Here is a 102395-nt window from a genome sequence, read left to right as displayed (position 1 = left end):
CAACAACTGAATAGCCAACTGAAAAGAAAAATTGAATATTCTTGTTAAATATGACAACCTCTCTTTCCTGTACATACAGGCCCATCCCAATTCTAGATGTCAAGACCAGGAGGAAGTTTGCAGAGTGATATGGGTATGGGCTCTGGTGTCTTTCAAATCTAAGCATTACCACTTACAAGTTTCAGGTTCTTCATCTGTCAGAATGGTGACAATAACAGAACGCGTCATACGCCTGTTGTGAGAATTAAATAAGATAATACATGTAGGGTGTTTTAGAACAGTGCCTGGCACATAGTTTTGTTTTGTTTTTAGCTGAGCCATCCCACCACCTGTTGGCAGCTCAGCGGCTACTCAGCTCGGGCCGGGACTCGAACTGCTGTTGCTCAGATCTCACACTCTTGAGCGAGCTCTTAACCAACTGAGCCACTCAGCTGGCCCTTAGGCACATAGTTTTGAGGCTTTGTTTGACCTCTGTGATGTATTATTAGCATGATACTAAACACCCTTCACTTTGTGTCTCCTTTCCAACTGCCATTCTCTTTCACGTCCCATTTTTCATTTTCGTCCCAACAACTTTATACTTTTTCATCATCGCCTTTATTCTCACTCATTTCTTTTGCTTTTTACCCTTCTTACTTCCTTCAGAGGCCCTTCTCCTGAGGAGAAATGGAATAATGACTCCCAGACAGCACTGCCCACTTCCCATTTCAAGCTGCTCACCATCAAGACTAGACCAAGGCCTTGCTTTATCAGCCTCAACACAGATCACTGTTTTATACACCTGGACTACCAAAAATGTTTAAACCATGACTCCTATCTTTAAGTTATTTAGACAATGGGGGTGACAGGATATTAAAACATAATCTATATTAATGCCAAAATAGTGGTTCTCCCTCTCATCAGTTTGTCCAACTTCCTTCTTTCCTTCCTCATTCAAATATTTATTGAGTATCCATTACTTGACAGGCCCTGTGCTAGGTGTTGAGAATACAAAAAAAACAGAAAAGAGAAATTTGCCTGTACAGTACTTTGGGCTTCACCTTTCACTCACTCAGTCAAATCAACCACACACCCGCCACACCCCCATTTTCTTTACCACACCTCCAAGTCTTCTCTAAGCTTTTGTGTTATACACACTTGGGATACCCTTTTGGCCACTAAACAATGTCCCTACTGTCTTTCAGAAACGTCAACTAGATTCAATTTCTCCACAAACTTTTCCTAGACTACTCATCTGGCATCTTAGGAGGACTTCCCCAATCAATCTCTGGTGTAATTTTTATTTATACAGCATATTTCTGAAGCTTATCATTGGTTTCTTATATCATATCATAAACTAAGAACCAGGGCTCTGTCTTATTTATTCTTTGAAAATTTCCACTCACCAAATAGCAGTCCTTTACCTTTGACTGACAGTTTGGGGTGACTGTCTGTCATGTCATGATTTTCACTTAATTTTTAAAGAAACAGACCGGGTAACAATGTATATACACCTTAATGTATCTTCTTTCACCACATTTTACATTGGGGCAATTTTCTAAAGAAATCATAACTTTTCTGTATTTTTAAAAAGGTGTTCAGTTTATTAATTTATTCCATAAGTATTAACTGAGTAACGACCATGAGACAGGGCTGCTGAGTGACTGCTGAGCACCGGAAATTAAAAAATAAATAGAAAGGCACGGCCTTCTCTAAAGAAATTAATGATTCATGCAGCAAGGGAATGGCATCAGGAAAAGCTTCACTGAGGGAGTAATACAAGACAAATTAAATTACAAAATTGATTTTAAAGGAACTATCAAAGAATAGTAGGGCTACACAGCCCAGATTATTATGTCCACCTCCTTTCTTTCTACTTGTGAGGAAAGTATTCTCAGAGAGACAATGCTAATTCGTGGCTGCAATGGAAAGACAAAGTTCCCTACAGACACTTCATAAAGGGGGACAAGAAGAAATGGCGTAATCCAGTTTGCCACTGAGTGGCTTTATAGCACCATCTCTGAAGGGTTATCATTACCAGCTCTCACAGAGCTGAGAACTGAGGAATGGATCTTCCTGCAGAAACCGCTTTATGTTTAAACTTTGCTGTCCTTACATCTAAGGAAGAAAACAGCCATCATGATCAATTCCAATGATTAAAAGAGGTTCTTATCTCTCAAGGATCCACTTCCCTTGGATTCAAATGTGAGTACCATTCTAGCACACTGGCTAAGCTGCTTTCTCCCCGCCCCCCCCCCCATCCTAGTATATTCTCCCTCACCTACTCTCCCTCTATTATTCCAACCCTCGCACCCCATGTTCCTCCCCCTTCTCTAAGCCCCCACAGTACTCCCCGTCTGCACCAACTTTCCGCATTTACTCTGACACTGTCGTGAGAGGCAGAAAAGGATGATATTAAAAGCACTGGCGTATGAGACTACACTTGGAAGCCCTGGCTTCTGCCATCCATCAGCTGTGGGGCCTTATGCAAATCCCCCACCTTCTCAGGGCCCCCGTTTCCTCAATTTGCAGGAAAGAAGGAGCTAGACTGGGTAACAACTCCCCAGTGCCTTTGAATTTCCTGCGCTGGGTATCCGAGCAACACCGCAGTGGGCATCAGCTTCCAGGGACGTCCCAGAGAATCTAACGAGGCCCGGCCTGGCCTGGCCACTCCCGAACGTAGCCCGACGGTCTGGGGGCAACAAGGCTGGGCAGGCACCACGACCCGCGAAAGTGGGCTACTCACGATGAGCGGCGTTCTCTACGAGCCCACGCAGCGCCTTCAAGTCCGAACCCGCTCTCAGGTCCAAATCTGCAAATACGGCCATGCTTAAGTCACATGACCGCCCGCACGTCCGTCTGCGCAGGGGCTGGGTTTGCTCCTGAGGCATGCTGGGAATTGTAGTTTACCTGAACAATCGGTCCCTTCCTTCAGTTGACTATTTAAGGTTCGGCAGGCACTTGCCTCACTTTCAAGTACCAGCAAATACTAGTGTCTTGAAACCAACAGCCTCACTTCAATCCTTTGTTGTCTTCTTCTGAATGAGAACGTTCCGTTTTTCCCAGAGGGGTTCAAATCTCCAACCATTCATTCCTCCCATAAAATAGTGTAGAAAGTGATTCTTTCAAAATGCATGCATACAGCGTTTATTGAGAAGCTATCATGAACCAGAAACTTTTGCTAAAGTCTGGAAATGCTTTTTAAAAACTCTTAAAGAACTCATTCTTCTTTCCTTCCCCTGAAGTGCTTTCCCTTGTTTAAAATGGGCTTATCGGGAAGAGGGGAAATCTGACCTAAAAACCTCAAAAGAGGAAAGAGGACTCCCCAAGAAAAGCAAAGCGTCTAATTGCCCAATCAGAACTGGTGGTGACGCAGCATGCTGCTCTCTATCACACTTCATATCTTCAACCACAATATGTGAGAGCTCTTCTTAGGATGAGCAGTTAGCTCCAACACTGGTTTAGCCAGAGACAGATTGGATAAGGGAGGTGCAAAACTGAAATGTTTTACAGTTTTCCAGCTGAGAAATGTACATGGTGGTGTCAACAAAAGTTCACTGCTGCTAATCCAATGCCAACAGGTGTCCCAATCTGGGGTGCTGTAAAAGAGAAATTTTACTCAGGTTTGCACTTGGGTAACACAGCCTCTAGGGGAAATTGAAAGTGGGATCCCCTGAGACAAAGGGGAGGCCTGCTTATATAGAGAAAATGTCCACTCTGGTCCCTGATTGGTCCATTTTTATGCAAATAAGGAATCCAAATTTACACAGTTTGATCCAAATAGCTGGTCCGGTTTAGTCAGAATCATGCGTTCTGATTGGTTGTATGGTCAGTAAAGATGCAAATGAGGATATAGCTGCAAGTTTCAGCCCATTGGTTGAAATAGATACCAGGAACTCCTTTATAAGGATTGACTCAACCGGCAGGAACACAGTGTAGGAGGCTTGGCAACCCAGTCTGTTGCTTTTTCCTGAAATGCAGTGTGCGTGAGAGGCCTCTGTAAACAATGGCTGCTAGACTTTGGTTATGAATTTAGGCCCAATTAATCACAAGGAGTCCTTTTTGACAGGTACATTCATTCTCCAGGTCAACAGTGGTGTGGATCTCACACATGTAATGTTTCCACATTTTTGGACTTCATATAAATGAACTCCCAAAGATTGATAAATCAATTCTCCAACAACATAGAATTGTGGAACTATAATTTACATCAGTGCTTCTCAAACTATCTGTGAGGAAGGGCCAGTTTTCCCCCACCCCATTTCTTCCTGGACCAGTATGTGGTCCCTTGTCCATTACCAATAGGCAGCCAAGGCCTCATAAGACTAATGTGACAATATCAGAGCTGCTCTATACTTGGCTGAATAAGAAGAGTCCACTGACTGGGGGCTTGGCTATCTGGACAATGCTGATGTACTGTAAACATTTCTAAACATTTTCAATTTCTGTATTTATTCATCATAAACAATAGACAGACAGTATCTGTGGTCTGTGGACCACATCTTAATTAGTAATCTTTTACATGGTTTCTTTATTGGTCTCAGAAGGGAATTTTAACATGGATCTGTTTCATGCAATTCTCCTTTTGGTTAAATGTTTGGTTTTTTTTTTTGTTTTTTTGTTTGTTTGTTTGTTTGTTTGTTTTAGCTGAGCCATCCTGCTACCTGTTGGCAGCTCAGCGGCTGCTCAGCTTGGGCTGGACTCGAACCGCTGTTGCTCAGAGCTCAAACTCTTGAGCGAGCTCTTAACCAACTGAGCCACTCGGCTGGCCCTTTGGTTAAATTTTATAAAGAAGAAATATTTTGCTTTTTCCAATATTTGATATTTCCTGAGTAAAAACAGAAGAAACGTTTACTTCTACAAATAGAACATGGTCATACAACGCAAATCTTTTGCTTTTCATCAGAAAATCTAGTGTTAATTTTGCAGGATCATAAAGGCTTCTTCATCTATGAGCACAAAATCTAGATTGGTCAGAAATATGACCAATGTATGGTGAAGGTGAATAAGATGACAGTTTAACTATTTGATGCCAACATTAACACAAGAGGGCTTCTTTCTTTTTTTTTTTTTTTTTTAATTTATTTATTTATTGTTAGTTTCAGGTGTACAGAACAATGCAATAGTTACCCTTTTCACCCTCTTCTTTCTTTGAAAGTCATGGTGCTGTTGCTGTAAACTGTATGCACCCTTAGACTTCCTTTCTCATCTTCCCCCTGGGCCTAGGTGAAGAGGAAGAGATAGATCACAAAAGAAATTGAAAAGATAATGGTCATTGAGCACATTACTGAGGGCCAGCCAATTTGCTAAGTACTCACCTGCATATCTTATTCAAAGCAAGTGTGAGCTAAGTCCTGTTTTATAGCACGTACATTTTACATTGGAGAAATCTAAGGCTTAGATAATAATGGTTGAACTACACGTGGACCCAGGCGATTGGGTTCAGTTCTCACTTCGGGGACTGACTCCTGGGCAAATCAAGCTGAGAGGAGAGCTGGAGGCTTGGAAGGGAAGAGGGAGAGGAGAGGAGGGAAAGGAAGAAAAGAATGGAGGGCTGGAGGAAAAGGAAAGAGGAAGTAGGGAAAGAATGGAGAGGAAGGAGTGGAAGAGGGAAGGGAGGAGTGAGAAGAGGGAAAAGATAGGATGGAATAGGGAACAAGGAAGAGAGGCTGATGCTGGCCTGGAGGGTAGCTGAGGCAGCAAGGATCTGGAGTTTGAAGAAGACCCTGGAACTTTATGACTAGAAAGTAATAGTACTGTCTAACTACTCTAAGTACTTTGTTTCCATTATCTGATTTAATCCTCGCAACCAGCTGATGAGAGAAATACTGTTGTTCGTATTATATCAAGGAGGAGTCCTGGGTTCAGAGAGGATGACCCTTGAGTCATTGCTTCTTCTTCGGGGAACCTAGAAAGAGAGGGTGGGTTTTGGCATTCAAAGCGAGCTTTGAGCCCTTCTGGGTCTCCCCAAAGTCTTGTCTTTCTTGGGCCGGGCCCTAAAAGTCAGTGTGTGCTCCATTAGTCTTTGTCCTTAATCTCTTTTAACTTGGTTCTCCTCTCCTGGGTGAGCTGAGAAACATGCCTCCAGGCCCCTGCCAGCTGGCAGTTTAAGGCTGAGGTGGGGCAAGGCAGGAAAGCAAGGTGCATAATTTGCACAGGTGTGTCAGGAGCACCTGGCAGGGTCTTCTCCCCCAGATTGAGGGGGAAGCTTAAGAGATTTGGAGAGGATAAGGACAATTTCCTGCAGGAAGTAATACTTGAATTAACCTTTAATGCATGAAATTGAGGAGCAGTAAGATGTAGAGGTCTGGGGTGTATCCAGAATTGGCACAAAGTAGGTGGTACTCAGTCAAAAGTGGCAGATTTAATGATTGAACCCACATCAACACAATTGTAGCACTGTTGGGTGTATTCAATTATCTAAACACATGACCAAAAAATTCACTGAACTGTGCATTTGGTACACTCGCATGATACACCAGCAATCCAAACAGAACTCTCCTGTTCCCAATAATGAAGCACTTACAGGTGCTCCTGGACAGATAAAAAAAGATGCCCTTCCTCCAGGCAGACTTGCATTTGCCCCTATTCACCACCTGCTTGGTAAGTTTGTGCAGTAACCCCCTGCCCAGTTTTTCCCAGAGGCCCTGATAAAGCATACTAGAGAAGTTAATTGCTAAACCTAGAACTCTAATGGGACTCGATAGGACATCACCCATCCAGGAAGCCTCTCTCAATAACCCCTCCCTCATCTTCTTGCCTTCCCCTAGAAACTCCCATTACTGACTTGATATCATGAGAATCTGTCCATATTCTGAGTTGGGGTAGTCGATCCCTGCTTGTAATATTAGGTGTTTTTTTAAAAGTGCAATTAATATGAAAGTGCAAATTTTTTTGTATCTATATTTCCATCAGAAATTTGAAAATGAAAGACAGGTGGAGAAGGCTTGTATACTATAAAAATGAGCATTGTGAAAATAGTTTTCTTATGTATTTAAGATGTAATATATACCTGTGACAAAAGAATACAATTTAAGAAGTCATTATGAAAGAAATCAAAGGAAGAACTATGACTGGTATATGGAAAAGATATGTGATGATAAACTTAATGAATGAAAAGTAAAGGACTAAAATTTCAACAAGGATTGGTTTCTTAATGCAAGTAGAATAAGTGATTGTTTTAGTCATGGTTCTCCAAAGAAACAGAACCAAGAGATATAGAGTGTGTGTGTGTGTGTGTGTGTGTGTATGAGAGAGAAAAATTGATTTTTAAAGGAGAATTGGCTCACGTGACTATGGAGGCTGACAAATTCCAAGATCTGCAGCTGGTAAGCTGTGGACCCAGGAGCATCGATGGCGTAGTTTAAGTATGAAGGCAGGCAGGTTCAAAATGCAGGCAGAGCTGGTATTTCAATTTGAGTCCAATGACAGGAAAAAGCCATTGTTTCGATTTGAAGGCAGGCAGGCAGGCAGGAGGAATCCTGCCTTATTCGAAGAAAGGTCAGCCCTTTTGTTTTATTCAGGCCTTCAAAATATTGGATGAAGCCCACTTATATTAGGACTGTTCACACGTTGCTTTACTCAGTCTGCTGACTCAAATGCTAATCTCAGCCAGAAAAAACTTCCTACACACTCCCAGAATAGTTTAACCAGATATCTGGGCGCCCCATGGCCCAGTCAAGTTGACAGGTAAAACTAACCATCATAGTGATGCTACCTTGAAATTGTTGCATATTAAGTGAAAAAAAAAATTGCTCAGAGAACTAAAACTTTTTATTGAAGGCAAGTTTACAAATAATATTTATTGAAGGAAAAAGAAAGAACAGGTCTTAAACAGAAACTAGCATTTGCAAATGTAATAACTATAAACTCTGTTGCTCAGTATGTTGGGGATATAGCTTAGAACTTGCAGGATAAGTTACATGAAAAAATGAAATTATTTCTGATATTTTCTATGGAAGCTGACAAGGAAGAAGATTTATAAAAGCTGTTTTAATTGTTGAGAAGTTTGACTTGACTAAGTATCTTTTGGAAATGGTGCCCAAAATAGACACACCATTAGGAAGTGGCTAATTTTTGTTTATGGAGAGGAATTCTGAGAATTTTAAAGTAGACTTGTCAGAATTGGTAACCATGACTAACACTGATCCTGCAGGGGTCAGCGTTAACATCAAACTTATGCAACATAAGCACAATGTGACAAGATTTTCCAAGACACTGAACTTTAGCCAATTTTTTATTGTACTATTGGCCAGAAACCACTTAGAACTCTAAACGTAAAAACTATATAAATAATAGCATGGTAATTAACCATGCCCCACCCCCAAATAGCTGTTGTGGAGGCAGTGAATACTGAAGAAATTCTGAACTACTGAATGATATTTATTAAGCTTTCCACAGAAGTTCTCTTTGTGGAATTTATATTGAGAAAAAGATTCCCCACTAGGGGGTGCGCACGCACCACTTATATTTCAAAATGCTTCGTAGGAAAAAACTAATTAAAAAACTAAGTGTTCTTGGATCTGTTATCTAATTTTCTATTCATCTTTTTTTAATGACACTTTTAAAGGTTACATTTATTTCATCAAGAGAATGAAATTTTTCTAAATGGAAGGAACCAAAGGGAAAAAAAGAGCACATTTTCGGAGTCAGTGTTAAGGGATAATGTAAATAAAAGTAGAATAATTAAAGGACACATATATCTAAATTAAAACAAAGCTCATGATTCACTTTTAAGCTGAGTAATTATTTTAAATCATGAATGACTCTTGGTTATAGGCATTATTCTACACTAAATTTTTTCAAAAAAATATTATTAAACACCTAGGATGTGGCAGGAACAAGGAAATACCTTTGCCTTTGTGGAGTTCACAGTCTAATGGAGAAGACGGTCATGTACGTGTAAAGCCTAATGCAACAGGGGTGCTGTATAGAGATTTGAAAAAACTGCTTTAGGAGCCTAGAAAGGATGAGATTAGCTATGGTGAGGGGGGATCGTCACCGAGGAGATATTCCTTTTTCCTACACTAACTGCTTTTATCCCAGTTGGGCCTCCCCAGTGTTTCTGTTGACAGATCTCAGTCCTTGTCGCTAAGATGTGTGTTCTGTCTCTGTGCTGCTTGCTCTATAGCCCTACTGGCAGCCACATATTTATATACAATGATCTGGATATTTATATACAATGATCTTAGCTCTACACCTGTCTAAGCATTCTTGTTTTCTGACTCCTTTCTCATCCAATTCTGGGTTCAAGGGACACCCAGGCAATTAATTTAGTTGAGTGAGGCAATGGGGTGTAAAAGTGAGCAGCTGAAAAGCTTTGGAGAAATGAAAGAATAGCCCTGTATGGAGTCAGCTGTGTTGGCTTTGGAAATTAATAGAACCCCAGTCAGCATGACATTAGTATGCTTAACTGACTAGTAAGTTGCTAATGAATCCTATGGCATAGAAAGCTTTATTTTACTTGTGTTTCTTAAATAAATCTAGATTGTCCACGTATGCTGGCTTATGGGAAAATAAACCCTCCTAAACTTATGTCCTATGGATGGGTATGTGTGGTTCTGCATAGATATGATTAAGTATATGAATTTAGATAAGCTAGATGAGCACCTAGAGGGAAGAAGAGCTTATAAAACGGCATAATTCCTGTTGTAGGACTTGGCTGCTCTTCTGTACTCCCCCAGAGCAGTTTTGAGAGTGGGAGATTGCCAGTTGGGAGATTACATCACAAAGCTGTAGTCTCAGGTGCCCTCGCTGACAATTTAACGAGAATGCTGTTACAAGCAATGAAAGTCTGGACAAGGTTTGGTGCTTTTTAAAGCAGCAGAGCTATTTTTTAAATAAAATAAATAAACGAGATTAAAAACTAATGATATAATTCGATTTAGATGCCAACACTTCTCTTATTATCTGCAGTATAAGTGCCGGAGAGTGGGCAGGCGGGGTAGAAGGGAGTTGAAGGAAGCAACACCTTGATATGGATTTTAAAACACCAGGAAATCAAGGGCAAAACAAATAACAAATTTAGATGAATGTGTAGGTATTTTATGAATATTTTGTGAAACTGTATCTTTAGCTTTTCTTTCTGAGAAAATTACGGAAAAGCATACACAAGATTTTAGCATTTTTATGATTATTTGTTAGTTAAGGTTAGAAGGAAACTGAAAGAATTCCAGGTTGTTCTGTCATGATTTTGGAATAATACAATGATAGATGAAATTTAAACTCAACAGAAGCAAGGTAATGCTGCAGAAGCTGAGATTTTCAATAACTATGTTTATGCATTGTGACAGCTTATAAATTAGAAACCTAGAACTCTTAGGAAATACACTCAGCCATCAACCAGGGATAATATAATAGAGGTGACTGCTCTATAAAATGGGGAGTTTGGACCTGATGTTATATTGAAAATGGAAGAGGAAGTAAATTTGAAAGTAGCATTTTACTGATTATTTGGTGACTTTATATGCCTTACAATTAGAAAACAAAAGTAAAAGGACATCAGAAGCTGCTATGAAATATAAGTTAGTTGGGTAAAGGCTGGTAAGAGTGTAGGTACAAATTATATTAACTACAGATTCAAATGGAAGTGAAACTGTTACTTTTCAAATTCTTTATATGATTAATCAATGTGGAATGTTATTTAAAAGAACCAACACAGAAGGTAAGCTGACCTGATAAGTACTCTGAAAAAAATGAGAAAAATCAAAAGTATCTTGTGAAATTTACTACCTTAAGGAATTTTAAGAGGCCTTGAGAGAATGCTAAACCTCAAAACCAAAACTGAGACATCTCAATGCAGTCATCTGCTTCTTTGTATTGAAGGGTCAACAAATGGTTTCTTTCTTTCTTTTTTTTAAACTTTATTGGGGAACAATGTGTTTTTTCCAGGACCCATCAGCTCCAAGTCAAGCTGTCCTTCAATTTTAGTTGTGGAGAGTGCAGCTCACCTCCAAGTCCAGTTGCTGTTTTCAATCTAGTTGCGGGGGCACAGCCCACCCATCCCATGCAGAAATGGAACCTGCAACCTTGTTAAGAGCACATACTCTAACTGAGCCATCCGACTGCCCACATGCAGCTCAGCTCAAGTCGTTGTCTGCAATCTAGTTGCGGAGTGCGCAGCTTACTGGTCCTGTTGCTCAGAGAGTCCGCTCTAACCAACTGAGCCACCCAGCTGCCCCCACAAATGGTTTCTTAAATGCTTCCAACTACAAACTAGTTTTCTTTTGTCTGAAATTATGTTAAAACTAACGCAAGTGAGGTTGAAGAAATTTCCTCATCCATCTTCTTCACTATCGAATAGCACTGCTTTGTGGCCTACATATTATCTTCTGCTCTTCCTCTGACTCAATGTATTGATCTGTTATCCCAGGCAGAAGAGAGCCTCTGACATTTTCATAATAAACAGTGGTCCACCATTTAGGGATTTTTTTTTTGTCCTACTTAAAAAATGGTTTTTTGTGTGTGGTTTTTTTTTTTTATGTGTAGAGGGAAGACTATGGACATAGTAACAAGAAAAACCTGAGTTTGAAACCTACTATTAATTCCCAGTTGATTGAGGGCAACAGAAACTTTGTTTTCTTATCTGGAAAAATAGGGCTAATCCCGATTTGAAGAGGTTTCTGTTCCTTTTCTTCTTCTTTATAATCTGCTAGGGCCTAAATAGAAAACAGATTTGATTATTTTTAGTCTTAAACTAAAGAAATCACTGCAGGCTACCAATAAAACCTTTAAACAAAATGAAGGAAGTCTCACAAATAATACAAATCAGCCATTCTGACAAGGTTTGAATAACAAGAGGATTGTAGGCACTAGGCATTAAATCAACACACACCTCCAGAGTTCTTCTGCAGAACCTTACAACCGGTCATTTCTTCCCTTCTGTGCAAGATTTCCAGAATGCCATGGGAAAATTAACCCTCATTTCAATGTTAGGATTTGAAGTCTGACGATAAAAGCAGACAGGGTCTATTTTCAGGCTTGTTTCTAGACGCCTGGAGGGTTAGTCAGAATAGGTTTAAGCCCCTGGAGGCCCCTTCCCCTTCATCCCCCTGGCTTCTCCTTGGTGCCAGGACCTGAAGGCATCCCTTCCTCTCCGTTTTTCTTTTTTCTTCTTTTTCTGAGCTCCCTCTGCCTCCCCCCATTCAAGTGCTTTTCCTTTTCCTCTTCGCTTTCTCCCATAAGTGGTCAAAATAGGAAACGGAAGTATCTATTTGTTGCTTGGTGTACTGCTCAAAAAGGCTATTTTAATTAAGGGGGGAAAAAAATTCCTCTCCAGGTTCTTCATTTTGCAATGAGTCCCAACGTCAACCAGCCCTAGTCCACCCCCACCGAATGGTCGTTGACTACGGGGAGGAGGTTTGGGTCCGAGAGGGTCTGACCCTCCTGCTGCAAGGAAAGATCAGCGAGCGAGCCGGCTCGGGATCCCGGGAAGTGCGTGGAGCGCAGCCCCCCGCCCAGCGGGGGAAGCCCATCCCGGGAGCCCGAGGGGCGCGGGCGGCGGCGGTGGCGGCGGGGACGCGACGCGGCTGCCGCAGGGGAGCGCCGGTGGCGGCGGCGGGCGCGAGGGGCGGGGCGCACTCCGCAACTTCAGCCCTTCCTTCCCGGGCGCTCTCGGCCGAGCGGCGCGGCGGCTGCGGGCTGCGGGCTGCGGGCTGCGGTACGGCCAGCCGAGCCCGCTCCGCCGGCACACGAGCCCGCGCGTCCCGGGCGTCCGTCGGGTGCCGAGGGGGGACTCCTGCAGGGAGTCCCGGCGCCGCTGCGCTCCCGCGTTGTCCGCAGCGGCCGGGGGCCTGGGACGTGCGGGGTCGGGAGGCCGAGCCGGGCGCCCCCCAGCGGCCGGCGTGAGCCCCATGGCTGGACCGCGCAGAGCGGAACCCGCGAGGTGAAGCCCCTGGGCCCGCAGCCGGAACGTGTGGCGGGGGCGCCGGCTCCATGGGCAGCAGCGCACAGCGGCACGATGATGGACGTTAACAGCAGCGGCCGCCCGGACCTCTACGGACACCTGCGCTCCTTCCTCCTGCCGGAGGTGGGGCGTGGGCTGCCGGACCTGAGCCCCGACGGCGCCGGCCCAGCCGCGGGCTCCTGGGCTCCGCACCTGCTGCGCGGGGTCCCAGAGGTGACCGCCAGCTCCGTGCCCACCTGGGACGCGCCCCCGGACAATGTTTCCGGCTGCGGGGAGCAGATCAACTACGGCAGAGTCGAGAAAGTTGTGATCGGCTCCATCCTGACGCTCATCACGCTGCTGACGATCGCCGGCAACTGCCTGGTCGTGATCTCGGTGTGCTTCGTCAAGAAGCTCCGCCAGCCCTCCAACTACCTGATCGTGTCCCTGGCGCTGGCCGACCTCTCGGTGGCCGTGGCGGTCATGCCCTTCGTCAGCGTCACCGACCTCATCGGGGGCAAGTGGATCTTCGGCCACTTCTTCTGCAACGTCTTTATCGCCATGGACGTCATGTGCTGCACGGCCTCGATCATGACCCTGTGCGTGATCAGCATCGACAGGTAAGGGCCCCGGCCCCCCCTCCCCGGGGTGCGGCCGGGGATGTGCTTTCTGGTAGCCCAGCCTCGCGCGCTCGCCTTTCCTGGGAGGATAAACCAGACTTCACCGCGGGATGAAGGGCTGCGCTTAAAACAGCAGCCCCCACACAGCCACCCTACAGCAACCAACTTCAGTTACTGCAAAGCCTATATACACCTTTAAAAGAAGAGCCCGAAATATTCTGGTTTACGGTAGTGAGGGTTTTAAGACCCAAGTTAAAACTATTTCAAGCATTAGCAGTTCCACCAGGGGGTCCCTTGTCTTGATTTTCAGGAGGAGGGAAATTTGATCCTCTCTAAGGTTGACAAACCCTTGCTGTGAGCCTGAAAGTCAATTCTTACTTTAAGAAATCGGTGGAGGAAACCCGCTTTGCATCTCTTATTGTAAGAGCTACTCCCCAGGCCAAAGAAAAGACCTAAGATGGCCCCAGAATTGGGGGTCTACATGTCTTAACGTTGCAACCCTATAATTGCAGATTCTGATTCTCATTTTTTTTTTGGAAGTCTGATTTTAGTGTTTGGCAACGCTGTTTGCATCCTGCAGTCTTACTGACTGGATCCTTTACTCCCTGTGTGAATGGTTGGTGCTAGCCTTTCATCAGATCCCTTGGGAATCTTCTCTTGAGAACTCTGCCACTGGAGTAATTGAAACAGGCTGACCATCTGTCAGGGATGCTGGGGAAAAAATTTCTGTCTTGAGTATCAGATTGGACTAGGAGGTCACCAGGGTCTCTTCAGACTCCAGGATTACAGGATTTTCTGCAATGGAGCTGGTCTTTGGCCCTAGAAATATTGTGCAATTGACAACTTGAAGTATGGTCCCAGTGCCTCTTGGCCACAGAACAACTCTGCTTCTCTTGAAACTGAAATATTAAACCTTAATATTCACACTCAGAATTCTGCTGGTATTTTAAAACCAGCACACGACTGGCATCCTGTTGTGTTTAATGATACAGAGAAATGGTTGTTTATTTTCTTTGTGGACCTACAGAACCTTTAAATACGTAGACATTTCAGCATAGGAGAAATAATTGATGCCTCCACACTTAAAATGACTGCCTCAAAGGATGGTCTAGCACAAAACTGAGATTTTCCTCCTTTTCCTCCCTGTAAACACTGCTACTTGTGGTTTGTTGATATTTAACATATTCTGCTATTTTGCTCCTTTACCAGGGCTTATAATTACTGAATAAAGGGAATGATAGGAAAGGGGGTATTTTCAAGGAAAAAAATATATTGTAGCTGCATTTAGTTACAGATCGATTATTTTTTAAAAGTTGATCCTGCCATTTTATATATATTACGTTTGGAGCTTCTGACAACAAACAAGGTATTACTTTTAATAGTAGAACATGAACTACATATATGAGAATATTAGTTCCAAACTTGACAGCTGAACTTCTGAATTACTGTAGTTAAGAATGACAAAAACATGCATTTACAGTCTGGCTGTGGCAACAGGAACGAGGGGAACACACTCAATATACATAGTAAGTATAAACATGAATTATAAGCGCAAAAATCTGAACTGCTCAGCCAACCAAAACGGTGCTTCTTGCATGAATGGAGTCTTTTTAAATGGAACTTAGTGTAGTAAAACAAATCATTTATACTGCAAGTAATGCATTCATGATCTTTCTTTTTCATGTTATAATTGATAAATGATAAATAAACAACACGGTGTGCTTACTTGTCTCCTAAGACATCCAGTACTTCTGTTCTTCTGGGCTGGGCTGGGACCACCGTGAGATTCCTGTTCATGAGCTAAAGGCTTTCTTCATTTAGTGTGCACGTGTGACTTACCAGCAGCAGCAGAAATGTCTTGAATACAGACAGAAAAGAGGTTAATTCTCCCTGGCAAGAGCTTCTAATTTCTTCGTCAACTATATCCTTATGATGTCAAAAATTGTGGGAATATAGGGATATAGATTCTGTCTCTTCATTTCCTATAAGACTTGTCCCCTTGATGAATTCTGCTTAAACATTATTTTAAAAGATGAACATCTCATTTCGTTAGATAAAGTGAAGTCTTGGTAACATTGGAAGACAGATTGCTTTTCTTCCAAGAACACACAGAATTAAAAATGAGGCAAAGGAAAATGCATTTGACATCTAAGGTGAATTATTTTTGAAGGCTTTTCTTCACTTCCATTGTAGAATATAACCATTTCCCCCCATATTTTCTTAGCTATTATGTGCTAAGAACATGTGCTAAGAAAATACGGAAAAAATTAATCTTCGTTCATTCATTTATTCATTCCCTCTTGAGTACCCAATACAGGTTATGCTGTGCTTTGTGCAGCATAATCAAAGATGAATAGTAATGCTTCTGCTTTTGAACTCATACTATATTGTGCAAGTTTGGATTTCTGTTGGGAATTTAACCTTTGGCTAATGGAACCTTTGATTTTTCTTAACCGCTCCCACCATACCAAGATGCTTTTCCAGCTTTTTCCAGTGCAGTTCATGCCATTTTTCTTCATAGGCTTCCACACCCCCATAGCCACCCTTTTCAGGTAATGACTCATGATCTTTGAAAAAGTAGCAGCCATTGGATGGGAACTCCCTTATCTTTCTACCACCAGTCTTTCCTGCATCTGGACCCTTTTTATTTCCTTCTAGGTAAAAAGCAAGAGAACACTGTGTCCCAGCAAAGATCAAACCACCTACACTACACCTCCCATCCCCTTTCACCTTCTGGAGAACTTTGTTCCTTCCTTCCTTGATCCCTCATCTCTTCTTTGTCTTCATTGTTTCCTCTCAGCTGGGTCAAGCTTGACCTTCTGTCTTTAAGAACTTCTTTGGCCTCACTTCTCCCTCCAGTCACTGCTCCACTTCGCAGTTAAGCTGCTCAAAGAACTATGTCCACAACCTCTGTTTATTTCCTTACTCAGATAGGTGAGGTGGACACTCACCAAGTCCACTGCAGTATTGTCACTGGCCTTCCTGGTCCACCCCTCTTTTATTGCCTATGAATAAGCTAGAAAGATCTATTTAAAAAAACTTTATTTTAGCGAGATAACATTTACCTATAATGGAATGCACAGGTATTAATATACAATTTGGCTAGTTTTGACAAATGTATATATCCGTGTAACCAAAACCCCAGTCGGGATATAGAATATTTTGCCATCCCAGAAATTTTTGTTGTGCCCCTTTTAGGATGATCTTTTAAAAATAGAAATCAAATTATCTTTTATTTACAGTTTTAAAACATGCAAGACAGGTGAGCTTATATAAGCAGTAAAAGTATGAAATAGTGCAGAGGAATGGTGAACACCAAATTCTGGAGAGGGGTTATTTCCAGCGGGGTGGGTGGAGGTGTAATCTAGGAGTAGCACACATATCAACTATATTGGTAATGTATTGTTTTTCATCTTAGTGGTTGATACAGTCTTGTTATTCTTTGTATAACTTTATGTCTGAAATATATTTTTAAACTTTTTTTTGGAACCATATATAGAAAAGCATACTATACTATACTATACCCGTGTTCACAAGTGAACAAACGGATTGTTGCAACCCGCAACTAGACCAAGAAATTGAACATTACTAACCTCCCAGAGGTCCTCTCCTGCCCCTTCTCAGTTGCTGATACTCCTGAAAATAACCATTGTCCTGACGTTTTTCATCATAAATTAGTTCTGCCTGGTCAGAACCGCATATAAATGGAATAGTATATATAATGTATTCTAAAATCTGGCTGCTTTTGCTCAATATAATGTCTGGGTGACTCATTCACAGTTTTTACCCTGTCAATATTTTATTCAATTTTTTTATTTTTTTATTTTTGCTGAGTAGTACTCCATTTAAATTGTTTATCAAGTCACCTGTAGACGGACATTTGAATTGTTTCCAGTTTCAGGATATTACTAATAGTGATTCTATAAACATTTATTTATGTACAAGTTATTTGGTGGACATGTTCTCATTTCTTTTGGGTAAATGAAACACTGGATTATAAGGTATCTATTGCATTTTCATTCTATTTGCCCCCTCATACCATTTGTATTGTCATTGTCATGCATTTAAATCCACATGTTTTAAAAACCATTAGATGTTATTTTTATTGTTATTTTAAACAATCAGTATTCTTTCTTATTTACACACATTTACCTTTTCCATCGCTCTTTGTTTTTTCCTACATTACCATGCTTTTATCCAGGACCACTTTCTTCCGCCCACTAGACTTTTATTACATTTTTTAAAAGTGAGTGCTGGTGACACATCTTCTCAGTTTTGACTTGTCAGAAAATGTCTTAATTTCACCATCATTTTTGAGTGATATTTTCTCTGTGTATGTATTTCTATATTTGATGGTTTTCCAGTACTTTAAAACATTATTCTGCTGTCTTCAGGCTTCCATCGCTTCTGTTGAAAACTTAGCCATTAACCAACATTAGTATTATTACTCCTTTGAAGATAATGTGTCTTTTTTCCCTCTGGATGCTTGTTGAATTTTCTCTTTGTCTTTAGTTTTTGTCAGTTTTTCTATGATGTCCCTAGGTCTGGCATTATGATTATTTTTTTGTTGTTAATCCAGCTAGAGTTCTTAGTAATTTTTGTATTTGTGTATTGATACCTCTAATCAGTTTGCAATTGTCTCTTAATACTTTTACTGTCCCATTCTTTCTTCTTCTGTCTTAAAATTTAGACCTTTTTACCGCATCACACTTTCCTTACACTCTTTTCTTTATTTCCTATTTTGTGTTTTTTCCTGTGCTTAAGTTTTGAACATTTTTGACCTGCTATCCAATTTATTAATTATCTCTTCTGCTATGTCTGTCGTTCATCCTTATGTATTGAGTTCTTAATTTCAGTCCTTGAAATTTCATTTGATTCTTTTGTTTTACATTTGATCCTTTTTATTGATTCTATTCTAATTAGAAGAATTCTCTGATGACATTCTCTGCCTTTTTACCTAATTTCTTCACCTTGTTATTATATTTTTTGTGTATATTAGTCATAGTTAAACTCTTTTTCTACAACTCCAGTATCTGAATCACTTGTGATTTTTTTGTGTGTATGATCTGTTTACCCCACATCTGGGTTTTGGGTCTGTGTCTTGGTATGCCTAGTAAATTTTGATTGTATACTCAACATTTTGTATGAAAAATTGTAGATATTGTAGATAATGTTATTTTCCTCCAGAGGAGATAGCTGCTAGGCAGGCATATTGGGGGACTGATTATTGTAATCCAGTTATGGACCGAGTGATGGTATGCTATGTTTTAGTTTTGATAAGCTCTGTCTGCCACTGGCTGATGCCTCTTTCTAGGGTGTAGCAGTCTTGGGATTTCAGCTAAGAACTTGGGTGTTCTGAATGACTTCTCCCCACGGTTAGTTCAGAACTCTAATTTTTCTCTCCTCAGCACTGTGATACTATCAAAACTCCCACTGGAAGCTTTCTGGGAGCTTTCTTCTTGGCTTCTTAGCCTCCTGCCCTGCATAGCAAATGTTTTGAGGGGATTACCACACAAGTGTTGGGCTTGGTTTTCTGCTTCTTCCTTCTTATTGGGATTTTGGCCACTCAGGTGTCTTAATTTTTGTCTTTCTATCCTCAAGAGGCTGCCAGAATTTCTTCTGGCATTTTTGCCTCTTAATAGCAACTTTGCTGAAGCACTTTGCCTGGATCCTCAGCCCCTCACTCCTCACCTAGTTTTGGAAAATGTCCCAAGGGAAAGAGTGGCTATAGAATTTTGGGTTACTTCTCTGTGGTTTTCTGTTCTCCAGGATTTTGTCCCCTCAACTCCTGGTGGTCTCAACAGCTCTGTGATGCCTTTAAGCAGGTGTGTGTGTGCGTGTGTGTGTGTGTGTGTGTGTGTGTGTGTGTGTGTGTGTGTATTTGTGCTTTCTCCAGCGTTTCTAGTTGTTTTCATCGGAAACATTGGTCTGAAGCTTCAGACAACCCCGTCATAGCTAAGAGTGGATGTGTGCCTGAAATATTTTAAATATGTATAAATATAGAAATGCAATCATGTAAATTTCCTGCTTAAAACCCTTCTTTGGCTTTTCATTTCACTTGGAATAAAATTCAAACTCTTTAGCACATCGACGAGTTCCCTGATCTGTTCCTGCCTTACTGCTCAACAACATTTTGTGCCATATTCCTTCTTGCTTTCCATAGTATAGTCATATTGATCTTTTTTAGTTTCTCCATCGTGCCAAATTGTTTCCTACATCAGGCTTATTCCATGCAAACCCACCTGCTAATATATTTATAAAACTAAAATTTCATGTCAGGAGTTGTATTCCCTGTATTTTTTTTATCACAAGTTGGAAAGCTTAAAAGTGTTTAACCCTCTAGAATGGCAACAATTAAAATGTCTTAAAAATACCAAGTATTGCCAAGGATGTAGAGCAAAGGGAACTTCCATACATTACTAGTGGAATTGTGAATTGGTGAACCCCTTTGAAAATAGTTTGCATTATCATGTAATGTTGAAGATACATACACCTTACGATTCTGTTATTTTACCACTAGGTATATAAGAGAGACTCTTGTCACCACAAGTCTTGCACAAGAATATTTATAATATCCAGAAACTTGGAACCACCAAACTTGAGATAATACATATGTGTATCAATAGTAGGATGCATATATTGTGCATTTGCACAATAGAACACTGTTCAGCAGTGGTTGTCAAACTTGAGTGTGCATCACCACTATCTGGAGAGCTTATTACAACACAGATTATTGGGCCCCACCCCAAGAGGTTCTGATTTAGTAAATCTGGGGTGGAGCCAATAATATGTATTTCAAGCAAATGCCCAGATGATTCTGATGCTCCTGGTTTGAAGACCTTCCTTAGAGAACTGTTGCTATAAAGCAATTAAAATGAACAAACTGCAGCTAAAATGAAACAAAGTCATTTAAACAATTTTTATTATAAAAATTTTGAAACATATTTAAAAGTCAAGTGTATCCGTAACCTAGCATCAACAGTGATTAATTTATGGCCAATGTATTTAACATATACTTTGCATCTCCACCTTCATGATGTTTTAAATCAAATTTCAGACGTCATGTCATTTCACTCATAAATACTTCAGGTCAAAAACATCATGCTGAGCAGGATGAAGCAAAGAGTACAAAAGAACACAACTGATGTGATTCTATTCATAAAGAAAAATTGAAACAAACAACACTGTTTAGAGACATATTGGATTGTCGAAAAAGTCATGACCAAGTTTTTCTATGTTTTTTGCCACAAAAATGCGTCATGACTTTTCCGACAACCCAATGCATAAGTGAAAATATCGTAAGGAAAAGGACATCTATATTATGAGAATGAGAATGGTGATTACTTCTAGAAGAGGAGGAGGGGGCTGTGATCAGAGAGGTGTGTTTCTGAGGTGTTGTGATGTTTTATCTCATGACTGTAGTGGTAAGCTAGCTGCATGAGCGTTCACTTTTTAAATGACTATTGAAGCATCTGTGCATATTTCACGCACTTTCCTGCTTATGTGTTTTGTTTTATAATAAAAGGGACATCTTGTGAGGTGTACTTGAATGTACATCAGATGTATGATTACTCTGAGCAGATGCAATTGCTGTTTGAATGCTATCAGCAGCTGTTAGTTTTTAGCTTCATGTGTGGAGACAGGAGTCATCTTTGGGTTCTTCATGGTTACAGGAACTCATCTGGCTTATTTGCAAGAGCTGTAATGTTTAGTTCTGACTGGTGTCTGGCTGAAGCCTTGCGTCCTCGCCAGGTACTATGACTCATTTGCTTCGATGATCTGAGTTCTGCTCTTGGCTTTAGTTCTGCTGTGATCAGCAGTGCAGGGTGCATTCTGGATTCTGCGATTGCCTTTCTCTTTGAAGGAAGTCATCCTTATTCATCTCTAAAATGAATTTTTAGCTTGTAGAGACACGTTAAGAGTTGATAGAATCCTCTTCTAGCTTTGGGTGATGGGAAAGTGAGAGGGAAGAGATGAGGCAGGCCTGCTGTGTCCTCTCGTGAGCTGACACTTCCCACAAACTATTTTTGCTTCTTCTTAGGCTCATTAACAGGAAGTAATAGCACCTCAGGGTAGAAAAACTAGCAGCTTATGGATGTTTAGTGCATTATTGTTCACAGACCACTTCGTAGGTACAGAAATCTCCTTTGATCCTCCCTACAACATTGTGAGGTGGGTATTATTATCCCCACTTGCTGTAGGAGGAGCTGGAGCAGGGAAGTGACTTGTCCAAGGACACACAGTTTGTATGGGTGAAACCTGTGTTCAAGCCTGTTCAAGTGCTATGTATTTACGAGTATGTACGTACATTTAAGGAAAATGGTAAAAGTTTAGACATGGGCTACAATGTAGGAGATAAATTGTGATGTAGGCCTCAAAAGTAATGTTAAATTAGGTGATGAAAAGGTAGGAGAGTTTCCAGGCAAGGGGAACAGCAGATGCCAAGAGCATGGAGTCCGTGAATGCACAGTCTCAGGGAGGGATGCAGGCATCCATATTTTGGAAGCTCCCTAGGTTAGTCCAATGTACACACAGGTTTGGGCACTATTGGATTATGCTCTTCTCCTGCTTCAAACCCTTCAATGGGTTAATAAATTCCCCCACTCTTGGGATAAGATCCTATATTTTCGATTGTTCTGAAAGATTGTATAATCTGACCTTGCCTCTTTTACTAGATCAGAGGTTGGCAAACTCTGTAAAGGACTAGATAGTAAATATTTTAGGCTAGTGTGATTGATGGTATCTGTTGCAACTACTCAGCTCTGCCATTCCAGCATGAAAGTACCTAGACAATATATAAATATATGGGCATCATTGTGTTCTAATGAAACTTTATTTGTGAATACTGAAATTTGAATTTCATATAATTTTCACATGTGATTAAATGTTCTTCTTTTCGATTTTTTTCAACTATTTTAAAGTATAAAAACCATTTTTAGCTGGGGGACTATAGAAAAACAGGCAGGGGCTAAATTTGACTTGCTGGGATTTGCCGACTTCTGCCCAAGATCACGTTCAATTCAATTCAATTCACTTCAATTCAGTGATCTGTTTATCAGTCTACCAATTACCTATTGCCCTCCCACTGTCCTTCCCCAGTTTACTGGCAACTCTAGTCTTCTTTCAGTTCCTTGACATTTTGATGTTCAGGGCCTTCACAAGCCTTTTTATTCCCTGACTCCCCCACTGCCCAGCACATTTTTCTACCTTCTTGGCTGGTTAATTTTTGTCACTCTTCAGATAGATCCTTGATTAGATGTTATTGGAAGCATTGCTAGAATCCCCAGACTATCTTAAACAGTTTTATAACTCCCTGCATTTTTCTTCCTGGCACTCACTCCACTGTTCATCCAGGGCATCCCCCCACTCCAGTCCATCTGGTAGCTTTTGGGTTAGGGTTAAGGTGAGGTCATTATAGAATATCAAGATCCACTCCTTCACAGGTTTAAGATAGGACCTGAGCACCGGGCCCTAACAGAGAACTAAGTGTGTGTGTGTGTGTGTGTGTGTGTGTGTGTGTGTGTGTGTGTGTGTGTGTGAGAGAGAGAGAGAGAGAGAGAGAGAGAGAGAGAGAGAGCGAGCGAGCATGCAGGAAGGGGCGGGGGAGGAAGAGGGAGTGGAGAAGAGAGGGAGAGGTTGCATGTGTGAGCAAGCTAGAGGAGATGGTGGTGAGATTTATTTAATAAGCAAACTCCTGTTATTTTTCTACTAGGCATATAAGTACTATGGGGATACAAAGGTGAATAAAGACACAGCCCTGTCTTCAAGAGGTTATTTTGCTGATCATAAATTAAGATTGTTTTATTCACATATCAGAAAATTTGTATTTTTAAAAAGTTAGGTTATACATATTGCTTTGTGGTCAATCTCTGTGTGATATGACCTTTCTTGAAGGAGTTTATGAGTCATTTAGCTTCTGGCTGCAAACAGTTGGGTGGTTTGAGCACTTCCATCTATAACAACCCAAGTACTCTGTGGTCTGTATTTGAATAGCCTTGCTTGAAGAATTCTTGTAAAGGACTGCTGCATAATGTTGCTTCCTAAGTGCTCACTCTTCTGGTGTTGTTTGGTGAAGTACAGGATGTCAACCTCTGGGGGCTGAGCAGCTGTGGGCCTTTGGGAAAATATCTCTAGAGCATCTCTTTGGGGAGCTTCATTTTTGCCCACTTAGCCAGTCTGCATTCTCACTTTTACCATGGCCTCTGTTCTGATTCAAATTACTACGCATTATGCTTATATATTTCTAGGCATTCTGGTACTTTCCACTCTTTTAAAGAGATGCAGCTGGACAGCTTTCTTCCTTCCAAGTGGATCTTTTATCTGGAACAACAGGCAGAACCATCCACCTAAAGAGGCTATCAATATTTATGGTTAAACTTAGGGAGACTTAAAGAGCATGCTCCAACCCATCAATAATCAATCTGGTTTAGCTGCCTGAATATTTTAGAATTTTATTTTAGGGAAATGTATATTCTGTATGTTTGGCTTGAAAAAGTCTCTGATAACCTCAATTAATGTCTTTGAAAGTTCTTCCATTTTGATAAATAGATTGCCTTGCAGTTTCATATTTGATCGTTTTCTGGATACTGCAGGCGCCTACCACTCTGGCTTTCTTTCTGGGTCACAAAGGTGATAGTCCTGTATTAGCAGCTTCTTAACATATCAAATGCCTTTTCTTCTTATGGGAGTCATAGGGGATTCATCTACTCACTTCTTCAACATTTATTATTTAATCTTTATTGGTTACTCTTTCATATCAGAAACAAGGCAAATGAAGTCTTTGCTTTCTTGAATCTTATATTCTAGTTAGAAGAAATAGGCAAGAAACAGATAAATTAAAACACACACACACACACTAATTCATTAGTAATAAGTGCCATGAGGAGAATTAAAATGGAGAGATGTGTTAGAGTGGGTGACCATGGAAAGTCTTTCTGATGAGGTGACATGTACTACATCGAAATGTAAATGAAGTGATGGGTCTATGAAGATCAGGAGGAAGAACATTCCAGGAAAAGGCAGCAGCTGGTGCAAAAGGCCTAGGCCTGCGTGATTGGAGTCGAGGGATCATTTCCTTCTACTACTGGAGTAGAAGGAAATGAGAGAAGAGCAATGGTCACAAATCATATTGGGATTTAGGCCAGGTAAAGACTGGATTTTATTTTAAGTGCAGTGGAGCCATTGGAGAGTTTGAAGTTTAGAGTGACATGATCTGATTTATGGTTTTAATAGTTCATGTGGTTACTTTGTGGAGAATGAAATGGAAAGGGGTGAGAGTGAAAGCTGGGAGACCAATTAGAAAGCTTCTACAGTAGTCAAGATAAGAGATATTTGGGAGTAGTGAAGATGAAGAAAAGTAGAGGGATTCGAGATAGGTCTTTGAGGTGCATTGGCAAGACTAACGGATTGATTGGATGTGGGAAGTAAGGGACAGAAAAGAATAAAGGATGACTCTTGTGCTTTGGCGCAAGCAACTCAGTAGATGGTGATGCTGTTTACTGAGTTGGGAGCAGTGGAACTGCTGGTAAAATCAAGAGTTCACATTTGAATGGCATGTTTGATATCAGTAGACATTTGGAAGTAAGAGTCTATTGGGTCTTCGGAAAAGTCATGATGTATTTTGTCTATGTTTTTCAAAGGTCATTTATTTATATAAAGAACAAAGATCAATCAGTGATATATTGCCCGTTATGTTCGATAACCTTTTGCCATCTTTCAGTGAGCTTCATAATTCCTTGTTCATAGAACAACCTGTCTTTATTTGCAAAAAACTGAACAAGGTGCTGATTTACAGCCTCATCTGAATTGAACGTTATACCATGCAAGGAGTTTTGAAGAGAGCGAAACAAGTGGAAGTCTGACGGTGCAAGGTCAGGCGAGTATGGTGGGTGTGGCAACACATCCCATCTAAGCTTCAATAATTTTTGACGGGTGGTCAAACTTGTGTGTGGTCTCGTGTTGTTGCGATGGAACACAACCCCTTTACAATTAACAAGCTCTGGACGTTTCTGCATGATGGATTCATTCAAACTGTCCAATTGCTGACAGTACACATTTGAATTGATTGTTTGGTTCCTTGGTAGGAGCTCGAAAAACAGGACACCTTTAAAATCCCACCACACTGAGAGCATAACCTTTCTCTGATGAATGTCTGCTTTCGATGTCGTTTGAGGCGAATCATCACATCAGGCCCAAGACCATTTGCACACCACATTGTTGTAAACAATCCACTTCTCATCACCAGTTATCAGTTGCTTCAAAAAAGGATCGTTTTCCTCACATTTAATGAGCATTTTGCAGATGTTTATACGCGCTGTCAAATGAACTCCTTTGAGTTCATGCAGAACCCAAATATTGAGCTTGCTTACTTACATATCCCAGCTTCTTCAGGTGGTCATGAATGCTTGAATGATGGATGTTCAATGTTTCTGCAATCTCTCGTATCATGTAATGTGGGTTTGACTTGATCATTGCCTTTATTTTGTTGTCATCAACCTCGGTGGGCCTCCCTGACCTAGGAGCGCTGTTGAGATCAAAATCACCAGCACGGAATTTTGTGAACCATTGTTGGCACTGACGTTCTTGTAGAGCATTGTCACTGTAAACTTTATGCAACTTTTCACAAGCTTGACGCGCATTCTTCCCTTTATGGAAGTAAAACAGTAAAATACTGCAAAAATGTAGTTTGGTCTTCCATCTTCAACTTGTTGTAAAATCTCCAAAACTTAACCAAATTGCTCAATTTTTTTTTTTAGAATGAAGCTAGAACTGTCAGCTGTCAAATGACATAGCAATAACATAGATGTGAATGACTCTAGTACTTCCAAAAACAAACTAGTGCCATCTGTTGGAAACATGCATCATGACTTTTCCAAAGACCCAATAGAATTCCAGAGAGAAGTCAGGACTAGAGATACAAATTTGGGTGTCATTACAAATGATATTTAAAGTCATAAGGTGATAGATAAGAGGTAGGAAAAGGGATCCGGTGGCAAGCTTTAGGGAGATAAAATATTTAGAAGTCAAGAGAAAGGATAAGCTAGACTAGGAAAGTTTAAAAAGGGATGGTCAGTGAAATATGAAGAACACCTGGAGAGTATGCTGTCATGGAAATTAAGGGAAATGTGTGTTTTTTAAAATTTTATTAAATTTGTGGGGATGATATTGGTTAATAAAATTATATAGATTTTAACTGTACAATTCTCTAATATATCATCTGTATATTGTACTGTGTATTTATCACCCAAAGTCAAGTCTCCTTCCATCACCATATATTTGACCCCTTTCACCCTCTTCTACCTCCCTTCACCCCCTTTCCTCTGGTAACCACCCTACTATTGTCTGTGTCTATGAGCTTTTGTTTGTTTGTCTTGTTTGTTTGTTTGTTTGTTCCTTTCAGTTTTATATTCCACATGAGTGAAATCATATGGTTCTTGACTTTTTCCATCTTACTTATTTTGCTTAGCATGATATTCTCAAGAACCATCCATGTTGTCACAAATGGCAGCATTTCATCTTTCCTTATGGCTGAGTAGTATTCCATTGTGTATATATACCACATCTTTTTTATCCAATCATCTGTCGAAGGACACTTTAGTTGTTTCTATGTCTTGGCCACCATGAGTAATGCTTCAGTGAACACAGGGGTACAATATATTTTTATGATTAAATATTTTAAAATTTTTTAGGTAGATACCCAGAAGAGAGATTACTGGGTCATATGCTAACTCTATTTTTAATTTTTTTGAGGAACCTCTATATTGTTTTCTATAGTGGCTGCACCAATGTACATTCCCTTCAGCAGTGTATGAGGGTTTCTGTTTTCCACAATTTCTCCAACATTTGTTATTTTTTGTTGATAATAGCCATTCTAACAGATGTGAGGTGGTATCTTATTTAGTTTTGATTTGCATTTAAGAGAAATGTGTTTTGACGAAGATAAGATATCAACTATGTCAAATGCTGTTGTAAAGTAAGGCTAGAAAAGTGACCAATCAATTTTGTGACCTTAAAGTCACTGGTGATCTTGAGAAGAGCACTTTCAGTGAAATAATTGATAGAAGCCCAGGTGGAGTGAAGTGATGAGAGAATGAGAGAATGGACCTAGAGGGTTTTATTTTAAGTGAAATAAGTCAGAGAAAGACAAATACCATATGATTTCACTTATATGTGGAATCTAAAAAAACCAAAACAAACAAAACAGAAACTCATAGATATGGAGAACATTTTGGTGGTTGACAGATGGGAGATGCGTTGGAGGACTGGGTGAAAAAGGGGAAGGGATTAAGATGTGCAAATTGCCGGTTATAAAAAGTCACAGGGATGTAAAGTACAGCATAGGGAATATAGTCAATAATATTGTAATAACTATGTATGGTGCCAGGGGGGTACTAGATTTAATTGGGGGTGATCGCTTCATAAATTACATAAATGTCTAATTACTCTATTGGATACCTGAAACTAATATAATATTGTATGTCAACTGTAATTGAAAAATAAAAAAATTATAGAAAAAAACAAAAACAAAACAAAAACTAGAGGAAAGAAGCAGAGACAGTGAGTAGAAACAGCTTTCCAGAAGTTTTGCTGCTAGCTTCTCACCTGGGAGTCAGGAAACCTAGATTCCAGCCCTTTTATCTGCTGCATTGCACCCTAGTGATAATTATTTATATGCATGTCTTAAATTCCGTTAGAATGGGCAAGATCTTTGACTTCATTTTTTACTTCTACTTCCTAGCACTTACAAACTTCCTGGCACACAGTAGGTACTTAATCATATTAGTTGAATGGATGGATGAACTAATGAATATTTTACTAGAGTAGAAACACTTTAGGCTGACACCATGTCTGATTCACCTTGTACAGGCTCATGTACACTGGTTGGGATGCAGAAATATTCCTGAATGAATAAGTGAGTCTGGTAAACTTGGGAAGGGTAGGATCTTCCTTTGATATTCTTCCCTGGACTTCCCATTGGCTGAACCCAGCCAGAAGCCAGAGAGCATATCAGTTTCCCAGGGAAGAGAAAAGAGTGGAGAAGGGTAGAGAATAGCCCCAGAGATGTGAACTGGAGATGTGCGAGTCCCTTCCAGTTTTAACATTCTCTGACTCTGTTTGGCTGGTAATTTGGGGGGACAGCTTGACCTCAGTTGATCTCTGGCATGCCAAAACTGGAACTTCTGGGCAATTGAGAATGGGTATGGACCAATGTAGACCCTATCCTATCTATCACTGTACAGAATATTTTAAGGTGCTAATATCATGCCCCTGGGTGAACCTTTAAAAGAAGATACATGATCTATCAAGAATAGATCATATTTTCCATCCTCTTCTCTGTGAAACATGAGTTAAGACCCCAGCTCTGAAATCAGACATACCCACGTTTGATTCCAGATTCTGACCCTGGCTAACCAGATTAAACTGTAAGCCTTTCCTCATTTGTAAAGTGGGATAATAGAACCTACTGATGAGACTTGGGAAGATTCAAAGAAATGGTCAGCAGTAGCACAGGGTCTGACTTATAGAGGGTACGTTTAGTCCTTTACTGGGCATTTATTTATCAACAATTTCTTGGGGAGTTGTTAATGACTGTTACCTGAGTTTCCTTCCTTTTTCTTCATTCTGACTCTTAAGGACTCCTTCACATGACTTTCTAGGGTTCCCCAAAATGCTAAGCATCCATCGGGTTTTTACTGAAGCTACACATGAAATGAATTTGTTTGGAGAATTATCATCATAGACAAGATGGAATTAATAGCTTTCAGTAGAAAAATTGTTCGTTTTGAAACTAGGAACCTTATACATTGAAAATAAAATCAAATTGAAATAAAATAAACATCAATCAGCCCATAATGCCATTTGAAAAATATAATTTAGAAAAAGGAATCTTGGATTCTTCTCAAAAGACTTTATTTTGGCTGCTGTCTTTTTATAACTACATAACCCTATTTTTAAAAAAACTTGGAGGACTTTGCTATTATCTATAGATACACTTCCTGTAGGGTCACCTTGCATGGACTGTGCCCCTTGACTGGAAGTGACTGCTCCTCTCAAGGTGGCCCGTGCTGCATACATGACTCCTTCTTTTTGGGTCCTGTAACTTTCTCCTTCCTCCTCCCTTCCTTCTATTCATGTAATTATTCCCCTTCCCTTTCTCATAAATAGCCCTTGCCTTCACCTCCTAATCAGAAATCGATTTGAGTTTCTCCTGAATCAGTGCTTCCAGAATAGCTATTCTTTTGGATCTCAAATAAATGCTTGTGGCCTCTCACTTTGGCCTTTTATTTTTAGGGTAACAGCTGTAAGACATCATGTCACTCTTTTGGAGCCCCAATTTCCACACTGTGAGGTCGATGATACCTTTTGCATGGAATATTTTGGTGGTCAAATAAAAAATAAAAATGTATACGAGTATGCAAAAGTGTTTTTTGTAAGTTGTAGAGATTACTGCCTTTCCTGTAGTGTTAGGGCATTACCCCTGCCCTTTGAATCGACAGACAGACGTGGCAGGACTGTCGTCCTCTGGGGCCTCTGTTAACATTTTGCTCATGTGCTATCCTAGTTCATGTGCTTGGGGTCTTCTCCCAGTATCTGTAACACTCATTTGTAGTTATTATTCTAAAGAGATAACTCAAAGAAATTCTCAGAAACCACATTTCCTACAGCAGACAGCCCCATCTTGTGGTCTAGGAGTTCTGACAGCTTCCTAGTCTCTGCTCCAAGTAGTAATGGTGGTCTGAGTTTACATTCAGTTCCTCTTCCCATCAGAACTTTTCCCCCAACACCTCTTTCAATATGTTGGGGTTCTTCCTCCCACTTTGCCTACCTCACTTCCCCTCCCCTCCCCCCCCACACAACATAAACAAAAATCTAAAAGCTGCCCTGCAACAACTTAAAAGATCTTTGTTATTTTATTATGCAGAACAATTTCCCTTCAGCCTCTGTTTCTCTCATCCGATTACCCTAGAGCAGCGGTTCTCAACCTTTCACAGGGGTCGCCTAAGACCATCGGAAAGCACATATTTTCGATGGTCTTAGGAACCGAGACACCGCTCCTCTATCCGTCTCCAGGCCCACATGCAGATACGCTCACATGTCAGTACCCGGCGACCCCTGTGAAAGGGTCGGTTGACCTCCAAAGGGGTCGCGACCCACAGGTTGAGAACCGCTGCCCTAGAGCCTTCCCTTTCAGACCTGTGTCGTCTTGAGCAAAAGAATGACTTTTTCCCCCTGAGGTGAAATCTGTACTTTCCCAGAATGCAGAAGCAGCTTTTTTTAAAATAGCAGATTTTCCTTCCCAATAAATGTAGATGTGGTTATGATTAATAAAATGCAAATTTACTTAAGAGCATAAGCCATCATAGTAGCTTTTTGTCATTCTGTGTTTCTTCAATCAACTGATACTAAAAGCACCATTACTACTAAATGTGGGCTTGAAAAATGTTTTGACATTTAAAAAGGGTCCTCATTTTCAAAGAAGGATGAGAATCTCTAGGATGTACCTGTTAGCTTGGGAAATGCTGCCTGAACTCCACCTCTCCCCAGAACCAGTGGGAAGCTAGCTGGTGCCAATCTCAATGAGGTCCTTGGCTGGGGTCTAAAATCCTTGGTATTTAGGGATTTTGTTTCAGGTTTGTGCATTGAGGAATAAGGCTGAATGAACCAAAGCTAGTGTCTAGAGCAAAAGCGAGCTCAGGAACTCACTGAAGAGGATAGTTGGGCATTGGACAAGCCCAGGAGTGGAAACTAGATACCCGGTTAAGCCTTCATGGGGCAATATAGGGTTGTCACTCTAAATTATCCACAGATCAGTGCATATGTGAGAGAAGTTAAGGGGGAATGGGGTATGCTGTTTAAACACAAGGTCTCAAACCTAGAAAAGTCCTGTTGATGTTGGGTCCCCAGACTTAGGCATCTTTGCTTGCCGTAGTGGACAAAGAGACAGTATTAGTGGTAGAAGAGGAAGAGATTTTCTGGGAAGGGGTGCAGATGAACACAGTTGTTCATTTTCACATGGTTCCACAACACAGTGGTTGTGGAAACATTTCCACGATGGTTTTTAATTTCACCTTTTTGTTGTTGGATAGATTTAGTGAAGTATAATTTACATACAATAAAATTTACCCACTGTAAGTATACAGATCAGTGATTTTGAGTGAATTTATAGAGTGGTGTATCTATGACCACCATCCAGTTCTGGAACATTTCCAATACCCCACCCCCCAAATTCCCTGTACCCATTAGTCTATCACCATTCCCATCCCCCAGTCCCAGGCAGCTACTCCTCTGCTTTTTGTCTCTATAGATTTGCCCTTTTTGGAAATTTCATATAAAGAGAATCGTACAATATGTGGTGTTTTGTGTCTTGCTTCTTTCACTTGGCGTACTTTTGAGATTCATGCATATTGTAGTAGCTCATTGATTTCTATTTTTTTGCTGAATAGTCTTCTATTGTATGGATATACCACATTTTTTCTTAGTTGAAGGACATTGGGAATGGTTCCATTTATTTGGTTATTACAAATAGTTGTACTATGAACATTTGTATACAAGTCTTTGTGTGGACACTGTTTTTATTGCCCTTAGGAAAATAACTATAAGTATATGCTTACTTTTCTACAATACTGCCTGGTTTCCAAACTGGTTGAATGTTCCCAAAAGCAGTGCATGGACTCCAGTTTCTTCACATTCACACCAGCACTTGTTTTTGCCAAACTTTTTGATTATAGTTACTCTAGTGGGTGTTTAGTGGCAACTCGTTGTCATTTAAATTTGCCTTTTCCTACTGACTGATATTGAGCATCTTATTAGCCAACTGTGTATCTTCCTTGGTGAGATGCTTATTTAAAATTTCCCCTTACTTTTTAACTACATTGTTTGTGGTTTTATTATTGAGTTATAGGAGTTCTTTATATAGTCTAGATCCAAGTCCTTTATCAGATATATGATTTTCAGATATTTTATTCCATCCATAATATTTTTTTGTAGTATGTGAATTATTTTATCCATTTATTGCTGGCAAATATTTATAAGTACTTACTATGGAATGGATACTGTTCAACACATTGGGAATAGAGAATGAAGAAAGCAGACAAAATCCTCCCGCTCACAGAACCTTGGATCTAGTGGAGGGAGTTAAACTACAGATAAATTTTAAAAATGTAATAGGAAGTAATTCCTACTTTGCAGCAAAATAAAATATGGTAAAGTGAGGCAGAAAAGTGCTGTTTTAGATAGAATACTCGGGGGCATTCTGTATGACGGCATTTGAACAAAGATCTGGATAAAGTTAAGGTGCAAGCTGTGTGACTGTGTCTCTTCCATAATCTTTAAAAATCATTACCTACAATGTTTCCACTGTCTAAATTTCAGTGTTCTGGGGCAAAGCCCTAGGTCTTGAATACCAGGGATGATATTAAACAATTTAACTACTGCCACTGACCGATGACAATGGATGTGGGTCGTAGGGCTGGATGATGGAGAGGCGGGGGCCACTCTGGGAGCTTAGCCTGCCAGCTAGAATGGAAGTATTATAATATTTTAACAACTGGCAGAGTCATACCAGTGTATGTATACCTGGTATGTTATCAGACTTACACCAGATATTGTCAAGAAATTTAAGGGAAATAGGAGTTGAGTTGAGGAGAATCCCAGAGTTCTCGGTGTGGAAGAACCAAGAAGAAACCAATTTCACCAGTGAACAGTGGGGTTGTTAAGTGTCCTGACCTGATGTAGATAGGTATGCAGACTCAGCAAGGCTCAAGGTATTTATTTCTCTAGAGCATTAGCTTGCAACCTGGGCTCCTATAAATCTCCTGGGGATCTCTTAAAAAGTATCTACTATATATTGTACTTGGCCCCAACCCAGGCCAATTAAATCAGAATATATGCAGGTGGGGCTTAGGCAGCTAGAGTTTTAAAAGCCTCTAGGTGATTCTGATGACATCTGCATTTAAGAACCCAGTATTGCTTTGAGCAAAATTGTACCAAGTCCTGTCCTGACAGTGCTATATAAAATGAAGATACTACGTTAGGTTTTGCAAACATGCCTTCTTGTGCTGCTTGAGGAAAAGTGGAGAGAAACAGCAAAATCAACTTCCATTTTTTGAGCACGTTTTAAGGCACGGGACCTTATTTAATCTTCATTTATTGTCTTAGGTGGAGTTCATTTCCTTTTTGCATGTGAGCAAACTGAAGCTCAGAATGATTACAGTTGTGGGGGAGGAAGAAACTTTTCCTCTACCCTTTTAGGTTCTTCCAGCTGGTCTAATAATTAAGTCTACATGAGACAGAATAACAAGAGGAAATAACAAAATTTAATGACATAGATATGGGAAACCCACATACATGAAAGAGTCAGCAACCCCATGTATACATGAGAGGTTCAGAGACAGAAAGTTAAAATAAGGAATACATGGCATTCTGAGCTAAAGATGAGGTAAGGTGCGTTGGGGCTTCAGAGTGGGGCAGGGTCATTCACAGGATGATAAGAGCAGATGTTCAATAATTACAGGTTTTCTGGGCCCCATAGATAGGTGATAAAGAGTTATTTCTTCTAATAATTATTTTCATGGGCAAGGCCTCAGATTTAAATTCTTTAAAGGAAAGGTGAAAGTTTCTCATGATCCCACAGAGTCTCAGTTGCCTTCAGCTCAAAATAATTCACATGCCAAAGTGGCACATCTTGGGGAGGGCTGTTCTGAACCCCTTCAGTCCCACCTTTGAAACTTTCTGAGAAGTTTCACATTCCCAGAAGTTGGGTTGATAGATTGTTCTGTATCGCATTACACCAGCTTCAGTCTTGAGCAGAGGTCAGTTCAGTTAAAGAGTTGCATCTCATTTCAGGAGGTGGTGATGTGGACGGACTCCCAAAGTTAGGCCAATAGTGGAAGTAATCAGGTATTTAAGAAGGGGCATCTCTAGTGAAACAATCATAGACTACTCATGAAAATTTTATGAGACATTAAACCAGTTAGCCATCACCTTAAGTTATTTTTTCTTGGTAACATGATCTTATTCGACCAATAAAGCCAGGTAGAATGAAAGTATTACAAATTACAAAATTTGATTCTTATAACTCTGAAGACATGTCTATTTAACCAAACCAAATTCCAACCAGCTTTAATGTAAAGTATCTTCCCAGATCACATGATCCTGAAAAGCATTTGGTTAGTTTCTGTTATATTTTTTGAGAATTTTTGTATAAGTGCTTGTTTGTTTAAACAATTTAAATAGAGCTCTTTTACAAATTAACAGTACCGCTTAGAGGTAGAAAGTACCACAGAACACACATGAACATGTAGACAGATGCAATCAGAGACCTCTCAGCCTTTGTTGTAACATAATTATGTATGGTGCCCAGTGAGTACTAGACCAGTCGAGGGATCACTTTGTAAATTATATAAGTGTCTAACCACTATGCTGTACACCTGAAAATAATGTAAAATAATATCAAATGTCAATTGTCATTGAAAAATTTAAAAGGGAGGGGAAAGGTGAAGGGAAATAAGAGGTTTAAATTTCTAGGTATAATTAAACAAATAAGTCATTGGGATATAATGTACAACACAGGGAATATATAGTCAATAATATTGTGATAGCATAGTACGGTGTCAGATGGTTGCTGGACTTATCATGGTGATCACTTCTTTAGGTATATAAATGTTGAATAACTATGGTGTATCCCTGAAACGAATATAATATTGTATGTTAGCTATATTTTAATAAAAATCTTTAAAAATATTGAAAACAACCAGATTATACTGTTTAATTTACTGATTCAATTAATGAAATCTCTTGTTGCCTTAAAAAAAATAAAATCACTGCCATGAGACGGGTAACAAGTTAAGTTTATATACTCAGATGGTTAAGGCTTTTCCTTATCAATATTTGTGGAGAAGACACAATCTTATGGAAGCTTTCGGCTAGATTTTCGGCAAGGGTGTTTCTACAGATGTTTGTATTTTTTTTGAAAAACGCTCTTTTTTTTTTCTTCAGTCTTAGGAATTGGTGATGGTAAAGATAGGAGGGCTTTAAACTGGTTCAAGAGCTGCATTTATGGTTTTGCAAAGATTTGTAAGATAAGGACAGTTTCTCTCAATTACTAAAGAATTGGGTTGTAGCTTAAGTGACATCATAGGTTGACCTACCCATCCGACTGCATCATCCCTAATTTGCTTCTTTTCTTTTCCTCTGGGCACATAATTTTATTTTAGCTTAGGGGAGGATGATTTAAAACATTCCTATCAGTCTCTGAATCTCGGCTTCCAATTTGGCCAAATTTCTGATCAGTTATTAAATCCTTTCCCATGTCTTTTCAGGTTTCATCTGGAACAAATAGTAAATATTTCTGGCAGTATTAAACCATTCCATGGACTCAGGAAGATACAAGGGTTATTCATTTCCACAGTTATTCTCTCTGATAGCCCCCCAAAAACAACCTACCAAAACAAAACAAAAAAAACTAAACTGACAGCCTGCACGTCCCAGGCAGGAAGCAGCCCAGCCAAGCCCTCAGGACACAGGCGATGGCTGTATCCCTGGGAGAGAAAAGATCAATAACCAGTGGGTCTGGATTTGTGAAGGAAGTGACAGTGTAACATTTTATTTCCCCTACTGGGCTCAGGAGGTAATCCATTTACAAAAACTTTTGAAGATCCTCCCTGGGTTTAAGAAATTCTTTCATTATGGCCCTTAGATTGGCTTTAGACCAAGCAGTGTGAGGTATCTGAGGAGGATCGATCGCCTGTCAGTTTTATATAGTCTCTTATTTTAGGTACCTTTTATCTCTGAAATTTTTCAATTAACTTTATGCAACAAGTTGTTCAGTGGAGCTCTTTTAGAATTTTTGAAGCCTAATGGGGGCTCTTGCATACTGATGAAAAATAGGCATCTTGTTTTTTATCTTTATTTGGTTTGGAAGCCATTGCTTTTAAGTGTGCTCTTAAGTGATCTGATTAATGAAATGTTCCTCATAATTGTCATTGTAATTTTAGGTTACAATTTCATTAAGGGCTGGAAGCAATTTGGAAGGACCCTAGCCATAAATGGAGTTTAGCCCACATTTCTGTCTGGCCATATTTTGGAGTTTCCAAACTGACATTTACCAAGCCAAGTTCTTAGGACATAAAATTTTTAGGTTGTCTTTTAGTAAGATTTTGCCATTTTTCCCCTTTCCTTTTTCTTTTTAAGTGCAGGTCAATTGTACTTCCAGTGTCCTGATTTTTTTTTTTTAATATCTGCAAATGTCTGAAAACAAATAGGAAGGAGTCTGAGTGAATTTCGATTTTTGTTCTAATTTCTGTCCTTCCATTTTATTAAGGGACTCTTAATGCCTAGCTATTAAAACAATATGAGCTCTCTCCAAAATTTTTTTTCTTTCATTTCAATTTAGCAGTTTTTCCAATTCAAAGGATCCACTGTTTGACCTTGATGAATAGGATCCTAATAGCAACTCAAACCAACAAGCCTTTTTATGGCTTCACTGTGGATGCAAGAGACATCCCCAAAGGAGAGTGTAAAAAGATGGCAACCCTCACAAGATAAAGTTAAATACTACTTTGAGAGCCTGACACAGTTGGACATAAAAACAAAGATATAAAGACAGGTAGAACTTTGTGCTTCTAACCTACTGTCAATGGCTGACCCAGTTGCAAGCCCCTAGTGCATTCCTATGCTTTTGTTCTACTGGATACAGTTGCTTGGAATCCCCAGTCTAATTGACTGACTACCGAGGTGCACCTGGGCACTGATCACAAAGGCCAAGCTCTCAGGACATACAACAAGATGAAAGGAGAGAAACCAGACAGAGATAGAGAGAAGCAGTATTAACAAAACCTGTGAGTGCTCATACCAAATAACCAAGAGGTGCTAAGCCCAAGAAGGTAGTTCCACAAGTATTTTTTCCTGCTAATCTAAATTTAGCAAAGAAAAAGAAAAAAGGACTCTCACCACTGTGCTTCCACCGAACTCTGCAGGGAGAGTCCCGGGAGTCTGACTTGGCAAGAATTCTTCCCTTTGCTGGCTCATGTTAGAAGTCTCAGGATCCGTCTGCTCCCACAGCTTCAGGGTGAGCAGTGACCAGCTGGTGAGGTGTCCTGCTCCCAGCACCAGCAGTGGGGGAGGAACACATTTTCTCTACCCTTGAAGGTTTGTTCAGCTCGTCCAGCAATCAAATTGACATGAGACAGAGTAACAAGAGAAAATAACCAAATTGAATTACATATGTACATATGGGAACCCCACATACATGAGAGAGTCAGAGACAGAAGTTTCAAATGAGGTGTGTGTGGCATTCTGAGCTAAGGATGAGGCAAGATGCTTTAGGGCTTCAGGGGAGGAAGATCATTGGCAGGATGATAAGAGCAGATGTTCAGTGATTACAAGTTTGCCCTATAGATAGGTCATAAAGAGTTATTTCTGGTGATAACACGTATGGGAGAGGCCCCTAATGTAAATTCTTTAAGGGAGATGTAAAAGTTTCTTGTGAACCTACAGGGTCTCCACTGCCTTCAGCTCAAAGTTGCACATTTGGGGGAGACCTGTTCTGAACCCCTTCACAGTTTACCCTGAAGGTCACATAGTTCCTTCACGTAGTTCACATAAGGCAAAGTGTTCCTCCTTCTCAGAGGATTAGCGTTCTTTATGTGACAGTCCTGGAAACCTTAGTATTATATTGTAAACACATTCCCCACACCTGAAGAATGAAAGAGAGGCCTCCGTTACCACAACATATGGCCCAAGAGAACCACATTAAAATTTTTACTTTGTATTCTTACAATAGCTTTTCATTTAGAACATGGTATAATTCTAATGGGGTTGCTTATCTGGTTTCCCAGTTGTCAGATTAGAAGCAGAAAGTTAGAACAGTGAGGAGAGCGGCTCAATGTAAGCACAATAAAACAGCAAGATGTTGACACCAGAGCCTCACCGTGGAGGAGGGACAGAGTTGCCTGCTCTGTAAGATGAGTCGGTTGGACTGGTGAATCTCTGAGGGCCCTTTCAGCTCTAAAATTCAGTGTGTTTAAGTTAGAAGCTATAAAAAGCTGTGGAAAAACATGTAAGAATGATAAAACCTAGAAATCTGGGCCCAGTATGGTGGGAAATAACCCTAGAGAATTTGGTAGCTCCTGAGAGCATAACTGTATCATAGACAGTGCGATACTTGATGCTTTTGATGATGACATTGAGTCATCAGGAAAACAAAGTTTTGTTTCAGAATGCAAACAGCAAATTACTTTTGAAAGGTTTCATTCAAAAATGCTTATCAAAATGTTTGCTGCTTAAACATGTACTGTTTGGAAAATTTACTTAGCGGGACTTCTTTTTTTTTTTTTAATTGGGGAATTGGGGGATGGGAGCAGCGCTGGGGAATTGGGGAAGGGGAACAGACAAGTTGCTGTCCTTTTTGTTCTTCAGTCTAGTTGTGGAGGACGTTGCTTCACTGGCCCAAGTTGGCACCATCATTGCGCTCTTCCCTGGCGAGGCAGATCAGTCGCCGCTTCTGGACAGCCGCTCACTGCGGCTGCTGGCTACATACGGTAGCCCATGGCAACCCACTGCCACAGGGGCTGCAGCCTATGCTGTCACCAGTGACTCACGGCAGCCCAGCTCCAGGTTGAGCTGTTGTTCAGCATCTTAGCTGTAGAGGGCAGTGTCACTGGCCCTCATGTGGGATCCGAACCAGGGCCCTCTGGCGTCCCAAGCCAGTTCTTAAACATCGCGCCACTCGGCTGGCCCAGTGGGACATCTTTGATAACATATTTCATTGTTTTATGGGTTTTTTTTGTTCCTTGATAGAATAATTTGGATAGTTGTGACAATATCTTGCATTTATATATATTGCTTTATACTAATTCAAAGAATTTTTCCATCTTAGTTTCCAGTTAGTGCTTTGACAAGATTTCTAGTTTTTCTTACAGTGTATCCTTAGCACCCCACCTTCTTACAGTGCTTCTCACATGGTTTTATGGTGAGCTGTTGTTCATGAGCCTGTTGGCTTCTTGTGGGAAGGACTTGGGTCTCCTTCATGTTGGTATCCTTTGAGTCTCAGTACATGTGTGTGTTACATCAATGAATCAGAGAATGAATGAACTATAAAAGAATAAAGCTCCTCAGTGGTCTTGCTTCTAAATCCTATAGATTTGTGTTTGACAAAGCAATGCTTCTTGGTTATATTTCTTTCCATTCTCATCACCAGTACACTGTTTTTTTCACTGCACTCTAAAACCACCACTGATAAATAAAATGCCACTTGCTGGTGGTAGAAAATTTAGAAAATATGTAAGTGAATACACATGAAAAGGAAAAAAAGATCACCAGGAGAGTCCCACTATCCAGAAATAACTAATGTTGACATTTTAGGGTATGTCCTTCCAGTCTTTTTTCTTAGACATTTCTTTTGTTTTTTTAATTAAAGTTTATTGGGGTGACAATGGTTAGTAAAGTTACATAGGTTTCAAGTGTACAATTCTGTAATACAACTTCTATGTATCACATTGTGTGCTCACCACCCAGTCAGTTCTCCTTCCATCACCATATATTTGATCCTGATGTTTCTTATATAACCCAGATGTCAGCTGCCACCCACCCTCCTCTCTGAGCTTCCCCAGAAGAATCCACTTGCATAAAAGTGTTTATAAGCAATTTATAAAATACTGTAAATTTTGTTTGGCAATGGAGTTTTGGGTTTCTCTTTTAATTTTCCTCTCTCTTTTGTGGACTTCTTTCTATCTTGCTAGCTCCTGTCTTCCTCCTAGTTCTTTCCTAGACTTCTGATATTTTATAGCTTTTATTATTTATTATTCAGAAGACCTTTAAACCTTTGTGCTCATACCATTGTTCTCCTTACAAGATAGTGGTGGTGGAGGTGGTAGAGGGAGGTGAGTATGTTTTTCTCTTACATATAAATGTCTTTCAAAAGTAGATTCATACTTAGTGTTTTTTTAATTTTAAAAATTGTGGGGAACTATGCATAATATAAAATTTACAGTCTTAGCCATTTTCAGGTACAGTTAAGTGGTGTTAAGTACATTCACATTGTTGTGCAACCAATCTCCTTTTTTTCTTGCAAAACCGAAACTCTATACCTATGAAACAACTTCCCATCCCCCTCTCCCATCAGCCCCTGGTAATCACCATTCTATTTTCTGTCTCTATGAATTTAACTACTCTAGGTTTCTCGTATAGATGAAGATCATACGTCATTTTTGTCTTTTTCCACTTAGCATAACGTCCTCAATTTTTATCCATGTTGTAGCATGTATCAGAGTTTTCATCCTTTTTAAGGCTCAATATTTCATTGTATAGATGCACCACATCTTGCTTATCCATTCATCTTTCGATGGACACTTGCTTGCTTCCACCTTTTGGCTATTGTGAATAATGGTGCAGTGAACATGGATGTATAAATAACCTCTCTGAGACCCTGCTTTCTGCTTTCTGTTCTCTTGGGTATATATCCAGATGTGGAATTACTGGGTCATATCTTAATCCTATTTTTAATTCTTTTTTTTATTGGGGAATTGGGGGGATGGGAACAGTGCTGGGGAATTGGGGGAAGGGGAACAGACAACTTGCTGTCGTTTTTTTTTGTTCTTCAGTCTAGTTGTAGAGGACGTTGCTTCACTGGCCCAAGTTGGCACCATCATTGCTCTCTTCCCGGGCGAGGCACATCAGTCGCCGGCTTCTGGACGGGCTGCTCATGGCGGCTGCTGGCCGCTCACGCTGGCTGCTGGCTACACACGGTAGCCCATGGCAACTCACTGCCACAGGGGCTGCAGCCTATGCCGTCGTCGCCAGCGACTCACAGCAGCCCAGCTCCAGGTTGAGCTGTTGTTCAGCATCTTAGCTGTGGAGGGCTGTGTCACTGGCCCACATATGTGGGATCCGAACCAGGGCCCTCTGGCGTCCCAAGCCAGTTCTTAACCAATGCGCCACTCGGCCGGCCCCTATTTTTAATTTTTTTGAGGAACTACCACACTGTTTTCCACAGCAGCGGTACCATTTTACATTCCCACCATAGATAGAGTTTTATATCTTGCTGTTTTTCTCTTAAAATTCTATTGATAGCAATTGCCATACCATTGTCATTTTTCAAAATTATGACTTTTGGTATAATTTTCTACCATAATTTATTTAGTAATTTCCCTAGATTTTGATATTCAGGTTGTTTCTAGTGTTTGACTATTATTAAGAATATGATGAAAATACTTATTTGCTGCTCTGATTATTTTTTCAGGATAATTTCTTATAAGTGAAAAGTACAAGAGTTTGTGGATTTTTAATATTTATGGCACATATTGTCACTTTCTTCAGAAAAGTTATATGAATTTATGTTCCTATACCAAGTGTGTGTGAGAGTATCTGTCTCATTGCATTCTTGCCAACACTGAGTAGTATCATTAGAAAAAAATTTTTTTTAAACTTTGACAATTTAAAAAACAAAAATAACATCCAATTTTGGTTTGTAGTTTTGATTAGAGATGTCCAACTTTATATTGATTGATCTCATTTTTTTTGTGTGTGTGAATTGTCTTTTGTGTTCATTTTCATTTTATTGATTTAGAAATAACTTTTCTTTCTGATTATGAGAATACTATGTTCAATTTGGGATGTATAAAAAAGTATTAATAAAATTCTTAATTTTACCATTTGGAGATGGTAGTACCATTAAAATAGTGACTATTCAAAAAATCTTTTCTTTGTATCAACATCTATATTAATAAAAAATTAACTTGTAAGAGGCTGTTTATATCTGAAGGATATCTTTTTTATATATGTTGCATGTATATTTTTCTGGCTTATCATTTGCTTTTTAATTTTTATGATATTTTTAATATAGTTAAATCTATTTTCTTTTATTTCTTAGATTGCTTTTGTGCTTACGATGTCTTTGTTTATGCTTTGACAATTTAAGTATTTGTAATTTATTTCAGATAGTTCATGGATTTTTAAAAACAAACAAACATTTAGTTCTTTAGTTCTTTCATTGTAATAAGCTTAGCTTACCCCCAGAGTCTCTGTCCCATTTTTCGGAAGTCATTTTCTCTGAGCATTTTGGACTGCGGTTCCTCTTTTAATCTGATCCAGTCTACTTTCTGTATTTAAGGGATACCATATGATTTTTTGTTTGTTGAAGGCACCCCTTCTTTCTTTCCAGTACTGTTATAGATTTTAAAAAGACTCTCTTTACACATCAAGGAATTGGTGTATAGGGGTCTAGGCTGCAGTATACACTGGTCTGTAATTCTGACCTGCTCTTATTTTTTGTTTTGTAAGAGTTTTTTAAAAATTGGTTTTTAACATAGTTAAATTTCTTTTCACTATTTATATATTCATGAATACATATTTTTAGATAGATTGGTGTACTATTATATTATATAAATAAATTTCCTGACATTAAATTATGCTTGTATTCCTGGGATTAACCTCTGCTGTGGTCATTATGGGTGATTCTTTCATTAGTTTATTTTGAAATTCTGTTTGTCAGTATTTTGTTGTGATTCTCATATATCACATATCTAACCCATTCACACCTATAATTACTTGTTTAATGGCTAGACTCTTAAATACCTGGAAGACAGAGACCATGTTTTTTTCCTTGCGTTTTAGCATAGTGGTAGATAATAGGCTCTGTATAATACCTATTAGAATTAAAGACATGGGACTGGTCTATAGTTAATTTTGGCAGTGTGTTCTTATCTGGAGCTAGTTGTTTCAGATATTAGAATTATATTAAATGCATAAAATGAATTGGGTGGATTTGCGTCTTTTTGTATTAGAACATCTAGTTCTAGAACCTTTTTTTTTTCTTTAATCTTTCATTTTCCTTCTTTATTATTGGTCTGTTTACACTGTCTACTTCTTTTGGGGTCAGTTTGGGAAATTTATATTTTCCCATAAATGTTTCAAGGAAGCTGAATTATACACCGTACTTTACTTGAAATTAATATGACCTTCTGTGCTTTCTTTTTTTAGTGTTTGCCCAGTGAATCTATTTATCTTTCAACTCTCTGTGGTGTTAATAGGTATATTTATTTTAAGCTATGTCTTGTTGAATATTTTTAAAGATAATCCGAGGGCCCTTGTCAATAGTTATTCTTTTAAGTGATTTTATAATTTTTTTTGTCTTTGTTTTTTTCATGAGGAGTGCGTATTTTTGTGGGAAGCAGGGAATGACTACTACTGAAATGTTGGCCAGATGTCATTCTTAGTGACATTTTCTTATCCAACTCAGAATTGAACTTTCTAATTTTTGTTTCTCTCCTTTCAACTTGTTTTGCCCATTTCCATCCTGTTGATTTTCCCATAGCACTACTGTGACCACACATTTCCCTGTTGAGAGCCTCCCTGTCATCTTCCGAATAAACTTAAGACACATTGTGTAGCATTTAGAGTTTTCTACCCATAGATATATCTTCTATCGTCTCTCCTTAAGCCCTTACACAGATGAGTATTCCAGCCGAATTGATCATTGTATTATTCCCATTACTTCCTCCCCAAACCTGCCTTGTAGTTTTTTTATGTTTGAACTTTGTTCAAGCTTTTTCACATTTGGATATTCTTTTCCATCTGCTACTGATTTTCCTTGGTGCAAATCTGACTAACTCCAGTGAGTCTTCCCTTATTATTGCAGAAGTGGACTTTTCTTTCCTGTGTGAGAGAAGGCAGAGAAAGGGACGGGGGAAGCAGCCATGGGTAGATGCGATTGTCTGCATTCTGGCTGTTGGGATGGATGGTGCATTCATGGCGTTCACTGTGTTATTTTCAAAGATAAAATAAATAAAAAGAGGGCTGTGCATGTAGCGATGTTGGTAATGCATTATAAACCAAGAATTAACCATATTTCCATCTGGTATGGCTATAGCCAAAAAACAAAAAAAAAAGCAAAAACGAAAAAAACCACAAGACAAGAACAACAATAACCTTCTTCTTTTTATAGACTTTATCTTTTTATCTCCTGCATTAGACATTGAAGTCTTAGAACTAGGGACTTGGTGTTGTCTTATTATTAATCCCCCACTGTATCCTGCATGAAAATATAATTGGATTAGAAGTCAAGAAATTTGGAAGTTCAATATTGTGGTGATGTTCCTAGTACTGAGAGCTTGCGTCATGAGCTTGTGTGACATTTAAGATTTTGTGTGTGTGTGTGTGTGTGTGGTTTTTGAGTTTAAAGAATGGTTTCACATTCTGTTTCATTTCGCCCTTCAACAGAATGATCTTTGACTTTTTGGGTCATAGATGCCTCCGAAAATGAGGAGTTTGAGTTACATGATTTTTATCATTCCTTCCCTCTTTAAAATCCTTTTAATTCCATGATGTCTCTTTATAAATTCAACTGAAAGGAGATTTGGAGATTCCCAGGTAAATACCAAAGTAGTAGAGGAAGCAGCTGTGACCACATACTTCAAATTTGAAGAACCAAAACTCCTGTCAAATACTGGAATAATTTTCATGTTTGTGAGATATTGTTAGGAAAGATTAGAACTGGGAGGATTGTCAAGCTTCAACTTACTGGAAATGATAATGGTATCTTGAATGTAAATAAAAACTGGAAGGAAATATCAACGGAGTAAGTTGAAACATTCTTCTCTTCGGGCTTATTAGACAGAGAATATACAAAATGTACATCTTTATTCTAGGTACAGTTTTAAGGGTTATGATATATTTTAATTTAGGCTAGCCTTATCTTATGTTGTGATCCTTCCCCCACATCTCCCTTCATTGCTCGTGAACAAAAACACACTCGTATACACGTACATGTGGACAGCTCATCTTTCTTGAGCATTTCCTGAATCTTCTACCTCTGCATCTTTCCTCGTATTTTTAATTTAATTCTTCTATTGAATTCTATTGACTATTCAGTATGTGACTTAAATACTTATTATTTATATAATCTTCCTTTATCTTCCCAGATGATGAAATTCATCATCTCCCAGTCTATCTCCTCACTCCTTTAGGTATTATGTATATAATACACATGCGTGTACACACACACACACACACACACACACACACACACACTTTGAGTCACTTTCCACATATCGCCTTATTCTAAATATGCATGTGTATGTTTTCTCTAGGCTTAAACCTTCTTGTGGACCGGTACTTGGCGATATTTTCCTTTGTGTTCCACCTAGGAACCAGAATAGTTACTGGCCTATGGTAATTGCTCACTAAAGAGAATGGCTTCGAACAGTTTTCTGATTACCGCCTTCACCCAGCCCCCTCCCCCCCACTTTTAAATGAAGTATCATGTAGGATTCAAATAGGTAGAATAGACTATGGGGTCTATTTTATTGGTATAAATTGGTTAGTTCAAATTTGTGACATTTGATTATTATAAAGTCATCCAAAGGAACAATGAGGCTGATTTAATAAACTTCTAATGAAATTTGTGTTTATGGAGTAGACAGTTACAGTCACATCAATCTAAGCATCCAATTTAATTTTCTCTCTCTGTATCTATTTCTCTATCTCTCTCTCTCCCCCTCTCCCCCCCGTCACATACATAACATACATACATACACACAACACACACACACACACACACACACTCTCTCTCTCTCTCTCTCTCTCTCTCTCTCTCTCTCTCTCTCTCTCTCTCTCTCTCTCTTTACATGGTATCAAGAAAATCTGGATTCACATAGATCAGTAGATGCAAATGGCAGTATTTTTTAATAGCTTGCTCTTTAACAGATACAGTTGCTCAAAAGAGTAGGAAATAGTTGTTTCAAATTAACATTGTAGCAAGGAACAAGTGCATGCAGTTATTAATTGTTAAATGTTCAGTTTAAAGAGTCAATTAATAGGTTCCTCAGCCATTTTAATTTGTCACCATTTGGCAGAAAATACCATATGAATGTGTCTTGTCATTTAATTGAGTGGAGCACACATATGTTTGTTGTAGGATTGTATTTGCTTGTAAAACTTTATGTGAGTAGACTTGTTCGGGTCTGAATTTAAAACAAAGCAAACAAAACAAGATCTGGAATCTTCCTAATCAGTATCACCTTCCCAAGAAATTCAAATATATCCTCAAGGAAGCTTTATTGTGAGGGCTCCAGGAAAAAAAACCAGAGTTAACCAGACAACACAGATTAATATATTTTTTGGGGGGAGGGGTGTCTTCTTTGTTTTAAATTTGATAAAGAACACAAATGAGTGTGGGCGATGCTTTGTATTAGTTTTTAAAGTGATTACTATATTTTAACAAGGACATTTGAATTAAATGTTTGCCGAACCCAGGAAGCAGTTTGACTACCACATGACTAGGATAAAAGGATGTTGGGTCAGAAAGGTTTATTGTGTGTGTAACCCTTTCATTGTTCACATGGGAACTGTGATGATGTGTGTGAAAGTCTCTGGCCCAAAATATTTATTTTCTTGAAGTGATGAATAAAACGAGAAAAAAAGAATGAAAACTGTCGATGTTTACTGAATGTTTACTATATGCCAGATACTCGGCTAAGCGCTCATGATAAACCGAGGATTATACTGTTAGTGTCCCCATTTTACGGTTAAGAAAACTGAGGCATAAAGAGATTAAGTAGCATGTTGAAGGTTGCCGAGCTTATGTAATGGCAGAGCATGGATTTGGATTTTGGCTTTGTGACCATTGCACTATACCAACAGATGCCTTTAGCAAGTACAGGGCTTTCCCTAGTGATTTAGTTTTGTTGAAAGTAGCTGATCTTATGCAACCGCGCAAGGCTGATCTTCCTGTCTTGTGATTTTCACAGAAGCTACAGTGATTCTTAATTGTGTGGTAACCTTCAGCAGTACATTTGCCAACAGCATTTAGAGGAATAGATCTTGTCTGGGCACTTGGATTTATAAATTGGGTTTGATGTTCCCGGTGACCTTTGCACATTTTTTTTTTCCAGTTCAGGTGGATACACTGATATATGTGGGGCTTCTCTCCTACAGTTTTATGGTGAGCTGAACAGATGCAAATAGCATTGAAAACCCAAGTCCTTGGTTCTTTTTTCTACTTTACATTTCAATGATTGTTGATTTTGTAGCTCCGGAGGACTAGTTTTGAAGACCAAACAGGAAAAAAAAAAAATCACAAGAGCCAAAGCAAAGGCCTTGAGAATTGCTGGGTCTTTATGCTATTTTTTTAAAAAGCTTTTTGTTGTGTAACAATACTAAGTATAGCTTAGGAAGAAGGAAATGATATTTGTTTCAAATGATCATTATTTACTTCTGGTTTCAGTAGTCATTTAGCTGGCAGATGTGCTGAGAAACTTCAGAGAAAGGCCTCCTAGCGTCTGGAGGAGAAAGGCAAGGCAGTGCATAATTACTTGAGCAAGATCTTGAAGGATGAACAGGAGTTTGCCAGGTTAGGAAAGAGAGGCTAGAAGTGCAGACTTGCTGACTTCTCCACTTTGGCCTATTACTGAGTTTCTTTGCATTATTTTTCATCTACCCCTTCTATTTTTATCTTTATGTCAAAGGAGAAAAGCAACTGAAAATGACTAACTAGAATAAACCACTCTTTGATTTTTCCTGTTGTTTTTGATGAGGTCTTTAAAGAAAAGATTAACTCAATTTGTTTTGTTTTGTGTCACTTTAAACAAAGTATATATAGAACCTTTATTTTTATGTCCTAGTGGTACATTGATATCACAATTAGTTAAAATTTAGTAAAATCACGTGCAAAGAAAATTGAGTTCCTGTAGAAGTGGAGATCAGGAATAATCAACCATTCTTTCAGGCTTTATATCTGGACTCAGTCTAATTCTTGGTCTCCAGATGACTGGTTTTATCTGCGTTCACAAGACTGGTGCAGTTATGGATAGAGACACATGTGCAGGCTTTCCCTTTAAGAATTTGAGATCTTCCCCATTGTATTGTGACCCTGATCATGGGTTTTCCAGAAGAGCTCAGCTTAAAATGTTCTGCTTTGTTTGATCCCATAAGAATCCCAAGGGGCTTGATCTGTTTGGGGTTTGTAATATCGTTAACTTTATATACTAAGTGACTAGTTTTGGTTATCAAATCAAGTGTCAGAGGTCTGTTGAATGATGGCAAAGCACCTACCTGGACACAGTCACCTGAGTTTTCCAGGCAATTACTGTAACCTCGGGCTGCCTTCGTGCTGTCAGCCATTCAGCAGCGGTAGTCTTTCCTGTGCCAGGCCTTTCTCCACTAGATGGCGCTAATATTTGCTGTTGCAGTTCCAGCCCAGGGTAATTTAATAATATGTGGTGAATTATTTATTCAAAAAATATTATGGAATACACATGAACCAAACTCTAGAGGGGCTGTGAGTGGTAGATTCTACAGATAACTAGGATGCGGACCTTGCCCTTGGGAGGATGCACTCACTGTGCTACACAAATTAGCAAGGTTGCAGGTGGAAGAGGCCAGAAGAGGGAGGCAGTCCAACGAAGTGGTTCAGCATGCTGCTGCTGGGTCCAGAGTGCCTGGCTGGCATCCCGGCTCGTCCACTACGAGGTCACCAGCTAAATACTTAATCTCTCTGTGCCTCAGCTTCCTCACCTGTAAAGTGTGAATAATAATAGCACCTCCCTCATAGGGCTGCTAGGGGATTACATGAGCTAAATATTGGGTTGTCAGAAAAGCCATGACGCATTTTTGCAACAAAAAACATAGCAAAAATACGTCATGACTTTTCCGACAACCCAATATATAAGGTACTGAGCTGTGCAGCTGCTGTAAGTGTTGGCCCTTCACCCCCCCACCCCCAGCTGCTGGCATGTAAGCCCACTGAAGGCAGTGAACGTTATTTACTGATAGTTCCTCAGCTTGCCAGGCACATAGCTGGCACTCCTCCTGAATAAATATGTTGAATAATAAGGGCGACTTTGAGGATAGGCTTTGGGAACCTAGCTGAGTGAGTCAAGTGTGGAACTTTGGGTCTTACAGGGACTCCTAAGCTTGATAGTTTAGTCAGTTTCATCTAGATTTCTGCCCTGCTCATTTAAAGAGGTATCTTTATCATTAAAGAATGCCATTTTTATAAGAAGGTCTTCCCGAGAAGATGCAATAATGCAGGCGATGGTTTTCCCCATGGATTCATTCCACTGGAGGGGAGGGAGAGTTGCCGGGGTGACCTTTCACACCCTGGGGACATCAGATGGAGGGGCCTCCTGGTGACAGCCATAGCCACTCCTTTTGCCTGCCCCTCCCTTGCTCTTTCTGTCTACATGGAACAAACATCTTGAAGGCAAATGTCAAGACTAGGAATAAGACCTTAATTTGTCACATCGAGTACAGCTGTGTGTGGAACTGCAATTTGCATTTTAATGTCCTGCTTATTCCAGAAAAGTGGCATTTTACAGATTTCCTGTATTATTCATGACTTTCGAGGCTTTGTAGTTTAAAAATAAAAGTTCAGGTAATGACCAAGAATAAGGGACGTTAAACTCCGTCAGCTTTTCTCACTCTTGCCTCGTCTCATCGCTTTTCCATCCGTTTGAGCATTTCTTAGCCTGTTCCTATGTTACATACCCCGATGGCAGAAACACGCACATGTGGAAATGTCAACCCAGGCACCACGTCTGGACACCTCATTAGCTTCCAAGTTCCTAAGAGAATGTGTGTAGTAAAAAACCACTGACCTGCATAGAGAACCAGGAACAGGTGAGTAGCAGGCACTATCACAAACATTTTCCTGCCAATGGAGTGGATGAACCGCCAGTAGCCAAGGCCCGCCCTTGGCCTGGTCGCATTTTGTTAATTCCCCCATGGTGGGTATCCTGCTTGTGGGATGTATGGGTGAATGCTGAGCAAGCAGGAAGTGTTGACCTGTCTTCTCTTCTAAATTATGTGTTTTTAATGAAAACACAGTTCAGAGACAAACCTAGGCATAACGTTTCCTCCCCAGAAATGCCTGGAATGAGCAGTATTTGAGATGGAAGCCAGGTGGTGTGAAAACACCTTGCAGAAAGGCGGCATCCCTGTGGGCAGATGAATTTAGGTGAGAAAGCACACTCCAGGGGCAGATACATTCCCCTGTGGGGTTGCTTAGTAGGCAGCAGTGACTGCTCTCAGGCTGTCCTGAGAAGCGGTACCAAAGGGGTGTGGGACTTGGTGGATCGCTGCATTTGTGCTCAGCCCTCCTCATCAGGTGTAAGATGCAGTTTGGGAGTGGTAAGAAATATTTGGGGGGAAAAGCACAATCTTAAGGGCTAAGTGAGGAATAAGAATGGATCAGAGTGTTTTTATAATGTACCACAAAATAGAGGCTGGAGGTAGATTGCTGGAAATCCAATGCTGGTTCTTGGATTGATGGGGGAAAAATTCAGAGGTTCCGCTCAGTTATTAAGATACTAATTTAGTGCCTATGTACAAGATACTTAATCATGTACTATATGGAGAAGTGTGTGTGCACGTGCCCATGTGTCAGAGAGAGAGGGTGGTGGAAGGAACGGATAGACAGATGGGGAGCATTACATAGTAACAAAGGAATTTGCATCTAGGATTTAAAAATTCCCTAGACTGTTCTTGGCTTTCACCAAGAAGACAATGTTTCAAATGTATGTCTCAGCCCTTTCTTTGATTTGATTATCTCAGTTAGATATTTAGGCCTGTCTGAGTGATCAAGCACCTTTGATATTTCTAATGCCTCTAAGTGATGTATATGGGACAAGTAAGTCTCCTGCTATAAGCTGTGGAGCTGTATGTACTGGTGCTCATGATGCTGAGTCATGTGGTCAGCTATTACATGAATCAAGGCGAGAAAAATCAGGCTTGATCCTGACTGACTGTCTTGGAGAGTGGGTTGGTTCCACAGAGGACCAAGTAGAAGAGGTGGTCCTCAGGTCAGCACACGTTAATCCCATTCTTTCAGCAAACTGCTTGGCATCCTTATACTCTCTTGATATTGGCTCAGTTGTGATCACCAATCCATTTATGATAATGCCAGGTGAATATTTTTTAAAAACTAGGTATTAATAGAATTTGTTCTCATAGTTGCCATTGATTGAAGACAACCTATGTACCAGGAATTGTACCAAGGTTTTTACAGACTTTCTTATTTAAACCCTGACAGGGTCCTGTAAGGGCGGAGCTATTATTCCCGTTATGCAAATGAGTACCAGAGCCTCCAAGAGATGAAAGAGACCTGCTCTCAGGCCTGTCACCTACTAAGGATTACAGCAGGAATTCAAACCCAGGGTGTTTGTCTCAGAGGCTGGGTACAGGACCCCAGTGCTTGAGCTTCAGAGAAAGAACAACATGCGGATATTTAGAATACAGGGACTATTCACGGATCTTTTCAAAGTCCTTTGTGATGAACTTTAAGATAATGAAGAATTTTAGGCGGTAGATGGTTATATTTCCTGTTGGCAACATGATTAGAGAGTTTCATATGTGGTGTATTTCATGACAGATAATGTGTAAAATGCTGTACTATGCCACATAGGACTTGTCTTCGTGAGAATGTAATTAATCTCCGGCTATCTTTGTGGAGTTGTATTGTACCTGCCAGGAACTAAATTTTCTAGAAACCTTGCTTGAAGCTACAGGATAAAAATAATAATTATACAGTAATCTCTCTCCTAAGGGCAGACCTAGTTGGAAAAATTCACGATAAAGCACCATAACTTCATGGAAAATGAGAGGAGAAAATAAGAGAAAACTCAGGCAGAGGTGAGCTGGGGGCTGCAGAGTATAGCCGAAATGTCATTATTGAAGCAGATGACAAGGAGAGGCAAACACGAACCATTCAAATAATGGGGTAAAGAAAATACTGAGTAAATTGTAACATCAAATTAAAATCCAGGCTATTTCTGATAGTATTATAGAAGGACTAGAGAGTCAAAAAAATTCATCTAATGCAAAGCACAAAAAATGCTGGATAAAATTTAAATAATATATGTCATTTTAATTACATGACTCATCTGGCAGGAAAGTAAGAGGAACCCTCAGACGCCTAAATTGGAGAGAGAGCGAGCAGTCAGAGAGGTTACACCAGCGTGGAAGCTGGCGTCCTGCCTTGGGAATGGCTGCTGATTGCTGGCGACCTAGAGCCTTGTCTATCAAGGCTATGTTCCGGAGGCAAGAAATAAACCCAGGGGTTTTACAAAGTGGGGAGTGAGACTGAAAGTGCCACCCAAGTCACCTTGGGAGGAGGGGAGTGCTTGCAAGCCAGTTAGGGAAATTTGCCTCTCTTCACCCTGATGCTTTGGAGTGCAAAGTCTCCTTTGAAAATGTGTAACTATGAGCAGGCATTCATAGGGTTTGAGGTTGAGTTCATACTCCTCCTTGGTTGACAGTGCTGCCGGGCCTGGCAAAAGTGGATGCAAATTGTCTGTGGAGAAACACACACTCGATACAGGCCCAAGAGACTTTCCACAGTCAAAGTTCTGGTAAGCATGGGCTCACAATCACCAGATCATAAGGCTCCTCAGGAAACCAGGCTCCACTAGCAATAACTACGCACAGCTCAATTGGCTCTGCAGCCTTTAGATATAATTATCAAATACTAAACATAAGATACCCACCTTTACTGTACTTAGAGAGATAAAAGATGGAATAAAAAATAGGAGCAAGGAACAAAAATTCTTAAAATTACCAGGAAGATTTGTGTGAGGGAGAAAAAAAGGTTCCAGGATGGATGTTAGACCACTGTACAAGCCTCAACTGAACTCTCAGGGTGCTTTGGGAACATCCCATGGGACAAGGGGTTACCTTGTTTTGGAGGATCTTGGTTGAGTCTAGTTGGTCATTTAAGGGTACTGTCATAGCTTTTTCAAAGTGCCTTTCCTCTGGAAGGATACAGGGCATCATCATTCCTTGAGATATAGGAAAGGTGATGGGACATGATGCTAGAGAGCTAACTGCTCAAGGATGTCAGGAAGTGCAAAGACTGGAGCAGCCTAGCTTCATTGTCATCATCATTGTCATCATCATCATCTCCATTAACAATTATTAAGCATATACTGTGCTTTGTGCATTGTGCTGAGCCCATATGGATCGTTTAATCTTATTAAATAAGATTTTACTTTATTTAACCTTCTTATTATAAGTCCTATGGTTAACCCTGTGTTACAATGAGATAGTGAAGCCTGAGAGAGATTAAATGGCTCACTCAAGCTTACAAGTTAGAAGTTGGGTGTGAACCCAGTCACATTCCTGAACATCGGTGCCTCTGGAAGCTGCTAGTGTGGCATCCTGAGGAACCTGGGGCATTGGATGCACTGTCTCTTGCCTGTGACTGCGGAATTGGAGGTCCCGTGGACCCAGCCAGGGCAGTACCCAGGAGCCTCTCCAGGATGAGGGATGGAGCACTCCTCCTGTGTCTGTGATGCCATGTTAATGACAGGAATCAGCCTCCCGAGGGGGAACCAGAGCACAGCCAGAGGTCAGTGCCCGGTCCTGGAGTCCACCCTGATCCAACCCAAGCAGAGGGGTGAGAGAGCCCAGGTCTGGAGCCAAAGGAGAAAGTGCCCAGAGCAAGGAGCGGGCTGGGGGAGTAACTCTTGAGTCAGGTGCAGAGTGCAGCTTGACTGCTGCCTGCACTCACTGGAGCCATGGGCAGGGTTGTGCCAGGAACAGCATAATGGTCAAAGAACAGCAGAGTCAGGGCTTTTCATGCAGAAACTCTGAGACATGAATATTTCTTTACGTTGACGGGGGAAGAAGGCCTTTCATTCGGACTCTCTGCTTATGAGAAAATAAAAAGAAGAGGCCCTGTTATATAACAAGACAAAATGTTTGAAATAAGGATATTTGAGATCAGATTTTTTTTTTCCTGGTGGAAACACACATAGTATTTTCTTGGGGAAGTAAAGTATTTACTTTTCAGATTCTTATCTTTGGCTAAAAGATGAATAGTTGCATCGTGTTGACCACATATTACCCTTCTAATGTCTTCAGGATTTTCTGTGGGTTATGAACTCAGTTTTCTCATTGTATCCAGAGGAAAATGTTTAAACACTCTTTTCCTCTTTGAAAGATATATTTAAATGTAAAACTCCAAAACATTGTGGCTCATTTGTTAGGGGTCTGGTTTAAATTTCTTATTCTTGCTATTCAGTTTTAAAATGAATATATACTGATAAGAAGATGTCCAATATGTAATATGTACTGTGAGGAGAAAAAAGCAAGTTGTAGAATATGTAGAGTATGATCTCATTTATATGATCTCATTTATATGCAAAGGTTGCATATCAATATATAGGAATACAATATACATAGAGAATTTCTGGAAGAATGCAGTTATCAGTGATTACTACTAAAAGGTTTTGGAAATCTAAGGTAGAAATGGGGAAGGAGGCTTTCACTTTTAAATTTATACCATTTTGTATTATTTGAAATTTTTGCTGTGGGTCATGTATTACTTTCTAATATAAAAAATGAAAAATGTTTGAAAATTTTAAGTTTTAAGCCATATATGTCATATGTCATATAAGTCATATATGTCATATAAACCCTTATTCCTTGCAGTGGAGTTTTGTTTCTGTTTTCTGCCTCAGACCAATGCAACTCTTAAGAGGCACAGGAAATGGAATCCTACAATATTCTAGGTACTGGGCTATGTCTGTCTCTTGCTGGGACAAAACAAAACATCAGACCGCTTCCCACAGTCCCACTGGATTTTCCTTCTTAGCAGATTTCCAAATGTAGAGAGTTTGATTTTATCGTTCTTGATGACAGTTGACCTTCATAGTGAAGGTCACTATGTGGATCTGTTCCATTTCCCTGTGGCATGCGGCCTCTCACCGTTCCTGTGCTTCTACGTGTTTATTCATTTAATCGTTTATCACACATTTATGAATCCCTTACCATGCACCACGTACTGAACTCCATACTTGAATTTTAAAAAAGACAAGTAATATGCCTTTAGAAGTGTAATTTTGTGAGTGAGATACACAAATAATAACATGACGTGACAAGTGTAATGATGTCAACAGAGTTCTAACTTAACCGGGATGCAGGACTGGAGGATGAAGAATAACTGATGGAATAGAAGTGAACGAGGATAAGTGTTTGGGAGTGGGGCATCCTAAGGAGAGAGGCCACTCTGAGGAGATCAAGTATGGAAGTTAAAGAGAGCATGGAGCGTCCGGCAGGTATTCCTGTCGCTCACCAATAGTTTTATCTGTCCTCCTTCTGGACACATGGCAGGTTGACCTCCCCTGTTCCGCTGTGGTTAGTCAAGGCTGTATAATACACTATCGCCCAAGAAGTGTGAGAGAAAGTGACAAGTGTCCTTCCTTTCTGGGTAGGAGCATTCATCTGTGGGTGTGGGGTCTGCAGAACACTCCTCCCCTGCCATGGGGATTGTGGGGCTGGCCTGAAGCACTGCCTGGATTCATAGAAGATGTGACATGAGTGAAAAATAAGCATTTGTTATGGCCTTGGAGTTGTATTTGATCAGAATATAACCCAGCTTCTCTGAACCAATACAATATGTGAGAAACAAAAAGCAGGTAGAGGGAGGGAGTGGCCTGAAGTGAGGTGGAAGCAACAGGCTAGGGGTGGCTTGCGGAGGGCCTGCCTGTCTCTTGCTGTTTCCTAACTGGGATAACATTCTAACTGCTTCCCGCAGTCACACCAGATTTTATTAGCAGATTTAGAAATGTAGAGAGTTTTGTTTTGTCATTCCTGATGATGTTGTTCCCTCCTCTGTCCTAACGCCCCTCTGTTCTAGCATTCTCTGCTCCCAAGGGGGGGAAGACGGAGCGAGCTTACCTGTGCTAGAATTCTTTTTAAAAATCTTCAAGAGGCACCACATTTCCTCAGGGACTATGTTTGGGGGCTGTGCAAAAAAACGCTACCATGAGGCGGCATGTTTAAAATCCTCCCTCCCGCTGGCCCTTCATCAGTGTTCCCCGCCAGAGTGAAAGCAGCAGCTCCCTTGCTTGTGAGGGGCTGACTCCCCCATCAGCACACTGTGTGGAAAATTAGGGGTATCTGATCTCTCTGGTAGGTGGGCCAACACCAGCGGAGGGGTCACCTAGGAACAAGGCAAAGGTCAGGGTGCCTGAGGCTGGAAGGAAAATGTTTCGATGTCTGGAGGGATGTTGGAGTCAAAACTTGAACTTGAAAAATCAAGTTTGGAATGGAGTCAGGAGAGGCAGATAGAAGAGGGCCATGTGGACAGTGGCTGTCCAGGTATGGAGCCATGTTTGGACAGTGCAAGAAACAAGAAAGCCCAGTGTGAGAGGCCGTGGGTTTGGACAAGTGGGAAGTGGCCCAGGTTAATTGCAGAGGTAGAGGGTGAGTATTCAGGGTATGTTTTTGTGGGGGACCCCAGTTCATTTAAAGGAGCCGTGTTTGAGCAGCCAAACACTGAGACTTTTTTCCCGTTTATTACAGTCTCTGTTTTAGGATTATCAAGAGCCTCAGCATGTCCAGTGGTCTGCCCTGTTGGCTGAAATGGCTGGCGTGGGGAGAGCCATCATCCTTATCCTTTGGGATCCATGCTTCAGCTAGTTAAAATCAACTTCAGGGGAAATGAAAGGACAGTAGGAAAATGTACTCTTGGAAACGGTCACAGAGGAATTTTCAACATTGACTGAGGAGGAAGAGATGAAGAAGCATGTGAGATTTGGGGTGGTGGGTGGGGAGTTGGCGTTGTTGCTTGTTGACACCACTTGTGTTCTCTTGTACTGATCCTATCTGCTTCTCACTTCCACTCCAGCTGCCATGAAACAGAGGGAATTCAGGAGCCAACTCCCTGTTTCACACAATTGTGGTATAATTCCCGGGGTACAGCTGCTGGTTGCAGTCTCCAAATCCATTCTTTTATTTTTCCTTAATTAAAGCTCTGGTTTTGTTTAGGATAACAATGCTTCCAGTTGATATCCTTGCCTCCCAGCCTCTCTCGGTTCTGTGGTGGTCAGATTGCATATCCTCCCCCCGTCTGATTGAGGTGAAAGTTCTTGGGGGTAGCTCCTGGAAAAGTCCTTAAAAATGGATAGATTTGGTTGACTTTATCTTTTGCCTTTTGGCCTTTTTCCCTGTCTTCTTGCCTGGAACATGGGTGGCTGCTTCTTTTTGTAAGAACCACCATAAGGTCACTTAAGATAAATCTATTAGGAATGGTAATTTAGAAGAGTTCCCTGATGGCATTGTTAATTCACCATACCTGTTCAAGACGCCTGCCCTCCAGAGGGAAACAAGTCCCTATTTGGTTAAACCACTTTGGTGAGGCTATTATATTCAGCCAGAAGCATTCCTAATGGGTACACCTTTACTTACTATATAAAATAATTGTTCTCATTTGCCAGGCCATAGGGAATTCTGGCCAGACCTCAGCTAAACTAAGACAGTAAGTAATTGGGTTTTCTTTCTTTATGTCTTTGTACCTGGATGGCTATTCAGAATAATAAAAGTGAGGCCGTACAACTTCTGGAATCATCAAAGAAAATACTGTCATAGTTAGTAGACTTTTCTTACTTAAGTGGAAACCTGCCTAATATATTTTAGAAAGCTTTTTCGCAGTAAAGAACAAACACTAACTTTAGAACTCAGTTAATCAAATCACATTATTCCCTAAACATTCTGGTTCATCAGCATTTTTATACCTAAAAGTTTAGTTTTATTCTGCTTAAGTGTTGATTTTAAAATGGAACAGCAGTGTCCAATTGTGAAGTGTGAGATGTGAAGTTTTTGAAATTACTTATATGACTAAATCAAATTTAGGGCATAAACTTGAGAGAAAGAAAAATAGTTGACCTCCTACACATCTTTCCTAAGGTTAATAGAATGTATCCAGTTAATTAAAGGATATAAAGGTTTCCATCATTCTGCTTTTTCAAGTAAATATCCTGAACTAGAGCTGGCCAGCATATATACTGGTATGTGTGAGTGCGTATTTGAATTAAAGCATTTGAAAATAACTGTTAATGTAAAGAGACAATAGAATGAGGCAATGTCCATCCAACAAATCTGAGTGGTACTGGATCTTAAAGCTAGACAGACCTTTTATAATGAAAATATTCATGAAATGAAGTTCTCAAATGTTTTTAAGGCATGAAATAACAAAAGGAACACATTATAAGGAATAAAGAATAGGTGGAAACTATTGCCTCAAACTTTCAGGCCCAATATGGTAGTCAGTAGCTGCATGTGGTTACTGAGTACTTGAAATGTGGTTAATGAGAGTTGTGATGTTCTGTGTGTGTAAAACATACGTTAGACTTCAAAGACTTTGTATGGGGAAAAGACTGTAAAATATCTTATTAACATGTTTATATTGATTATATATGGAAATTATAATATTTAAGGCTAAATATTATATTTATGGGCTAAATATATTATTAAAATTGAGTTCACCTATTGATTTTTACTTTTTTCTTTTTTTTAATAGGAACTTTATATATGTGGCTCAAATTATATTTCTTTTGGACAACTGTTGGTCTAAAACAAGTAACAGGCTCAGAAATATAGGAGAAAGCTAGTGAATAGAAAACATTGTTCTTGTTAATGAGGAAAAAAATGAGATTAAAAAGCTGTCAGAGCTTCTTGAAAAATCTGCTTCCCAGAATTGTGTCTCCACAGAGCCTCTTCTCCGCAGAGCAGCCTGAGTGAGCATTGCAAAGTGTTAAGCAGGCCCTATCTCCCTGCTCAGCCCTCCAGGTCTTCTCAGCTCACCTAGAGTAAAACCCAGAGCCTCATAATGGCCTGCCAGGCCCCTAAGGTTTGCTTCCTGACCACTTTGCAAATTCATCACTTACATCTCCTTCTCGCTCATTCCGTGCTAGCCACTTGGGCCCTTTTGTTGGTTTTTGAACATGGCCATGTGCTGCTCTCAGGGTCTTGCATGTCGGATTCACTTTCTCTGGATCCTCATGCGACTCACTCTCTCTCTTCTCTCGGGACTCGGCTAGATAGGCTCCTTTCACCTCACTACCTCATCTCGCCCTACTGTACCCTCCTCCTTCTGTCCCTGTACCCTTTTAATTCACCTACATGGCACCTTACACTGCCCGAAAAAAAACATGTATAATTATTTGTTTCATTGCCTTTATCATCACTGAATCTCCATTGCCTAGAACAGCAGTGGAACGTAGCAGGTCCTCAAAAAATATTTGTCAAACAAACGAATGAATGAAACAATTTTAAGTGACGTGACCAAAACAGGAAAAAGAAAAGTTTGGAAGGAAAAACACCAAAATGTTATTAATAAAACCTACCTCTGAGCGATGAGAGTATGAATGGTTTTATTTTTTTTCTGTTACCTACCCAAGCACGTACCCTCTTCTTCCTTGCTAACAGAATCTTGTTTTGTTCAGGAACTTCCTCTTCTATTCATGGTTTCATTAAACCATGGTTGTCTCATATTTCTATCTGTGAATAGGTATGTGATGTATTTCTTGCTGGTGAGCTGTGAGCAAAGGGCTGCCAAGAAGGTCAGCTGGGAAAGGTTTCATTGCTTAAAGAGATGCTTATAAAGGAACAGTTGTTCAGAATTCTACTGGACTTGGTTTATGTGTGAAGCTTGGAATGTCCATGGAGCTGCCGAGTCCAAACACTGAGGATGGCAGATTAAAAAAAAAATGGAAGGCAATCTGATCCCTGATAATGTTGTTGGGCTGACAATTGAACTATCTCAGAGCTGTCCTACTTTGCGACTTCCTGTTTTGGGAGATAATAAGTAATTTTCATTGCTAAGGATATTTTGAGCTGGGTTTTTTGAAAATTTTTTTCAGCTAAATATATCTAACTGATTCTATGTTATAACAAAACTCAAGTGAAACAGCCTCCAAATTATAAACCTGTCAGACAAAAGTACAGAAGTCATAATAAGAGATACTGTTACAGAATAACATTTCTTCCAAGGAATAGACTAGGGACATAGTTAGCACAAAACGAATGCTCAGTACTTAAGGGAAGAACAACTCGAAAACAGGAAAAATACCTTGAATTATCAATATGATTATATAAACTTGAATTGTAAGTATACCACAGAAAAGTGGAAAAACTACTCCCCCTTTTTTTAATCTATGCTGATTCAGACACATGTGGAGTCCTGAGTTTAATTCTGTAGTCAGATTATAAGATCACCGACAGATTCTACTGAAAACAAGGAAGGTGCACGGGACAACTATTCTTTTTGCAGCTCATAATTGTCTGGTGATCTGACATCTGGGAAGCTGTCACTACCCCTCTTCTTACTCCATCTGATTTAGATAGAGCGGATGCCACCCTCGTCTGGGGTGGTGGGTAGAAAGGTCATTTTTTTCCTGGCCTGCATGATTAGTTCAGGGATGGAAGTGTGAACCAATCAGAGCCAATAGAATACAATAAGACTTTTTCTGGGTCTGCTGGGAGAGAGCACACACTTTTGAATCAGATTGAACTTTGTAAAATATAACTCTGGAGCTGTTGGCAGCCATATTGCCATAAATTGAGCTTGAGAATGAAGCCATGTCGATGAGTACAGACGTGAGAATGGGAGGGAACCTAGATTCTGATGACATCATTTGGAGCCCCTGGATCAAGACACTCCTGAAGCACAATCTCAACTTTGTTTGTTTGTTTGTTTAATTCTTAAGCGATTGCATTTGCCTTTATGTTTATCCTGTTTGAGCCCAGGGTTGTGTCAGCTCCAGTGGTAATGACCTAATTGAATAAAAGATATGAAAGGACCATAAACGTCTGCAAGCATTTGAATTGCTGTTATACGCGTATGTCAGTATCTCTAAAGAATGACACCCATGGAAGGGAATCCATTAAAAGGCACATTTGTATTTGACATAATATGGAACTTTTAAACACTTGGGTTGGAGGAGGTCATCAAGAAGACGTGACTATCAGTTCACCCAGCGTTGGAACCAATCAGCTGGAGGCTCCCTTCTCCCGCCCCTATCTTTGGAATGTGTGCTCTGCTTGCCTTCCCCACTCCCAGAAGCTGCCCCAAGGTCACAGCCTTGAGATAGTAATGTGGTGATGAGACCAGTTTGGACTGGGTGTATGACTAAACCCAGTTAAAGCTGCTGTGTGCATAACTGAACCCAGTTAAGGCCTCTATATAAACGTGAAAGATTCTGGTGGGTGTTGCAGAAATCTACTCATCTCACAGCCACCCAAGACGGGCCTCGTAAGTAAATTTCCCTGCTAATTAAACTGGCCACCTACATATCTACAGTGGTCTGCTTTTCCTTTGGTCTATCCCTGCCTCCCAAGTATGGGGACAGTTTCAGATTGCACCGGGGAAGCTCCTGAGGAGTTTGCAGACGAACTCTTTGGACTATCCAAACACTGCTTGCTTCAAGCAGCTGTGACTTCTCTGTCAATGTATGAGTTTAACCAAAAGCAGGAGAAGCTCTAAATGGAAATTTCTATATTGAGTTAGAGTCAGGGCTTCTAAACCTTTTCAACTACATTTTCAGTGGTGCTCCAACGTAAATGGAAAACAGGGATTATATGAGTGCATGCATATGGATGTGCTGTATACATAATTAAGTAGAAAAGTGTGTGTCAGTAAAGAGAAGGCTCTGGAGTCAGGAAAACCCATGTTTGAAACTCAGTTTTGAACTTTATTAGCTATGTGACATTGGGAGACTAAGTTAACCTCTCTGATCCATTTGTAAAATGGGGATAATACCTACCATATGGGGTTATAAGGACTGGATCTGATGCTGCATGTAAGTATTTATTCCAGAGCCAGGCATGCTTTATGCTCAGTAAATGTTAGCTAGTATTATTCAAATGCTATGAAAACATGAGGCAGACTTATTTTTGCTCTTCCTGTTCTTTTAGCATAGTCATTCTGGGGATAAAAGGAAAAAATAAAATGCCATATTTCATTAAACTTACACAAAGCAGGTTGGGTTTCTGGGTAGACACATGTATGAAAGGGATATAATTTTTTGTCCATACACATAGAAAGTAAGTTTTATCAGGCACAATTTTAAATTCTGGAATATTTTTGTTTTAGTATAAAAATACATAAAAAGGGAATAAGGGGAAGAAGAGAAGAATACAAACAGCCTCTGGACTCAAGTTGTGGTGGTTTTTTAATGGTTAATGTGCTAAAGGGGAAGGAAGAGGAGAATAATCTCCAATTCTTATTGATACATTTTGTGTTTCTTAGAAAAGGAAGACATCTAAGTGATTAAACTCTATAATGGCTCATGTAAGCTACTGCTACTACTACTGAATATTATTTCAAACTAGTAGAGTAGTGCCATTTTTAAGGAAAAATATTAAAAGGATATGAGACTATAGGATTAGAATGGAAGAAGAGAATAACCAGCTACATATCTGATGCTAATTGTTTTATTAAAGTATTAAGTAGATAAGAGTAAAAATCATGGTGCTATGATGTGGGGTTTTGTTTTTGTTATTCATTTTAATACTATCTGAATTTAAAGGGTATTTAATTATTTTATGGTAATTTTGTCTTCAGTTTTCAATTGTAGTGCCTTCCTAAATATTGATTTTTATACATATAATGACATAATATAGTTTTTTACCAAAAAACTTTAAAAAATTCTTTGTTTTATGTTTTAATTTACTTTGAAAGTTATGATCATTCTCCTTTCATTTTTTTCCTCTTTTAATCCCTTTTCCATGTCAATCTATAAAGGGAATTTTTGGTTTTATTCATTTTAAAAAACTATTGGTGTTTGTTATTGTGCCAACTGTTTTTGCTATTGCTGTTTTATTTTTGCTTTGGTTTTCAGAATCTAATTTTTTAAATTACTTTTCTAGGTTGGAATATACCATATCATCAATTTTCTAAATCTAAAAATTCTTTTGTTTGTTTGTTCTCATAGTTATTTTAAAATATGTATTTGGTTATAGTTAGTTGTAAGGCCTAAAGCTTATTATGTTTAAAACTTTAAAGAGAAAATGCATTTGGTAAGTATATGCTGATTTATATTCTACTCTATTTCAGTGGAAATATATGAACATTTGTGATCGGCCTAGATCAGATAAACAATTTAAAAGGAAAACACATCAAAATTGGGCATATATATGCATACATAATATGCATTTCAAGATTAAATATATTTGCTAGTTGATTGTTTTGGAGGAATATTAATAGAAATGGGCAAATTAATAATTATCAACAGTAATGAATAAAAAAGAGAGGATAGAGTAAATTTAATTTACAACTTTTCATATAATTCACTTAAGACAGGGAAGTGGTGCTAGCAAAGTATTAAATATAAGTATCAAATGTTTTACCCAAAGCTAGAGGGGCCATATTTTTATGTACTTTTAAAAAGATTGAATATTGATGGGTTTACACTACTATGCATGCTATTCTTAAAGTAGAAGTAAAATACTTTAGATTTTAATAATTTAAATCCAAATAGTACAGCAACTTAAGGTGTGTTGAGGAAATTTGTCTCTTCTCTCTTCTGCAAGGATGGTTCAAGGACACACATTCCCAGGAATCGCAGGGGTTTTGTGAACTGGTCAGTCCCTGGGCTCCAGTTAATGGGAGTGTTCTTGGCTAATGGGAGGAAATACACACCCTGTATACACATCCTGTATTTCCAGTGGGACCTTCAGTAGCTGGAAACCCGCGTTGGCCAACAATATCCTTCCTTTTCTTGAAAGGCCAACTGAAGGTGAGGTAGCCACTAAGTTTTAGAGTTCACATCACCAAGGAAGGTGTTGGGCATGTTTCATTCTTTATATGTTTGAGTGTTCACATCTGAAGGGTGGATTTCTTTATGTCCTGGATTGGTGTACAGGAGGGTAAGAATGTTGTGGATATTATTTAAATTTATTTGTTCTATTATTTATTTGTTAGTTTGTTTACTTATTTCTGGATAAATAAATGATGGCACAGTCCTACAAAGGAATGCTATGCAGCTCTAAAAAGGCACGACGGAGCTTTCGATGCACCAGTGTGAAGGTATCTTGAGGATATATTGTTAAGTGAAAAAAACAATGTGCAAAATAGTGTATGCAGTATGTTGTCTTACGTGTAAGAAAATGGAAGCTAAGAGCATCTACTCCCATTTGCTTGCATTTGTACAAAGAAAAGCTGGATGAGTACACACGATTCTAATAGAAGTGATACATACAGGAGGTGGGTGATAAGGATGGGAACAGGATTTGAAGCAAGACTTGTCAATATACACTGTATTATATTTTAAATGTTAAGTATGTGAAGATATTACTTATCCAATGAAATAAATTCACATTACAAAATAAAAATAAATCAAAGATCACCCTGGATGCATGAGGAGAATGCATTAGGAAGGAGAAGAATAGATGTGGAGGGACAATTTAGAAGTCATTGCAGTAATCAGAGAGAGATTGATTCTACAGTGGTGGCAATGGAAACAGAGAAGTCATTAGGTCTTAGAGACCTTGAGGAGGCAAATAGACAGGACTGGGTTAATAACTGGGCGGGGAATGATGAATGAGAAGGACTCGGAGTCAAGGATGACGCCCAGGTTTCTGGACCACACCCTTGGGTGGGCTCACTGAGTTGGGGAAATAGAAGGAGGCTCAGTTTGTGGAGATGATGGTATGTTTGGACATGCTGAGATGGTGCCAGATCTGTAAAAGGTGTTTACCAAAATTCTGTTGAATGAAGGAGTGAGTAAGATACTTTAGAGATATCTAAGTGGAGATGTGAAGGGGTAGTTGGATTTGTGGGTCTGAGCTTCATGGGGAAATCTGGGCTGGGGATTCAGATTTGGGGATCATCAGCCAATAGAGGTTTTGGAAGCACTGGTAATGGATGTGAACAACTAGAAAATATAGAGTTAGAAGAAAAGTGGGGTTGGGACGCAGCCTTAAGGAATTCCAAATCATAAAGGCCCCATAGTGGAGGATAAGGCAGCAAAGAAGACTAGCAAGGGTGGGCAGAGGGGTGGGCAAACCAGGACACTGGTGATAGTGCCCCAAGGAAAGAGTTTCAAAAAGGAGGCAGTGAGTGCAGACCAAGAGCTGCAGAGCTATTAAATATGAGGATGGAGAAATGTCCCCTGAGTCTAGAGGTCATCAGTGATCCCAGCAAGGTCTGTCTCAGAGGCCCCTTGGGGTGGAAGGTGGATTGCAGTGAACTGAGGACTGTTTATTTCAGAGAATAGCCCCGCCATCTTCCCCGTCACCTTGGCTTGAAAACCGACGAGCTTCTTCAACTCCTCCTTTGTCTTCGTCCCTCTCCCTCATCCTTGCTAAACCACTTCCAAGTTCTGTCGGTTCTGTTTCAACAGCATCTTTTGCTTCTGTCTTCTTTTCTCCATTCATACTGCCACTTTACCAATTTAGGTCCAGCCAGTTCTCATACCAGTGAATTCCACCAACACCTACTCTAAGCTGCTGTGGTCTGTTGTCTGTAGGGCATAACCACCCTCTATTGCTTCCTTTCTCAAATGTTTTGTAGTACTTCCTTACTCTCCTATTGGATCAACTCAAGTTGCAGCCTCATTTCTCAATTCCTTTCTTTAAAGTGGGGTTCCAAGGGAAGGAAGTCGGCTATGTTTTTTTGAGTGTCTGTTAGGTAGTGGTTTGCGTGAGTCTTAACATACATGTTCTCCTGAGATAGGTATTCTTTTCCCCTTTTTTACATGTGAGGCAGCACAAGCTCAGGGAGGCTGAATATGTTTTTCAGAGTACTTTACCTAGTAAAAAGGATGGAGCTGGAATTCAAACCTGATCTGCCTGATGCAAGGTTTAAGTTGTTTTCATGTTATCTTGATGTTGAATATTGTTAAGCCACTGTGGGGAGATGGCACTCCTCTATGCAGCCTCAGATAAAGAAGTGTGTGAAAGCCATGCCACAGAAGTTGAGAATGGAGAGAGCATTTCAAAAAGGCTGGGCAGTCTGCAGTCACATTTCAAGGAGAAGAGAAATCAAGAACTATCATAAATAAGAACACAACAATTAAAACTGGCTAAAATGGAGGTGGCCTTTTAGAGTAAATTGCTTTAGAGTGATGGGGATTGAAGCCAGATTATTAGGAAAATCAGAAGAAAGTGGAGGGTAGAAATAAAAGCTGCTGAGGTAGACGATGTGTTTAATAAATTTGGGGTGAAAAGGATTATCACTGTGGAGGATTGAGTAGAATCCAGTCTTCCCTTGATATCCAGGGGGGATTGGTTGCAGGATCCCCCACAATACCAAAATCCATGTATGCTCAAGCCTCTTAATAAAATGGTATAATAGTTGCATATAATCTATGTAATTTTCCTGTATACTAAATTATCTCTAGATATATATAATACCTAATACAATGTAAATGCTTATTATTCTGTATTGTTTAGGGAATAGTGACTAAAAAAAGTCTGTACATGTTCAGTACAGTTGCAACCATTGTAGATCTAACTACAATACATAGTAGTCAGCAGCAACAATGTAACTTTTTGTTTTAGAATATTTTTTTGATTCATGATTGGTTCCATCAGAGGTTGTAGAACCTACGGATGCAGAAGGCTCTGTAATATGTACACACGTTATATGTGCATGCACCCATGCTTATGTTTATATCTACTGGTGGAACAGAATAAACCTGTAAACTTGAAAAGTGAGTGTGTGTGTGTGTGTGTGTGTGTGTGTGTGTGAGTGTGTGTGTGTGAGAGAGAGAGAGAGAGAGAGAGAGAGAGAGAGAGAGAGAGAGAGAGAATTTAGAAGGGAGACCCTAGAGGAATGAAGAGGCATAGGCTTAAAGTCAGTGCTGTCTATGCCCTTGCAGGGGGATGGTTTGGGTTCTGTTGAATAAGACTTGGGTAGAAATCTATTGCTTAAGATGGTGGGGGATCTACAACCTAAAGACACAAGCCAATCTCAAATGTTAAGGAAAAACTCAGGTCCAAACACCTACTGTGGAAGGTAGAGATGAAAGGGCTTTGAGGTCCTGATCACAATGCAAATCTATAATGCAACTTGCTCTGTACCCCAGACTCTACTCTACCCCCTCCCCGCTTTACGTTTCTCCATTGCACTTATATTATCTGACCTATTTCCAAGCTTTCGGTTATGAAATCAATTTAGTGCATTAAGACCAACATTTAAAAAAATGTTTTAAAACATTTTTCAATTACAGTTGACATTTAACATTAGTTTCAGGTGTACAGTATAGTGGTTAGACATTTATATAACTTACAAAGTGATCACCCTGATAAGTATAGTAGCCCTCTGCTGACACCATACATAGTTATTACAATATTATTTACTATATTTTCTATGCTGTACTTTACATCCCTGTGACCATTTTGTAACTTCTAATTGGTGCTTCTTAATCCCTTCATTTTTTAAAATTTTTACCCAGCCCCCATAACCCTCTAACCTGGCAACCATCAGTTTGTTCTCTGTATCTATGAGTTTGTTTCTGTTTTGTTTATTCATTTATTTTGTTTTTTAGATTCCACATATAAGTGAAATCATATGGTATTTGCCTTCCTCAGACTTATTTCACTTAGCATAATACCCTCTAGAAAACCAGCATTTAAAAAAAATCTAAAGTAGAATAAAACAGCATATAGTAGAAGAGTGAATTTCAAGTTACAATGGTAAATATAGTATTGTGAAACTTTTCTTTCAATTTTATATATATATATAAATATATGCATATCCATATCTATATACTTATATATGTATACACATATATAGGCCTCTATTTCATATTTATATACATAAATACAAGTGTTTTTAGTGAGTGACTGTGGAAAATATATTTCTTATTGTGAGAAATACTTATTCTTATTGTCAAAAAGGTTTACAAAACCCTGTTGTATATTATGCATTCTTAAAAAGTCTACAAGACATAAAAACTATGCTTACCTCAATTGCATTTGGCACAGTACTGGAACATAGAACTAATAGCTGAGATAATGTAAACATGAATTGTGATATTTTGTGAGGCCAAACTGGAAGCAGACCACCACGATGAAAGTAAAGTAAAAGTAAGGTCCTTATACAGTAAGTGTGAAGTTTTTGTAATTGAATGACGGAAGGCTGTTCTCATGGCAGTACGTGGGTTCAAGAACTAGAACAGCCAGTCCCAAATACAAAACCCTGGGTCTACATCCCTTCTTGAAAGAAAATCTGTGGATGGTGGCCCAGGAATCTGTGTGCTGCAAAAGCTTCTCAGTGATAACCTGACAACTTGGAGAGCCAGTGATCTAAACTGGAGATACCAGTGGGCTTCACCTGTCTTGAGGGAGGCCTCACAGAAGAGTTATGCTAAGTGTGCCAACTTTTTTTTTTTTAGCTGAGCCATCCTGCTCAGCGGCTGCTCAGCTCGGGCCGGGAATCGAGCCTCTGTTGCTCAGAGCTCGCACTCTTGAGTGAGCTCTTAACTAACTGAGCCACTTGGCTGGCCCAGCAAATCTTTTTTTAAGCCTCACTCCAAAAAATCACTGTATTTCAGAATAATTCTACCTAGTTTCTTTACCCCCTAAATTTTTATTCTATAGCAACAAAACTCAGGAGAAGTCATTTAATTAAAGAACCATTATCTATATCTTCTATGCAGTTAGAATGGAAGACAGTGGAGTTAATTTGCTTTCTAATACCTCTCTCTATAGATTATAACTCCCTAATCCTTTTTTTCCAAACCCCTTCTTTAATGGAACTCCTAATGTGAGTTGCATACATTTCTCAGTTATATAATACTTGGGTGCCTTTGTCTGAGACTTATTGTATTTTAACATTTGTACGCCTTTTAAAGTTCAATTTTGAAGGCTTTATATGCACCCCACTTTCTAATTAACAGTGAACATAAAATGTTAGTGTGATGAATATTAACCATGCACAATAGGGAATATTCAGAATCAATCTAGGCTGCTTTTCCCCCTCTCCCTCAAAGATAAGATTTATAGTATACAAGATTTGGGAGAATGAATGTATAATTTGGACAAATACTTCCCTGAATACCAGTATTACTTTATATAGTAATTATGGGATTTTAAATGCCAATTAGTTTTGTTTTATTTGTATGAATTTATGAATGTAATAAAACACTTTTGAAAAGCTAATCAAATAAAACAATCTAAGATTTAATTATCAGCTTTTTATAGATTTTATGCACAGATCTTCTCTATTGCCAAAATCACTTAAATGACATAGGAATCACAGACTCCTCTTAAATCTTTTATTTTGTTCTTAGAATGAATATGATGTTATTTATTTATTTACATTTTATGTACTCAGTTTTTTTAAAAAGCACAAAAAAGTACAAAGAAAAAAAATTTTAAACTCAAATCTCTACAACTCAGATAAAATTGCTATTAATATTCTGGTAGATATTCTAGACATCTCGGTCTACCCCCTACACACACACACACACACACACACACACACACACACACTCATACAAACACCTAATTTTACATAAAAAAGATTTACTATATGACACTATTACTTGTATTTTAAGGTTAGGCATTGTTTTCTATTCACTTTTCTGTTGTTTTTGTTTTCATACCAATAAGTAGATATGTATACCATAGGTTACATGCCATATATATTATTAAACTAATCTCCTGTTGATAGTTATTAAGATTGGATCTTTTCCCCCTCTGTTATGTGTTTAGTTAACATCTTTGCACATTAATCATTTTGCACCTGTACAATTATATTCTTAAGACAAATTCCTAGAAGTCTTGATTGCTCAGCCTGAAGGTACATGTGTATTAATTGCCAAACTGCTCTCTAGTACTGTTATCTGATTTGAATCCCTCACCAGCAGAATGATAGAGTGCCTTTTTCCCCCCACCTCCCTTATATTGGATTTCTTAAACATTGACAAATGACCAAAAATTCTGTCCTTATTAAAAATTTCCATCTCTTTGATTGTTAATGACATTGTACATATTTCTAAGTGCTTATTGAATATCTATATTTCTTTTTTTTTGTTAGATTTTTTTATTGGGGAATTGGGGGGATGGGAACAGTGCTGGGGAATTGGGGAAAGGGGAACAGACAAGTTGCTGTCGTTTTGTTCTTCAGTCTAGTTGTGGAGGACGCTGCTTCACTGGCCCAAGTTGGCACCATCATTGCGCTCTTCTCTGGCGAGGCAGATCAGTCGCCAGCTTCTGGATGGCCGCTCACTGCAGCTGCTGGCCGCTCATGCTGGCTGCTGGCTACACACGGTAGCCCATGGCAATCCACTGCCACAGGGACTGCAGCCCACGCCGTCGCCGGCGACTCATGGCAGCCCAGCTCCAGGTTGAGCTGTTGTTCAGCATCCTAACTGTGGAGGGCAGTGTCACTGGCCCTCATATGTGGGATCCGAACCGGGGCCCTCTGGCATCCCAAGCGAGTTCTTAACCATCGCGCCACTCGGCCGGCCCTCTATATTTCTTTTTTGTTTAATTGTTTCAGTATTTTTATTAGGATAGTTGTCTGTTTTTTATTGACCTGTGAGAAATCTTTGAATATTGGGGTATTGTTTTATTTGGACTCCAAGTTCGTAATTTGACGTTTAACTCTGCAAATAGTGATTTTTAAAGTAAATGTCATTTATATTTTGTTTTTGTGTATAAAATTTTTGTCAAAAATTTATCGATATGTCATTGTATAGTTTCAGGCTTTTGTATCATGGTTAAGAAAGACTTTTGTCCTTTCAGGATTGCATAAATACCCATATTTCCTTATAGTAGTTTTAGGATTTAATTTTTTTACATGATAATCTTTGATTCTCCTGGGATTTATTATTTTTTTACACTAAACTTTTTATTCCAAACTCTAATCCTATCACAGGGCCTTTACACTACCTCTTTCCAAATTCTTAGCATGTTTTTTATTTTCTTTTTTAAAATTTATTTTTAATGATAGTCAACATACAATATTATATTAGTTTCAGATGTACAGCATAATGATTTACATACCTTATGAAATGATCAACACAATACGTCTAGTAACCATACATCATGGTACATAGTTATTATGATATTATTGACTGTAATCCCTATGCTATACATTACATCCCCATGACGTATTTTATAACTGGAAGTTTGTGCTTCTTAATTCCCTTCTTCTTTTCCACTCATTCCCCCACCTCCCTCCCTCTGGCAACCATAAGTTTTACTCTTTGAATATATCATTTGCAGATATCTCCTCCCATTCAGTTGGTTGCTTTTTTGTCTTGTTGATGGTTTCCTTGACTGTGCAAAACCTTTTTAGTTTGATTTAGTTCCATTTGTTTATTTTTGCTTTTGTTGCCTTTGCCTGAGGACATATATCGAAAAATTTTTTTTTATGGTTTCAGGACTTACCTTTAAGTCTTTAATTCATTTCGAGTTTACTTTTGTGTATGGTGAAAGAAATTGGTCTAGTTTTATTTTTTTGCATGTATATGTCAAGTTTTCCCAACACCATTTATTGAAGAGACTGTCTTTTTCCTATTGTACATTCTTGCCTCTTTTGTTTTAGATTAATTGACCATATAAGTAAGTGTGGGTTTATTTCTGGGTACTCCATTCTATTCTATTGATCTATGTTTCTGTTTTTGTGCCAGCAACATACTATTTCGATTAGTATAGCTTTGTAGTATAGTTTGAATCAGGGAGTGTGATATCTCCAACTTTGTTCTTCTTTCTCAAGATTTGCTTTGACTATTTGGGGTCTTTTGTGATTCCATATAAATTTGAGGATTATTTGTTCTAGTTCTGTGAAAAAATGCCATTGACATTTTAATAGTGTTTGCATTGAATTTGTGGATTGCTTTGGGTAATATGAACATTTTAATTCATTCTTCTAATTCATGAGCATGGTATATCCTTTCATTTATTTGTGTCTTCTTTAATTTCTTCTATCAATGTCATAGTTTTCAGAGTATAGATCTTTTACTTCCTGTTTAAATTTATTTCTAGGTATATTATTCTTTTTAATGCAGTTGTAAAAGGGATTGTTTTCTTAATTTCTCTGTCAGATAGTTTGACATTTATTTTTGAATAAGAAGAAAGATAAGCCAGTTCTATTTTTATCCTAATTGCTAGCCAGTTGTTAAGACTTCATGAATATCTCTTTTATTATTGATTTAAAATGACTCATTTTCTTACATTAAATTTCCTTATATATTTGAATCTATTCCTGGGATATATTCTATTCTTTGATCTATCTATTTCTGAATAATTATTATTGAGATTTTTTTTCTGTGGCTTTATACTATTTATAGGATAAGTATCCCTTCATTTTTTTCTTCTTTTTCAGGTATTCTGTCTATTTTTGCATATTTACTTGATGAACTTAAAAATCATTTGGTCCCACTAACCAAAATCCTTCTAGTGTTTTCAACTGGAGTTATATAATATTTTTAGATTAATTAGGGAAAAATTGGCACCTTTATAATACTGGGTTTTTTATTGAATAAAAAGTATTTCCCCCATGGATTCAAGCATTCTCTTAGGTCTTTCAATAGCATTTTATGTTTGCTTCATATAATCTTGGCCATTTTAATAGATTTTTCTAGATATTTTAATTTTTTTATTTTTGCTGTAAATGGAATTATTTCCTTCTATAATATTTTCTAATTGTTAATTGTTTTTGTAAAACTGTTGCCTTTTTTTTTACTTTATTTCCAGACACTTTAATGAGCACTCATATTTTTTCTAATCATCTCTTGGTTGACTTTAGCCTTCACTCACCAAGAGGTACCCAGGAGACTAAAGAAGCCAATACAGGTCCCTTATTGTGGGACATGACTTGAGATCATTAGAGAACTTGGCATAAAATAGGAGTTTTTGGAATATAATCTGTACATTCAGAGAGGACCAAATTTGGGCCAATCCCACATCACTGACATGTAATATAAGCCAGACTAAGTATGTTAGAATGAATAATCATGCTGTTCTTATGAGATTATTTAATATTCTGAGATGTCCTTAATCTCAATTAATTAATCTCTCAGGATTAATCTTTGTGAATTCTGTATTATTTATGTGAATTAGAGAAAGTCTGGATTTAATTAAGCCTGAAGATAACAGGTTCTGTTTGAGGAGGGAAAATGTGAAGGATGGAAAGGAGAACTGAACTGACTTCCTCAAGAAAAGAGTTCACTAGATTGTGAATCCTAGGCCTGCTAATTTTTGTATGTGTATATAATTTCACAAATGAAATGTAACTTATTTTCTTGTTGTGAGTGATCCTATTTCCTCCTTCCCCGACAAACACTTGTTCTAACTACCCACCATCCTGACCCCCTAGTTCAGTAGGTGTAAGATGGTCTGACATTGCCATCTGGTGGCTACCTGGGGAACTGTATGAACTAATCTGTTGGACCTGCAGCCTGAGTTGGCATCCTGGAGGCCAGAACCGGGCTTGGTAATAAGCAGTTTATGCCTGTGGCTACAGGCAAAGAGAGAAGATAATCGAAGCCCCAGTCCTGACAAAGGCTGCCTGGGGGAGCTGGGAAACAAGGACAAAGCCAAAGTCTACGTCTACAGGCGCTGCTAGACAGCAAGGACTAGGCCCAAAAGGAGAGGTCTGCAAAGGAGTTCCAGCTGGAGAGACAGCTCCTGAGCCAAAGCAAAGAAAGGGAGACTTTTTTTCCCCCCGCCCTTAATGGACCATCTGCATTCATTCAGTCTTGGGGCAGGGATCAGCTTAATTGTGGTCTTCCAGTCAATTCTAACACCTTTTTTCAGGGGTTTCCTTGGCTACCTTTTTAAAAAATTTTCTTAAAAATTTCCTCCCATAGCTTAAAACGCAGATAATTCCACATAAGGCAAAGTCTACTCCACATTCTTCTGCGTTCTCTCTTTTCCCTTTCCCCTCTATCTTTCTTCCTCCCTTGCTCCCTCCTTCCTACCTCCTTTTCTCTTTTCCCTTCATTTTCAGCTCTTATTCTTGCATTCTCAGGAAAACCTCTCTCATCATTCTATTTGGGAGCCAAAACATAATCCGAATTACAGCTAATAAACCTAGGGATAGTGCTTGTGGGTCAGCATTATCAAGGCAAAGGGAAGGCAGAGATTGTGAAGTAAAGAGCTGGAATCCTTGAAACAGGAGTCCTTTCAGCATTACCATGAGGCCCAGCCTTCTAATCAACCCTGAGCTGATTTCCCCGTTGCCTGCATTCAAGAGTTTTGTCTGTTGTATTCACTGCCATATTCCCAGCATTTAAAATAGCACCTGGCATATAGAAGGAGCTCTATTAATATTTGTTGAAGGAATGAATAAATATTCTTGATGAATAAGCCAATCTGGCTTATTTCTTTTTACTGCATTTCAGTTTTGCCTTGTAAGTGTTGCAGTGATGCTAATTTTCATTGTGAAAGCATGGTTTTGACTTTTGGGGATAATTTATGCATAAGACATGAGGCTATTTCTAGCACAAAAATAATTATTTTTAAAATTTCAGCCTACCAACTGACAGGTTTTCAAAAAATCACCTGTTGGTAAATTGGGGACTCTCTCTACCTTTCCCTTTTCATGCTTCAAGAGTGTATCTTTTACTGTATATACATAAATGAAGTATAAAAACACCAAAACGACCAGCTTTTACCTGTCTTAACTTCTCAAGTGCACTTTGCATTCTCCCCAAAATAAAAGCCAAGACCATTAAATACAGAGGCGAAAACAGATTTCGAAAGCTGAAAATGAAAAGCATCTGGCAAATGTCTTACTGTATGTTTTCTGTTTGCTGAATCTCTTTTGCATTATAAATCCATGATAACAGACAGAGAAATGTTTATTCTCTATATAGATCTAAGCACAGAGAAAATCTTACGTTTACCTAATATTTTTCAGAATTGTACCCTTTCTTGAGCCTTCTCAAGAGAGGGGAAGGTGTTTCTCTGATGTTACTCTTGTGTGAGAATCTTCTGGGGGTAAAACAATGATCGCTTGCTACTTTCCATTCCAAAACCCTAGAATTTCCTAAATATCTCACGAATCTCTGTGATCTTAAAGAAGTGCTTTCACTGCACTGCAGAGGAGCAGTTAAAATGAATTAAAAGCTTAACTGAATTAAGACAGCTGAGCAGATCAGTGGGTGCATAATATCAGAGTGTGGTAGACCTTGGTTAATTCGTGAGTATGTGTCACAACATCCCACATCAGGCTTCACATTTTGCTTCTGGCTGACATTGGCGGCAGTGGTCATAGGAGGAATATGAGAAGTTACAAGGTGTGGAAAGAGCATGGACTAGTATTACAGGCAGAGGGCTCTTACTAAACCTGGCAGTGTCTCAGCTAATTGTGTGGCCTGGAATGAAATAGGTAACTTCTCAGAGCCTTAGTGTACCTTTCTGAAAAATGGGAATAATGATGCCTACCTAGAAGACCTATTGTGAAGAATGGAACTACTAGGTGTAAAGCCTAGCACCTACCTGGAGGTACTTCCCAGTTGATGAGTTGTGATCGCCATAGTCACATGTTCTCTTTGCATTTCTCACCTAGGTACCTTGGGATCACCAGGCCGCTAACATACCCTGTGAGGCAGAACGGGAAATGCATGGCGAAAATGATTCTCTCCGTCTGGCTTCTTTCCGCCTCCATCACTTTACCCCCGCTCTTCGGATGGGCTCAGAATGTAAATGATGACAAGGTGTGCCTGATCAGCCAGGATTTTGGCTACACGATTTATTCCACCGCGGTGGCATTTTATATCCCCATGTCCGTCATGCTTTTCATGTACTACCAGATTTACAAGGCCGCCAGGAAGAGCGCTGCCAAACACAAGTTCCCCGGCTTCCCGCGCCTGCAGGAGCCGGACAGCATCATCTCCCTGAACGGCATGGGGAAGCTCCAGAAGGAGGTGGAGGAGTGCGCCAACCTTTCGAGACTCCTCAAACACGAAAGGAAAAACATCTCCATCTTTAAGAGGGAGCAGAAAGCAGCCACCACCTTGGGGATCATCGTCGGGGCCTTCACCGTATGCTGGCTGCCGTTTTTCCTCCTCTCCACAGCCAGGCCCTTCATCTGTGGTACTTCCTGCAGCTGTATCCCGCTGTGGGTGGAGAGGACATTTCTGTGGCTGGGCTATGCAAACTCTCTCATTAACCCTTTTATATATGCCTTCTTCAACCGGGACCTGAGGACCACCTATCGCAGCCTGCTCCAGTGCCAGTACCGGAATATCAACCGGAAGCTCTCGGCTGCAGGCATGCACGAGGCCCTGAAGCTTGCTGAGAGGCCGGAGAGGCCCGAGCTTGTGCTGTAAGGTCATTTATCACTATTTTCCTTTCATTCCCCCCAACCGTTCTATGGAACGCCTTGAAGCATGTCTCAGAAAGCTTCTTAAATCAGCAGCTAGCGTGTTTTCTACTAAGCATGTTAGATTTGAATTTAAAATTCTGTGGATTCCAGCCCTCTACCCGACAGAACTCTGAAAGCCAAAGATTGGTACTTAGCTGGTTTGGAAGACGAGACTGATGTGCTGATGAACTGCCATTAATATGCTTGACGACAAAGAAAATGATGTTTGCCATCCTTTCTCCATTAATAACATCCAAATTATGTCCGTATATTTCCAATTATTATAACATTATAATTTTCATTGCTATTGTTCTTACATCCAGTAAAACTTTTTTGATGGCCTCATCCTTTACTGATAAAGGAAGCAAATCCACACAGGTTGAAAGCTTCAGAGCTTTTAGGAAGTGCTGCCTGCCTTCTTAGGAGTTGAGAGCTGACAGAGAGCTGTTGAGTTTGTCTAGGAGGCATTAGTGACTTTCCAGGAAGCAATTGCAATAGGGTGTTGGGATCTGAAAAAAGATTGCAAAGGGCCAGTTGTGGTAAGGAAATGGACCCTTCCCATGTAACCCACATATTCATGAAGTTAGCATTGTAAAGAAGGTAGGAGACAGCACAGTAATTAGAGTTCTGGCAGGTCAAATGAAGATTTTACTTTAAATTTGAGGTAAAGGAGACATCTTCATGATTGAAAGCTGAGGGAAAAGATACTGGAATGAGAAGATGGAAGGTGCCGATGAGAGAGAGCGGATTAGTGTTGGACATGTGAGACAAGGAGGCGGTCCCCTTCACTAAACCTGGCAGGAGGGAATAGACCAGGGAACCATGGACCACTGTGGCTGAGGGGACCTTCCCAGTCATCCTGTCCAGACTCTTCATTTGACAGAAGAGGTAACCCGAGACCTTGAGAGCGAGATGTCCCACAGTAAGCTCGTGGCACCACTAACTAGGTCCAGAAGCCACATAATCTGAGTCTTACTTCCATCTAATTTTCATGTATTAGATTCCTTTGTGTGTGATAAAGGTGGCAAGGACACCTCTGTGCTCCCAGCTAGCTTGAGATCAGCCCTGCTCTCAAGAAGAGTACCAAAGTACCCTCATGGATTACAATAGACCCCAGAGGCTCCAAATGTAGGCTACTCCCCCAAATGGCTCTGAAAACTTCTAGGAACTCATCCCATTCTCTGACTTCACTAGAATGAAGCTAGGCAGAAACATCCCCTAACAAGGATGAGGGAAATTAGAGATTGTTTCTTGTCCTGGGAGCTCAAAGTTGTGGGACTATAGATATGTTAGTTCTTGAACCTGGGTGTAGCTTCACAGGTATTCATTGTCACATCTATTAGATATACTCTTTTGTACATAATGAAAGTGTTTACAATAAAAATGTTAAAAAAATGTTTTTTGAAGAATACAATTTTTGCTTCTAGAATATGCACTATGACAAACCTGTATCCCCAGGGATCTTTCCAGGATGATAAGATTGTTAGTGAGTGGACCACTAGTGTTTGCTCACCAGATTCTAAATTCCTTCAGGGAAGGAGATGTGTGATATTTAGATTTCTATTTACAGGTCTAGTACAGTGCCTGACATATAATAGATGATAAATAAAAGTGATAATGGCTAACAATTATTGAACACCTATCACATGTTATATACCATTCTACCTGTAATGTAGGTGCTTCTAGCATCCCCAATTTTCAGAAGAGTAACTGAGGCTCAGGGACATAAAGTAACTTACCTAAAGTCATATAGTCCCTACATGCTAGATGTGGTATAAATCACCCCAGTGCAACTCTGTTTGTCAAATGATTTCAGTCTGTAGTCAGTGAAGAGCTATGGAATGTTTTTGAGCTGAGATTTGTAGCCATCAGCCCTCTAAGAAGACCATTAGAAAAACCTGTTAGTAGAAGTAAGTTTGTTAGACTCAGTGCCTTATGGGAAGACATCTTCTTGACAGAGTCTTTGTAGTTTCTCAGATGGAGGAAATAAAGGATATCCATAGAGTTTTAGGGCTTGTGCTGTGTGATATGAAGGTGGGGAACTGGTGAGAACTGGGCAGTGTTTATGAGAGAATAGCTTTTGATTGGTGGATGCAGCTAAAAGTGAGGGCCTCAAAGCCAGTATTAATGAGCAAACTATTAGTCTTGATCAGTAAGCTGTATTGGTTGGTGTGCAGTCTTAGCTTTTGGAAACAACTATTTCCTGGGAGAAGGAACTGGATTATTTTGCCTAGTTGCAGAGATGTTTAGCTCAGGAACAGGAAAGCATGTTGGTTTCAGTTCTCAGTAGTAACATGCTGAGCTGTGTGTTTGAGGAAAGCCTGTCTGGCAGCAGTCGGAAGGGCAGTTAAAAGAAAGACTGGTGGCAGAGGGTCCAATTAAGCAGCCAGTGTAGAAACCATGAAGAAACAAAGAAGATCCTGAGCTAGAAAACACCACTGTTTCATATGCCTCCTACACAATCAAAGAACTTGAGAATAATTGTATTGATTTTTTTTAGCTAATATTTCACACAGTTCAGAGAGTTCACAAAATGCAAGCTTTTCAAATGTCCCACAAATAGGTTTCGCAGTTTAAAATAATCACAACACATTTATTGAAGATTCACTCTTGGGCACTATGCTGAGACTCCGTGTGAATTATATCACTTAATCCTTAAAACTTAATGAGACATTGGTTTTCTTCATCTCTGTTCTGAAGATGACAAAACAAGGGAGGTCAAATAATTTTCCCAATGTCATACAGTAGAGAGTGACAGAGCTGAATTTGACCCAAAAAATCTGTGTCGAGAAGTGCTTTTAACTTCATGCTACTGTGTCTTTTATAAAAGTAAATCAGCCAACATAACTTCCAAGGATGTTTACCCCTGTGTCTTTAGCTAGTGTGGACACTTAGGTATTGTTTTCCAGTTAGTCTAAGACAGAGGTCAGCAAACTTTCAAGCTGTGAAGGGCCAGAGAGTAAATATTTTAGGCTTTGCTGGCTGTAAGTCTCTATTGAAGCTCCTCACCTCTGCCTTTGCAGTGAGACAGCAGTCGTAGACACGAGTCACCAAATGAGTATGGTGGTGTGCCAGTAAAACTTTATTTACAAAAACCGGTGGCTGGCTGGATTTGGCCCACAGGTCATAGTTTGCTATCCCCTGGTCTAAGAAAATGACTATCCCTTCATTACATCTCTCTCTGTTTGAATTTATAATTATTGATTGTATTTAAAATTATAGAATATTAAAATCATTTGGGATGATTGGCTTAAATACCCACTAACTTTTAAGAAATTTCTACTGAGAGAGATGGAATAGGTACTATTTAGAAAACTCTATACCAGGAAGCTTTCTAGTCAGTTCCATTGTAGGAAGATGCCTTTTTAAATTCTTGTTCATAATGGTGCCATGCATGCCTTGAGGAGGATGCAGAAAATGCATGCTGTTTTTTCTGTCCTAGTGCACATATTTCTAATGGACAGATCATGCACAAACACACACACACATGCACATTCACCCTTTTTGTAATTAGAGCAAATGAAAGGTGGAGCAGGAAAGGCTATAGGATTCAAAGGAGAGGAAAGTAACTCAGAGCTTACCCTAACCTGCTCAGGGAAGACTTCCTGAAGGATATGGGCTCAAGTATGCCTGTGAAGGTGGTCAAAGCATTTATAACTAAAGGAGAGTAGAAATGGTTTTCCAAGTGAAGGGAACATTTCATGTAGAGGCACCCATGTGGGATCTTATGCAAAGAAGAGTCTGGCTGAAGTTAAATATTGGGGTGGGAGGAAGATTTGAATATCACAGTGGAAAGGTAGGATGAAATTAAATTATGAAGGATCTTCTATTCCAGCCACAAGAATTTGAGATTTTAGTGTAGACAAGTTGTTCTCAACCAGGGGTGATTTTGCCCCCAGGGGACATTTGACAAGTCTGGAGGCATTTTTGGTTATCACGACTGGGGAAGGGGAGTACCTACGGGCATCCAGTAGGTAGAGGCTGGGGATGCTGCTGAACACCCTATAGTACACAGGCAGCCCCCCACAACAAAGGGTTACCTGGCCCCAAATGTATATAATGCTCAAGTTGAGAAACCCTGGTGTGGGCCGTAGTAATCCATTGGCTCTCTGCAAATAGGAGAATGGGGTCATTGAAGCGATGAAGACTGATTCAGCGGCACCGTGTGGGACCAGTCAGAAGGTGGAGGCTGGACATAAAGAGTCTCTTCAATGACTTGTTTTCTTCATAAACATTTGAGAGCCTACTGTGTACAAGGCGTGGTGCCAGGCATGGCAGGGGATGGAGAGATGAATAACTGAGAGCTCTTGCTTCTGGAATCTCCTGGTCCAGGGGGCTGAGACCTGGCTGAGGCCTGGAGGGATTCAGCACAGTGCATGGGCGGCTGAGAGCTGCAGACGAAGTGTGGTCTCCTCCGTGCTAAGAGAGGCAGCGCCCCCTGCTAGGAGTTAGGGTGGAGCACTGTGAGGGACACAGCCTGTTTTCAGCGCCTGCTCCGATACCCAGGAGCCTGGAGCGCTGGGTCTGAGCTGAGACGTGGCCTTAGGCGTCATTGTGTGAGGTGAGGGACAAAGCGAGAGATGGTGTCTGGTGGAGAAACTGATCCTGTTACTGGAAAAACCCATTCCTGGAGTCTTTGAGAGGGGCACTTTCGACGGGACGGGGAGGCAGAGGCTGGCGGCACAGTGCCAGGCCCTGGAATCTCATAGACCTAGCTCTCAAGCACAAGGATGTAGTTTGCCAAGTCGACTCCTGTGAAGGGCAGAGTCGGGAGAGTGTGGATCTAGAGGGAAGGTGGCTCTACACCAGGGAGAAAGATGCTTCCGTTGGTCTCAGCCATTGGTTAAGACTTCACCATGACTCATGCCACTTCTATGAATCTGGGAGGAAGGAAGTGAGGGCGGTGGGGTCTCCTGGCCTCTGCACACATGGCTTACTATAATACAGCCTCGTGGGTTTCCAGGAGGGACCATGTGTCATTCGTAGTAACCATTATTCTTTTTAAGCAGGGCAAGTGCAGTAGTATTTTGCAAGGATTTTTGAGAGTAAAGCCATTTTTGGCTACAGCTGTATTACACAAGCGAATTTCTAAATGGATTATCTGGGGCTGATTTGCAAATATATGAAGACCTTGGACTTGTAAAAGTTATAAAATCTACAAAAGGAGTCACAGCACGTTTTCTTTCCTTTACAGATGTCCATAACCCCTTAGAAACCACAAATGATTCAAATTACCGAATGCTGTCAAAATTAAATCCACCTACCTCAAAACAAACACTCACATTTACGGCTCTGCTAAATCATTTTCTTGTCTTCTTTCTCTCTCTCTATAGACAAAACTCTGACTACTGTAGAAAAAAGAGTCATGATTCATGATCAAAAGCGAAATCACGGAGACGAAAAAAACCAGGCAAGACAGAGGTGGCAACAGAACGAAATCATTTGCTGAGACTATGGAATGCGGCTTCTGTCCTTTCTTGGGATGGCTCAGACGTGACAAACAGGGTGATCTGTTGTACAAAGTATATTATGAGGGAGATGGTGACCTCCTTTTTTTCCCCCCCTGTGGATCAGTGCTATTGTGTGCAATTGAAAATAGCCCTCAGTTCAAAGACAGCCAGATCAGCTCAGCTGTATGCGCTCCAACAGAGCTGAGTTCCAGAAAGGAAACAGTTTCTGGTGCTTTGCGTATGTCCAAGTTCATGCAAGTGGAAGCGAGTTCCAGCGCATACTTCCCATGCTTCCGAGTCTAGGCATTATGGTGAATATCCAGGAATCATTCATGAGGCAGCAACTCTTGTTGTAGGACAGAAGGGTGTTTTCCCAAGCTAACTGCAGTAAGCATAGTGTTGAATATGTTGCATGTCTGTGTTAGAAAACAGAGCCCCGTCATCAGCTCATGCAAACGATTTCCCAGAGCAGTGTCTGTTGTAAGCTTCTGTCAAACAGTTCGGCTTTTCTGCAGGGTCCCTGTGACTTCCCCACCAACGTACTTTCTTTGTTAACTCACTTACTGTTATGGTATAACTCAGGAACAGATCTCAGGATGGAGAGCATCATAAAACCGGAATAAAGCTTTTTCTTGGGCTCACACTTCTTCCAAGGGGTCCTGAGAGATTAAGGCAATTCCTTCCCTAAGGATTTCTACCAGGATGGAGAGCGAGGGCCACCTGACCGCACCGTAGGTTAGCATGGGTGTTGGCACTAAACCAACTCTCATCACACACGGGTGCTGCGGGCCCTCAGGCTGGTCCATCACTGTGTGTTTAGGGGAGGAAGTAGGGGAATAATGGGGTGTCCATGAAAGGTGGTGCCTCTGGAGATGGAGCGTCAGTATGTTAATTCTTGTTGAGTAGCATTGTGTTAAACTGAATTGTGCGAACCGGAGGTCACCTAGGCCATTCTTGGTGAACACTCCAGAATGCCATTCTGTTCCTTCTGGAAGACTTGTTTTTTTTTGTGTTCTCTGTATCTTAAATCAAATGTGTGCCTGGCCAGTTGTGTTCTCCTTTCTCCCTCCCCACAGTGGTAGATGTTAGGGCAGACAAGGAAGCAGAAGAGGCCCCTTTGCAGATAGGTTTTGTGTTTTTTTTTTCAGTGGAACTGTGCAATGTTATAAGCTAAGGAGACAGGAAGACAGTCGATGAGAAAAGAAGAGTGCCTCTAAGGGGAAACAAAATGAATGCAAACCTTCATTTGATAAAAGAGAACTGAAAAAGAATACTATTTTCCTACCATAAATGTAGCTGTCCCCTCACAGGATAACATGGAATTCCAACGTGGATTATGGATTTCTTCCAACTTTCACTGACATTGCTTCTTATCAGATACAGGGAAGGGTCTGCCTTTCCTGAAGGGGAGGCGGGCCTGTCCTTTGGGACAAAGCTTGCAAATCCCTGAACCGCAAATTTGCTAAAGTGACTGTATATACTTATACTCATAATTTAAATGATTAATTCTGGTCAGATAAATGTTGTTAAATTTGAAAATGTTTTATTACCTTACATCAAATAAAGTTTATTTGTAGCTGTAATAAAGCAACTTAAATAATGATTTTTAATTGGAGGTCTGATGTCATAAATGTTGGATATGTAGAATGGCAGAAGGGCAAGCTTTCTGTATTTGCTAAATTTTAACAGGTAATCAGGACAGCTCTGTAATTAATTGCATTTCACTGTGAGGATTCATCCATTTTGTAACTTTTTTTTTTAAGAATGAGTATTCATTTCTTGATTAATGAGCATTTATTGGACTCCTTCCATATTCAGCACTGTGGATAACAAAGGAACCAAGATGGGTAAAGCACGTTCTTACTTTTAAGAAGTTTGCCTTCAGGTACAAGGCAGACATTTCTCAGATTGTCACCATATAGTGTAGTAAATGCCATAGCAGTTTGCAGAGAGTGACAAGTTTTTTGTTTGTTTGTTTGTTTTCCTGTTCATATTTTTTTTGTTTTTTTTTCCTGTCCATAAGACAGGGCATTATGGTTAATTGAATTAATTAAGGTTTTCAAATGTTTTATTTAAATTTTTTTTATTAGGACCTTAGTTGTTCAAAGTGACTCTTGATCCCACCTGATTTGAACACCTGATTATTGAATTCAGCTTCATTCTGGCTACAGGGGCTGGACACTGGACACTGTGCTTTACATGTATGACAACCAAATGAAAGGAAAAGGTAGAAATTGAAAAATATCCAACAATTTATAATACTGTTTGACATGCAGCATAAATTGTGGCAAAGGGATAGCTTTTGATTTAACTAAGAATTGGGAAAATCACTGAAATAAACATTTTACATATACTTTATGACTGTTCAGCAAGAATGACTATTATGACTAATGTCTCTTCTCACTCTAGGGTATTAGCTGTCATTTTCTGGAAAGGCCTGTTTGGGGAGTAAAATACTTGTAAGAGATAATGACTGTTGTTTTAGTGTTTAGTTTTATTCTGTAAATATTAAACTGGAGGCACTCATAGTGTTCCTAGGTTTTCCGGGAACTTTTTGTAATTCTTAAAGCATTTAACATGGCATCATGTGCTTGACATGCTTATGTATATTTTTTATTGTTATATTTTTATGAAGTTTTGTTAGATCATTCATTACAGGCATGAGATCAACAAGGATAGAAAATTCAGGCAATTTTTCAAATAGTTTATGCTAATATAATATTGGATTGTCGGAAAAGTCATGACGTATTTTTCTATGTTTTTTGTTGCAAAAATGCATCATGACTTTTCTGACAACCCAGTAATTTTCCGAATTGCTATCTGGAGATGGTGAGAATCTTCCTTTCAGCACTTTGATTGTTAACTGACTTCCCAATTTAATGGATATAATGGATACAAATCCTGCATTTTTAAACAATCTGTGCCCCTTCCCATTTCAGGACCTTCACATGCTTCCCCTTTTCTGCCTGGAATATTCTTTCTGTTCTCAATTATTTATTTAACATATGTCGTCATCATTCTTTAGTAATTCTTCAGGGGCAGGGACCATGTCTGCTTTCCTCACCAGTATGCCCACCACATAGTACCATGCTTGGAACATACATAATAGGCATATAATAAATATTTTTTAATAGGAAGGGAAGAAGGAAAGAAGGAGGGAGGGAAGGAAGGACCTTGGAAGGAGAAGGAGGAAGTCCAGAGCTGAGACTTGACACCCTTTCTAATTTTCAGATGAGGAAATTGAGGAGACTTGGAGTGATGAAGTGACGCGTGCAGTGAGCGGGAGAGACGGAGCTGGGATTCAGCGCTCCTGTGTATGCCCTTAGGGCAGGCCCTCCACTCCACAGTGTTGCTGCTTTTGCATGAGTTTCTCATATCAAGAGAGCAACCTTTTCTTAATTTTCTGCACTAGTGGAGCAGAGCCGTGTATGTGTTATGGCGCATATGTTGAAACTTGTTTATCTACAGCTAGCCAGATGGTCCCTAACAGCACACAAAGCATCCATTTGGAAACTTTCAGAGGGTCAGCACATTTTGAAACCACTAGGAGTAATGCATATTTTGATGTCATTCCTTACAGGAAGCAGTGAAAATCAAAGCTGGAAGACCTTGTTAGATATTATGTGCAAAACTTGCAGACCTTGAGCACCAACTCAGGGGATCTAGTTCCCAGAGACAGAAGCTTATGTAATTGGCTCTTTCTTTAAACTTGCTTTGTCTACACTTTCTCTGGAGAAGGAAAGTAATTTCTTAACTTAAAGCACCTTGCTTTTCAAGCTCCTGCTGGCTAAATAAAAATTACAAAACAAAACCCTGCTTAGGCAGTACAAGTAAGACATGTGATGTGAACATCAGTAAAAATGTAACAGCAAAATTTACCATGGCTAATCTGAAGCGGAAAGTGAGAAAGGTTGACAACTGTCAGAAATAGATTTGTACATAACAGTTATGTTGGGCATTTGGCATTTTTTTAAAAAAAACCTGAATTGAAGGAATTAAGACATCTTGTAACTATGGCTCCCTGGACAGACACACATGAAATCTTAGATTCTATTCAAACTATAGAATTTATACTCAGAAATTATGGAACAAGAGTAAGATAATGGACAAGGAATAATCAGGATACTATAAGCAATAAAAGCCTAATCCATGATTCTCTAAGAATTTCACTGATTCATGCATTCACTCATTAATTCAAACAAATATCTATTTATATCAAAGACTGAAACACCAGAACCCAGTGGTGAGTAAGACAGAAACGATCTCCATTCTTGCGACGCTAAAAGCCTAACAAGGCAACTAAATGTTACGCATATGATTATGATAAAATGTGATATATGTTACAGTAAGGCAAACACAAGGAGGTTCAGAAAGAAATGCATACTTCAATATATTGATATAAATATAAACATTTAAATCTCAGTGGTGGAGACCGTGATGATCCAAAATAGCAGATGGTAAGAAGTATCTCGAGTTTATCTTTGATGTGTATTATGTAATATTTTTGGTACCAAATTACCTTTCTTAATTACATTTTGATTAGGCTATTATTAAAATGCTTTTTATTCTTCAACCCCACACTGTCTCACAGTGGGAGAGATGGTACAGAGCTACAAAGAGAGGCAGCCAAAAGTAAGCTGTATATATAAAATTTTCTTCTGGATAATTTACAAAGTGAATAATCCACATGTAAGAAAGTGAGATATCACTGTATCCATGGAGAATAAACAGAGCTAGAGAATTTCATGGATGATCTAGTACAGCACCCTATTGTTTAGCAGGTGATAAGATGCTAAATTAGAGCTGTGTTTTATTTGAATTTATTTAGAGGAGTGTGCTATAGAGCAGTGCTTTGCAAATTATCTTTGGTGAAGATTTTTTTTTCCAATCTTTTGCATAGCTGTGTCTTTGGAAAATGTAATAAAAATTAATCACAAGGGCTGGCCGAGTGGCGCGTTGGTTAGGAGTTGGCTTGGGATGCCAGCTCTGAGCAGCAGGGCTCCAGTTTGGATCCCACCTGAGGGCCAGTAACGCTGCGCCCTCTACAGCTAATATGGTGAACACAGGTCGACCTGGAGCTGGGCTGCCCTGAGTCACCGGCGATGGCATAGGCTGCAGTGGGGCTGGCCGGCAGCGGGCGTGAGCTTTCATGAGCTGCCGTGAGCCACACAAGAGGCCGTCCAATGGCCGGCGAGCGACTGCCTCACCCGGGAAGAGCGCAATAATAATACCAACATGGGCCAGTGAAGAGACATCCTCCACAACTAGACTGAAGAACAAAAGGACAGCAACTTGTCTGTTCTCCTTCCTTGATTCCCCAACACTGTTCCCCTCCCCCAATTCCCCAATCAAATGAAAAAAAAGAATTACAAGAAAAGCGAAAAAAACCCACACAAAATCTAAGTTCAGTTTTTTTTTTAAATTAGGTTCAATAGACATAAAATTACATTTCAAGAAATATGGTCAGGACACACATAACATGTAGAAAAAGAAAAGAATCACAAAAAGCTGACCATTGTCCACTGAAAGTGTGCTGTTTATTAGGGAAACCCTTGCAGTTTCCCGGTGGAGATAGGACTGCGGCATAATCATTACATGTGCAGGACGCTCCGTGTGCTGGGCTCCTCCACAGTATGCTGTGATGAGGGTGGCGTAGATGAGGCGGGTGTGGACTGAAGGAACAGCTTGTCCCTGAGAACTACACCTGGAGTAGTAACGTGCAGAGAAGTTCCTTGCGGTCATGAATCAGAGCCTTTAAATAACTGAACTTGTCCCCCCTGTGTTTCTGTTCTTCAGTTACCTACAATTAAATTGAATCCAGAATGCTGACCTGGAGGCACTGAAAGGTATTTAATTTTTAGAATGATTACATGAACTAAATTGTTCTTAAGGCAAAGAGACTAAATTTTGACAGTGTCAGAGTTTGAAGGGGAAAGGTGGTGATAGTCTATCTGGTAACCATACCATCTTATATCTTAAAATCGGTGTTTTCTAAAGTTCATTCTGAATAAGAATTATCTAGAGAACTTGTTAAATGTGACGATATCTGCACCCTATTTCTAGAGATGCATTTTGTCCTAGGGTGCAGTGGAGGGTGAAAAGGACTTTTTAACCAGCCTACATGTTTCTGATACAGCTGAGCTGGGTCCCAAATGTTGAGAATTGCTGTTCCCAAACATGCTGGCAAAATGAATTATCTGGCTGATCCTGTGCTATTTGTGTAGAAAGGCATGATTAATATGAAATGATATCTAAAGCATTTGTATTTGGTTATAGAATCTTGTCAGAAGTACACAACATGCTCACAAAGTCTTACATTCCATTTAGCACTCAGTGTTTAATTACTATTAGTACCAAAAATCCAGCAAGCTTGTGGAAGAAAATAATCCACAAATCACCTTAGTTTTCAACTATATTTAAAGACCTATGGATGCTTAGTTTTAAGTGCAGAGCTGGCTAATTCCTACATTATTGAGTATCTACTGTCACTAATTAGTATTGGCACTAACACAGGCTTAGCTGAGAATGAATGCATCATATTTCTGTCCCCATGGTCAAGCAGCTGATCAAATGCTTGTCAACAAAACAATGAGTAGACCTTTGTGAGATGTGTTGACTATTAGCCGCTGAGAATGAGATGTTGACCTTGGTCAGGGTCCATGCTTTCACCATTATGTATGTGTGTATATATTATGGCAGTGATTAATACAGCTCATGTTAATTGTTTATTACCCATCAGCCATTCTGATGGTCCTCACAACAAACCTAAAATGTTGTTATCGCCATTTAATGGGTGAGGGTACTGAGGCTTACAGAGCTCTAGGATATTGACTTGTAAGTGGCAGAACTGAGCTCACCAACTGATGCGTACTTTTCCTTATATCTTTCCGTTCCACAGAATGCATCTCATTGGTTATTGACTGGTTTTGTGGACCTGGATATATGCATCTGAACTCTTTGCATTTGGTTTGTCTAATATCTTTTACACTGAATACTCCAAAGCAGTTATTTAAGGTTAAATCCCAGATAATTGTGAGGAGAGCAAAGGCTGTGTTCCCTGCCTCCTAATCCTATTCTTGGATTCCTCCATTTCCAGGTACCTAGTATCTCGATGTTTTCTCCTGGTTATGCATTTCTGTTGCAACCTGCCTATGATGGTTCATTTTCTGTGTCAGTATGACTGGGTCAAGGGGTGCCATGATATTTGGCTAAACATTATTTCTGGGTGTGTCTGTGAGAGTTCTCTGAATGAGATTAGCATTTGAATTCATAGATTGAGTAAAGCAGATTGCTCTCCCTGCTGTAGGTGGGCTTTATCCAAACCGTTGAGGCTTTGAATAGAACAAAAAGGCAGAGGGAGATTTCACTTTCTGCCTGACAGCTCAGATGGGACACGGATCTCCTGCCCCTGGACCGGGACCATTGGACTCAACTACACCGCTGGCTTTTCTGAGTCTCCGGCTTGCAGATGGCAGATCATGGGATTTTTGAGCCTCTATAATCACGTGAGCAATTCTTCATAATAAATCTTTTTATGCATATAAAACTCTATAATGTATAAATCAACAAGGCATTAGCTTATATGCATTTGAAGATATATATGACATGTATATATATATATATATATATATATATATATATATATATATATATATATCCTCTCTCTATATATCTACGTTATATAATAACCTGTTGGTTATATAGTAACCTATTTGTTTCTCTGGAGAACCCTGACTAATTCACTGCCCTAACTGCTATTGTCCTATGATGTGTAACTTTCTGTAGTCTCTTCATTAAACTTTATCTGTCCTATGTCCCATTCTCTCATCTTTTGCTGTCTCTTAACTGTCAGCCAGCTAATCAGACACACTAATCTATTATTCAGGGGCAATGTCCTCTTCTTACAAGGTACATAGTTACATTGGGGCAACTCCCTGGATCAATGTTCGAAACTGAGAAAGTGTTGATAGAAACCTCAGAGTGTTGATAGAAACCTCAGACAGTGTGACAACTTGGTGGTAACGACAGCAGCTCAAATCACACCTTGTGTGCCTCCTTCATTGACTAGGATTCGGTGAACCCTACAGCTGTTAACCTACAGACCCGCTCAGGAGCCCCACAGCTGAAAGCATGCTGTTACCCAAATCCATCTATAGGACGTAGGCTGAGTCTTTTTCCTGCCCACATTGGAATCACTAACTAAGGGAATCCAAGCTTTTAAAATCAAACACAAAAGAGGGTAATTAGGTAACAGCTGAGGTTTGTCAGGGAGATTTGGCCAGTTGCCCCCGATCCTGGTCTTTGTGGTGATCTATAAGACATCTTCAGCTGCTCTTCCAGCTTAAGAGAGCAATTCCGGTGAAGACTGTTTATTGTCACCCTCGTTAGTCTATCAGCTTTCTCATCAGTGGCTCTGTATGAAATGTTAGAATATATTTTGGAAGTGAAGATAAAATTAACACCTGAAACTATTTCTGGGCGTATAAATAAAAATTTACTCTCTGTACTGCTTATTCTCTTGGCTCTTAGGAATTTAATTTAGCAAGATTTTAAATATTGGCTTTTAACTTACCTGCAAAAATAAAATATTTAGTTGTTAAATCAATTAAGGGGAAATTTGGCCTAATTCCCATTTATCCATTTGAATCATGCAAAGCACAGATTTTTTTTTTTTTGGATAAAAACCATCCCTTAAATACTGGGTTGTCGGAAAAGTCATGACGTATTTTTTTTAATGTTTTTTGTTGCAAAAATGTATCATGAGGGCCGGCTGAGTGGCTCAGTTGGTTAAGAGCTCTTGCTCAAGAGTGTGAGCTTTGAGCAACAAGGTCGCCGGTTTGACTCCTGGCTTGAGCTGAGCTGCTGCTGAGCTGCCAACATGTGGCAGGATGGCTCAGCTAAAAAAAAAAAAAAAAAAAAAAAAAAAAGCGTCATGACTTTTCCAACAACCCAATATTATAACATGAATTATAGTGGGGCGTGCAGGTTTATGCAATACTATCTAATATAGACTGATGTAAAATGTTTTCATTTCCTTTTCACCCCAGCAAATAGAAAAAAGGATACTAATTTATTCATGTACCATTGGTGAGCTCAGTTGAGAAAAAGACACATTTTCTTGAAAAGAAATCATAACCAGAGTTTTAGAATGATTTCGATAGATAAGTTTGAACTTCTGAAAAAATAAAGCAGAACTTTTAAAGTTGAGATTTCAAAAAAAGTGGAAATGGATGAAGTGTAATAAACACACACACACACAAACACACACACACAACCCCCCCCACACACACACATACACACACACTCTCCCAATATGAATTGTTAAAGCAATGGATGTCCAGATTCTAAACTTGAACTGCCCGAGGGCCACAGGCAAGTTTCCATCTCCTCACTCACTGTTTCCTTATCCAATTTTATAAAAGAAAGTTCTTTTACCCACCCAGGATTTTAATATAGAACTGTGCCCCAAAGAGACAATTCAAACTATTGAGGTCCACATAGTCTCCTTTAATTGAGGGCCTATAAATTTTCAATAGAGCTTTATGTCTTTCCTTGCACATATTTCTGTGAAAGGCAAAAACTTGGGTGGAATTTAAAATTTACATCAAGTACAGATGTCCAGTTAAATTTGCATTTCAGATAAACAAGTAATTTTGTATTATTTTCAGTATAAGTATGTCCTGAAGCCATATGTCTCAATATGTACCATGGTTGCATATTTATATTTAAAAATTATTTGTTGTGTACTGAAATTCAAATTTAAAAGGTTGTCTTCTGTGTGTGTGAGTGAGCATTTGCTGAATTTGGCAGACCTAGTGGAGTTAGAGGCGGTTTTGTGACCCATGAAGGGATGACATGGGTTTAGATATATTATACAGTGGGGTGGCCGGACACATTTTGTTTAATGGTCTCTCTTCTTCCTTCTCCTGATTGTCTAAAAAACACATCACTCCTGAAAGGGACTCCTGTGAGAGCAAACAGTTAAGACATATAGAGGGCATTGTGTCTTATTTTATTGGGACAGTAAACATGGCAACTTCTTGTCTTTATCTATCTGTATTAGATGAAGAATGTTTGGGAGTTGTGAAAAGCATGCTGGGACACACTTGTCTGTTAGAAGCACAGCCTGCATTTCTCACTCTTAGAAGCAGAAACTTTGGAGACGAGGCTTATTCACCATGGCTCAGTCTTGGTTCACATGCACTATTTGCAAGATTTAAAGGGGAAGAAGGTAAATACGGGTTTATTTCCTAGAGATCAACATTACACCTTTTAGTAAAAGAAACTTACTTTGGAAATAAGTTAATGTTTTATATTTTCTTGAACATTTATTCAGACTTGTAGAAGAAACATTTCCATTACCTTTGTAAAGAGATGGTTGAATATCGTAAGTCCATGCACACTCTTCATTTGGACTCAAATTTCCTGCTCATTGTCACCTATCAACCAATTCTCAGCTTATTTGTTCATTCTTATCATGTACTTATTAGATTTACATAATTATTAGGTACATTTAGTGAAATTTATTATAAAAAATGCACTTAGTCATTAATATGCTATTGGTAAACTTTGCACTACTACCGGCTTCGTTCCTTTTATTTTGTTGTTAATTTACATTGAGGACTGTTTCATTTTAACAATGAGCAATATTCATATCTGGATACATGAACTAAATGAAAAAAAACCTTTCTCATTCATTTCATTGAAAGATGCATTTCCAATAAAATTTTACATTTAATAATTCTCAAAATTTGGAATATATTTAGTTTTTGATCAATAGTAATTTAGTAGTAATTAATATGGTAATTAGATATGACAGGAATTGGTAATATTTAAATTATTTAAAATAATCATTTAATAATAATTTTTAAATAAAAAAAAATTTAACCCTCAGTCTTAAAGGCATAAAAACAATCTTACAATTATCATTACATGCACATTTCTGTAACAGAAATTATAGGGTGATTAATAAAAGACATTCAAGCATAAAAATGTATTACATTAAGATAAACTTCAGTGGTGATGTGGAGTGGAAATGCAAGTTAATAAAAAAGAAGGTAAAATTTCCAAATGTTATAGAAGAGCTGTTTGTGTATTTTTTAAAATAAGTAGTATTGGCTATCTGATGCCACTTTTGAATATATTTAAAATAACGACACCACAGTTTCATTTTTTAAATGTCAGTCTTTATGATAATTGCATAATTGCACCTTTTGCAGCTATTTGCATTTATGATTTAAAAACTTACATGTCTATTTGAAAATTTGCAAGTAGCTGCATAGTTTTTCCAAATTATTTTATAGAGTACACGCATGAAAAATGTAGACACCCAACAGCTCCATGATATACCCAAAGTGGAATTGCTGTGGAGGAGGGTGTGTATATCCTTAAGTAGATTTTGCCAAATTCTAAGTGGTTGCCCCATTTTACACTCCCACTAGCAGTGTATGAGAATTCTCATATTTTCACATTTTCTCAGACACTTAGTATTGTCAACTTTTAAGGTTTTGCCAGGCAGGGGTGTAAAATGCTATCACTTTGTGGTTTTAAGTTTGTACTTCCCTGGTTTCTGGTGAGGAACTTGCTTTCATGTGTCGTTTAGCTACCCATCTGCAGTTCTTCTGTTGAATGCCTTCTCATCTTTGCCCATTTTTCAACTGTTAATGTACATATTTATAATGTAGGGAACTAGGTTTTACAGCACGTTGACTTATTTTTCCAAATAAGGGGGAAAATACCTTTAAACTTATTTTATTCTAATTCTCAACCTACTCCTTAATTAGCCAAAAATATTTTCTTTTACAAAGTATTCATGTTTTTTGCTGTTTCTAAAGAGTTTCCGCTATAGAAATTAACTGCTGATTTTCCTTCCTATAGAAAGCATCAGACTATGTGGACACTTCTGACTACAGGATGAGAATTATATATATTTTCAAATGGTTAAATATACGGGTAATGATACAAATGAAAAAAATAAAATAAAGGCAACTTGTCACCTTACTAAAAATCTAGGGTCATGTTGATTGGTTTAATAAGATTTGATTTCTTTTAAACATGAAATTGTTTTGGAAAAGGGTTCCCTCTTGAGGTATTTAGTAATTATCTGACATACAGGCAACTCCTGACTTAGTAGCTATTTAGGCCTGGGCAGTGGGCATAAATTGAGCCATTGAAATATGGTTTATGAAATGGGCTGAACCTCATGGATGACAGAAAATGGCCTTAATTTTCTTCCCACCGCTCTTTCAGTTCTGATGATCAGATCTCCCTTCCTGATCCTTGGATACTAACCAAGCCCAAAACTTTCTGGTTAAATTTTCAATGATAAGAAGATTTCCTTTCCATGAGTAGGATTCATGCTAAAGTGTTCAAAAGTTCACTCTGATCCAGCTGAAAACTTTAATCCTAAATCCAGTTTAAGTCTTCTTTTCTATCTAGCTCAGTCCTAACCTGAGGTCTGTAACTCAAAGACCTTCTGTGGGAAAGAGGGTGTGGTCTCTGGGTTACACACTTCTCATCCTTTCTCTTTTCTCTGATTGGGAAGAGGGAGGATAAGAGGATAAGGAAGGAAGACACAAAGCAAAGAGACAACAGTCTTTTTGCTTAGCTGGTATCATTGGTGGTTGTCTAATGTGGCAGGTGTCTGGGTGCTGGCTGTTTTGGGAGTGATGTTTTTGGACATATCCATTCTGATGTAGGTTCTGTGCTCTCCAGATAACTTCTTAAGACCCTCAGTTCCTGCCCCAGTGGCCACTGCACAACTTGTGACTGCTGGTGTTCCTCTGGTTCTGGTGTGCAATCCTGGGTGAGACTTTCAAGTAGCTTAAGCATACCTGCTTCTGCGACATCTACTTTGCCCAAGATCAATCTCACACCTCTCAGACGTACCAAATGCTAGGAGGATGGACTCCTCACCCAGGAAAATGTTCTTTCTTCTCGCCTTGCTGTGGAGAGTTGTTTCAGCCAGGCTCCCCACTTCAGAATTCCCTAGGCTGTGGCTACTCAAAGTGTGGTCCGGGACCAGCAGCACTGTCATTACATGGAACCCTGTTAGAAACGTGGAGCCTCAAGTGCCATCTCTGACTGAATCAGAACCTGCTTTATACAGTGAGCCCCAGGTGATTCATATGCCCGATAAAGTTTGTGGAGCTCTGACCTAGGTCAGAGCTGGGCTCTGGTCTCTGTGTTCAGGTCGATCGATCCCTAAGCTCCAGGGGATTCATGTAAAGCTCTCTCAAGTTCTCTCACGTCCTGTTTATATCTACCCCAAGCTTCTATAGCTCCAAGTTATCCAGCTGGGGAACCTATTGCAGGAACTTCCAGTTTCTATGAGACTTTCTCTAGGAGCCTTTGTCACTTGGTCTGGAAGGGAAGTTCTTTTCTTTCTCCAGGAGTAAAGAGGAGAAAATGCAAAACTTTCCCCCTAAGGCCTAAAAGTCACTGCCTCCTTGACCTGCTGAACAAACTCCAGCCTTTTGCCTGGAATGGCTAGATAAAGGGTGGTGTGGAGGATCAAAGAACCAGTTGTCGTTTTGCAAGGCTTAAAGGGAGGTGTCTGACAGATCCACAGTTCCTCTCTTCAGAGTGTGGAGGCAATAATCACTTCTTGTCTCCAGTTTGGGGCTTTATTCTGAAGTTCCATGATAATTGAAAAGCTATATTCTTCCTGTTACAGCAAGAAGTATCCTTAAATTTTAGAAGCGTAACATTATGAAATGTGATCTAATTTTGGAAATCCTTTTCATATCATAAAAATGCCAAAGCTGGTAAGAATAAATGAAAGAAGTGTAATTTATAGGCTCTGTTATTTAGACCAACACTTCTAGTGACAAGAGCTAAAATAGCTAGATAAAATTGAAATAGAAAAACATCTTGAAAGCATCTGACAAGAGTGGGGTAGCAGAGACGTAAGCAGAGCCCAAACTGTTTTGCTCTGAGGGAATTGCCTGGAGGGTAAACCTGGGGTTCTCTTATGATGTACTTGAGGTACAGAAATGAAAGGATTTCACAAGAAGGGGAATCTAGTAGGAGACCCTTCCCACATTAAGCTCAGACCTTAAAGGACTGAGATATCCCCAGGGTAAAGGCCCATAACTAAACCCACCTCACCCTCATTGTCACCCATATCTCAATTCCCATTACTACCCCTAGTGTCTTCAGATGAGGTTACTCAGTGTTGGTGAAAAGGGAGAAAAAAAGGGGAAAACACTTAATTGTGGTCTAGGGAACCCCACACTTCTTAATTTAACTTGAGGTGATTCAGAGTGAGTTATAATGCTCACAGGCACCTGGAAGAATCAAATGCAAATCCTCTTTGGAGGAAGACATATTAATCCTCATCTTCAAAGAATCACCATTAATATTTTTCAAGGACCATGCTCTGTACTCAGTAAACAAACAAATAAGCAAACATAAACACCTACTTCTTTGGGCCTTCATTCTTTATAAGGGCTCTTGTGTCATGTAAAACTTATAAATGTATATGCTCTTCTTCTGTTAATCTGTTTTATGTCAATTTAATTCTCAGGCTAGCCAAAAAGCTCTTAAAGAGGGCAGAAGTAACCTACAGTAACTTTTGGTTTTTGTCATACATCTGATGCCAATCTTATGGGTTAAAAAATTTTCTTTTTTGTTGTTTTTATTTGCATTTTAGAAAACCACAAAACTGAACATGACTGTATATTTTTTGTTCATTTTCATTTTTTCTTTTATGAATTGATATCTTTGACCATTTCCTTTTTTACACTTGATTTATAAGAGCTCTTCATACAGTAGTAGTCATAATTCTTCCTCCATCATGTACGTTCCTAAATAGTTTTCCCGAAGTCTTTCAAGAATTGTGATATTTCGGTTTTGTTGTCAGGAAATACTTAATTTCCATGAAAATTCATTTTCTTGTGTGGTTTCTGACTGTGGTGTCAAGTTAAGAAAGACTTGTTTCACTCTATTACTATTAAAAGTGTTTACTTATATTTGTGTCACTTTTTACATTTATTTAAAAATTTAATCTAACTGGAATTTAATTTATGAAATTTAATTTTACCCTCAAAGTGGCAGGCCAGTTGCCACAAATTATTTAGTGAATAACAAATCTTTCCCCTATGATATGAAATGCATCATTTATCATACACTATTCTCATAATACTTGAATCAGTTTCTGGGATTTTCTACACTGCCCCTTAGCAGTCTGTATTTTTTTTCCTATGCCAATACCATCCATGTTGTTGTTATTACCAGTATTATTAAATACATGATGTTACTATTTAATAGGAAAAGTGTGTGTCACCCCTCCCTTCTACCCCTTTCATAATTTTTGTTGTGGTCTTGGTAGATGAATTTTAAGATAAATTTTATCAAATTCTAAAATAATCCTGTTGGGATTTTGATTGGGATTGCATGTAATTGATAATCTACCACATCTTTCTGTCCAGAAACAAGGTATGTCTTTTTTTTTTTTTTTTTTTAGCTGAGCCATTCTGCCACTTGTTGGCAGCTCAGCAAGAGCTCAGCTCGGGCCAGGACTCGAACTGTTGTTGCTCAGAGATCGCACTCTTGAGCGAGCTCTTAACCAACTAAGCCAATCAGCTGGCCCTAGGTATGTCTTTTTATTTATTCAATAATTCTTTTGTATTTCCTGGTAGAGTTTTATAATTTTTATTACTACATATCTCTTTTTAGTTTTTTTCTATTTGTTGTTTTTTTTTTTGGTTGTTAGTTATTATTGTAAATGTGGTAGCTTTCTCACTAGTTATTGTTAGTATGTAAAAAGACCAATTGCAGTTTTGTATATTTATTTTGAAACTAATTGCCTTACTAATTCCCTTAATAGTTCTGCAAGTTTTACAGTTTGTTTTCCTGAGGTTCACAGGTATAAAATTATATTAGCTGGAAATAATGATAATTTTTCTTTCTCCCTTCAAGTATGCATGCCTCTTCTTTCATTTTCTTGATTAACTGCATTGTCTTGAATGTTCAAAGCAATATTAAATAATTGTGATGATCTAAGATATCCTTATCTTATTTCTGACTTTAATGGAAATACTTCCATTATTTATCCATTAAGCTTAATACTCGCCTTACATTTACAACATTTACATTTACAATACAACATGTATTGTTTTGTACTATTCAGGCAGTACCCATTTAATTGTACATCACAATTTTTTTAATCAGAAATATATTTGGAATTAAATGATTTTGACAGTTAAGAGAGTATATTATGTTAATTTATTTACTAATATCCAATTATCCTTAGAGTGTAGAATGAATTATAGCTATTCATGACCTATCATTTCAGTGTCTCATTGAATTCTATTTCCTAATATTTTGTTTAGGATTTTTTCAGTCAATATTCATAAGTGAGACTGGTTAGTAACTTTCCTTTTTTTTTTTTTTTTTAGTTGGTTTGGCATTAGTGTCATGCTGCTTATAACATAAATTTGGAATATTTCTTTTTTCTTTAAACTGTTCCAGGGCTCAGTAGTGAAATTTATGTCATATAGATTTTTTAAAAATTTACTTACAAAATGATCCTACCAGGTCTTTTTGCTAGGTGGCTTTTTAAATTTTTTTCTGGCTTTGTTTTCAAGTTAAGAAAGACCTTTTCAATCTAATTTTATTAAAAGTATTTACTCTTACTATTGCATTGCTCTGTTAAAATTTTTATCTTTAGCTAATTTTCTGCTTGTTTTTCTTTAAATATATTTTACATTATATTTGGGTCAAATACTAATTAAGCATTTTTTTGCTTATATTTTGATAAAGAATATATTTTTCAAGCAGCACACCAAGTTGGATAATAATAACAAAATACTTGGCTGAGTTGACCACACTTGAGGTAAATTTTAACCAGTGGTGGCTACTCCAATTTTATAGTTGAATATTATTATATAAGAATTGCCTTAGGTATGCAGGACTCAAAAAAGCTTTTCCTCTTTTAGGAATCTTTTCTTTTTTTAAATAGCTTTTTCCCTATTTCCATTTTTGGGATACATGAATATTTGTATCACAAAAATTTCCATTTTGTTTTCTCAGCCAAGAAGACAAAACCAATCCTCTCTGAAAGAATTTGTCTTCATGCAATAGCGTGACCTCATGGGTAATTTCATAAGGACCTGACTGACTTATGTGGCAGAACCTCTAGTGGACTGATGTTTCGTTGAGGCCAAAGACATAGTATAGAGGAAAAGAGACAAGAATAAGAAAGGCTGGGGACAAGGAAAGGCTTCCACTGAAACCAAGATCTGAATGGACCACAACCAAAATCAAACAAGCAGCAGATGGTTGCAATAATGATATAGTCATGCTTTCCCTTCGTTTCTTTTGCAACCAAGGGCACAGCTTTCTAGGAAAGTTCATATTGTACCCAGGATTTCCTTGCTAATGATTATATTCATAATCTAACTTTAACACTAGCTTGTGTGGTGAGTATGTTCTTGTGTTTGCTATTACTGATAAGGATAAAAACATGATTTTCTAAAGGTGGAGTGTTCCGAATGGAGTGTTTATGATATAAAAATATTTTGTATTGAAATTTAAAAGACTGAAACACATAATTAGTATCAAAATGGTTTTAAAAAATATATATATATTTTAAAGATTTTTATTGGGGAATTGGGGGGGGAACAGCGCTGGGGAATTGGGGGAAGGGGAACAGACAAGTTGCTGTCCTTTTGTTCTTCAGTCTAGTTGTGGAGGACGTCGCTTCACTGGCCCAAGTTGACACCATCACTGCGCTCCTCCCGGGCGAGGCAGACCAGTCGCCGGCCCCTGGACGGCCGCTCACTGTGGCTACTGGCCACTCAACGCTGGCTGCTGGCTACACATGGTAGCCCATGGCAACCCACTGCAGCAGTGGCTGCAGCCTACGCTGTTGCCGGTGCCTCACAGCAGCCCAGCTCCAGGTCGAGCTGTTGCCCAGCATCTTAGCTGTGGAAGGCAGTGTCACTGACCCTCATATGTGGGATCCGAACCGGGGCCCTCTGGCGTCCCAAGCCAGCTCTTAACCACCGTGCCACTCGGCCGGCCCGTTAAAAATATATTTGAACTAAGCATTTGGCTTAGGAAAATAATCAGAAATAAAGTAAAGATTTATGTACAAATCAGTTTATCTCAACATTATTTCTGTGACCTTTAAAAAGCCATCATCCAAAAGTGGTGATATGATCCAAGAAACACAGATGAATAACAATAACAACTGAACAGAATTCCAAAATAATTCAAGTTTTGTATTAGTTGGGGTCCTTCAATAATACGCAACAAAAAAACTGTGGCTAACCAGACAACAAAGAAATTTGTTGGAAGGTGTGCATAGGTCATGGATGTGAAGGAAAAGTTGAATATCTGATTCTTGTAAAAGATGGGTCCAAGGCTACAGTGGGGTTCCCGCTCGCAGGAAGAAATGAATGGTCATTACAGGTCACTACCGTCAGGATAGACCAGCCCCGTTTTCCATCCTTTTGTAACTACTCGAGATACAAATACTTGGGAAAAAGATCACAAATAGCCTTCTTTGGGTCCTATGTCCACCATTTGGCCAGGGCAACCCAGATACCTCAAGTAAATGTTTTACCAAGACTAGAGAATAGGGAATGATAGCAGAGACTGCCCATCTCTGGGACACAATACACTATGTTCCCAGTTTCTCTTGCAGCCAGTTGGGGATTATGTGACTGAGTTTTGGGCAATGGAATGGGGAGAAATGATGTCCGCCACCACCAGGTCTGGCCACCACCACGTCTGCAAAGCCCTCTATTATGCTCTCTCTGTTTCCCCATCTTCAGGAAGGGTGTGGAAGGAGCAGTGCAAGACTCAGAGTTCCCTGGGAGATGTCAAATCCACCACATGGAAGGAGCTGAGTTCCTACGTCACCACACGAAGGCCACCCACTGAACACCCCATTGGACATGACATGAGTGAGAAGTAAACGTTAATGATGTTAATTAAGCCACTGGGATTTGGGGGATTGTTTGTTTCAGCAGGAAGGCTGCCTTAAAACTTAAGGATGAATATCAGGCAGGCAAAAAGCACCCCCCAAAAACTTGGTTCCACTTCAATTTCTGTACTTGTATTTAAAAAACACAGTGAAGCGGTTACATAGACAACTGCAGTGCTTTTTATCTCTCATCTAATTCCCTCACAGAGTGATGCCCACATCTTGTTCTCCACAATTCTCAGAAAACCCCACTTCTTATTCTTCAACTTCAGCTTTACCTTTTTCCTTCCAAATCTGCATCACAAAAGCTCAAAGGATCATCAGTCAAAATAGAACTCCTCTCTGAGGGTGGGAGAGAGATAGAAACTAAATAGCTGTCAGGTAATGGGAAAAGTCTGGGAAAATTCATATATTAATAGTATTGTAACATTTATAGCAGTGAAAATTTGAAAACCACCTAAAATGTCAAACAATAGGAAAATGGTTAAATTATGGTATACTTGTTACTGGTTATATGAAAAAGATAGACTTAGTCCTTATGCTCATGGAGCTTACAGTCTAATGGGAATACTTTACACCAATTAACACGAAACGTATTTTAGAAATATAGTTAATAATATGAAAAGAAAGCTGATGGTACAGTTTTGAGTGAAAAACTCCAGGTAATAAGCTGCATACATAGTAGTACAATCCAAATTTTAAAAAATGTATATATGTAACCTTGCATATTACTGTATTTCCCCAAATATAAAATGCATCCTTTTTCAAAAAATTTGGGGGTCTAAAAACTGGGTGCGTCTTATACAGTGGTTATAGATTTCAAATGCCATAGATGGAACTGAGGACGAGACAATATATAAAGACAGTGATTCGTCTTCAGACACAGATGAGGACAAGCTAATGGTTGGGAGTTTTGACAGTGATGAGGAGTTGTGTGAATTTTATGATGAATAAAACTTGAGTTCAATAACTTTATGTAATAAATTTTTTAAAAAATTTCAGTCCCCAAAATTAAGGTGTGTCTTATACATGGAGGCGTCTTATACATGGGGGAAATATGGTATGTATATGTACATATATCTGTATGTGTGCATATCAAACTGTTAAAAGTGGTTATCTCTGGATGTTGACATTACAGGTAATTTTTACTTTTTTATACTTTTATATATTTTTTAAATTGTTTTATACTTTTCTATATTTTCAAAATGGTAGGTACATTTTCAATATTAAGTGGGATTTACAGATTATTCTTTTCCCTTTCCTTACAATTTTCTGCATTTTCCAAATGTCAATAGAATGTATAATTTGAAAAAAGCATTAATCAATTCACAGTATTTGATATTGTGTACTGAGACTGTTTGCCGCAGTGGCTTCTTGATTTCATAGAATTTGGCCTCCAATGGCTCTGGAGATCTGAATATGTGTGTGTGTGTGTGTGTGTGTGTGCATGTGTGTGTGTGTGCGTGTGTGTGTGTGTGTGTGTGTGTGT

At 39.3% G+C, this 102395-nt stretch overlaps 2 protein-coding genes across 3 annotated transcripts in view; one reads left to right on the top strand and one right to left on the bottom strand.

Annotated features, from left to right (window-relative positions):
• The window catches only part of RPP30 (ribonuclease P/MRP subunit p30), a 33823-nt gene extending 30981 nt beyond the window's left edge, over positions 1-2842 (bottom strand). The window contains exons 1-2 of the mRNA XM_019638999.1: positions 2726-2842; positions 5-18 (exon numbers count right to left, since the gene is read on the bottom strand). Of these exons, the coding sequence (XP_019494544.1) occupies positions 5-18; positions 2726-2807 (96 nt within the window). The 5' untranslated portion in view covers positions 2808-2842. The remainder of the gene's footprint in view (positions 1-4; positions 19-2725) is intronic.
• A 9763-nt stretch (positions 2843-12605) lies between these two features.
• Positions 12606-84393, top strand: HTR7 (5-hydroxytryptamine receptor 7). 2 transcript variants are annotated; one of them, XM_019638995.1, is made up of 3 exons: positions 12606-13482; positions 75725-76483; positions 81856-84393. In XM_019638995.1, exons 1-3 carry the CDS (start codon positions 12938-12940, stop codon positions 81896-81898), a joined length of 1347 nt encoding a protein of 448 aa, XP_019494540.1. In that variant the 5' UTR covers positions 12606-12937; the 3' UTR covers positions 81899-84393. The 2 variants fall into 2 exon arrangements, with proteins under 2 accessions (XP_019494540.1, XP_019494541.1); XM_019638996.1 differs by having other exon boundaries at positions 75725-76488.
• Positions 84394-102395: the final 18002 nt, after the last annotated feature.

Source organism: Hipposideros armiger, unplaced genomic scaffold (assembly GCF_001890085.2).
Source record: "Hipposideros armiger isolate ML-2016 unplaced genomic scaffold, ASM189008v1 scaffold_42, whole genome shotgun sequence".
NCBI classification, from domain to species: Eukaryota; Metazoa; Chordata; class Mammalia; order Chiroptera; family Hipposideridae; genus Hipposideros; species Hipposideros armiger.
This window is presented reverse-complemented; position numbering and strand designations above follow the sequence as displayed.

Excerpts from the sequence above, each read along its gene's own strand:
- HTR7 (XM_019638995.1), top strand. The coding sequence starts at position 12,938 with ATGATGGACGTTAACAGCAGCGGCCGCCCGGACCTCTACGGACACCTG. Across the intron at positions 13,483-75,724 it reads TGCGTGATCAGCATCGACAG|GTACCTTGGGATCACCAGGC; the intron begins GTAAGGGCCCCG and ends TTTCTCACCTAG. Across the intron at positions 76,484-81,855 it reads GAGAGGCCCGAGCTTGTGCT|ACAAAACTCTGACTACTGTA; the intron begins GTAAGGTCATTT and ends CTCTCTCTATAG.